Here is a 144,179-nt window from a genome sequence, read left to right as displayed (position 1 = left end):
AGACAGACAGACAGACAGTAGCTAGCTAGCTAGCGTCAGTGCTGAAAAGGTCATCAGAGTATCTCATACTGCCATGCTAGTAGGAGTTGATCTCTTTCTTCATCCATTTCTAACAAGCAGTGTCCTGCATCTGATTGAAAACCACCTCCTGGGCCACCTGGGTGGCTCAGTCAGTTAAGCATTAGACTCTTGATTGCGGCTCAAGTCATGATCATGCCGTTTATAAGAATGAGCCCCATGTCTGACTCTGCCAGAATGGAGCCTGCTTGGGTTCTCTCTCTCCCTCTCTCTCTCTGCTCCTCCTCTGCTCTAAACAAACAAACAAACAAACAAACTTGAAAAAAAAAGAAGAAAAAGAAAACCACATCCTAAGGCAGGACGTTCCATCTTTGAAAGTTCTTCCTTATTCTGGGTGACACCTTGCTACCCTTTGATCCTGGCCCTGCCTCTAGAAGCCATCAAAAAGATGTCTAAGTCCTTTTTTAGATAGCAACCATCCCAGTGCTTTATGTAATTGAAATCATGACTCCCCAGCCCCTAGTCTTCTCCTGTCAAGGCACAACATTCATAGTTCTGTTCCTTACTCACCTCTACCCTGTCATACCTCATCTCCAGCCATCACCAAGGTGCTTCAGGAGGTCGATTTAGAGCAGAATGAGATCATCACTTTCCTCATTCTAGGCTCTATGAATGAAACCAGAAGCATATTATCTTTTTTAGCAGCCATTATATTGATCGCAAACTCCTGAATCTGTTCACACATGGTACTGATCCCATCCTATGTAACTCCTGTTGGTTTGTAGAGCCAAGTGCAAGACTCTTATTGTTTCAGTTTATCCCTTTGGGGATCACGTGTTTTCATTCCATGTCACTGATAAAATATTTGTATAAAACAAAGCCAAGGGTAGAGACCTAGATAGTATTATTTATTAGTCACCATGCTATGTTAATTAAGAGTTAATGGGTGTGATTTTTCTGCTTCTAATATGACACTCCATCATGAACAGTTGACAAGATTGTTTTCACTGAATGGAGTCAGATCATAAGAGTTTCTTTTCTCCCAATGGGATTGTATTTGAGACTGTGTCAGGGCCAATGGTGGTTCTTTACTCCATCTTTGTACCCTCTCAGTGTATGGAAGTGAACTCCCTTATCAAAAGAAATAATGTCATCATGTCCGCCATCTCCTTGGAATTTTGGACCCTACTGAAGTTAAGAGTATTGATCGAGTTACAAATGGGCCTTTCCCTTCCAACAGTGTTTCCAGATGAAGCTTTTAGGAATTTCCTACAATACGTGGCAGGTGTCTTTTTTTCTCTTCAGTATATTTGACAGAGCAACTAACAGCCTATTATCTTGCATTAAAACAACTCAGTAGGCCATTCTTAATTGCACTGTGCTGAATGATCATCCATTTGTAAAGGTCATAGAGTCCAGACAGCAGAGCTTTGCAGAGTTTGAGCTGCTCTGATGTATGTGTTGTTCTTGAGTGTCCAATAGACTGTTACCATAGAATATAGCTTTCTGTCTGGACTGCTGTTCCGAATCAATGAATGTGCCATCCCTGAGAGCTTATACTCCTTTCATGTAATATCAGAACACGGGTTGAGTATGTTCAAGAAACAGTGAGAAATCATTGGTTAAAGTAGAAGGAAAGGAAAAGATGCAGATGAAATGTAAGCTGGTCCTTACTACAGTCTGTTCTATCAAAAGCCACTGCCCTGGGTCTTTTGTGTTTTGTTGTTTTCTGCACTTATTCTAGGGGCATTCTAGTTGCAATTACATTGGCTCTTCCCCTGTGCCATAAATAAGCCATAGCTCCCTGTTTTGTAGTGAAATATCTACTAATGGTAGATATTATTTCAGATACAGCATATTTTTAAAAGGAGAGTCTCCTCTCTATATGCTTAAGTCACATCACTTTTTCATTTATTGACTCAGTTTATATGGCACTAAATGGGACAGTCCATGTCTGTCTCTGGCAACTTCATAGCAATATAAAATAAAATTATACAGAAATGTCTTTGCATTCCTTGGAAGAAAGAAATTCTCCAGTTACAGTGCCCTCTATCTGCATTCACTGAGCTCCCAGAGGCTTTCTATGCTTCCCAGTTACCTCCACAGTGTCTTCATCCCCAGTCAGTGTGTACCTCCACTGTTCCAAAAGTCTTCATCGACCCCACAGTCTCTGTCTTCTGGGGCTCCAGTTCATTCTCCACCTCTTTTAATGCTTGGAAAACTTCAGTGGTGCCCCATCGCTAACAAAGTTAAGTCTAAATTGGTTTAGATTGACAGCGCCAGCTTTTGATGCAACACCAGCCCACATATCTTAATCTTCTTTTCTTTCTTCTTTAATCAAAGGAAATTTCTCATGGTTTCCTAAACATAACCAATACCATGTCCATATATCTACTCTTCCTTGCCTTTTCATAATCTGGTATGTCCTTCCTTCTCTCCCCTCTTAGGTAATACTTTGTTTTTAGCCTCCAGTTCAAGTTCTGCTTCATTCATTCAAAAAATATGTATTGGGGGTGCCCAATCAGTTGAGCACCCAACTCTTCATTTCAACTTAGGTCATGATCCCAGGGTTGTGGGTTCGAGTCCTGTGTTGGGCTCTCTGCTGAGCATGGAGCCTGCTTAAGATTCTTTCTCTCTCCCCCTCTGCCCCTCTCCCCTGCTCCCGCTCATGTTCCAGCTCTCTCTCTCTCTCCCTCTCTAAAAAAGCAAAACAAAAAACCAAAAAATATGTATTGGGCACTTACTATGTAGCAAGCATTGGTCTAAGTGCCAGGGATCCTGTAGGAAACAAGACCAGTCTCTGCCTTCACAGAGCTCCCATTCTGGTGGCAGGGGGTAGATATTAAACAAATGAAGATATGATATGATATGATATGATATGATATGATATGATATGATATGAAGATATGAAGGTATCTCAGATTTTGATAAGGCTATGGAAGAAAAGCATGATGAGGGAGATGAAAAGGATATTGCTGTTTTATACAGAGTGGTCATGGAATGTTGATAGGTCATATTTTCTGTCTAAAAACTGTGAAGTTACAGTCGATGTGAACATGAGAGGAAAGAGCATTCCAAGCAGAAGGAACAGCAAATGCAGAGGTCTTGAAGCAGGAGAATTCCTGGTGTGTCCCAGGAATAATGGGCCACTGTGCATGGGCACGCAGCCTGGTGGGTGTGGTGGTGAACACTCTTGGAGGTTCTCTTCATCCTTGTTTTCTAGTTCACTGAGAGAATAGAAATCTGTGGAAATAATTGAGAATGTAGGGGGGGGGGTGAGAAATGTTGGAGGTTTGAAGAGAGAGGTCAAGATATGAACTAAGCACCTGGCATAGTGGTGGAGTGCGTAGACTAGGGAAGTCTCAGGCCACTTGCATTTCAGAGTCATGAATTAAATGGCTTTGAACCGATCCCCTCCTACTCTGAATTCTTGCAGCAGTCATTGCCCCTTCTTCATTTGGCACTTGGCGTGCACTTTCTTCTATTACAGGTTTGGTGTCTGGACTAAGTTTCTAACTTGTGATTTGTTGTTTTTCGTAAATGTTATACCTCACCTGGCTCCTCTGCTGCTTTAGGCAGCTTTCAATATGCACACAGCAGAAAAGGACAAAAATGAACAGTTGAAGGTGTCAAAAAAATAATGAAAATATATCTGAGTAGAATTCAGTAATAGCTTAATGTATTTGGGGAGGAGGAATCTTGAATGAAACTTTGTGAAATATCCAATACCTAAAACACATTTTATTGAAATTGGAAAATCTTCACAGCATTCCTGTAACATTACAGTGAAACCCACATTTGCATTGCCTCAATTTTTGCCCCTCACATTCACCTTGATTCCCAGGGAAAATGTTTTATATGTACTCAGGATAGTGATTCCTTACAATTTACACTGTCGTGTCAGAAATATTTGGTAAGGACTACAGTGGTTGCCATGAAACTTACTGAGAAGAGCATGTGCAGAGGCCTGTGTGCTGGGAGTAAATGTCTGGCACAGTTTACTCACAGGCCCCTAGGAGTCCTGGACAGGCACTATAGGACCCAAGAATCTCCTGAGCCAAAGTGCAAGTTCATCCCACAAAGGGATCTGTAAGGACTTTCCTCCTCGAGAAGTTTTTATTGATTGTTACTTGAAAAATGTCCATGATGATCACATTGTATATTTTTTTCTTTCAGCTCATGTTAAAATGCTGTTCCACTGTCTCATGATTTGCATTGTTTCTAATAAGTCATTGGCAGTAATTCTTACTGTTATCTTCTTTTGGTTGCAATGACACCTTCTTTTCCCATCTTTCAGGAGAATGAGAAGTTCTCCTTCCCTTCGCTGCTGGGAGTTTTAGCAACTGATAGCTATCAGCTCTTCCTTCTCTAGGAATTGTCCTCAGCTAAAGACATCTACCTTGCCAACAATGACAGCCTCTCTGCCTGAGAGCAGCCAGCATCTGATGACTAGTCATTGAAGACTTAAAAAGGGCAGAACCCCCTTAATTAATTAATGCAGGATAGTTCAAGGCCATCTTAGCTCCAGAGCTCTCCTTGGGATCACCTGAGGGCCTCTGTGGTAATCGCATCGCAATAGAACTTCTCCCTATGCCTAGTTCTGCTTCCTTTACTTCTCCGTAGGTTTCCATTCCAAGTAAGTAAGAACTTACCCACCAGTAAGTTCTGGCACACAGATCTCCACTTCAGAGTCTTTTTTCCAGAGAAGCCAACCAATAACACCTTGTGTGTTTATAATGCATCTTTTTCCCCATCTTTTGTATCTTTTGTATTTTTTGCTTTGTCTTTTGTTTTCATCAGTGGTATGACTAGGTGTGGTTTTGTGTTCTTTCTTGGTGTTCATTAAATATATTGGATCTGTATGTTTATGATTTTCATCAGATTTGGAAAACAGTTGGCTGTTATTTCTTTGAATATATTTTCTGCCCCAAGATCTCTTTTTCTCAACCTGTAATTACATGTATGTTAGTGTAATGTTCCACAGGTCATTGGCACTTTTTTCATTATTTTTACCTTATTTTTTGTCTGCTTAAATTGAATAGTTTCTGTTGTCTTCAGATTCACAGATCTTCTCTTCTGCATTATCAAATCTGCTGTCTAGATCATCCGCTCAGTTTTTCATATTACATATTACACTTGTCTTTCTACAATTTCCATTTTATTATTTTGTCTTCCTTCACTTATGGTTTAACTTACTTTTTTTTTCTAGCCTCCTAAGGTGGAGACTTAGGTCATTAATATTAAGCCTTTCTTGTTACCCAATATGAAATTTTTAAGCTATAAATTTCTGTGTAAGCACTACTTAAGCTCCATCCAACAAATTTTGCTAATGTTGTATTTTCATTAGAACTCACCTTGAAGTATTTTCTAATTTACTTTGTGATTTATTTCTCTCACTTATTGGTTACTTAATTTCTAATATTTGAGGCGTCTTTGGATATCTTGTTAAGAATTTCTACTTTAATTCTGTTGCGGTCAGAGAGCATGCCCTGTATGATATAATTCTTTGGAAAGTCACTGAGACTTTTTTATGGGCAAGCATACATTCTACCTAACTGAACATTATTTGTGCACTTGAAACAAACTGTAATATGCAGTTGTTGGGTATAATTCCTGTAAATGTTAAGTGAAGGCAGTTGTTAGTATTACTCAGATCTTCTGTATGCTTATTGGTTTTTTTTTTTTTATCTAGTTATCTTATTAACTACTGACTGAGAATGTTAAAAATCTCCAACTATGACTATTGATTTGTCTGTCTTTAGTTCTTCCTTACCTCTAGTAATACTCCTTGTATCAAAATCTATTCTCTATACATAAGCCATTCAAGCTTTCATGTGATTCATGTTTTGATTATATATCTTTTTCCATCCTTTAGCTGTTTATTTTTGTTTTGGATTAAAGTGCATCTCTTGAAAACAGTATATAATTGGGTCTTGCTTTTTTTTTTTTTATTTTTTGAGAGAGAGAGAGAAAGCAAGAGAGAGTATGAACAGGGGAGGGGCAGAGGGAGAGGAAAAGAGAGAGAATCTCAAGCAGGCTTCATGCCTAACGTGGAGCCCAATGCAGGGCTCAATCTCTGTGACAACATGACCTGAGCCAAAATCAAAAGTCAGACACTTAACCAACTGAGCCACCCAGGCACCCCTATAAAACAGATATTTTAAATTCCTTGTTTGCTAATTCAGTACCTCTGTCCTCTCTGAGTCTGTTTTTATCAATTGCTTTCCTGGCTATAAATCATGTTTTCCTACTACACGTATCTAGAAACTTTTGATTGTGTGGTTGGCATTGTGAATGCAGTGTTGTTGAGCATCTGGATTTTGTTGTCTTCCTTCAGAGACTTCTGAGTTGTGTTCAGGCAGGTCTAGAATACCCCTGCATCTTGATGGTCTCATTGGATACCCAGAGTGTTTTTCAAGGTCCTTGCACTCTGCCTGGTTAGTATTCCCATATCTTCTAGGACTTTGCAACCTCTAGAATCTCCATTTAACTCATAGCTCTCTAGCACCTGTTCTCTGCAAGGCTTCTGGAGTCTTGCCCATATATGTGCAGTTGAGTATCAGGCCATAAACTTCAGAGGACTCCTATATAGATTTTTAGCTCAGCTCAATTTCAACTCAGCTTCCTCCTCTTCAAATTTACCTAATTCCTATCCCCAAACTCCTATTTCCTCAGCTCAGCAAGACTTCCATGGTCTCCTTAGGTTCTCCCTCCCTGTGCCACAACCCAGAAAGTGTCTCCAGATAGAATTCCAGGGAAATCATGGGACTCACTTTGAATGTTTCTCTTCTGTCAATGATTATAGTCCTTTTCCGCCTTTTGTCCAAAGTTAGAAAACAACAGGTATATGTATTTTGGCTGGTTTTATATTATTATGGGAGAGCTAGGCTAGTTCAGTACTGTTACTTTATAATGGCAAGATTTGGAAATCTCTGCAGTTTGGGGGGAGATTTTTAAGGTACAGTAAACAATAACTTAATTTATTAATTTCACTCAGTTTCCATATTATCACTCCACTTCCTGCCCTTTTCCTCCCAACAACCAAGTTCTACAGAGAGAAATGGTCCAAAAGCTTTTCTCTCTTTTCACCAGTGAATTGACATCTAAACTAGGTAGAGTACAACCACAGTGCATCAGTGCTCTTTTTTTTTTTTTTGATTTGTAATTACATTGTGAACTTTTATTGGGTTTTGCTAATTTCAGGGTTAAATGTGCTTTTCCATATGATTCTATATTCCTCTTGTTAGGTAATCATTTTTTAGGTCTATCTAGTTAAGATAGGCAGGAATACTAGAACTGAAAATGTTCCAGCAATCATGGCTCTGATAGAAAATCATTAAGGACCCTGCCCTCAGAAGAGCTCTTTGTCATAATTGCTATCCCACAGTGACATCCATCAAGATAATTGTTCACCTTTCTTCTTAAGTAGGCAACAGTTAGATAATCAAAGGGTAGCAGGCCTTAATTACATATATGAAGTGAATGATTTCCCTGTTTCTCTCTTTTTTTTAAAAAAAGGTCAATGATAAGACAAAGGAGGATTTCTGATTAGCATTAGAAAAATGCCACTCCAAATGAAATATGACCTTTTGTAGCAATGTGGATGGAACTGGAGAGCGTTATGCTAAGTGAAATAAGTCATATAGAGAAAGTGTTTTCACTCTTATGTGGATCCTGAGAAACTTAACAGAAGACCATGGGGGAGGGGAAGAAAAAAAAAAAGAGAGGGAGGGAGGCAAACCATAAGAGACTCTTAAAAACTGAGAACAAACTGAGGGTTGATGGGGGATGGGAGGGAGAGGAGGGTGGATGATGGGTATTGAGGAGGACACCTGTTGGGATGAGCACTGGGTGTTGTATGGAAACCAATTTGACAATAAATTTCATATTAAAAAAAAAAGGAAAAGAAAAATTCCACTCCACTAAGAATCTTTCTTTTAACTCTACTTACCATAAAAATAAATCTTACTAGACTTTTTTTATTTTTTAATTTTTTTAATTTTTTTTTAATTTTTTATCATTAAAAAATTTATCAATTTTTTTATTGCCACATACTGGAAACTAGGTAAATATCCAAATATAGGAGATCAAATAAATAAATCATGGCCCATATACACAATGAAGTACTATATACAACTTAAAAAAAAAAAAAAGGAAATAACATCTCTGTAACATAAAATTATTTTCAAGGTATATTGTTAAGTAAAAAAAAGCAAAACGCAAAAGAGTAGTATACTATGCTACCTTTTCTGTAAGAAAGAGGAAATAAAAATATGCATGTATATGCAAATTTTTTTAAAGAATAAACAGGAAGGATAAGCCAAAAACATTTGACAGGCAATGAAACAGAGAGAAATCTTCTGCATTTCAGAAAGCTGGGGACTCAGCTTCTGAGAGATGTCTGAAAACTTGCCAATATTCAGATACTAAGCTCTCCAGACAAGAGAATCCTGACACCACCTTCAATATATTTGAAGTCAATGGTGAAATGAAATTAACTAAGCAACAATAAAGCCCTTACTGGACTTTTTTTAGATCTTCCTCTGCTGACAAAAAGGAAAGACCACAGTACACCATGAAGCAAGAACCTGAGTTTGCACAGGACAGTTCTCTCAGGAAGGAAGGAGGTGGGGGTCCTAGCCCAGTTGTCAACCATTTTATTTCCCAGTATTGCCTTTTTTTATTTCTGCTTATAATGCTACATCACACCAGGGGCAGCAACACCCAAGCAGTTCTTCTTTAATGTGTTTGGGAATTTGAGTTTCCCATGCCCGTGAGGCATTTAAACTAAGATGACCAAACTTTTGTAATAATTGTAATAATTATAATAATCCCTGTCAAGATAATTGACAGATTTTAATGAATTTGACCCAGGAGTGATACTAGTTATTTAAAGTTTAAAACTACATTCTGCAGTTGTCTAAAACTTTTTAAAAGTCCATTTTTTTTTAGGTATAATGAGATTTTCAGTTTTTGCCACGGCAGATTTCCCCAGGTTGTTGCCTTTTAAAGCACGTTAGGCAAGGAGTAGGCAAGCATGAACAGGTAGAATGTTCAGGTATCGGAGACTTTAAACCCAAGTGGGGACAATAATTTTTGTGAGGAAGCAAAAAGGATAGACAAGCCAAACAAAACTTATCACGTTCCTTTATTTAATGACGCAGCATGACATGGTGCTAGTGTTATGAGTCATTCCACCAAGGATCCTGATGGGTATTCAGGTAAATGCACTCCCAGCACACCGAGCAGCTGAGATGGTCCATGGGAAGTCCATAACACCTCATACATACATAGCACCTTACATTTGTCACCAACATGTGTATAGTGGGTTATAGGTCATCAGGAGGTAATTTAACATGTGCCTTACAAGCTGTAATTTTTGACATGTCTGAACCTCAGTTTCCTCACATGTAAATTAGAGACAGTAAGGTCTACCTCATTGGGCTAATGTATGCATTAAACATGAAAGCAGCTAGAGTAAGGCCAGAGACTAAAGAGATGACAGAAAATGTGTTTTCTCCATTTCCCCCTCCCCACTTTGATCCCTACAAGAGCCTCATGAGGTAGGCTATGCAGATATTTTCTCTGTTTTATAAACGAGATATTCTAACATCAGGGATATCAACACAACTAGTTAGTGTCAGAGCCAAGTTCAGAATTTCTTCTGTAATTGCAGAAAATGTTCATGAGCACCTAGTGTGTGTACAAAACTGCCTTCTCATTGTGTGTTGTGTGTGAGATCTGTCACTGAAGAATTTAGATTGTTTTTTTAAATTCCACTATAATTAACATACAGTGTTGTATTAGTTTCAAGTGAACAGTTCTATACATAGCATTCATCGTGATAAGTGTACTCTTAATCCCCTCACCTATTTCACCCCCTGCTCCCCAACCACTTCCCCTCTGGTAACCATCAGTTTGCTCTCTATAGCTAAGAGTCTGTTTTTTGGTTTGTCTCTCTTTTTCTTTGTCCATTTGTTTTGTTTCTTAAATTTCATATATGAGTGAAATCAGATGTTATTTGTCTTTCTCTGACTTACTTCACTTAGCACTGTACCCACTAGATCCATCAGTGTTGCAAATGGCAAGATTTCATTCTTTTTTTTATGGCTGGATATTATTCTGTTACATATACACACCATATCTTTATCCATTCATCTATCAGTGGGCACTTGGGTTGCTTCCATAATTTGGCTATTGTAAATAATACTGTGGTAAACATAGGGGTGCATATATCTTTTTCAATTAGTGTTTTTATATTCTTTGGGTAAATACCCAGCAGTGGATCATATGGTAATTCTATTTTTAATATTTTGAGGAACCTCCATACTTTTTTCCACAGTGGCTGCACCAGTTTGCATTCCCACCAGCAGTGCTCAAGGGTTCCCTTTTCTTCACATCCTCACCAATATTTGTTTCATGAGTTGTTTACTTCAGTGATTCTAATAGGTGTGAGGTGATCTCTCATTGTGGTTTTGATTTGCATTTCCCTGATGAGGAGTGTTGTTAAGCATCTTTTCATGTCTGTTGGCTCTCTGGATGTCTTCTTTGGAAAAATATTTGTTCGTGTCTTCTGTCCATTTTTTAATTATTTGAGGTTTTGTGTTGAGTTGTATAAATTCTTTATGTATTTTGGATACTAACCCTTTATCAGATATGTCATTTGCAGAGTCTTCTCCCACTCTGCAAGTTGTGTTTTAGTTTTGTTGATTATTTCCTTTGCTGTGCAGAAGGAAATTATTTGATGTAGTCCCAATAGCTTTTTGTTTGTTTGTTGGTTTCCCTTCCCTGAGAAGACCTATCTAGAAAAACATTGCTATGGTCAATATCAGAGAAATTACTGTCTGTCCTTTCTTCTAGGAATTTTATGGTTTCAGGCTCACATTTAGGTCTTTCATCCATTTTGATTTTGTTGTCGTGTATGGTGTAAGAAAGTGGTCCAGTTTCATTCTTTTGCATGTTGCTGTCCAGTTTTGTAAACACAATTTCTTGAAGAGAGTGTATTTTTCCCACTGCATATCCCTGCCTCCTTTGTCAGAGATTAACAGACCATATAATCATGGGTTTATTTCTTGGCTCTCTATTCTGTTTTACTGATCCCTGTATCTGTTTTTGTGCCAATACCATATTGTTTTGATTACTACAGCTTTGTAGATATACTACAAAAAATCTGGGATTGTGATGCCTCCAGTTTTGTTCTCCTTTTTAAAGACTGCTCTGGGGGTGGGGGATCTTTTCTGGTTCCATACAAATTTTAGGATAATTTGTTCTAAAAACTTAGCTTAGTTCTTAATATTGTCAGCTTTCACTGGTCTTCTGCAGCTTACTTCTCCAAAATGTATTTTTAAGCGTGACGCTAATCATTGTAGCTCATTTCATCAGCTGCTCTCCGTCCTGGTTCTTTTATTAAGACTTCGTAGGCCCAGTTTCCTTAACTAGAAAGCAGAATCATGAAAAATCCCAGAAAGAGGTCAGAGGCCATCAGTGTTTTAAGAGCATGGCATTGGCATATTGATCCCCAGTTGGTCCTACTCTGCTCCTGACATCACCTTTTGTGTCCCTTGAAAGGGACTGTCCCACCTCTTCCAGACTGATGCCAAGAGCAAGGCAAATGAAAGAAACTTCTGGAATTGGACTGCCCAAATTCAGGTGTGAGTTCCACCACCAACCACAGTGACCTCAGGCACAGCGCTGCACCCCAGGACCTTACTTGCTTTACCTGTAAAATAAGGATAAAGTACTGGCCTCATAGGGTTTTTGTGGTGATTAAGTGAGATAATACATGCACAGTATTTGGAACAGTGGCAGACAGTAGTGATTGCTCCATAACTTAGCTGCTGTAGTAGTGGTTATTGGTACTCCTTTCATATCCTAGCTGACTTAATCCAGCATTTTTTCGTACTGCTGAGAAGTCACTATGTTGTTTCTTTTTTTTATTGTTTTATTATTATTTTTTTATTGTCATGCTGAGATCCAGCAGACCAGCAGGAGAGGGGCAGAGGGTGTGAGAGCGAGAATCCTAAGCAGCCTCCATGCTCAGCACAGAGCCTAAACACAGGGCTTAATCCATGACCTTGGGATTGTGACTTGAGCCAAAATCAAGAGTTGGGTACTCAACCAAATGAGCCACCCAGGTGCCCCTGTGTTGTTTCTCTTTAACTGTAGTATTAAAGGTTTTGGGTTTTTATGGGTATTTTCTAGTCAGATATTCATAATTTCCATCTCCCACCTGACGCACTCTCTGCCCGAGAGCTGCTCATTCTAGAGCAAGGTATGGTTACTACTCTATGTGAAATCTCCTTAAGAGAGATTCTGCCAGGTGTTTCCCTCCTCTCTCCATTCAGCTCAGCAACACACGTGCTTATTTTATTATTTCGTTACCTAGTTCATTATTAATTGTGACCTATTGAGAGTGTTGTGACATTAGGAAATAAAGATGAGTGAGAGGTGAGGGTTCTGTCTGGAGCAAACTGTGCTGGGGATGGGAATTTTAAGGGTGTTTCCTTTCCTGTTTGCAGGGAGAAAGGAAATGTGGCTTCACTCATATGTATTTCTGAGGCCAGGGTTTCATTGCAGGCAAAATATTAAGGACCTCTAGTTTGAAACAGCTTAGGTTGTAGCAAAAGTCTGACTGAAGCCTCTAACAGATAGAAAGATTTAAAAGCGAGGCCAATAGCAGGCAGGGAGGGGGAGAAGTGAGAAAATACGATTCTCATTCCACGCGTCCTACTCCACCTCCAGCTCCACCCCTACCAGCACGTTACAAAAATGCCAGAAGTTTCCTGGAATGCAGGAAAGACAAATAATTTGTTCCAGAATAATATCCAGCATCCCACATCTCTGGTAAACTAGGTTTGGCCTGCTTGTGTGCTAGTGTGGGAAGATGCTTAGGAGAAGAAATGTTGGGGTTTTGATTTCATGACCTTAATTATTGTAGAGATTCTGTGACTGCCCTGGCTTCATGTGTGATTTGAAAGCCTTTGTATCCAGGATCCCTAGTATTATGTTATCCCCATTCCTAGGAATCCAGCCTTCAGGGCGACAGTGGATCATGGCGGCTTTCCTATAGTGAAGCTTGATGCTCTAGTTAAGTCTGTGGATTCCTGAAAGTCTTAGGTTGTTTTCCTTCCTTCCAGCTGAAGTAATTAATAGCTCTCATTTCTACCCCATGTGAGTCATTGAGCCTCTGACATGTGCTGGCACACTATCTTAGCCCAGTGTCCTTCTGCCCAGGGCTTTCCTCCATCATCGGGACCTCATTTTCCACCAGATGTACTTTAACACTGAGTGTTACAAGGTCATTTCCAGGGCTGTCGCCGTTTATCCCTCTCATGTTTAGCTGCAGTTTAATTTTCAGCTTTTGTCACTATATTACATGGGAAGAAAGAAATGTGCTCTGGCAGATAGCATCAAATGTGTTTTTCTTTCTCTTCCAATTGGAAAATCATAATCAGTCCTCTGCTGGGGGGTTAGATGGTCTGGGAACACTGGGAAGGGTGCTTTGTGTTTATAGATTTGCCATACTGGGATCGAATTCAAATCTGCTTGCTCCCACTTTGATTTTGTGCATGACAGTGATTTGGCAAATCACATTCTCTGTACAGCATCTTAGACTAAATCTGTTATTCCTCTTCAAGGCTGTCTTGGGTCTTTGTGACAGTGTCTCTAATGCCTGTAGTTGGTTTCCCTAGTTTGTATATAATTGTGCAGTAAAAGCCACGAGTAATTTCAAGAAGAATGTGTATTCTTCTGCTTTAGAATGAAATATTCTAAATGTATCTGTTAAGTCCATCTGGTCCAGTGTGTCATTCAAAGCCTAGATTCCTTGTTGGTTTTCTGCTTAGATGATCTGTCCATTGCTATAAGTGGGGTATTAAAGTCTCCTGTTATCGTATTATTATCAGTAAGTTTCTTTATGTTTGTTACTAATTGATTTATATATTTGGGTGCTCCTAAGTTGGCGTAGATATTTACAATTGTTAGATCTTCTTGATGGATAGACCCCTTAATTATGATGTAACGCCCTTCTTCATCTCTTGTTACAGTCTTTATTTTCAAATCTGGTTGTCTGATATAAGTATAGTTACTCCGGCTCTCTTTTGCTGTCCCTTGGCATGATAGATGGCTCTCCATCCCTTCACTTTGAATCTGCAGGTGTTTTTAGGTCTAAAATGAGTCTCTTGTCGTCAGCATCTAGATGGATCTTGGGGTTTTTTGTTTTTGTTTTATTCTGATACCCTATGTCTTTTGATTGAAGCATTTAGTCCATTTCCATGATTGAAAGATATGAATTTAGTGCCATCGTGTTGGAGTTGGTGTTTCTGGTGATGTCCTCTGGTCCCTTGTAGTCTTTGCTGCTTTGGTCTTCTTTTTTTTTTTTTCCTCCACTCAGAGTCCCCCTTAAAATTACTTGCAGGTCTGGTTTAGTTGTCATGAACTCCTTTCGTTTTGTCTGGGAAACTCTTTATCTCTTCTGTTCCCAATGACAGCCTTGCTGGATAAGAATCTTGGCTGCATATTTTTCCCCATTCAGCACATTGAATATTTCCTGCCACTCTTCCTGGCCTGCCAAGTTTCAGTGGACAGGTGTGCTGCTGACCTTACGTGTCTACCCGTGTAGGTTCAGGACCTTCTGTCCCTAGCTGCTTTCAGAATTCTCTCCTTATCTTTGTGTTTTGCTATGATATGTCATGGTGCTGGCCTGTTTTTGTTGATTTTGAGGGGGGTCTCTGTGCCCAGTTTCCTTCTCCAGATTAGGGAAGTTCTCAGCTATGATTTGTTCAAATAAAACTTCTGCCCCTTTTACTTGCTCTTCTTCAGGACTCCTTTGATAACAGATACAGTTTCATTTCATGGAATCACTTAGTTGCTCTAACTCTCTCCTCGTGCTCTAGTTATTTCTCTTCACTCTTTTTTTCAGCTTTCTTATTTTCCATAATTTTATCTTCTGTTTCACCTATTCTCTCCTCTGCTTCCTCCTCATTCTCACTGTATCCAGTTTATTTTGCATCTCAGTTATAGCATTTTTTGTTTCATCCTGACTAGTTCTTAGGCCTTTCGTCTCTTGCAGCAAGGGTCTCTCTGGTGTCTTTTATGCTGTTTTCAAACCTAGCCACTTGTCTCACGACTGTTGTTCTAAATCCTTGTTCAGATATATTGCTTACATCTGTTTTGAGTGCGTCCCTGGCTGTGATTTCTTCTTGACCTTTCTTTTGGGGGAGAATTCCTCCGTCTTGTCATTTTGACTAAGTTTCTATCTTGTGTGTGTTTTAAAAGCTTGCCTGTTTCCTGCACCTGAGCATACTGCTGTATCAAAAAGGGGTCGTACACTGTCCGGGGCCTGCCTGGCACTTCAGGAAGTGTTTCTGGTGTATGCTGTGTGCACTCTGCTGTTGCGTTTTGGCTGCCCTTTCCCACTGCTCAGTCCTCTGCAGACCTCCTCCTTGCTTGCCATGAAGAGTGTTTGGACCTTTTACTAGGTGTGCTTTGATTTGTTTGTTAAAACAATCCTGGAAAAAAGCAGGGGAGCCAGATCCCAAAAAAGGAGAAAAGGGAAGAGAACAAAAACAAAACAGAATCAAAAACCATAAGGCTGATTCCAAAGACAAAGACAAGGAAAAAAAAGAAAAGAAAAAAGAAAAAGGAAAAAAAGCCTGATCCAAAAAAAAAAAAAAAAAAAAAGAAAAGGAATTGAAAAAAACAAACAAGAAACTCTGAGCTTGATTCCAAAAGAAAAGAAGAAGGAAGAACAAAAGAAAAAAGAACTGTCAGTGTCATTTTGAGGCACGATTTTCAGTGCACTTAGGGCATAGGGAATGCTGCCCATGCTGGTCTTTGGAGGAGAGGTCCCCTGTGCTGGCTCAGAGTCCTTCTTGCCCCAGTAAATGAACAGTTGTCAGGCACGGGTTGGGGGGAGGGTGTTTGGTGTAAGTAGGTCCCACCTTCACTGGGGCCACTGTGGTGTTCTCTGAGGTCCCACCATGTTGGTATTGGGGGAAAATGGCACCACCCCAGTCTCTCATCCTGGACCGACCGAGGATCTCAACCCCTGCTGTCAGGCCCCCCTCACAAAGTAGCAAGGGCACTTAGCTTGCCCTGTGCCACAGATCTCCTGTGTTTTTTCTTTGACGTGTGGCTGGGATTCAAAACCCAGCCTTAAAGGAGCCGGCACCACATGGATCCTCCCCCATCCTCCAGAGTAGAGGCTCTCCCCCCTACTGATGAAAGGCCTTTGGCTGGCACCTACAGGGTCTTTTATCCTAGGGGAGACAAAAACCCTCTTCCAAAAGTACTCTAGGAAGGGGAATGTTTTTTCCCAGTGTGCCCCAGAGAGCTCTACACCACCCTATGCTATGCTCTCTAGGCCAGCTCCCTCCTGCCCAGGAGCACATGCCAAGGCTCCATTCTGGAAAAAGTCACGCACTTCCAAAACCTTGGATTTTGAGCTCCAAACGCTGTTTGCAAAAAAGATCCGGGACACTCAGTACTTCTCGCTGCCCAGTCTGTGGTTCAGAGAGGTTTTCCTCCTGTGTGAATCCAATGCTGCACTTTCTCAACCCTTTTCTTTTTTCTTTCCCTTTTGTCTCTCCACGGAAGAGTTCCCTCCACTCTGCGGCAACGCTGTTTTTTCTCCCCCATTCGTATCCACACACCGTGCACCTGCCACCTGTCTCCCTCCAACCGTAGAGATCCTTCTGCCACTCTGCAGATCAGTTTCCTGGGTGTTCAAGTGGTCTGACCTCAAAACAGCTCTGTTTGAAGGACAAGGAAAGCCCAGGGTCCCCGTGTTTCTCCACCATCTTAACTCCTCCTTTGCCATGAGTAATTTCAGTAAATGTTACTTACTTACTTACTTACTTGAAACCTTTGTGCCCTAAATGCTTATTATCTCATGGTAATCTCTCCCTGGTGGTAGAGAGTGGCCCCTGGTGACCTTGCCTCTTGATCAGAATATAGACCCGGGGGGAGTGCCATGACCTGCTCAAGTTATGTAAGGGGCTGTGACAGAATTAGAGCTCAGGGCTCCTGAGTCCCAGCCCATTGTTCTTTCCCCCAGGCTCTTCTCCTGGGCGTATAGATGACACAGTTGCAGTAATCGCTGCCGTTTATTGAACATCAAATAGGCACCAGGCCCACATGTTACCTCCGGTCCTCACAACAGTTCTGCAATGTAGAGTTTACAGATAATGACAGAGACTGAGAAAAGCTAAATAAGTTGGCCAGAGGCCCTCGGCTAGTTGTTGCAGAATCCTGATGGAGCCCAGGTCTGCCAGAGTCCGTGCCTGTGTTCCTGCTGCACTGCAGAGGGCTTGAGAAAGCTCCTGTGAGCATGTGACTGAGAGAAATGCTTGCTTGCCCTTCCTGTCCCTTCCTGCATCTCACCCGCAGGCAATTATTTCACACGTGCTCTGTGCCAAATCCAGTGCGGGTGCTGGTAGGCAGGAGAAGACAGAGGCCCCGTCCTTGGGGAGCTCTCCTTTTTGTAAAGCTTTCCCCCCACTCCCTCTCTTTGACACCCCTTCCTTTGCCACCTTTGCCACTTTGGACTGCACTGCGCTCTATGTCTGCTTTCTTTCCCTTTCATTGGCCACATTAGGAGGAGGTGTGCACGACCAGACTCCCGTGTTAGACTGACTCTGGGTGTGGTGGTGCATGCAGGGCCCTTGTGTGCCTCGTCTAATAAATAACCCCAAATGAGAACTTACAGCTCCCTGGGCATTTCCCAAGTGCTGTATGCATCACTTCCCAATCCCAGCCACCTTCTGTGGCACAGCTATTAGCTTATCCCACATTACAAAAGAAAAACGAAAAAACCAACCAGCTCAGAACAGGTAACCTGCCTACGAGTGTAGTCTGGTGGCTGGCGATGTCAGGTTTGGGCTTAGGCAGATGGCTTCAGTGTGTAGGCTCTTAACCACCAGCCACACATGGGGAGCAGGCCCGGTCTCCCCTCCACAGGCCACAGTCACACCAAGTGGAAGGTCTGCCCTCGAAAGTACTAAGGCAACAACAGAAAGAGGCTTTTAACTACAAGTCCCCACTTGCTTGGTAAATTTTCCTACCTCTTAAAAGGGTTGATACCTATATTTTTGATATTTTAAAAATAATCCTTGCTCCGAAAGCGAATTAAATAAAATGAAATTGACGTCTTCTCTGAGATATAGGGCAGATATGCCAGAAATCACAAAAAATCTTTACAGGTCCCGAGTTCTTGAAACAGGAAGACGAGGGTCAGTGATTTCACACTGGACCAGGAGAGCCAAGCGACTGTGGGTTCAGACACCTAAACTGGACAGTTCCAAATAGACCAGGGTATGTGGTTGTTCAGCAGCGGTTTCTTGAGCGTTTGCTGGATATGGAGCATGGGGGACAGAAGAGTGACCAAGACACCGCGCTGGTGTTCAGGTAGCTCACGGTCTAACAGAATCACATCACAGTGTGACGTAACGGTTCTGCAGGGTTCACACGGAAGCTGATCGGTCGACACGACTGGGGCGCATGGAGGAGGCGTTCCGGAGAGCGTGCCGACCTGACACTTCCATGTCTCATGTGCAAGGGTGTAATCTGGGCCCAAAAATGTTTCAATAGCAGGGACGTCCTGTTGGTTTATGTAGACGATGTGAGAGCATGTTGCAAACGAGCCCTGCCCTGGCGAATAAGCAGAGCTTGAGAGGCTGCTGAGGCACAATAACAACCATATATTATTTTATCAGCAGTGGAGAAGGTGAAATCTTTTTGCGGGGTTTTCATGCCCCACAGATGCTGGGACGTTAGGCTCTTCTTGTTCATCTTTGTGCCTCAGGCCTGATAATAGTAGGGACTCCAGAGATACTTGTTAAACCGTAGAAATGGGTCTTCCGCTCACGAGGCCTGGAGGTGATAGGGCAGGAGCCTGCATAGCCAGGGCACAAATCAGCTAAACGGGTCTTCAGCGCACAAGCTGCCATCCCAGAGGCCCTGTCCCTCTTCTCATCGTCTCCCCATCCCACTCTTCAAGCCTGCACCAGGAAAAAGAGTACAGAAATGCTTGCCTCAGTGATTGACTAGTCATTTCCTGAATGCTTCCTTTTTAAAAATACTGTCTTATTCTAGGAAGGCCTTTAAATCAGGTGAACGTCTACTAGGTCCCGGGCACGTCTACAACCAGCTCTCCCATTTTGCCTCAAATGACTTGCCTTCACTTTACCGCAGTGACAGCGTTATGGCCCAGGCAAGAACAGGGCGTCTCCAACCTGCAGTGACTTTGCTTCCAGGGGTTCCGGGGAAGCCCCAGCAGTCACTCCTTAGTTCAGTCTCTGGTTGTCCAGGATGATGGCTTGCATTGTAAGATAGAACCTATAATCCTCAGTTATTTCACACCCGTGGAACAACTGCATTTTTCAGTTTCTGAAAGATGCCATTGTTGGAAACTCCTTCTTTTGGTATTTCCAAGGAGTTTAAGGGCCTCGAGGAGAAGGCCCTGACAAGCCACCACTGCACACTGATCTGGGCATGTCATATTGTTGGAAATTCTGAGTGTTTATGTGTTCTCCTAGCAAAGGAGAACTAGAGTTTTGTTTTTGTTTTTGTTTTCAAAATCATGGTTATTTTATTGAAGTGTTTCACCATTTGGAGTTCTAAGGCTAAAATAGGACTGGGGTGCCTGGGTGGCTGAGTCAGTTAAGCATGTGGACTCTTGGTTTCAGCTCAGGTGACCCTCTGCATTGAGCTAACCTACCAGAGCAGTGCCTGCTCGGGATTCTCTGCCCCTTCCCCCCCCCACCCTTTCTCAAAAGAACCTGAACTAGGACTTAATGTAGAATAAAGGAGGTTAAGGCATTCACAGATGTCAGAGGGAAAACCAGTCCTTGGTTTCCCAAGATTTCCCATGGACGAAAGGCTGTGCAAACACTCCATGAGAACAGAGAAATGGCTGTGGGGGGAGCCAGTGTGCAGGAGGGATGGCAGGGCTGGAGGCCGCAGCTCAGGTCCACAACAGCAGGCTGGGAAGAAGTCAGTACATTCACCAAAAACCACTTGCTTTCCAGGCTCTAGGATGCTGAGGATTTCCTCAGACAAGGGGAGAACTAGGGTTAATAAGGTAAAGGCCCTGTTTATGGACCTTAATTGGTTCTGAAATTTTTATTCATATTAGGCAAGTCTCCTAGCCTTCTCTTCCTCAGTTTACACAGTCGTGAGCACTTATTTAGTAAAATAGGTGTAGGGCTTGCAGTTCCATAAGATTCAAAATAAAGCATGTGGCAGGAACATCCTTATTAAATAATTTTCTTATAATATCCAAGGGTTGGTAAGGTGCGTGTGTGAACCTAGTAAGTGTTGAAAACCAACATCCCTAGTCTGAGTGCATTAGAAAAAAAGAAATGCTAATTGAGTGGTTGATTTGGTACAGTTGAATCAATGGGGGGCAAAATACTCGTAACCCGAGAGCCTCCTGTTACCACAGGACTCAGGACGGGATGTCTCTGGCTGCCCTGAACTGTTTTTGGAGTACAGATTAGCACCTGGGCCCAGAAGTGCAGACTGACACTAGCTAGACTAGCTAGCAGTCTCAGCACTCCGGGGGGTGGGGTGGGGGGAGGAGATATGCTAGAAACCCAGAATCGCAGACCCCACCCCAAACCTGCTAACCAGACCTCTCAGTGATTATTATGCATCTTAAAATCTGAGAGGTACTGGCTCATAACACATGAGCTGGACCATCATTTTTGACTTTTGCACTTTCTGCCTCAGTGAGCAAACTCCCAGAGGCTGGAGCCATTTATTCTGTGCCTGGAATAGACTCTTCTGCCACATAGTATTTCCTGGGGGGCAGCGGGGGTGGTGAAAGCATGATTCTGTTTTTAGCAGTGGCATTTTCTACTTATGACTTGACCCGGCCTTCACTTTCCGGCCTCAATGATTTGAGTTGGTTCCAAAATACATCCATAAATGAAGTAAATAAATGAGGAAATTAGATTAAAAAAAAAAAAAACTATGTGATTGAAGAATAATATAAAACTGGGTTGTAATTGCATACATAAATGTGTGCCACCAAGTCCTCAGCAGTTGCTAGTCTATGCAGCTGACTCTTTAGCCCTGCGTTCCCTAGTGATAAAAGCAGAAAAGAAAATACAATTATTAGCAAGTCTGGGTCCAGTACAGCTCTCCTCAGTGCAGAGTCTGATGGGACTTTTTTCAGTGGATCGCTGTAAGTGGCCTGTACCATCCACACTTTTGTAGCAAGTACAATAGTACATTTCATGAGTTTTTTTTCTTACAATATCCCTTCAAGGCAAAGGACTGTTTTATAAAAATACTTCTATAAGGGGAGACCTTTTCTGGCTCTTGCCGCTTGATCATATGCAAACTTGACATTTTAATCTTCTTTTTAATTAACTTGCCTTGCCCCTCACCATCACCCCCACCTCCCAACACCCTCCTCAGTCTACTGCTGACTTGTTTCTGGGTGGGCCTTCCTAGTTAAACCTTATTACAGAATAACCAGGGAATAAGCACAGGTGAAATGGGGGTGGCTGGTCCCTTGTCATATGGACTGTGGCAGTGGCAAGCCCACAGCTGAGGTTTTGAATGGCTAATAAAAGGCACGTATCACCCTTGTCCTTAACCCACCCTGCTCCCCAGTTTATGCCAGTAATACTAAAGGGATTCAGGAAACCAGGTGGCAAAACCATGTTTTTCGTTGTTAAGTGTCTCAAAGATAATTATATTTTTTTCTTGTTTTGCTTTGTTGGAGCTAGGTGTATAGTCTTTCTTAGACTTACAGATCGTCTTTAGCTTGGATCTCCCCTGCGTATTTTACCTGGTGTTTGTCAGAAGTGTAACACTCCACACACTTTATCTCCAAAAATACGATATTTTTCCTACAAGAGCATCTGACTATTGATATCGACTCAGGTCATAATCTGACTGTCATGAGATTGAGCCTGTGCCAGGCTCTGCACTCAGTGCTAAGCCTGCTTGGGATTGTTTCTCTCCCTCTCTCTCTACCTCTCCCCCACTTGAAGGTACGCTTTCTCTCTCTCATTTTTTTTTCTGTTTGTTTATTTTTGAGAGAGAGAAAGAGCACAAGCAGGCAAAGCGCAGAGAGAGATGGAGACACTGAACCTGAAGCAGGCTCCAGGCTCTGAGCTGTCAGCACAGAGCCCTATGTGGGGGCTCGAACCCACAAACCATGAGATCATGACCTGAACCAAAGTCGGTTGCTTAACCAACTGAGCCACCCAGGTACCCCTTTAAAAATAAATAAAAAGTGTCAAGGCAAGTTTAAACGTTCTCATTAGAGAATGATCTCTCCATGTGTCTGGCAGACTCAGAGACATGGAACAGAATGAAAAACAGAGCCTCCATGGGTCCACTGTTTTCTTTCAGGCTGTTTTGGATCATACCGCCCCTCCCAGGATTTCCACTGAGCCACCTTGTCCTCAGCCATCCCCACACCACTGACAGCATCACAAGAACTAAGTGTTACTTTGGGGCCACAACTGTGGGATTCCAGAAGCGCATGAGGTGTGAGCCTCCTCACTGACAGCTGCTCTCTGGACCGAAAACGAGATCCTTTTCACCCAGATAGGGGCTGAAGCAGTAACATAGTTCCACCCTAGGCCAGCATGAGTGATTTCAAGGGTACTCTTGCTTCCATTCTCTCTGAGCTCTTAGTACGTTTCCCCCCCAAAGATAGTAAAAATATTGAGGAGGAAAAGATGCGCCCAATTCTAATCAATGTTCAGTAAAATCTGTTTGCTGGTGGCATGGGTTTCCTCTGAAAAAGCACAAAGGAAGACCGTATTCTGTTTCAGCATTGGCCACGTGCAGAGGCCGCCCATGGGTTTTGTTTACCTTATCTTTTCTAATTTACAGGCAGCCTCAGAACCTGTTCTGGACCCACAGCAAATCCAAGCGTTTGATCAACTTTGCCGTCTCTACCGAGGAAGTTCCCGGGTAATGTTTATGTAGTGGTTTAGACTTGTATTTCCCTATTTATAGATACTGTTTGGGAAATGCAGTGTCCTCAGGTCCTCCCGCTGCCTCTTCAGTTTGGAACCCTGGTTAAGGCCATGTGGAGCCCCAGCCCCAGGGAGCATTCTGGATTTAGCAGAGGATACAGAGGCAGTGGGAACTGCAGTGGAGACTAGGAAGATTGGTCTTCATTCCAAAGGCCCTGGGCTCAAACTCTGAGTACCTGTGTAGAACTGTAGAAGAGAACAGACTGGAAGAGCTGCTAGCAGTCATGCCCCAGCGTCTGTCTGGGTGCCCCACAGGCCCGTCCCAGGTGTGCTCAGTAACTTTCTCAGCCTGTCCTTCCTTGCCTACTGCCTATCTCCAGGTGGCCTGTCCAGTCACCCAGAGCAGAAACCCCACAACAGCCCTTTCCCCCAGAGATCGGGTAGGCATCTTTTTTTTTCCTCCTCTGTATTTCTTCCCTTCCCCTCCCCTCCAAACTGTCACTCACAGAGGCCGCTGCAGACCTTCTGTCCTTGCTCCATGCCTCTGTCTGGGTGCTCACTCCAGACCCCAATGTCTTGTTACCCTCTTGTTTAAACACTTTCCTGGACCTCTGTAACCTGAAGGTGGAGTCCAGATTACCACCTTCTCCATTCCCCAAGTCATACCTAAATTCCTGTTCGGCCAGATTTGTTCTCTGAGCTTATCCTGAGCTTGCACAGACTGTGTGTCTTTTAGGCCTGGACTCCCTTCTCCCACCCTGCTCTTATGCAGATGCCTGCTGGGTGGCTTGGTAGCCCAGAGGAAAACTTGTGTTCCTTCTTTGAGAGTTGGTTTTTATCCCAGGGGACTTCTCCAGGGGTCTCCTGAATGTGGTCCAGCAGCTTTATTGAACTGGCATCACCTGTGTCCCTTCTCAGCCTCAGCCAAGCTCTGCCCCAGGAGTTGGTTTTCTGGGCCTTCTCAGCAAGGTCCACGGCTTCAAACTGTTGAGCCATTTTTCAGGACTCCTTGATTCCAGATCACAAAGTTACAGAAGTAGAACACAGAAATGTCTTCTCTTAGGAAATAGAAAATATCTTTGTGGTTGATCTTTCTACCTCACAGTGTCTGAATGTGAAAGAACTTTGAGTTTATGTAACATCTGTCGCCCGTTCTGTTCCCAGCACTGTACAGAATTGTTCTTGCGGAGAACTTCACAGGCCGATGGGCAGCTGAGAGGGTTGTAGAGGATAAGAAGTGGCACGAGATGGGGCTCGAGCAGAGCGAGGGACATCTCTCTGCAACCTGCTTGACCAGCAGTGCATACACTTGAGCAAGTGTACCTCCTGTGTGTCCTTAGCTGAGTGACTTGGAGCTTCTGAGCCACTGCTGTGAATTGGGCCCCACACGTGTCACTGGATTGCTTTAGATGAATTGGCACTTTGAACTTAGAGGTCCTTTGGGTGTCTCTCCAGTTACCATAATCCTGGTAGTAAGTTTTCAACAAAAGTGACAAAGGAGACAGGCGAGTCTTGTGCCATTAGTGCTTGGATGGAGAGAGAACCCCTTGCCAGGATCAGAGAACAGCTGCTGGGTCAGCCAGAAGACCGGGTTCCTGGCAGGGTAGGTGAGTAGGGAGCAGGTGATAGACGAGTTACCTCTAGGGAAGGCACAACTGTCAGTGGCTCAGCTGAGCAGAACTTGCCACATGGACCTGAGTTTGAATCCCACACTACCTTTTGCCACTCACCACAGAGTAACTTGGGGCAAGTGAATTTAACTCTTGGGGCTCTGGGTTTTTTACCCAGAGGGCTGTGGAAGATTAGAAATAGTACACATGTGGGGGCGCCTAGGTGGCTCAGTTGGTTAATTCTTCATTCTTGCTCAGGTCATGATCTCATGGTTTGTGGGATCGAGCCCCATGTTGGGCTCTGCCCTGACTGTGCAGAGCCTGCTCGGGAGTCTCTCTCTTCCCCTCCACCACTCACGCACATGCTCGTTGTCTCTCAAAATACCGTATTTTTTAATGTTTATATAAGTTTTTAAAAAAACAGTACATATGTAAAGGACCTGGCACAGTGCCTGGCACCTAGAAGGCACTCATTACAGTTACCTTGGACTATCAGAAGTACCTGTGGACTTTGGGTCCAGAACCTGACAGACTTTGATGGTTCACTCCTCACAGCTGCCCTGTCCAGGTGAAGGACTTTGGGTGTAAAATTTGTCTCTTCTGTGACCATGAGGGCCAGGCTGTCTGCTCCCTACTTTTGCAGAAAGCCTTTGAGGTAAAAGGGATGGCCCTCAGAGTGACAGTCTGGCTTCCCAGTGGGTTGGTATTAACCTTACCTAATCTTTCGGAACAGAGCCACTAACAGAGCGTTTTGCTGGTGTCATTGGTGGAAGCAGGACTCTAAGAGGACAGGTAGAGTCCCTGAATTTAAAGTGGCAGCTGGACACTTGGAGCTATACAGGTTGCAAAGGAGAGGTCAGAGGCAGAGTGTGGAACAAGCTCTGCTGAGAACCTCAGCTCAGGGCGTGTGTGCGGAGAGGGCGGCAGGGTCCTGTGCTAGCCAGGGTGGGAGTGCTCAGAGCAAGGGAGGTTCGGAATGAGACGTCCCCAGTGCAGCTCATCATTATTAAAGGAGGAAATATGGGCCCTGAAAGTGAAATGAACTTGCCCGAAGTCACATTACTTGTTTGTGAGATGCAACCCTGGGGTCTATACCCTGCAGCACAGTGCTGTCCCTTGTGTATTCGAGGCCAAGGAACTGAGGACCCTCCACTCTGTTCCACACCCCCTGCCAAACCCACCCACGTTGTCTTCCCCTACTCACCTTGGTTGATGTGTGTCCCCTCCTTTGCAGCTGGCCCTCCTTACAGAACTCTCCCAGAATCGCAGCAGCGACAGCTACAGGCCGTTCAGTGGCTCCCAGAGTGGCCCTGCTTTCAACAGCATCTTCCAGAATGAGAACTTCCAGCTGCAGCTCATTCCCCCACCTGTGACTGAGGACTGAGGCCTGGCACTGAAGACCAGAGACCATCCTAATGCAGCCAGGGAGGGACCCCCTCTCTAACTGGCTTGGCCCCTCCGTCTGCCCCCTTCTGAGCAGAGGTTCCGAGGGGGACATCTATGCCTGGGCCTTTCTTCCTGCCCCTCATTCCCCGGGGAGACTCCCTGTCTCTTCCAAGATGTTGCTGCAGCATCAGGTCACCAGACCAGTTGATTTTGTTTTGTTAAGCAAAGGAATGTCCCATACTTTTGTCCAGCTTTTTAAGAAAGTACGTTTTGCCAGTTGGGACGTTTTCCAGTTTCCCTGAAGCTTAGAGAATAGGTGGGACTCAGGCAGATGGCATTCAGGAGTCTGTCCTGCCTCATCCCCTCTAGCTGCTGGGTAACCTGGAAGGACTTCAACTTCTGCTGCTGTTGGGAAAAGAGAACAGGGGTTGCAAGGCCACAGGATAACTGGAACCTGCACTGTGGGGGGAGGTGGGGGCATCTCCCTTTTGATGCATATATGGCAAAACCCATTTGAGTGTAAGATTTGCCCTCTCTGACAATAAATGCCTCTGTGTTTAAGTTCTGCAGGCCTTCTGGCTGGCTGTCTAGCTCTCAGTCTAAGTCACGAAGGACATTCAGAACCCTTGTTGCCACAATTCGTTTTATTAATCCAAAGTCAGGGACCCTGATTGTGGCAACCCTGCCTTTATTCACATGATCAGCTCCATCACAGGCTCCATTCAGAGTGGCCCAGCCACCCAAGTGCTCCTATGGCAGCGAGTAGGTGAGCCAGAGCAGTATTTTTCCATTCCTTGGCCCTGGGACTCTGGACATCCTTGAACCAACAGGTCACAACTGCAGAGACCAGGTTTCCACCTCACAGGTCGAGGTGCTCCTTTCATCTGTTCACTCAGGGATCAACACTGGCTTACACTAACCAAGCCCACAGGAAATAGATACATAAACTAGAAGCAAATATGTTGACTTTGAATAGAAAATCGATCCTGCCATGTGCTGTGATCCTGAGCAGATCACTTCTCTAAGCTTCGACTTTAACAAAGCCATTGTGAAGACTGAATGAGACAATCCATGTTAACATTTAGCACTGTGTGGGCACATGGCAGATGCCCCCAAAATGTGAGTTTAGCTTTCATTATGGAACTCCTCCCAAGACCTGGCTGCACAGGCAGCTAGCTGCCTCGTGATGGGGATGTGAAAGGAGGTCAAATTGGGGGAGGTGGTTGAGCATTAAGTGGTCACCAATTGGATGCTGGTTACAGTTACAGGACATAGTCTCAACCCTATTTTACAGATAAAAAAGCTGAGACCCACACGATAAACAATCGTTATTACAAGGCAACACACTCAAGAAATGGCAGAACAGAGTTGGTCTCAAGATGGCAGTGTAACAAGACCCTGAATTCACCTCCTTCCACAGACCAACAAATCTACAACTACATATGGAATAATGCCCTCTGAAAGGAACCTGAAAATTGGATGACCAAAGCCTCCACGACAAAGGCTGAAAGGGTAACATCAGGATGGGAAGGAGGAGACACAGAGATGGGGACTTGCCAGGGGCGAAAACACATCAGCCATGGGGAAGCACAACTAGGAGGGATCTCAAAGGTATGGAACTTTTCCCTGAGGAGTGATGGATTTGAGCTCTACATCAGGCACCCCAAACCTTAGATCCTCCACAGGAGAGATGAGCTCCCAAAACACCAGGTTTTGAAAACTCAATGAGGATTATGTTCAGGAAAACTATAAAACTGTAGAGAATGGAAAACCCACTCTTAAAGGGCTGAGTTGCAGACTCATTGTACCCAGAGACCAGTGCAAAAACACCATTTTAAAAAGCAGACCATAAGTAAAGGAGATCCATTTACTAACCTTAAAGCATCCGTCACAGCAGCGGGAAACAGCAGAAACTCCCCCTGGGGACGGAGACACTGGTATGAGCCACTTCTGCAACCTCAGTCTACCTCAATAATACCAGTACTCGTGGGCCATCTTGGAATTCTCCCTCTAATCTGCTAGCCCCAGAAAGGGTATACTCCACTGACAGCCCCACCCAACACACCTCAGTAGTCCTAGATACACCCCACAGATGGGCCAGGGGCCAGCCCTGCCTACCAATGCACCACAGTCACAGCCCACCACAATAGAAGGGAGCACACAGCTCACATAGAGGACACCCTTAGGCACCTGGCCTGGTGACAAAAGGAGATTGCCCTTCTGGGCCCCACAGGACATCTCCTACATAAGGCCACTCCTTCAAGACTGAGAGAGGTCACTGACCTACCTATAAATAGAAACACAGACAAAATGAGGGGGACAGAAGAATATCTCCAAACAAAAGAACAAGACAAAACCTCAGGAAAAAAGGGAAACAGAGATACACAAACTACTTCATAAAGAGTTCCAAGGAATGGTCATCAAGATGCTCACCAAACTCAGGAGAAGAACAGATGAACGCAGTGTGAACTTCAACAAGGAGAGTATATAAGACAGTACCAAACAGAAGTTATAACAACTAAAAAATACACTAGAGGGGTTCCAAAGCAGACTGGATGAAGTAGAATAGATCAGGTGAGCTGGAGGAGGAGCTATGGAACTCACCCAGACAAAGCAGCAAAATGAAAAAAGCATTAAGAAAAATGAAGATACCTTAACAGACATCAAGCAGAATAACAATCACATTATATAGATCCCAGGGGAAGACAGAAAGGGCCAGAAAAATAATTTGAAGAAATCCTGGCTGAAAACTTCTCTGGGAAAGGAATCAGACATCCAAGTCCGTGATAAACACAAAGAGATCCACACCAACACACATTATAATTAAAATGGTAGAAATTAAGAATAAAGACAAAATCAGGAGCAGCAGGAGAAAAACAACTTATTACATATAAGGAAAACTCCATAAAGCTATCAGATTTTTCAGCAGAAACTTTACAGACCAGGAGGAAATGGCATGACATATTCAAAGTGCAGAAAGGAAAAAACTTCCAACCAAGAATCCTCTGCCCAGCAAGATTATTCCAAATTGGAGGGATTAACAGCTTTCCAGATAAGTAGAAGCTAAAGGAGTTCATCACCACTAAACCAGCCCTACAATAAATGTTTTAAAGGGACTTCGTTAAGCTGAGAAGAAATGGCACCAATAAAGTATAGGAAAGTAAAAATCTCACTGGAAAAATAACAAAGCCAGTGAATCAATCACTTATAAAGCCAGCATGAAGGTTAAAAGACCAAAGTAGTAAAATTAAGGGAGGTGGCCCAAGATGGCAGCATAGAAAGACCCTAAACTCATCTCTTCCCACTGACACACATATAATAGAGCAGTTCCTCCTAAGGAAGAAGTGAGAGCTGATTGAACAGTCTCTGCCCAACAAACAATAGAGGGACCACACGGAGAACAGTAGGAGACACGATACCATGAGAACCCCACCCTCAAAGCAGCAACCTGCAATAGGGAGAGATGTCACTTGAGGGGCCCAGTCCAGATTCATCTACCCTGAGGCACAGTGAAAAACAGGTTAATTAAACTATGAGCAAAGGAAATCCGTTTACTAACCTTAGGGCATCCACCAAACTGGCAGGGAACTGCTGGAACTCTCCAGGATAAGAGGCACGGTGAATGCCATTTTTTACACTCTTCCTCCACCTTGACAGCACAAGCAGGAGCAGGGACCAGGTGCTTAAGCCAGCCTGTTAGGACTGCCCCAGTGGACCCTGAACCCCTGGCCCACACCAGCTCCAGCCATCCCCCCAAGGTAGCTCTGGCACAGTGCACTCTGGGACTCCTCCCTCCACCCCCAGCACACACCGAACCCAGTCATCCCACCAGCCATACAGCCCCAGTTCAGTGCATCTGAGGATTCCCCTCAGCCCATGCCTGCTGTCTTGCAAGGGCAGCTTTGACATGGTGTGCCCCAGGATGCCTCTGGCCTGTGCCCATCTCACCAGGGTGGCCCTGGCATGATTCACCCCAGGACCGCCAGCTTGCTCCAGCCATCCTGCCAGGGCAGCTCTAGGTAGAGTACCCAGGGACTACCCACAAGATGGCCTTGACAAGGCACACCCTAGATCCCCCAGTCCATGCCACTCTGGCATCAAGGTGGCCCTAGCACAGTGCATCCAGGACTCCCTGGCCTATGCCCACTCCAGCTTCAACCACCATACCAAGTGAGTGCCCTGGGACACCGCACCCACCCCAAACCCAGCCCACTTGCTTAGCTCCAACCAGCCTGCCAAAGCTTCCAGTCCCAGTCTACACAGGATATGGTCCTGTACAGGGCCACTCCTTCAAGACCAGGACAGGTAGCTATTCCACCTAATTTATAGAAACAAACACAGAAAATAAAACTAAAATGAGACAGTGAAGTATGTTCCAAACAAGATAAATATCCCGGGGAAAAAAAAGCCTAAAGAAATGGAGGTAATTTATCTGATAAAGAGCTCAAAGTAATAGTCATAAAAATGCTCACTGAAATTGGGAGAATAGAGGAACAGAATGAAAACTTCAACAAAGAAAATGTAAGACATAACCAATCAGAGCTGAAGAATAATTAAAAATACACTACATGGAATCAGCAGCAGATAAGATGATGCAGAAGAATGGATCAGCAATCTTGAAGATAGAATAGTGGAAATCACCAGAACAGGAAAAAGAAAAAAGAATTTTGTAAAAACAATATTTAAGGAATCTCTAGGAAAATATCAAGTATACTAAATTCACATTATAGAGGTCCCAGAAAGAGAAAAGAGAGAGAAGGGGGGGGGGCAGAAAACTTGAAGAAATAATGACTAAAAACTTCACTAACATGGCAAAAGAAATGGACATTCAGGTACAGGAAGCAGAAAATTCCAAATAAGATGAACCCAAAGAGAGCCACATGAAGACATAATTAAAATTGCAAAAGTTAAAGAGAGAACCTTAAAAGCAAGGAAGAAAAAAAGTCACATACAAAGGAAATCCCATAAGACTATCAGCTGATTTTTCAGAAATTTTGCAGGCCCAAAAGGACTGAAAGGATGTATTTAAAGCACTGGGAGTATTCCAACCAAGGATACTCAGCAAGATTATCATTTAGAATAGAAGGTTCCCAGACAAGCAAAAAACCTAAAGGAGTTAATCACTTAAACAACCTTCCAAGAAATGCTAAAGGGTCTTCTTTAAGTGGAGGGGCACCTGGGTGGCTCAGTTGGTTAAGCATCTGACTTCAGCTCAGGTCATGATCTCGCGGCCTGTGAGTTCGAGCCCCGCGTCGGGCTCTGGGCTGACAGCTCAGAGCCTGGAGCCTATTTCAGATGCTGTGTCTCCCTCTCTCTCTCTGACCCTCCCCCCCTCCACCCCCCCCCCCCCCGTTCATGCTCTGTCTCTCTCTGTCTCAAAAATAAACGTTAAAGAACAATTTTTTTAAGTGGAAAAGAAAAAGCTATAACCAGAAATAAAACATAAGAAAAATTATCACTGGTAAAGGCAAACACATGATAAAGGCAGTGGATCAGTCACTTACAAAGTTAGTATGAAGGTCAAATGACAAAAATAATAAAATCAACTGTACCTATGATAAGTAGATACACAAAATAAAAGATGTAAGATAGGACATAGGAAACAAAACTGGGGGTGCCTGAGTGGCTTAGTCAGTTAAGCATCCAACTTCAGCTCAGGTCATGATCTCACAGTTCGTGAATTCGAGTCCCACATCGGGCTTCATGCTCAGCATGGATTTCTCTCTCTCTCTCCATCTCTGCGCCTCCCCCACCAAATAAATTTTTTAAAAAACTGGGTAAGGGCAGTAAAAGTGTAGTGCTTTTAGAATGTGTTCAGATTTAAGCAACTATCAGTTTAAAATAGACTGCTCTGTGTTTCTTTGTGTCAATATATATGAACCCCATGGTAACTACAACCAAAAACCTGCAATAGATACACAAAAAAGAGAAGGGAGAAAGGGAAGGGAAGGGAAGGGAGGAAGGAAGACATCAAACTGCAAGGAAGAGACCAAGAAAAGAAGGAACAGGGAGAATCTACCCAAACAGCCAGAAAACAATAAAATGGCAATACATTTATACTTACCAATAATTACATTCAATGTCAGTGGACTATGTTCACCAGTCAAAAAATATAGGGTGGCTGAATAGATTTTTTTAATGTTTATTTATTTTTGAGAAGGGAGAGGGATAGAAAGAGAGGGAGACAGAACCCAAAGCAGGCTCCAGGCTCTGAGCTCTCAGCACAGAGCCCGACGCGGGGCTCAAATCCACGAACTGCAAGATCATGACCTGAACCCAAACCAAGAGACAGAGGCTTAACCAATTGAGTCACTCAGGTGCCCCGTGAATAGATTTTTTTAAAACCAAGAACTATCTATACGGTGTCTACAAAAGTCTCTCTTCAGATCTAAAGACATGCACAGACTGAAAGTGGAGCAATAGAAAAAGATATTCCATGAAAATGGAAATGAAAAGAAAGCTGGAGTAACTATACTCATCAGATAAAATGGACTTTAAAACAAAGACTAATAGGAGAACAAAAAGGCATTACATAATGATAAAGGGGTCAATCCAGCAAGACAATGTAACATTTGTAAATGTATATACACACAACATAGGAGCATAAAAGTCTACACAGCAAATATTAACAGATCTAAAGAGATAAATTGAAAGCAATACAATAATAGTAAGAGACTTTAATACCCTACTTTCATCAATGGATAGATCATCCAAACAAAAAATCAATTAGAAAACATTGGCCTTAAAAAACACATTAGGCCAGATGGATTTACTAGATATATACAGAACATTCCATCCAAAAACAGATGTAATATACATGTAACATTCTCCAGGACAGTCGTGGGTTGGGCCACAAAACAAGTCTCACTGAATTCAAGAAAATTTAAATCACATCAAGTACCTTTTCTGATCATAATGGTATGAAATTAGAAATTACAAGAAGAAAATGGGGAAAACCACAAAAAAGTGGAAATAACATGCTACTAACCATCCAATGGGTCATCAAAGAAATCAAAGGAGAAATAAAAAATTACCTAGAGACAAATGGAAACTGAAACAGAACATACCAAAATGTATCGCATGCAGCAAAAGCAGTTCTAAGAGGGGAGTTCATAGCAATATAGGCCTACCTCAAAAAACAAGAAAAATCTCAATTTAACTTCACACCTAAGGAGTGAAAGAAAGGTAATAATAAAGATCAGAATGGAAATAAATGAAATAAAGACTAAAAGGACAATAGAAAAGATCAATGAAATTAAGAGCTGGTTCTTTGAAAAGATAAAATCCACAAACCCTTAGCTAGACAGCACAAGAAAAAAAGAGAGGACTCAAATAAATAAAATCAACAATGAAGAAGAAGTAGGCTCCTGGGTGGCTCAGTCGGTTAAGTGTCCGACTCTTGGCTTCAGCTTAGGTCATGATGTCATGGTTTGTGGGTTTAAGGCCTGCTTCAGGCTCCATGTTGCTAGTGTGGAGCCTGCCTGGGGTTCTCTCTCTCTCTCCCTCTCATTCTTCTCTCTCTGCCCCTTCCCAGCTCACACATGCTCTCACTCTCTCAAAATAAATGAATAAACTTTAAAAATAGACTGAGAGAGAAGTTGTAATTGATACCACAGAAATACAAAGGATCGTAAGAGACTACTATGAATAATTATATGCCAACAAACTTGACAACATAGAGGAAATGGATAAATTCCTAGAAACATACATTCTTCTAAGATTGAATTATGAAGAAACAGAAAATGTGAATAGTCCAACTACTAGTAAGCAGATTGAAAGAGTAATCAGAAACCTCGCAATAAAAATAAAAGTCAGGGATTGGATGGTTTCACTGGCAAATTCTACCAAACACTCAAAGATTTACTACCTATTCTTCTCCAACTATTTCAAAAAACTGAAGAGGAATGAAAGATTCCAAACACATTTTATGAGGCCAGCATTACCCTGATACCAAAACCAGATAAGGACACCACAAAAAAAGAAAATTGCAGGCCAATATCTTTGATGAACATAGATGCAAAAATTCCTAACAAAATATTAGCAGATAAAATCCAACAGTATATCAAAAGGATCATACACCACGGTCAAGTAAGATTTATTCCTGGTATACCATCCAAGGATGGTTCAGTGTCTGCAAATCAATCAACATATGCCACGTTAACAAAATGAAAGATAAAAATCATACGTTCATCTCAATAGATACAGAAAAAATACTCGACAAAATGCAACATCCAATTATGGTTTTAAAAAAAATCTCTCAATAGGGGCGCCTGGGTGTCTCAGTTTGTTAAGTGTCTGACTTCAGCTCAGGTCATGATCTCATGGTTCGTGAGTAGGAGTCCTGCGTCAGGCTCTGCACTCAGCACTGAGCCTTCTTTGGTTCCTGTGTCTCCCTCTCTCTGACCCTGCCTCGCTCACACACACACTCTCTCTCAAAAATAAATAATAAAACATTTTTTTTAAATCTGTCAACAAAGTGGGTATCAAGTACCCAAGTGGGTACCTCAACATAATAAGTCACATATGACAATCTTACAACCTAACATCACACTCAATGGTGAAAAGCTGAAAGCTTTCCTTTAAGAACAGGAACAAGATAAGTGTGCCCACTCTTACCATTTTTATTCAACATAGTATTGGAAGTCAAATACTTCAAGTCCAATCCAAAGTACCTTGGAAGCAGTTAGGCAAAAAGAAGTTAGGCCAAAAGCAGTTAAGCCAAGGCAGTTAGGCAAAAAGAAGAAAAAACAAGCATCCAAACAGAAAGGAAGAGGTAAAACTGCCAGTATTTGCAGATGACATGATGCTCTATGTGGAATACCCTAAGGACTCTACAAAAAAAACACAAAAAAAAACCAAAAAAAACAAAAACCAAAAAACTGCTAGAACTGATAAATGAATTCAGTGAAGTTACAGGATACAAAATCAACATACAGAAATCTGTGGCATTTCTACACACTTACAACAAAACATAGAAATTAAGAAAACATTCCCAGTTATAATTGCATCTAAAAACACCCAGAAATAAAGTGACGAGGTGAAAGACCTGTACATTGAAAACTGTAAGACACTGATGAAAGAAACTGAAGAAGACACTAATGGAAAGGTATTCTATGCTCATGAATTGGAAGAATTAATACAGTTAAAATGTCCATACTACCCAAAGGAATCTACAGATTCAAAATACCAATGGAATATTCCACAGAACTAGAACAAATAATTCTAAAATGTGCATGGAACCACAAAAGATCCCCAAAAGCCACAGCAATCTTGAGAAAAAAATAACAGAGCCAGAGATTCTGTACTCTCTGATGTCATACCACAAAACTAGAATAATCAAAATAGTATGGTTTTGGTACAAAAACAGACACACTCTGTCAGTGCACAGAGTCTGCTTTGGATCCTTTCTCTCTCTTTCTCTGTCTCTGCCCTCCCCCCATTAGCTCTCTGTCTCTCAAAACTAAATAAATATTTTTTTAATGTAATATTAGCCATAAAAAAGAATGAGACCTGGCCATTTACAACAACATGGATGGACCTTGATATTCTTATTCACTTATGCTGAGATAGGTCAGACAGCAAAAGACAAATACTGTGTGATTTCACTCCTTTGTGGAATCTAAAAAAAAAGCAAATGAACAAACAAGATAAAACAAAACAAACTCATAGATACAGAGAAAAGACTCGTGGTTACCAGCTGAGGGGAGGGGAGTTGGAGGGTGAGCAAAATGTGTGAAGGGACCAGCTGTTTGGTGATGTGCGGTGATCACTCTGTAGTGCATACAGATGTTGAATTATAAAGCTGCACACATGAAACATATATATATATTTCAAGGAACAAATCAGGGATTTGAACTCAACTGTGATTCCAGAGCTAGTGATGCTCCCTGCCCAAATTACCTATCAGAAGGTTTCTTGATGAGTCTAAAATTAAGGACAAAGGCACTTGATATTCTCAAAGCAAAATTTGGTGATTGCCCTTCTTCATTATATAGTCTAAAGAGCAAAAGCAGTTGGAATATCAGAATCTCTGTTCAAATCAGGGCCAGTAAACAGCAAATCACTCTTCTTTAGCCCCTGTCCTGTTCTATCAGTCCTTAGTTCTTCACCTTCTCATTCAAGTCACAGCACCAATGGATACATTACAGCATCTTTATATTCAGGTCATGCCTTCCTAAGAGTATACTCTGGATTGGATTTGAAGAGCCCTCTGGTCTCACCTCAGAGTAGATGAGAAACGGACTCTGAGTGCTGGGCAGCACTGGGCACTGGGGATGTGGCAGGCCTGAGCTGAGCCCCAATCCCTGCCATCTGGAAGCCACTGTCCCTGACCTCTCCCATGGCACTGAGCAGATGTTCTACCTTGCAGTGATGTCAGGTCCTGCTTCATAGCAGTTCCTCGGGGGCAAAGATTTGTCTGGAAATCTTTCTAGACTCCAGTCAACAACAGCAGTGGTTCTGCTGACATCTCCATGGAGCTCACAGAGAGGAATGGAGGAACTCACAAGATCAAGGAGCAGACGAAGAGCAGACAGCTCTAAGTACCCCCACTCCAGCCCTAGTGCCGAGCCCCAGCTGCTTTGCTAGGTCCCATGCTCACCCCTTGGCTGTGACAGGCGGTAAAGGAAGGATCTAGGAGAGAAGGTTCCATAGACCCTTCAGCTACCATTTGGGGAGGGCAGGTACCTGGTCTAAACAGTCTCTTCTCATGCTGCTCCCTGTGGGGGAGGGAGAGATGATCCTCTGAAAGGACATTAAGGCCCTGATGGGAGAGGTTAGTGGATTCTCGTTGGCCAATAATACAGCAGTGTCCATCACAGTTTTCTTTCTTCCTTGTACCTGGTAAATGGTAAGTATTTGAATATTACTCTGGCCCTCCTGAAAACGGTTACTTTCAACTCCCAGCTTCCACTGAATGCTCCCCTTCCCACCATACTTGCCCCTCGCTCTTGCCATCAGGGGGACAGGGTCTCACTCAGTTCTCCACAAGAGCCAGAATGGACTACTAGAAAGAGCCCTGGGCTGCCAATCAGGAGCCTGGGGTTGCAGGCACAGCCCCACCATGGGCCCACTTGTCAGCTGAGGAAGGCTGTTTGCTCTTCTGAAAAATAAAAATAAAAGCAATCTGCTCCATCTATAGCAAAGGTCCAAGTGATGGGTGGGAAGATGCTTTACAAGGATAACATTGCCAACTAGAACCTTCTGTGGTGAGGAGGAGGGAAGGCATTTGTGGAAGAGGAGAGCCAACAGGGGCCTCATCAATGATGAATGCTTTAGTGAATAAATAATTCAGAGCTTTGGGGATCCTTTTAGAAACAGTATGTTTCCACTTAGCTCTGCCCACTGAAAATGTTTTTCCAAAGGTGCATCTCCAGAATCACAAGCCTGTGATGTACCCAAAGATGCAGGGCAGGCCTGTGTGTGTTGTCCTCTGGGCAGCCCACAGCCAACTCCAGGCCCTGGGGAGTCTGAGCACCCCTGAGCTCCCAAAGGGCAGCCCTGGCTCATCAGGTTACATCCCAGGGGTCCCTCTTTCTGCCACGAGCCTCCTTCACACGTTGATACTCTATGAAGCCTTCCACAACTCCGTGAGGAAAATGGCAGTTTGACTTACCTTTTGTCCACATCTGGGTGGCTTCCTGCCTGTCTCCATCACTCCTGAGAGCAGAACTGTGTTCTGTACGCTCCCATGTCTTCCACAGCACAGTGCTTAAAATGTAATATGTCACATTTTCTTTCAAGTCACTTTTTTATGGGCCAAAAACGTTCAGAAACCCTATGTGTACAGCTGGATTAATTCAGTGAACACACCTGTATAACCAGCACCCAGATCAAGCAAAAAGAAATGACCAGCACCACAGAGGTCCCCTGAATTCTCTGTTCATGTCTCCCAAGTTAACCACTATCCTGACTTCCATTGGCATAGTTTTGCTTATTTTGAACTTTATAAAAATACATTATGTACTCTTCTGGAAATGACTTCTTTCACTCCAGTTATGTTTGTGAGAATTGTTATTCATTCTCATTGCTGTATAGTAGTCTATTATATGAATCTACCATAATTTATCCATTCTGTTGTTCGTGGGCATTAGGATTATTTCCAGATATTACCATTCTTCTTCCTGTCTTTTGCTGAATATATGTACACACTTCTGTTGGGTATAAGTTTAGGAATGAGTTTTCAGGGTCAAAGGGTACAGCCTGCCTGCATGAACTAACGAATGTCTACAGCTTCGGGGGACCATGGGATAGTAAGACAGGAGATGTGCACACCACCCTTGCACAGTCCTTTCCTAAGCTTGGCTTTGGTGCACAGGCCCTGACATCTACCTCCTGCCCCAACCAGGGGGTAGGTAGTTGGCTCAGGAGCCTGGCAGGATCTGCTTGTTAAGCTGCTGGTAGGGCTGGGCCTCGGCTTCACACTGGGGCACTTCCCTAACTGAATAGCCTGGTAGCCCCCATTCCTGCTTAACATCTGTTCCCTCAGAACTCTGTACCACATCCATCTCAAAGATCAGGATTTGTTCCTAATGGTCTGGGGGGCATGCCATGCCCCAGTACCTCATGGTTTGCGAACCCAGCCTCTTCTCTCTAGAAGGACATTGTTAGGCCATCACCCTTCAACACTCCCACACTCACCCTCACTTCCACCTGAGACGGTGATTTCTCTCTTCACCCTCCCCTTTGCTGACCTCTCTGTGACCCCATACAGCCTTTCTGAATGGCTTTATCAGACATAACATGGGGCCCACGTTATTTCCTGTTTGACTCCAGGAACATACTACAGCTCCAGGAATTCATAGCCTGACTCTTGGATACGTTGATTATGGGGTGAGAATAAATCCTTTGGGGTAGAACTGACACCTTTGGGATCCCCAGTAATCTAAAAGGATGTTCAGTGAATTCTAATTGGACCCAATGATCTTACACTGCCCTCTCAATGACCTATCCAGAGATGCCCACTGTGGCTCCCACATTTATCTAGGGCCTTGGGTTCCTTGGGAAACCCAAATCCCTGGTGTCCTCTCCATACACTCAGTGCATCGTTGTGGTCACCTCTCATTATTCAAGGCTCTAAGGTTGGACAGGCTGTGTAGATCCCTGTGAAAATCCCATCCTAGCCTCAGCGAGCACTCCCTACAGACACAGAGCAGTTTCCCACCCAGGGTCTTCCCAAAAGCTCCTGGCCTGTGTGGCCTCTTAGGCATTATGGACATACTGCAATGGCATTTCCAGGTCCTTCTACAGATATGTGGATGTGTCTACATTTGCTCTGTGAATTTTGGCATCACAGTTCATACAGATTCTAAACATGAAGGCAGAAACTTTGTCTACTGCATGGGGCCCTGTTTAAGCAGACATCAGATACTCGTCACTGGGAATCGGAGTGTCTACACAGTCCTCTGAAGCAAACTGGCCCCAAGAGGCAAATCCAAAACAGGTGATGACTGAGGACATGCAATATCTAAAAGAGCAGTTGGTATCAAAGGTCCCACCCTAACAGGGCTAGGAAGGGGAGAAGGCAGAAGCAGCTGATTAAAAAGTGCTACAACCTGAGGGCAATCCCCAACAGAGCTCTTAGATCCAGGACCACCCCTGAGCACACATCAGTATCTGGGGTCCAAGGCCAGACCCAGGCCCAGGTCAAGCCAGAGTGACTTGGCAACAACGGCAACACCGGGCGATGCCCAGAGGGCTGAGCTGTGGCTCGCTGATGCCTCCACCTAGAGCCAGGGCTGGTCCAGACTGTGGTAGGCCTGGGTGTGCAGTGAGGAAGAGACAGACAGGTAAGGGAGAGCAGATGGAGTAGGCCTGAGGAGGGTTTGACTGCACAGGCTCAACAAATGAGGAAGTCACCCCAGTTGGATTTGGAATCTCACCAGACATTTGGAACTCTAGCCCTGCCACTTACCAGCCATGTATGACTAACTTACCCACCTTTAGAGCTGACTTAACTATTGGTTGCTTCAGCCATAAACTCACAAAATTATCCTGTCCCTCCGACCACACAGAGTTACTGGGTGTGGCTGATAAGCTGACGTCTCGGGAAATGCTTGGTCACATCCCATTCTGATGTCGCAGTGCTTTGCTGATTCACGGTGCTGTGCGGTCATCATCTCACAATGACGCTCCAGATCTCTTTCTTGGGATAAATTATCTGGGGCCTTACACTAGATGATAAAGTGGGCTGAGGCTTCCCACCAAAGCCAAGCCTTCTGATCTGCCATCTCCAAATTCACACGCAGAGCTTCAGGCTGCGGACTGAGAAAGACAATGAGAAGCAAATCCTCTCCTCTTTCTCCAACCCACCAGTGCGAGAACTTTCCATCTATGGTTGGAGGGCTGGAATGGGGTCACTTCCCTGTGGAGGCCAGTTAGTTCAAGGACACACACTCCCCAGTCCAGCCTTTAGTCTTGTCCAGCAGGTGCCTGAGTAGGTGAGTCACTCACTGTTCAGACCTGCGCGCTCTCCATTTCCACCCCACATACCCAGCAAATGCTCCACCTGTACTCACTGTCCTAGGACTCATCGTCCTCAAAATAATTTACTGGGATTCTGATTATAAAAGTAGTATCAACTCATTTTAGAGAACCAGGGAAATTCAAAAAAGCAAACAAAAACACCACTAACATCCGGCATACTTGCTTTGCCTTGTTTTTGCTTCTATTTCCAACAGTTCCTGTATCTGTCTGATTCCTGCAGAATTCCATCTGACCTCTGATTACACCTCCCTGAACTCTACTGCAACAAGCCTGAGTCCCTAGGTCCTGCCTCACTCCTTGCATTCAATGCAGAACTGAGGCAGCACAGCACAGGTTAAAGGCATTAGCAGTTCTCAATGACTGAATTGTAATGAGGACGAGATGCTAAATTAAAGTTTATTGCAGAATAAAAGTGTATGTAGTCAGCAGTTGTTTAAGAGGCTACAATGAGATGCCTTCTAGAACTTGGCAATACAATTATGTAGAGTTAAGTGAGTAAAATGCACACACAGATGAGATTAGCTGTCGGCAAAAGTCATTTTGAGACAAGTCATCTTTTGGGAAGGCAGAAAGAGCTAGAATGCTCGTCAAGATGTGATTAAATATGGAAGAAACAATAGCCTCATCAAAGCATGGAGATATTTGCAGTAAGTTGGCGTGTGCACACACACACGCGCTGGGAGGAGGTCTGTGTGGAGCACAGAAAAGGGGGAGGCAGGAAGGAATCTTGTTGGTGTTTCTCCAACACCGCCTGGAGAGCAGCCACACTGGGTGAGGAATGAGCCACCAGCCCGTGGGAAGGTGTTCGCTGGGTTAGGGACAGGGATGGAACACCCTCCACTCTGCTCCCAGGTTCACTAGCAGCCTCCTGACTCAGCCTCCAACTACCGTGAGGGTGGGAAGAGGTGCTATAAGAGTGAGCAACTCAGGCAGAGGGCCAAGAACGTGAGCTCTGGAGCCAAAGTAACTGGGTTCAATTCTGACTCCTACTACCTACAAGCTGTGCCATTTGGGGCAAAAATATTTCCTCCTTGAACACTGTTCCTGATTTGTGAAATGCAGTACTGAAATGTCCCTCAGAGGGCTGCTTTAAGGATTACTTGTGGAAAGCAGTAAGGTTGGGCTATAACTATTAATAATATTAACAATGGCATTATTACTATTACTGATAAATGAATTTACTTAGCGGTCCCTAGTGAAGTTACTTAATGAAATCCAGCCCACAAGCTGCTCTTTTCCAGGTGTGAATTAAAGAACTGAGCTTCTGGATTTGCCACTCTGAGGTCTGGACCCTGAGCCTGGGTGACAAAGTGCACCGCCTGGGACCTGTGGGTAGAAGTGTCTCACACGGCACATATAAACGACATGCAAGCCTGTAGCTGTGTGTGAAATAAAGACCATGGGGGAACGTAAGTTTTATTTGCATAAACCTCATGTGGCTGATAACAAAGTTCCTATTACAAAGTGTTCTGGGAGTCGTTGTGAGCAGTTGACCATGAGTGCCTATTATGGATAATAACACTTACCTGCACTTCATAGTTTTTATAAAGTCTAAGTGTGATAATGATGTAAACTGCTTATTTCTTAGCAAAAACTAAGCACTCAGTATACAAGTTTCATGTTTTATAAATGCGGGTTGTTTTCTTTAGTTCACAATGTTATCTGAATCAGACAGAACCTCTCCAAAGGAGAAAGTGAGGGGGAGAGAATATTCCAGACTCCAAAATATCAGATTTGTGCTGGTACAAAAGAAAAAAATTACATTTATTTTACAAGGTAAGTATTTTCCTAAAGTATTATACATAGAGGAAACTTGAGCTGTCTTTAGGAAAACAGAATATAATTTTAGGAAATTACAGAGGGGTCAACATTGTGCTTAAAACTTTGAAATAGGTGAAAAAATTAGCACAGTAAGTGAATATTGCAAGGTATGAACAGCCTTAAAAAGTGTATGTGGACACGACGATACAGAAGCTCAATATTAAAGCCTCTAGTGATGATCTGCTTTCAGAATTGTTCATACTATGAAGAGAGCACTGCTTCAATCTTAACAGAAGAAGGAACTCAAAGCACTAACAGAAGCATGGCCCTTTCACAGTAGTCAACTCTCCAGTCTCTAGAGTAATGAAAGGGAGCAGTGACGTAACATTTTTAAAAGGTAATCCCAAAATTAATTTTGAGACGTGCCCTCGTAATTATGTTTGGATGTGAGAAATACCGACATCCCTGGAGTTCATGGCACTGAGACAGTGAGGACTCCCACCTCCTTCCCCTCTCCTCCCCTGTGGGAACAGACACAATCCCAGACTATTCAGACAAACCTAAAATGCAACTGTCCTCCTCAATTCTGGCCCTCACCTCCTGTGGAGAGGGGATAGGAAAGAAAACTGTTAAAATGTTGTTTCCCTCATGTGAAAGGCCAAAACATGTCAATACAATTTTGCAAACAAGATGGAATAATCAAGAGCTGACACATAAATATTAGTTTAATTTGTGCTTTCCCCTGACCCCCTGCCTAATAGTATTTATACCGCCAAAACCTATCTGGGTATTTTGGCAGTTTTCTAAAATAGGTTGTGTCCTATACCCAAATAGAGAAATTTGTATAAAATGAGTTTGTCCTGATTAGTCTCAAAAGAACTGCTTCAAATAGGCCAGGAAGTAGAGGTTAAAAAATAAAAGCACCAGCCCCACAACAGTATCGAATCTGAGATCAAATCCAAAAGGTACTTGAGGACAACGACTTCACCGTTTTGTTTTAGTCTGGGTGGTTTATTTGGTTTTATTTTGTATTGTATTACCTTGAAGTACAAGTCGTCCTTTCCCAGGAAAGCAACCGTTTTTCTTCATGGGTTTCCTCAGATTCTTACTTCAAATCTTAAAAATTACAAGGTAAAAAATACCTAGGTTTGATTGTAGAAGCCTCATTTGTTAATGTACCAAATCGTTATAACCACAAAAGCATTTTAATTGCTTTGTCATTTCTCAGAAGAGTTAGAATATCTGAAACTGGAAAATTCCAAAGTAAGTCTTGGTTAGGTAATAAAGCCGAATTCCATACAGCACTTCTTTTGCATCTTCCACCCTAACAGCTCTTACATCAACTTTCAGGAAGTGGGAATGGTGCCAGGCTTCCATAAAAGCCCCCAAAGCACTTTCTCCATCCACACAGCCCACCCCTTCACTCCAAGTGAACTACCAGGTTCAAATTATTAAGTTTTAGTACCTGTCAACGTACAAGTATCAACCCAAAGACTATTTAACATGACTGTGTTCGATGTCTATAATACACATTGCAGTCTAAACATTTTCTAAAGTGCCTATAAATATGCTTATACAAATGAGCAATATAATATCAGATTTACACAGAAACTCTTTTATATAATATATAACAGATAGGCCTAGAATTTAAGTTGTAAATACCCATTTTCATATCCTTATCAGTTGTTTTTGGAATGCAAGCATTAAGAAACAATTCTGGTTCAATCATGTATGATTTTCAGAGAATTATTAACAGTGCTATGACAAAGAAACCCTTGCTTGTGCTTGTTTAGAAAAGGCTATTTTGAGATCCAGGAGCATCTGATATTTAGAATCCAATGGAACATCTTCAATTCTATAAAAGAGTAGTAAGTGAAGCTTAGTGAATTTTTAATTATAAAGAGATTGTGCAAATATTTAAAGTGATTATCAACCATTATTAAATCCAAAAATTTCATTAAAATCATGGGTAACCTGAATGGCAGTTCAGGAGTTTAAAAAACAGGAACCTAGGCAAAAGTCATAGATATTACAGATGAAGGCCCCAACCCTGACACAGCCAGCTTCAGAAACATGGCCCTGTGACCACGTATTTCCACAGCTTTGGAGACCTGGTGGTTGACTCTGATCAGTTTAATGAACAGGAATGTGAGCCCAGAGTACAGAACTGATAAAATGGTAAGGAGAAAGGAGACCCTCCATATGCCCACCCAGGGGCTTCACTGAGCTCAACCACAGGGTAGGTGCAGACAGGACCCTGGGGTCGCTGCTTGGATCCTGAGTACACAGTGGCTGGCTACACTGCTCGGCTCACGGGATTTGGGCTTCCATGCCTGCCTTCAGCTGGCTAGTAAATCATGGGAGGCACTGAGAACCTCAGACAGGCTCATCAGATGTCTGTCCCTAAGCCATCAGGCCGGGGAAGGCCCTCTTTGCACCCCTCCTCCACCTGCCCTTTCCTGGAGCCTGCTGTTCCTGGAGCTCCTCTCACCACCTTACTGGTCTGACTTGTTGAGTCTTTACATTTCAGTCAGTGGGAACTTTATCCTGCATTCTCATCTAGCACAGGAAGCTTTAACTGCCACTGCTTTCAAAGGAATAAGTGTACTCTGTTTTCTAAACCCTAGCGCTGTTTTGGGCACCTAGACCTAACAAAGTGTTCTAGCCAATCACTTGAACTACATGTACAACCAAGACAGCAGACTCTGCCTAGAGTGATTTGTGAAGGATGCCAAATGGAGGCTTCAGGGTGGAACACAACAGGCCTCGTCTTATTTCTTAAAATACAAACTAATGTGACACAGAAGAGATGTGCCAAAATCCGGACAGAGCACGAGATAGTGCCACGAGAGCATGCTTACAGAAAGTGAGGGCATAAGAAGTATTTCTCAACCTCCAAACTTTGGCAGGTGTATCAGGCTGTATTTTAAACTTCCTGAACTCTTAACTACGCCTCACAGAGAGGAGACGTGGAGAAATGGCAGATAAGCAACTTACACAATAACACCTTGTATAAATGGAAATTAGGAGAATTCAGAAGAGAGCTAAGTAAGAAAGAATTATTCTCTATTTTGTGTGTGTGAGAAAAGAGAACATGTACAACAGACAATGAATATTACTGTAGTAAAGTGAATGAATATTACACAAAATATCTTCTGACTTAGCAGCAAACTATTTCAACTGCTTTTGCATTTGCATAAAAAATTCATGCATCAGACTGAATTCTAATCCATTTCTCACCTAAGCCATTCTAATGCTTCATACAACCAAATGAAGCAGAATTAATCAAACCTATTAGATTCATTCCTAATCCCTAAAGGACTGCTGTGTTTAGCATTTCCATGCTAACTAAAACTATTGATTTTTTTCTTAAGACGTCAGATGTGGCTGCCTCCTAAATATAATACCTATATAACTTCCTAAAAGTTTTCCCCAGATGTGAAGAACAATTAAGAAAAATGGGGAAATGTTGAGGAATCCACCCAAGAGGCCAGCTCAAACGTGGCAACATGTTCTCCAGCTGCATGCCAAGTATTCTCCTTCCCCTGGGTTTCCAGAGCATTCTGGGTACCATTACCCGCATGTGTTAGCACAGCCCTCTGCTGGACTGTGGGCCCCTTCCTGTAGGAGTCAGGTGTTACTCAGTCTGCATCCCACTGTGCACCCTGCAGAGCGTAGGCACGCAGCTAAAGGTGGATTGAACATGAAACTGAAGGCGTCATCTCTTCTTAAATGAAGGTCTGGCTCTGCCCCAGATCACGCAGGGTATGCAGACACTAGCCATAACTAGGGGCTGAGCGAACCTCCAGTAACCTCCCAGAAATAAACTGAGGCAACAGGGGCCCAGACCCATGCAGGTGGTGAGAAGAGAAAAGAGACAGAATGGCATCTACAGTGCACACTCTGTTCCCCGCTCCTGAGCTGATTCCCATAGGAGACTAGCAGGGTAGGGGTGCCTGTGGGCACACCAAAAGGAATGCCAAGAGGGGTGTGTGTGTGTGTGTGTGTGTGTGTGTGTGTGTGTGTGTGTGTCAAGAACTGGCTATGTAGAAAATACTGTCTCCTTCGCTGTGGGTAGCTCCTCAACCTGATCCATGATAATCATCACTTCACTGCTTTCAGAGTTCCCAGTGAAATTAAGGCTGGGTCACAATTCATGACACCAGATGCTACATAGAAAATAAGTCAAGATACAAAAGAAAACCATTTATAAGAAAAAGAAGGTCTTAGTTCTAAGACTAATTTAAGAGTGAAGCTAATCAGCAGACCACTGAACCACTATGGTTGTCAGAGAGGGGTAGAAAATACCAACTGCAGTGGAAAAAGGATCCATCAGACCAAAGTACAAAAGCTCAGCATGGATCAGAGGCCGTGGCTTCCTGCTTGGACTCTCACACGGTGGTTTCTATTGTTTCAATCACTTCCAGATCTGACTGTGAAGGGGAGAGAAGGGTGCACTCATCCGGTTCCCAGCTGCTCTCCGGACTGTAATCTTCCTCTGAACTCAGTTCTGCTCCTTCTTCTGTGTCCTCATCACATGATTCCACATAGTGAGCCCCAATGGCATTGATCCCAGAGTCCTCAGAACTTGAGGGAGAAGAGCAGTGATCTATTTTTGGTGTACTGCTCTCTCTTGAAATTAAGGCATCATGTGCAGAGACCTCCTCAGGGCTCATCTTGTGGGAATGTGGTGCCGGCTGCTTCTGCACGTAACACATCTTCCCATTAATACATTTAACCTGATAGTTGTCGATAAAGAGGTCTGAGATCATACAGTACCTTGGTGAATCAGGGGGGAGGGGTGGTTGGAAGACAGATGCAAATTTCAAAAAGTGTTCAGTGAGTGAGACTGAGATCTGAATGGTGTTTGTGGGTTCCCGAGGCTTTGCAGGAATCTCAGTGCTTGGAAGCTGCTCCACAGGGGTCATAGGCTGATACACATACTTGCCTGTGAGGAACACAAAAAAAAGTGGTTGAAATCTAAGAGTATTACACAAAGTACATTAACACAGTTATAATGGTTTCCTTCTGAGGATTCAGAATGTTTTTAAAAATATTTCACCATCAAAAGAAACCAGTAATAGAATCATTCTACATTGTTATAATCAATGAAAAATACAGCATGATACATAATAACATCATGGTATTTCCATCTAAGAAAACTCACACACTACACATTTTAATTTATATTGATGTCTTTCTAGTACTTCTGAAGTGGGTATATACTAAAATTCTTGTTTTAACAACAGTCTTAAATGATTTATCCCTTACACTAGAATAAAGAAAGCCCACAATATATGTATTGTAAGTATGTATGGTAAAAACACACTGTAAAATAGCATACTATAAAATTATAATTCCATTTTATTTTTAATAGTTATATGCTAATATATATACTAATACATACATTTAAAAACTGGAGAAATATATACCAATTTATTATCAGGATTACAGAAGACTTTCACATTTTAGGTTTCTGTTTTAATCGGAATACATATACACATGCGTATTTAACAGGTAATGGCCTACAGGACTGTCCCAGCCACTGGCAAGGGCTGGGGTAAGGTATAAGGTGGGAAATGATCTCGTTCAAGGCCCAAGTGCATCAATGGCCTAATTAGGAGATGTTTTCCCTGACACCAGCTCCCCTGGTACTAAGCAGCCCAGGCCAAGCAGAAACAAAGGCACAGGTGGTGTAGGGGGTAACCTACCAAGTGTTTCTAGGAAACCAAGAAGCTTATCTCCACACCTTCCCCTCTGCTCTGAGCAGGGCTTCACACAGCACACCTAGAAGTGCAACCTAAACAGATCTTGTCTTAATGTGTGTCTTTCTTTGTTCTTTCACTTCACTCAACATTTGCAAAGCCAGGATCCTGTGTACCAAGTGCTAAGGAAACAGAGATAGAGATGGAAATTATCCAGTCTGTAAATCTAAAATGATTTCAATATAGAAATCTGGAAGTAAAAAAAAAAAATCCTGAAAAACTCAGAAACAGTGGCCACAACTGTAGGCACCATCTTGGGTTTCTCCTAATGCAGTTGAGTATCAACCAGTCCATACTGTATCTTCAGCACATAATTATGACAGGGCTTTTTAACCTAATGGCACTATTGCCATTTTGGACCAGACGATTCTTTGTTGTAGGGGGCTGTCCTATGCACCGTATGATGTTTAGCAGCATCCGTGGCCTCTACCCACTAGAAGCCAGGAGCACCTCCTCCACAGGTATGACAAAACTGTTCCCAGACATTATCATAGACCCCTAAGGGTCAGAATCGCCCCGGCTGAGAACTACTGATTTATGATCCCGTCATGAGCATCTCTTTGCAAGCAATTCACTCATTGTGCATGCACCTGGCTCCTGTTTATTTCTCGGTCAGACTGGAAATTCTAGGACAGAAATCACATTTGTATGGAAAATTACCTTAGATTTTTTAACAATTTATTTAGGCCATGGAAGAAAAGCAATTTAAGATCAGAAAAGCAAACTAGGCCATAAATAGTACAACATCAGCAATCTATTAAGATCAATCAACTTGCCTATATTTTTTTATTTCTGGTTCCTGACTCTTGTACAAAAGTGTAGGCTTAGATGCTATAATTTCATTGTAACTAAATTACTCAAAAATATATTCAGTTTCATTCTGGAGTAACACATGGAAAAGGTACATTTAAAACTGTTAGTCCTTTGGGTTCCTAGGTCTGCTTCAAAGCATGGACATGTATCATGTAAACCCTAAATGGTCTGATAAAAACAGAGGTGAGAGGAATCCGTCACACCTGCCTGGGGGAGTAGGTTTCAAATATGCCAGTATCTTTATTTCTCTGTTATCTGTAAGGAAGTACAGTATTATTTCTTTCAAGAAAAGTTCAAATCACTAGAGTTTGGTATAGTAGGACCTCTGCATCCAAGCATCACTGGTGTTATCAGCTGAAGGGGCAAAGAAGGCAGAACTTCAAACCTCCCCTCTAATCTTCCAGTCCCTTATATTCACAGTGGTGAATTAATCATCTGGAATGGACATTGGTCTTTTCTATTCTTAGTTAGTGGACTGGTGGTTACTGAGTTCAGGAGGCTATGGATGACAGGCACTCAAGAAATGCCTTTTGCAAAATGCTGATTAAGTTTCTGGCCCAAGTGACCTCTGGTTTAGTTATCCACTTGTCACAACTGTAGAAGTTCCTGAAAATTCTTTCTCAGACTCACAGGGATCAGGGTTTTATTTAGTTCAAAGAAGGAGGAACTCCATGAAGACTGACTGTGGAACTTTTGTAACCACCCTGTCCTACTCTCATTTGCCCTCGACCCACCCTCCTTTCTCTTCTCCTCCTTTCTGCTTCTTCATAATTTCTTTGCTCTTTCTCTTCATCTCAGTTCTTCCACCTCTTCCTTTCTCTAACCCTGTCTTCTCGAAAACTGTTTTTCTTCCTTGAAGTGTAGTAGAAGAAAGGGAAATGCAGCTGGCAGACAAAGTATGCAGAATACTGTATTCTACACTTCATTTGCTTCTATAAGTTGTACTTGTTAAATATGCTTACTCTGAGTTAGGTGACAGCCCATTTATCTGGTGATATGGGGACACAGATGCAAAGAGGAAGGCAGAGAAGAAAAATAGCAGAGGCAGCCAGATGAGAAACTAAGTTTAGTAAACATCTTTCAAACATCAATTAATTATATAAAACTATATTGTTTAATTTTCTTATAAATACATAACAGGAGAAATCAAGGATTTAGTTTTGTAAAGAGTCCAGAGGGGTTTGTACTTTGCACCATTCCCCAGTAACTTCTGCCCTGTGGCTTACTATACTGTGAATCTATGTTTGTAATGATAGCCCCAAAGCATCACAAGATCCTGAATTATCAGAGAAATTCAATTATGTCTGCTACACTGTACTTACCAAGGGAATAAAATGAACTAACACACTACAATACCATGGACAAAGGGTGGGGGGGGGGGGGGGTCCTGGCCAAAACTCCACAACCACTATACTTTATTCTCTGAACAGTCCTTTTAATTAAGAGTTTACTATGTTATTTAAAGAAATAAGTACTGGCAGGCACCTTGATGGCTCAGTTGGTTAAATGTCCAGCTTTAGCTCAGGTCATGATCTCATGGCTCGTAAGTTCGGTCCCCACATCAGGCTCTGTGCTGACAGCTCAGAGCCTGGAACCTGCTTCAGATTCTGTGTCTCCCTCTCTCTCTGCCCCTCCCCTGCTCACACTCTATCTCTCCCTCTCTCTCAAAAATAAATAAACTTTTAAAAACAAAAAAAGAAAGAAGTAGATGAGAACTTTTAAAAGTTAAATCTCTAAAAGGAAAAGATACTCAGAGATAGACAGGGCTTGAAGTAGAAAGTAGAGGGAGAATAAAAGAAAAATCTAGATATAATATAATCCAGCAATCCTACTTCTGCGCATATACTCAAATGAAAGCAAGGTCTCAAAGAGACAGCAGTTGCATAACCATGTTCATAGCAGCATTATTTACAGTAGCCAAAAGGAGAAAGCAACCCAACTGTGTATTGACAGATCAATGAACGGAAAAACAAGATGTGGGATATACATACAACGGAATACTATCCAGCCTTAGAGAGTAAGGAAATCCAGGGTACAACATGGATGAACCTTGAAGCTATTACGCTAAGTGAAATAAGCCAGTCACAAAAAGACAAATACTGTATGGTATCACTTATATAAGCCACCTAATTTAATCAAATCATATAGGCAGAACACAGAGTAGTGATTGTCACGGGCCAGTAGATAAAAGAAACAGGAAGCTGTTTAATGGGTACAGAGTTTCAGTTTTGCAGGATGAAAACAGTTCTGGAGATGGATAGTGGTGATGGTTGTACAACAATATGAATGTAGTTGATACCACAGACCTGAACACTTTAAAACAGTTATGATGGTATATTTTATGTATATTTTAACATAATTTTTAATAGTATAATTAGTATAATTCATTATATGGAGGGGAAACTCCATATGATCCAGAATATGTAAAGAATTCTTACAACTCAGTAACAAAAAACAAGCAGCCCAATTTTAAAAAGCAGTGAAGCTATGCAAGAGCAACACCAGGAATCCTTGTCGTGATGGAAATGCTCTGTAATTTGACTACATCACTATCAGTATCTTGGTTATGACAATGAACTACTGTTTTGCAACTACAGTTGTCACTAGGGGAAAGTAGGTAAAGGATACATGGAATCTCTGTATTATTTGTAAAACTACATCTGAATCTCAATTTTTTCAAACTAAAAAATATAATTCAAAACAACAGGGAAAAATCACTATAGAAGTGATGTTGTACCCTTTCTGGTGCATTATTTATCAGGAGGTAACATGCTGTGGCTCCATCTCATATTAACTTTGAACACTTGTTTAATGTGGTATCTGTCCAGGTTTCTCCACTGAAGAGTTAGTATTTTTCCCAACAGTTATTTCCTATTTCCATCATTACTCCTATATTTATTAATAGAATTCCATGTTAAGCAATTCCCCTTTATTTTTTCAATTATTTAAATTAAATATGATTCACAGCTATTTATTTTGTTCTATGGATTGTAATCCATTACTATCATATTTACTTTGCTCCTCAAATTGTCCCATATTTAACTGCTGGCAGCTCCTTCAAGTTAGCACCTGAGTCCTTTCAACGTGCCCCCATCATCCTTTTTTGAAGACTTCCATGCTTTCTGGCACCATAGATGTTACTGGCTTATCTGGTACTCCCCTGCCCCAGTCCAGGAATCAGTCATTTCTCCAAGGAGCCCTAGTCCTTCACTTACGAACTTAAACACATTCTTAAGTTTGTTCTCAAAATATTCCCATGAAGCAGAGTCTTTGCTTGCTAATGACTCATTCCATCACTCACTAAACTCATCCAGAGGAAAGTGAATACTAAATCTCATTACAGTACTTAATTCCCATTAAAAATAATATAAAAAATTAATGTCACAAACCCATTAATTTATCTGGAATATTTTTCAAGGGAGCTGAAATCACTTTCTTAATAATGAAATAGACTATACAACAGCAAGATTAAAAAAAAAAAAAACAGTTGTGATCTGTAAGTGAAAAATAAATTTCATACATCTCGTTTCTTTTTGGGAACCTGGCCCAACACCTTCAGCTATTTCTCAACCAAGGACTGATCAAAACCACTACATAAGTAACTTCTAGTATTCTTTAGGAGTCTGAGTTCATAACTTTCCTTATCATTCTTCCCCTTTGGTGTTTAGCAATAATATATAGTACATACTTAAAAAAATTTTTTTTAATGTTTATTCATTTTTGAGACAGAGAGAGACAGAGCATGAATGGGGGAAGGTCAGAGAGAGAGGGAGACACAGAATCTGAAACAGGCTCCAGGCTCTAAGCTGTCAGCACAGAGCCCGACGCGGGGCTCGAACTCACGGACCATGAGATCATGACCTGAGCCAAAGTCGGACGCCCAACCAACTGAGCCACCCAGGCGCCCCAATACATACTTTTTAAACAATGCCTCGATGAGACACTAAAAAAGATTTATGTTCTCATCCTAGTTCTTCGGTTTAAAAAAAAAAAATGGAAGAAGAAACGGAAGACTTACTTTTTCAACATCACATAACACAACAGAAGTCAGTTCTAAGACCCAAGCCTTGTGACATCTGTGTTCTTTATGAGGGCACTCATTACTTCATTAATAAGGTTTAGATAATGCTCTTATTAGCTTATACTGTTGTTCTCTACCATTAACTACAGCTAATATTCCAATTTGTAACAGCAGATTGGGGCGCCTGGGTGGTTCAGTCGGTTAAGCGTCCGACTTTGGCTCAGGTCATGATCTCAAGTCCGTGAGTTCGAGCCCCACATCAGGCTCTGTGCTGACAGCTCAGAGCCTGGAGCCTGCTTCAGATTCTGTGTCTCCCTCTCTCTCTGCCACTCCCTTGCTCATGCTCTGTCTCTATCTCAAAAATAAACATTAAAAAAAATTAAAAAAATAAATAAACAGCAGATCTATTTCCTTGAAGGAGTTTCTTTCATTTGGTTCTAGAGCGCAAAGGGAAGAGAAAAATAAAACCCCAGTAAATGTAAAAAATAATTTATATGCCCTGTTAAGCTACTGTATGCACTTTGTTAAACTATGTTTTAAAGAACAGTTGTGCATTTTGATTCTTAAAAAAGATCCTTTGGGAGGGAAATGAGCTTTTTGCTTTTACAGATAGTTTTATGACTATTAAATGTGTGTCCCCTTGACACATGAAGTACACTGCTCTCAGGGAATGCAAAGTAATTTTAAAATTAGCCTAAGCAAAACATAATTAGAAAGGTAAATCTAGTGAAAAAAAAATTGAGTGGCCTAAGGGAAATTGCATCCACAGTTCAGTTCTTTGATTTTATATAGTGAATCACAATTATGTTTATTTTATTCCCAAGGGCATTCATTACACTGAAAGTAATGTTAAATATCCTTATTCAGCTATTTCTGCAATATACATTTACTAAGTTGAGCAGCATATCACAAACTAAAAACAAAGGAACATATTTATTATAACCAACATTTTTTGTGGCCTTACCTTGTACCTTGCTCCACTGGCAGTCAATGTATCATATTTTTGTTTTACTTTATTTTTCTTAAGTAGGCATCACGCCCAGCACAGAGCCTACTGCAGGGCTTACACTCAAGCCTGAGATCAAGACCTGAGCTAAGATCGAGAATCAGATGCTTAAGGTGCTGGGTGGCTCAATCTGTTAAGTGTCCGACTCTTGACTTCAGCTCAGGTCATGATCTCACAGTTTGTGAATTTGAGCCCTGTGTCGGACTCTGCACTGACAGTGCAGAGCCTGCTTGGGATTCTCTCTCTTCCTCTCTGACCCTCCCCCACCAAATAAATAAACTTTAAAAAAAAAAAAAAAAAAGGAGTCAAGGGGCACCTGGGTGGCTCAGTCAGTTAAGTGTCTGACTTCAGCTCAGGTCATGATCTTGTGGTTCATCAGTTCAAGCCCCACGTCAGGCTCTGCACTAATAGCTCAGAGCCTGGAGCCTGCTTCCAATTTTGTGTCTCCCTCTCTCTCTGACCCTGTCCCCTCATGCACTGTCTCTCTCTCAAAAATAAAGAAACATCAAAAAAATTTAAAAAAAAGTCAGACGTTTAACCTAGTGAGCCACCAGGTGCCCCTACCATGTATTTGTACTTCAATCGAGGAGAACACTGAAGTTCATATACTGCCCAATATGTTAAAGTCCCCAATGAGAACTTTATGCAAGATCGTAGTTTCTTCATTCTTCAAACTACATAACCTTTAGTGCAATGGAACTTATTAATGTGAAACAAAACCCTAGTGAGACGGAATACCAGAGGCATGAATTATTTATTCATTTAACAAACATTTATTGAATATCTACCAAGTTCATACCGCTAAATCAGGTGCTACAGGGAAATAAAAAGAAATACAACATGTAGTGATGCTTCAAGAAGTTTCCAAACTAGGGTAGAAGATAAAAAGTAAAATGAAATCAATAACTGAGTAAAACTGTAAGAATATACAAGGGCATTCACCGAGCACCAGAATAGGATTGCAGGCTTCACTGAAGGAATTTATACGGCTAGTAAAAGATACGGACCTGTGGAGTAGCACATAGAACTGCTCCAGACCAGTTGCAGAGCTGGAAGGATCAGTTGGCACTGGAGGTTCACAGAGTCTACCTTTTAAAAGCTTTAACTCAGTGTCTGGCACACTGTAAACATTCTATTACTGGTGTTACTTACAGAAGGCAGGGGCTGCCTACCAGTCTCTAAGCCACTCTACTGGCTTTTCAGATTGCTATGTGGCCAAGCCCTGCAAAGCCCATAACCACCCCTAGTCCTCAGTTTCTACAACTCTTTGAATGCACCCAGTTTCCTGATTCAGTTTAGCCTGTAAACTTCTCTCTGACCACAGCTGTCTGCCACCCTACCTTCATCACCTACCCTACAAACCCTACAATCCACTTTTACATATGCTTTCACTTCTCCCTCAAACTAGTATTTACTGAGCCTCACTTGTGTGCCAGGCCTTAAATTAGGGGTCAGGGGGTTAAAATAGCAAGAAGAGGGACCACATCCCTGCCCTTATGGAAGGAATATGTATATTTGAACATACAATTACAAACCATAGAAAGTGATAGACAAAAGCGATAGAAAAAGCAAAATTAGTGATTAGCAATTACATGTGGGATGCATGATTTGGACCAGGGGAGGGAGGAGGGGAGGGTGGTGTCAGGCAAGCCATCCTTGAGATGACCATACATAGTAATGCCCCCTCAGGACTGAGTGGGGGTTACCAGGCAAAGAAGGAGAAGAGCCAGAGTGGCTGAAGCATGATGAATAAGAGGGGGCCAGACCATGTAAGGCCCTAGAGACCATGTTAAAGATTGGGGATTTTATCCTGCACGCTAGAAAGACACCGCACAGCTTTAAGGAGAGAGTAATGTGACCAGCTTTGCCTTTCTACTCACTTCCATTTCTATCTGCTCCTCTCACAGTTTGGCACAAAGCTAATCCAAAGCACTCAACAGACTTAACAATTAAGCTACCATCTTCTCTCCCAGTTTCACACTCAGATCTGGACTTCAGTCAAATAAGTGGGAGAAGAACTGGAGGAGGTAGAAGAAATACCACTTAGCAGCTGGTACTGCGCAGGAGCCCTTTACCAACAGACTTCTACAATCCACAGTGCTCTGAGCCACACTTCTGACACCTTGAGGTATGGGCAGGTGTTATAGTGAGACCTTCCCTAAAAATATCATTTCTGAAAGTGCCATAAACCAACAACAGAAAGAGAAGCTGTTTGCCACATTTATCATTTTATAAAGCAACCAGTCTGAACAGAGGTATAGTGAAGGCTCTATACTTTTTTAAACCATGTTTGGTTCTACCTGAAGCCAATTCTTCTGGTTTAAGGGACAGTTAAGGACAGATAAAAGTAACACACTCTTGTGTATTTTATTTTATTTTATTTATTTATTTATTTATTTATTTTTTAATATATGAAATTTATTGTCAAATTGGTTTCCATACAACACACTCTCTTGTGTATTTTAACAAATACCAAAACAAAAAAAAAAAAAAAAAGAAAAAGAAATAAAAACTCTACAAATACCTGCCAGTAAACAACAAGGGGGAAAGAGAAGAAGTATAAAATTCATCCCTCTTACAATCTAGTTGGGTCATACAAAACATCCAAAACAGCACAAGAGGAAAGGTAAGTATTAAGTTGTGAAGGCATGTACTATACACAGTGTAGGACCGCAGAGAAAAGTGAGGGCTGGAAGGGCTTAGAAAATATGGAATGGGGGCACCTGGGTGGCTCAGCTGGTTAGGCATCCAACTCTGGATTTCAGCTCAGGCCAATAGCTCACAGTTCATGAGATGGAGCCTGGTACTGGGCTCTGTGCTGACAACACAGAGCCTGCTTGGGATCCTTTCTCTCCCTCTCTGCCCCTCCCCCACTTGTGTGCGCATGTGCGTGTGCACATGCGTTCTCTCTCTCTCTCTCAAAATAACATTTTTAAAAAAAGAGAGAGAAAATATGGAATGTAAACTGAAGAGAAGCTGGGACTTGGACCAAAGAAAGTGGCATTCCAAAAATCCAGGGGTGGAAAAAGTATGGGATATTGGAGGGATGGTGGGGTGACCAGCCTGACTGGAACACAAGGCTCTCCTATGACCAAGACCAGTCTCACCACCGAGATAATCTGGAAAGAGAGCAACACCCTTCCCTTGCCTTAGAAGACTATATACAATAGGAGATACTCTGCTAAGTAAGCTGGCACAATGGAATTCCCTGGACTTGTAGACACAGATGATTCCAGTTGGGAAAGAGCCTCTTCTAAGGCCAGAGTTCAGAAACATCCTAACAGATAGGTCTGGCTAAAACAATCCACAGTTAAACAAAACAAAACAAAACGGGCAGAGAAGGAGAACTCTCAGGCTTCCATTTCCTCTTAGGTGACCAAATAAGGCCACAAACAAGGGACCATTTCCTTTTAGGTGGCCAAACATTATTTCACATGTAGGAGCGTATAAGGTCTACCTCTTTTCACTTAATTTGTAAGTCCTACTTATTCACTAGAGCTGCTCTGTAGAGCGTTTGTAAACATAGTAAATTGTTTAGAAAAAGGGACAGCTGAGGGAGTCTTCTCCCAAGGATGGGTCAGCCACTGACAGTGACATGATGAAAACAGTATGTTCAAAAAGAAAAAGATGGCAGCTGACAGGGCACACAGAGACTCAACCAGTATGTATTAAGGGTCTGTACATCACAGTGCACGAAAACACTAATAAGCCTGATGGAGAGAAAGAGAAATTAATGAGAAAATGGCTAATTACGGATCATTACAAGGTAAGAAAAGCTTTATGAGTGCTACCCTTTTTAATCTAAAGATGCATGATCATAATAATAATAATAGTCATTACCTTTGATTTCTTTATAACAAGCCTTGACCTTATGGGCATTTTATGTGACCATCTCAGCCTCCTACCTTTTTCTGCAAAAACCACTAGTATATGGGCTGAGTTACCCAGTCCATAAACTAGGCAACAGATTTCTAAAACTGCAGTTAGAAAAATTTGAGAACAAAGAAATTCCCTAAGGAAGGCAGCAAAACTGGAGAGCTAGAACATGATGACCCTGGTGGGGCTTCTACCATTCTACTAGCATACAGCTATATAGTTCTACAGGTCCCAAATAAGTTATTAGCAGCCATTAATTCAACGGACAGATAGTCTTTTTTTTTTTTAATTTTTTTTTAACGTTTATTTATTTTTCAGACAGAGAGAGACACAGCATGAACGGGGGAGGGGCAGAGAGAGAGGGAAACACAGAATCGGAAGCAGGCTCCAGGCTCTGAGCCATCAGCCCAGAGCCTGATGCGGGGCTTGAACCCGCGGACCACAAGATCGTGACCTGAGCCGAAGTCGGACGCTTAACCGACTGAGCCACCCAGGCGCCCCCGGACAGATATTCTTGACAGACTAATGCTAAGGGAAATGGAATAAGACATCTGTCACATTTATCTATTGATCTGGGGATGAAAAGTTCAGAAATTCACAAGAAAAGGATGCTAACCAGTTAACCTGATTTAAGAAAAATAACATCTTGAAACATCTGAAGTATCTGCTTAGCACAGGGCCTCAGCAGGGATTCAGCAGATTTTTACTGAATTTTTGAAAATGTATCTTTGTTGTAGGTTATTTTTGTAGGGAACATGTATGTACATACTCAAAAACTTAATTTTCAAATTTATACAAACCAATATGGCATTCTAGAACTTTCTTATTAATCACAATGAAATATTCTAAATTATCAATGAGATGTAATTTCAAATCAAATTATTACTAATTATATACAAGAATTTATATTTCTTGATATATAAAAGTATGTTTTTTCTTTAATCAGTTGTAATAATTACCTTTCATTTCTCTTGGACCTGTGGTTAGGCCAGCTAATTTTACTATTATTTTCTTTTTAATTTGAGAGAGAGCGAACACGCACATGAACAGGGAAGAGGGACAGAGGGAGATAGCAAATCCCAAGTAGGCTCCATGCTCTGGGATCATGACCTGAGCTGAAATTAACAGTCGGACACTCAACCAACTGAGCCACCCAGGTGCCTCTAAGCCAGCCAATTTTAAAATCAGTGCCAATCACGGAATCCAAAGAGTTAAGGAGTAAGAAGTAACAAATTTGGTATTCACAACTAAACAGGTCTCTACTTAACTATCCACTTAACTACAGGCATATCGTGGAGATATTGTGAGTTCGGTTCCAGACTACTGCAATAACGTGAATACTGAAATAAAGTGAGACGGGGCACCTGGGTGATTCAGTCGATTAAGCATTTAAGTGTCCAACTCTTTTTTTAATTTTTTTTTTTTAAGTTTTTATTTATTTTTGAGACAGAGAGAGACAGAGCATGAACGGGGGAGGGTCAGAGAGAGGGAAACACAGAATCTGAAACAGGCTCCAGGCTCTGAGCTGTCAGCACAGAGCCCAACGCGGGGCTCGAACTCACTGACCGTGAGATCATGACCTGAGCCGAAGTCGGCCGCTCAACCCACTGAGCCACCCAGGCGCCCCTAAGTGTCCGACTCTTGATTTCAGCTCAGGTCATGATCTCATGGTGGTTCATGCGATTGACCCTGTGTCAGGTGCAGACAGCACAGATCCTGCTTGTGATTCTCTCTCTCTCTTCTCCTCCCCCCGCTTGTGCTATCTCTCTCAAAATAAACTTAAAAAAGAAAGAAAGAAAGTGACTCAAAAGAATTTTTTGGTTCCCCAGCATATATAAAAATTATGTTTACACTATTCTGTGCTCTATCAAATGTGTAGTAGCTTTATGTCTATGTACATTATGCTAATGTACATACCTTAATTAAAAATACTTTATTGTTAAAAAATGCTAACCATCATGTGAACTTTCAGTGAGCTGTAATCACTAATCACAGATCAGCAGAACAAATACAATAATAAAAAAACTTTGAAATACTGTTAGACTTACCAAAATGTGACATAGACACACAAAATGAACAAATGCTGTTGGAAAAATGGCACTGATGGACTTGCTGGACACAGGGTTGCCACAAACTTTCAATTTGTAAAACAGTACAATAAGGGAAGCAAAATAGAAAGAGATATGCCTGTCCTCCTGAATGGGGACAAGGGGGCTCAGATGATGGCACCAAAACCCAACTTGGAGCTGTGTTGTGGACTACTTCTTCATGACAATAGTTGGGTTGTAAATATATGGAGGGAGTCACTCCCCACTTCACACTAATAGTAAAGAGGGAAAAAGGGGTCCAGATTACAATGAGATTATAAATATGCTACCATGTCGGGGCACCTGTGTGGCTCAGTTGGTTGAGTGTGTGACTTCAGCTCAGGTCATGATCTCATGGTTCATGAGTTCAAGCTCCATTTCCAGCTCTGTGCTGATGGCTCGGAGCCTGGAGCCTGCCTCAGATTCTGTGTCTCCCTCTCTCTCTGCCCCTCTCCTGCTCATACTCTGTCTCCCTCTCTCTCAAAAATATTTTAAGAAATGTGCTACATATCAATTAACTGCCTCTCGATTCCAAACATTCCGTTCAATATACACTCTGCTATAATGCACAGAATTGTTTTAAAAGTTTATTCTGAGAGACAGAGAATACCTGCGCACATGAGCAGGAGAAGGGCAGAGACAGAGGAAAGCTCAAGAGAGAGAATCCCAAGCAGGCTCTGCACTGTCCACGTAGAATCTGATCTGGGGCTCAATCCCAGGAACCATGAGACCATGACTTGAGCCAAGATAAAGAACTGGATGCTTAACCAACTGAGCCACCCAGGCACCCCCACGGCTTTTAATGCATTTTCCACTACAGTCGGCATGATGGTAAATTTCCTCAGGAGAGGGTACTGGAGGGACACTGCAGAAGTAAGGGGCTCTTCTACTGTTTGCCGCACATGTGAGGGGTCAGACATGAAGAAATCTGTTGGAGCTCTGCCCCAGCCAGGCACTCAGAACATGCAGTGCCTTAGCAAATTTGCAGTCTTGGCCTGGCCTGGTGATAGGCTTCCCATGGCCCTCTCCACATTGAAACCAGCATTCCAAAGCCCTCCTGCCCACCCAAGCCTCTACTCCCTCAACACACCCACACCCTTAACTGCTGATTGCCTGTGCCTTCCCTGCACTCCAGAGGGTTGCTTCCTGCTTGCCAAGTAACTGCATACCAGTAAAGCCTGGTAAAGCAGCAAGCTTCTCTGCTGTCCTGTGGGAGAATGACATTTTTTCCAACAGAGGGCTGAACCCCAACCTTGGGGAGGGTACTGCCTTCTACCTTTATCCTTCGTGGGTATTTTCCTTCAGCCCATGGGAACCACACAGACTTTCCTTACATCTTATACTAACTTATTTCTTAGAATTTAATAATTCTTTATATTAAACTTCCTGAGTAATCTATTGTGTGGTTTCCATTTTCCTGATTGGACTCAAACTGATTCAGTGATCAAGGTTAAGGTGTGGGATTTCTGGTAGGTGGCACTTTCCTGATTTGTCTACTGAGAAAATATAAGCACGATATTAAGAAATTAAGTTGTGTATAGATTTGGAACCTAGACTATTAATAGATACTGTTATGTATTAATATACTAATAATTCTTTAGATGTTGAAAATTAGAAAACTGATAAACAATTAACTTTAATATAACAGAAGGGGATTTTGGAAGAATGCATTCTAAAACCTATTTTTTTAAAGAAGCACTGTTTTTGCTATATTTGCTTAATATTTCTATATCAATAATGTCAAAAAACAATAAAACAAAGAGAGCTTATTGAATATCCTTGAGTATGCTCCTCCATAGGAATGACATATAAAACTTATGAAGTGAAAGTGCTTTCCCTGAAAAAAATAACAGGAAAGAATATTCTGAACCAGGCTTCATAATAGACCAACATATGTTAATCTTAATTCCAGACTGAAAAAAATCAATGGGTAGGTTTTCAGTAGTTTTATGAATGAGAACAGATCATCACTGTGGCTGGCAAAGTATAGTAATACAGCTCTTTTCCCTACAGCCTGGGATACAACTGCCTAGGAAGAGAACAATGGAGACGGACAAGGAGGAATCACCCATACCCGTAAAGTAAGGCAGAATCAACCACTTAAGAAAAGAAATTCTGATTACAGGTAAAGTAACAGACAAACTGGAGCAGCATACAAAAGAAGCCTAAGACATTCAGCACCATGATGGGCACTGTGGGAGCTGTTTGCCCACATTGTGTGTATGGTAACTTATGACCACAGCACATGTCTGTATGGTTTTAGCCTAGTGATACATCTATGAGATCTGATAATATGATAATGCAGATTTTCAAGGCCAAATAAGATTTCTATGGGTTTGATGAACTTTTTAAATTATCACTTGAAAATATAAGGGAACAAAGATATCACTAATACAAATAGGTCTCCTGCAGAAAAACAAAGCCACAGGCCTTTGACAGACAGGCTGTGGTTAAAAACACTTCCAGGGTCACCAGCCCCATAGCAAGGATGAAGCATGTCCAGATGCAGTGGTTCTGACGTGCCTAGGATAATCTAAGCAGATAAAACCATCCTGGGAATTATCTAACTGTGCATTTGGCTGGCTCAGAGATCCCCAAATGTTCTTGATAGAGGCATACTAATTATGGATTTAAAAAAATATGTTGCTAATGAAGAACCAAATATTATTTCTGTGAATCCTTTGCAGACCATGAACCTAAAATGTTAGGTGGGATCTTCCTGATGGTGTCAAACAGAATAATGAGGCTATTACTGCTTCTGTCTAGAATACAAGCAGGCCACGTTCTAACCAAAACAAATATCCCAAGAGTTCATTAATGATAATTCAGAAGATCTATAGTTTTCCCACAAAATGTCAAATGATTACAAAATGATGTGATAAAAGCAAATAGAATTTTCCTTTACAGTAAACATTTTTATGAACCCGCAAAGAAAAAAAAAGATGCATTAATATAATGCCCGAGGAAACTGATTACAAAACTACTCATTTTGCCACTCAGTGGGTGCGATGGCTAATTTCATGTGTCAGTTTGGAGGGTATTTTTGTATGAGATTAACATTTAAATCAGTGAACTCTGGGTAAAGCTTACTGTCCTTCATAATGTGGGTGTAGGCCTCATCCAATCAGTTGAAGGCCTGATTAAAACAAAAAGACCAGCTTTCCTGAACAAAAGGGATTTCTCTAGTAGACTGTCTTTGGACTTCATCCGCACCATTGGCCCTCCTGAGACTGCAGCCTGCCAACTCACACTACAGATTTTAGACTCACCAGACTCCATAATGGTATGAGCCAATTCCTTATAATAAACCTTTCTATATACACACATATCCTCTTTGCTCTGTTCTCTAGAGAAACCTCTAATGTAGTAGGACTCAACTTACCTGCAATGATAATAAGAGATTGTAAGATACTGGCATGGCAATATAATCAAATATGTTCAACGTGAATTTCCACTAATAAGGAAAAATACATACCCAACTCCTTATTCCAGTGCCCTTGTTTCTTGATACCACCCCGAAAGGGGATCTTCTACCTCATCATTGTCTCTCTGCCAGCTGGTGAGAAGTAGCACTGAGAAGTCCCAATTTCCCTCTTTTAAGGGCATACATACATGTGTAACATTTTTAAATAGATTAAATTATATACCTAGATCTAGTCTCATTCACATATAACAAAATGACAGAATTCATATACACTGATGGGTTATTTTCAGATTTTTCCATCACGTGTTCTAATATTGCTTGTCAGCATGATTTTTCCCCACTTACTTTGGCTACCAACAGTGTAGATTCTTAAGTATTTTTAAATACCAATTTTTTTCCTGACATTATTCTTTATGCATTTTCATTCTGGTGTGACAGTGAATAAGGACAAACTGCATTCTGAGTATTATGTTCCAATCCAACGCTGTAAAATCAAATTAAAAGTATGTTAAAAGTACCTAAAATACTTTCAGTTATTTTACTTATTTTCAATTATTATGTTAAAGAATTTTGAGTTTTGATACTGTTCATAGGATTCTAGTTCAAATTTTGCATACTTTATCCTTTTTCTAGTTACAAAATGCCTATATAACTCAGGATTATTTAAATGGCTGTCATTTCTATCTTGGATAACAGTCCAGAAATATCAACTGCACTACAATGTGGCAAGTGTTTTAATAGGATGATATATAGAGCACAGAGGAAGAACAAAGAAAGAGGAGAGGAATCAACCACAGGAGGGCAGGTGGTTCAGGAAACACTCGTAAGGGGTGATGTCTGAGCAGAGTATGGTGGTTGGAGGCTTAGTGGGGCTAGGAAAGGTCAGACATTCCAAGCAGACAGTGTGGCGTGTAAAAGCACAAAGATACACAAAAGCAAAGGTTTTCAAAGAATTAAAGCACTTTAGTACCACTTTAAAGTCGTAGGTGTTAAGAAGGAAAAGAGTCCAAATAGATGAGCAACGCCCTGATCACAAAAGTCTGTGTTAGAGCATGCTATAGAGACTGTGTATAGAGATTTTATCCAGAAGATAATGTGGAATCACTGAAGGATTCTAAATAAAGAAGAATGGGGCCAGATAATATTTATGTTTTAGACAGACCATTCTGTCAACAGTATGAAGACAGACTAAAGGGTCAGGAAGACAACTTAGGTTGCAGGAGAGAAAGAAAGAGACTGAATTAAGGCAATGGCAAAGGAGTAGGTTAGAAAGGGATAAATTCTGTGAGACATGCTAATCTGATGTGTAAAGGAAGGGAAAATGAAGGGACAAAGGTGAGTCCCACGTTATTAGTTTTCACAACAAGATTAACAAAAAAACCCAACAAAATACATGAAACAATTATTTTCAAGACAATGAACATCAGAGAACAAAAGACAATTATGACAAAAGACAAAAAAAAAAAAGGTAAGCCTTACAAGTCCCCAAACTTACTGCCCTGAGATAATTTCCTGGCCACAGCACAGGGAAGGAGAAAATAGTAAAAACCTCAAAAAATTTCTCATTAATGTAAAAAAAAACAAAGCTTAAAAGTCTCGGTAAACTAAGAAAGCTAGACTACCATGGAGGAGAGAGCTACATAGAGAGATAAGCCCAGAGACCTGTAGAGGGTCCCCTTGAGTATTCAATAGCATACTGATGAGGAAACTACCACAGCCAAGAAAAGACTGAAAAGGATCAGAGGGAACAGGGTCTACTGCTCACTTGTAAAGAGCTGGCCCCACCAGGTAGATTAGAAAAATTCATAATTTTCAGGGCATTGAGGACAGTATTAAGGAAGGTCTTGCCTCGTACTAGAGAAAAATTAGCCCTGAGTGAGCACTGCTTATAACCTACTTAACAAATCATAAAAGCAAAACCAGAAAGGATAAAACTATTTTTTTTATTTAAATTTTAGTTAACATACAGTGTAATACTGATTTCAGGAGTAGAATTCAGTGATTCATCACTTACATACAACACCCAGTGTTCATCACAGCAAGTGCCCTCCTTAATATCTATCACTCATCTAGTCCATCTCCCATCTACCTCCCTCCATCAACTCTCAGTTTTTTCTTTATAGTTAAGAGTCTCTTGTGGTTTGTTTCCCTCTCTTCTCTTCTTCTCCTCCAACATGTTCATCTGTTTTGTTTCTTAAATTCCACATATGAGCAAAATCATATGGTATTTATCTTTCTCTGATTTACTTATTTCACTTAGCATAATACATTCTAGCTCCATTCACGTCGTTGCAAATGGCAAAATTTCATTCTTTTTGATGGCTGAGTAATATTCCATTTTGTGTGTGTGTGTGTGTGTGTGTGTGTGTGTGTGTGTGTGTGTGTATACACACACTACATCTTCTTAAGTTTTTTTAAACATTTATTTATTTTTGAGAAAGAGAGAAAGAGAGTGTGAGCAGAGGAGGGGCAGAGAGAGAGGGAGGCACAGAATCTGAAGCAGGCTCCAGGCTCCAAGCTGTCAGCAAAGAGGCCGATGTGGGGATCAAACCCACAAACTGTGAGATCATGACCTGAGCCAAAGTTGGATGCTTAACCAACTGAGCCACCCAGGCACCCCAAGTATGTATATATACCACATCTTTATCCATTCATCAGCTGATGGACATTTGGGCTCTCTCCATAGTTTGGCTATTGCTGATAGGATAAAATTATTTCTAATTAACTGACTTAGCTTCCAGAACTAAGCTCAAGAATATTTACAGAAATGCAAATGGTGCTGGGAAAACTGAACAGCTACATACAAAAGAATGAAACTAGACCACTTTCTTATACCATACACAGAAATAAATTCAAAATGGGCTAAAGACCTAAATGTGAGACCTGAAACCATAAAAATCCTAGAAGAGAACACAGGCAGAAACCTCTCTTACATCGACCATAGAAACTTCTTTCTAGATATGTCTCCTGAGGCAAGGGAAACAAAAGCAAAAATAAACTACTAGGACTATACAAAAATAAAAAAGCTTTGCACAGCAAAGCACAATCAGCAAAGCTAAAAGACAACCTAGTGAATGGGAGAAGATATTTGCAAATGACATATGTGATAAAGGATTAGTATCCAAAATATATAAAGAATGTAGAAAACTCAACATCCCAAAAGATGAATAATCCAATTAAAAAATGGGCACAAGACAAGAATAGACATTTTTCCAAAGACGACATACAGATGGCCGACACATGAAAAGATGCTCAGTGTCAGTGGAGTCTCAGGATACAAAATCAATATTAAAAAATCAATATAAAAAATCTGTTGCATTTCTATATAATAGTAATGAAGCAGAATGAGATAGTAAGAAAATAATCTCATTTACAATTGAACAAAAAAAAAATACCTAGGAATAAATTTAGCCATGGAGGTGAAAGACTTGTACTCTGAAAACTATAAAACACTGATGAAAGAAACTAATGATGACACAAATAAATGGAAAGATATTCTGTGCTCATGGATTGGAAGAACTGTTAAAATGTCCATACTATCTAAAATGATCTACAGATTTAATGCAATCCCTATCAAAATACCAATGGCATTTTTCACAGAACTAGAATAAACAACCCTAAAATTTGTATGGAATCTCAGAAGACCCTGCATAGCAAAAGCAATTTTGAAAAAGAGGAACAAAACTGTAAGTATCATAATTCCAGATTTCAAGATATACTTCAAAGCTGTAGTAACCAAAACAGTATGGTACCAGATCAGATAACATACAGATCAATAGAACAGAATAAGAAACCCAGAAATAAATCTATGATTATATAGTCAATTAATCCTCAACAAAGGAGGCAAGAATATGCAATGGGAAAAGAGTCTCTTCAACAAATGGTGTTGGCAAAACTGGGCAGCTACATGCAAAAGTATGAAACTGGACCACTTTCTTACACCATACACAAAAATAAACTCAAAATGGATCAGGGACCTAAATGTGAGACCTGAAACCATAAATACCCTAGAAGACAGCACAGGCAGTAATTTCTCTGATATCAGCCACAGCAACATTTTCTTAGATATGTCTCTTGAGGCAAGGGAAGGAAGACCAAAAACAAGCTATTGGGACTACATCAAAATAAAAAGCTTCTGTACAGCAAAAGAAAGAATCAACAGAACTAAAAGGTAACTTAGTGAGTGGGGGAAGATATCTGCAAATGACATATCCAATTAAGGGTTAATATCTAAAATATATTTTGGATATTTGGATAGAATTTACACAACTCAACACTCAAAAAACAAATAATCTGATTAAAAATGGGCAGAAGACATGGATGGACATTTGTTCAAAGAAGACCTACAGATGGCCAATAGTCACATGACAAGATGCTCAACATCACTCATCATCAGGGAAATGCAAACCAAAACCACAATGAGGTGTCACCTCACATCTGCTGAAATGGCTAAAATCAAAAACAGAAGAAACAACAAGTGTTGGAGAGGATATGGAGAAAAAGAATCCTTGTGGAATGTTGGTGGGAATGCAAATTCTTATGGCCACTGTGGAAGAGAATATGTTCCTTAAAAATTTAAAAACAGAATTACCATATAGTAGAATTACCTCACTCTGCCCTCCCAAATAAATAAATATTTAATTTTTTGTTTTGTTTTCTAGTATGGTGGTTTTAAAACTTTCTTTTCATTTGAAGAGTTTATTTTGTTTTGACAAATACACGAAGAACTGTATTCTTCGCTTACACTGATGAAGAAACAATCATGTAATTTTATTAAAAAACTGCCTCTTCTGGCTAATGCCAGCTTCTCTGGCACTCCCTCTCCCTAATTTGAATTTGTAGCATTTAATTGGTTTGAGATTATTTGTTTCTAAAGCATTCATAGAAATAAAAGGCCTTAGATACAATCTATCTTAACTTACAGATTAAAAAGTCAGGGTCCAGAAAAGTAGATCAATACCTACTTTTCTTGACACCAACAAGAAATCTCATGAAATCTGTATTAGCTTCCTGTAGCTGCCATAACAAATGACCACAAATCTCGTGACTTAAAACAATGGAAATTTATTCTCTCACAGCTCTGGAGGCCAGAAGTCTAAAATCAAGGGGTCAACAGGGCCATCCTCCCTCCAGAAGCTCTAGGGAAGAATCTTTCCTTGCTTCTTACAGTTTCTGATGGCTCCAGGCTTCCCTGCCCATGGCTACATAATTCTAATCTCTGCCTCTGTCTTCACAAGGCCTTCTTTTGATGTCTTCTCCTCTTATGTCTCTTATAAGACATCCGTCATTGGATTTAGGGCCCATCTAGATAATCCAGGATGATCTCACCACCTTAAATCCATTACACCTTCAAAGACTCTTTTTCCAAATAAGGTCATATTCAAGGTTCCAGGGGTTAGGATTTGGACAGTATCTTTTGGGAGCTACCATTCAACTTTTTAGAGACTAAAGAATAATCAATCAATTAGCAGTAAGTAATATCAGATACTTTCTCTGTGACAGAGAAGGAGTGAAAAAACAAAGTGTAACTGGACAATAAAAGTAGAGACAGTGGTAAACACTGAAAGGAAGAAGGGAAACAAGGAGAGGCTACAGACCGAGAAGACAGCTTAAAAAGGCTTGGGGTACCTGGGTGGCTCAGTCAGATAAGCGTCTGACTTTCCCAGGTCCTCATCTAGTGGTTCATGGGTTCGAGCCCTGCATCGGGCTCTGTGCTGACAGCTTGGAGCCTGGAGCTTGCTTCCGATTCTGTGTCTCCCTCTCTCTCTGCCCCTCCCCTGCTCATGTTCTGTTTCTCTCAAAAATAGAAAGAAAGAAAGAAAGAAAGAAAGAAAGAAAGAAAGAAAGAAAGAAAGAAAGAAAGAAAGAAAGAAAGAAAGAAAAAGGCTTCACAACTTTGTCAAAGATCAAACTTGAGATATCTAGAAACCGTACAAAAATATTTCATTATGCAATTTACAAGCATATTTGCTTTCTGTGATTTGTGAAATGGTTAAGTATTTTAAACTCAAATTTCTCAAAAGGGAATTCAGTTCCCAAGAGATGTTTTAATTGGGATATCCCTGGAACCCGGCCAAGAGATAGTCTGGATGACTTCTCAAGAGCCTGGTAGTCTTCATTTGCCAGCACAGACAGCCTGAAATTTACAGCTTGGATTCTGACTCAGTCTTACTCCAAAAAGATGTGGAATTTCACATGTAGTGAAAAGTATTGATTTAAGCCTTTATGGAAAGCAACACGCTCAAGTAGAAGTTAAGCTTTTATTAACAAAAAATTCAAAGACGTAAGTGAAATTTATGTAGGTCTTCCTTTAGAAAAGTTAGGTCTTTGGTTTCCCTTACTCTCAAATTCCTCCCAGTCCCAAGACTTCAGCAGGTGTCACTGATGACTTTTGTGTCAAGCACACAGTCGTCCCTTATGGCTCATTTTGTGACAATATTCGGACTCACAAAAGAAACTGGTTGAGTCAATGGTCATTTGCCACCTGGCTCTCATTCCCTTACTTCCCAGCAAGCATCCCTTTTCTCTATTCTTGCTTTCTTTCATCCTGCCTGTTAGACTGGAGACACTCTGCTTATACTGCCAACTAATTCCAGTATTTTCAAATTTCACTAGAAAACTTATTTCTGTAAAGTTTTTCAATATATAATTCATATTAGTTTCCCCAATAGGCTAAAAAAATTTACACTTATGGTGTTTGCATATTCAACCTATTTTCATCCAGTTTACTTTGAGCATTTTAAAAATAATCATTGGAAAATATTTGTCTTGCACAAAAGTATAAAGAAAAATATAAAGGACTCCCATGTACCCACCATCCAGTTTAAAAGATAAAACTAGCAATATAGTTGAAGTCGTCTCTGTTTATTCATTCTCAATTTCATTCCGCCCTCTCCCAACTCCATCACTGCAAGAGGTACCCCTTGCTTAAATTTTTATCTAATATATTTTTCATTGTATCTCTAGACCCCATATGTCTACAGTAATTAAAATATTTTACCTTTTGTATAGTACATACAACCAACTCTCACTATGTAATAAACCAACACTATGTAATAAATAATACTTAATAATGATCATGGTACTTAAGAAAAATTCCAGAATCTGCAAATTCAGGAAAAAACTCCTATGGCATTGTTTCAAAACCCGAGTTACTGAACAGGAGTTAAATTTTTAATATTTTTACTCCAAACTGATAATTGCCATTGACATGCACACAAGTCCTATAGAGAACTGTAGCAAAAGTAAAGTAGCATATCTAATATTTGGCTTCCCATGGAAGCTTTTATCTAGACTAGAAAAAAAGGTACACAATATGTAGAAAGTTAAAATGAAAGACAAATGAGACTCCTAAAGAATGAACTGTGCCATACTTTTTTTTGATAGAATTATAGGAATAGGAGTTGAAAGACATATGATCACCTAAAGAGAGTATTCCTTTTTCTCAAACATGGCTGAAAACAGTAAGATCTTCATTCCTGCCTCACCTGAGATTTATGTAGAAAGAAGTTAGGAAAACCTTATCAAGTCATAAAATAATGGATAAGCATATAAGTGACTATAAATAACACTAGTAGAAACATTTAATGAAATAATTCTATTCATTAGTCATAGTGACCTTCTATTACAATTCATTATCAAATAGTGCCAAAAGGAAATTCCAGTTTGTGATATATATGGAAAAACAAGACACAGTGGACTGTTAATACCAGAGTATAAAACAGTAATTAAGCCAACCACTTCTTAAGTGGCAGGGACAGAGCTATGTAGGGTACAGAAGGGAAAGGTACATAACTTAATCCCTGGAAAAGAACAGGCCCTGCCCTTAGAAATACAAGCTGAAACAATTAACAATTTAAATTTCAAACAATACTAAGTTGATTACTATAAAATGATGAAATGAACACAAAAATAACTAAAAGAACATAACTGGATTAAATAATTTTGTTTCAGGTTTTACTTATATATTGAGAAATATTAGGATTACATTAAAATGACTGAAATAATTATTCAGATATTTGAATATACCCAGACTTGGAAATAGCCAAGAAAAATTAGAAGCATTTTTCCTGATATTCTTTACCACGTTAACATATCCCTAGAGGCTACCTCTACAGTAAACTAATGAAACAAATTAAAGCAGCTCAGATTTTCAACACATAATTTTAACTGGTTGTAATATCTAGATTTTAATAATTATTTTGAAGATTCCCCATTAGCCCTATCCTAAAATATTTCAATTACGATGAGTTCATGTATATGAAAGCAGCTAGCATCACACTTGCTAGACACTGGATTCTTTTTTTAAATTTAATCCAAGTTAGCTAAAACGGAGTGTAACAATGGTTTCAGGAGTAGAATTTAGTGATGCATAATTTACATATAACACCCAGGGCTCATCTCAACAAGTGTCCTTCTTAATGCCCCTCACCCATTTAGTCCATTCCCCCACCCACCTTCCTCTAGCAACCTTGTTTGTTCTCTGTATTTAAGAGTCTCTTATGGTTTGTCTTCCTCTCTATTTTATATTATTTTTCCTTCCCTGAGACAATGGATTCTTAGTAAAAGTTGAAACCACAATAGCAATTAACACCATCTAAGAAGCAATAAGTCTGTGAAACTACAGAAGAAGCACAGAGTTTCACTGACTAAAAAACCTTTGGAAATGATCTTGTCTAACCCCTTAATTTTAAAAGATAAAGAAACTGAGGCCAAATGTTTCAGCCAACTAGTGCCAGAGCCAGGATTAAAGCCCAAGTCTCCCAACATAAGACTAGTGCTTTTGTAAATTCTTTTGCTGAGCTAAAATTTGGGGAGGGAAAAAAAAAAAAAAGGACCCACCAAAAGCTTTGTTTTCAATAACAAGCCATAGACTCTGAGGTAGAAAAAGACCAGATTCTTACTCCAGCTCTCACTAACCATAGCCTTAGTTAAAGTCACCAAAACTCTGGGATTCAGTTTTTATCTATAAAATGAGAAGGTTAGACTGGATTAGTGACACTCAATCTTGCCTATACAGCAGAATCCTCTTGAGTGGCCTTTTAAAAACAGCAACACCCAGGTCCTATCCCACACAGATTCTATTTTAAATGTTCTGGGATTGTCCGCTGGCATCAGTATTTTTTAAAGTTTCCAAGTGATTCTAATGTACAACCAAGACTAAGGCCCACTGACTAATATTTGAAGGTCCCTTTTATCATATAAAATTTAAATTTCTTTTTCCTTGTTTTGGTCGTAGGTTAACTAATGGGTAGACACCATATATGCACACAAATCCAGAAAAAAGTCCCTTTTAGACTCTGCAGAAATTCATGGTATGTGTAGATTCTATACCACTTGAGTCCTGTGATGAAGAAACCTTCCTCTTCCCTAGTGTACCTTTCTTCATGGAGGGAGCTCAATTAGTATCAAAGTCTTGGCCCTCTCTATCTATGTCTTTCCTCCCTCTATCCAAGGAGACAGAATGGTTTATTAGTTGGCAAATTTGGAGGAATAAACTGTATATGCTTGGCTCAGCTCCTTCCTTGTGCCTCCTGGGAATGAGCCAAGCACAGAGAACACAAATTCTGACCTCGTTCTCTAAGGACAGTCTCCGTTACTCCTCCCAGTCCAGTGCTGCTATGACTATGTTGATAAGGCTTCTGAGTTTCAGAATTTAGAAGCCCACCTGGCAACAAATATAAGCTGCAGCCTCTAATTCACATTTTATTAGAAAGAGGATAATATTTTGGTTCCCAAATATTTACTCTTGTTCTACTTCGCAACTGTTTTAGAATTCAGTAAATGAAGAGCAATGCTGTTTTATTGGGTCCTCCCAGATACCTCAACAAGGCCTACTCTGTATTTGACAATTCCACAGGAATACAAAGATAATGTGCTTATCATTTGGCAATGTTCAGAGTGAGTGAATAAATATCGTTTTACAAACTGAATGTGTCCTCCCAAAATTCACATTGAAATCCTAACCCCATCTGTGATGGTAATAGGAGGTGGGGCCTTTGGGAAGTAATTAGGTAATGAGGGTGAAGCCCTAATAAATGGGACTGGTGCCCTTATAAGAAAAGACCCAGAAGAAAAGGTCTCTCTACCACCTGAGGTTACATCAGGAAAGTGGCCATCTATAAACCAGGAACACAACTGTGCTGGCACCCTGATCCTGAACTTCTAGCTTCCAGAACTATGAGAAATAAGGATTTATTGTTTAAACCACTATGGTCTATTTGTTACAGCAGCCCAAGGTGACTAAGACAACAGAAGAGATCTATTCAAAGACTATATTTTAACCAAAGGTAGTCTTAACAATCTTGCCTTAATTTAGGGTTTCTCAACCTTGTCATTATGTCATTTTGAGCTGAACAGTTTCTTCTTTTTTTTCCCCCAAAACCACTTTGTTGAAGTATGACTGACATACAAAAAGCTGTTCATGTTTGATGTACACAACTTGATGAGTTCAGAGAGAAGAATATACCCACGGAAACCATCACCATAATGTATTCCATAACTATATCCACCACCTCCGAAAGAATGGGCTAATGCTTGTTGGGGAGGGCTGTTCTCTACATTCTACTAAGTTTAGTTGCATCCAGGGCCCTTACTACATCATTAGATAGGAGTAGCAATTCCCCTAGTTCTAACACCCAAAAATGTCTCCAGACATGCCAAATGTCCCCTAGGTACCAGAATCACCCACTGTTTGGAATCACTGCCTCAATTTGGTGTGTCAGTACAGGAAAGCAAAAGTGTGACTACCTGTTGAAAAACCAAACACGGAATCACAGATTACAATGGCCAGAAAGGTCTTTACAGCTCAACTAGTCCAGCACTTTATAGAAGAGAAATTACAGTTAAGGAAATATTAATAATTATTGTAAGTCATTCATTGAAGCAGAACCTCTTACGTTTAAAATCAGCAACCATGTCAATAAAAATGCAAACAGAAGCATAAGCTAGGTATTCCCTACTTGTTTTTCCTCCTAAAAATATTAGTATTATTTCTAGAGTTGTGCCATATCACTTTTAAATATATGAAATGCATTTTCTCCAAATCTTGCTCTTATAAGACCTGTGAGAAATCTTTAAAAGCCATGCCTACTACTAAAGGTTAAAACCATGGTTCTCACCATATGTGTGTATATCACAAATAAAGACAGAAGAATAGCCACTAATGTGACAGAAATAAAGGAACTAAAATATTAATAAAAAGCATGATGTATTACTTGACAAAGAATGAAGTGGGTATTAATGTAGTTTTGCCTTCTCTAACCTATCCTCCACAGTAACCTTTCTCAAAAAGATCCTTCTAAAACACAAATCTGATTATGTTTCTCCCAGCCTTGCTTTAAGTCCTTCAATGGTTCCTTCAATCCATCATCTTGAAGATAAAAACTGAACTTCCCAGACTGGTATGCAAGGCTTTCCATGATCTTGCTCCTGTGCACCTCTCCAGCCTCATCTCCTTTCCTTCTCCCATATGTACCCTAAATTCCAACCATTCTGTACTCCTTGAAGATCTTTACAGATACCCAAGAACCTATGTTTAATAACCACAGGAAAAATGAGATCAATACAACCGCGTGTAATGCTCGTTTACAAACCTATCCTTTAGTTGTCTGGTCTAGTGTTACTTTTTCAAGGAACACTGCCCCAACTCCAACTCTATTACATGTTTTCACAACACCTTGGACTTCTCCTTCATTGAATTTATCATAACTATAGTTTCTATAAATTATTTGTGTGATTACTTATCTCTTTTTCCTACAGACTGTACACTCCAACAGGGCAGGAAGTATTTTCTACTCTCCAATATGTCCCCAGTGCAGGTTTCACATAAGCTGGGCATACAGTAGATGCTCAGTGAAGATTTGTCAAGTAAGTAAATGAGTGTTCTTTTATATCTACAAGTCTTTCCAGGGTGCTATTTTCTATCTGGAACAACTTTCTCTTCTTTATCTGGCCAGTTCTTGTTTTCCTTTAAAATGCAGCTCGGCATCATTTACTCTGGAAAACTAACCTGATCTCTAAGGCCAAGTTAGATACTCCACATCTGTGTTCTCACAGCATCCCGAATATATTTTTATACAGCATACACACTTGACTGTAGTTTTCTTTGTACTTATCTCTCCCTGTCTCTCCCACTGTGTCAGTCATCTGTATATGCTCTTCAGGTAGCACAGTGCCTAACACAGAGGGGGCATTCAGTTAATGTTTGAATGAGTACAGAGGTACATATGCTGCATTTTATTACACAGGTCCACACCTGTCTGCAGAAACTCCTACTGAGTGAAAACACTACAAAGATAAAAATAAAGCCTGAAATAAAAACCCAACATTTAAATTACATTAAAGCTTATCCAGAAAGGGCTGTGACCTTACAAAATTGCTTTTAAAACATTTTTACCAATATTCTCCTTGGTGTGCTTTAAGAATAACAAAACTTAGGGGCGCCTGGGTGGCTCAGCAGGTTGAGTTTCCAACTTCGGCTCAGGTCATGATCTCAGAGTTCGTGGATTCAAGCCCTGCACTGGGCTCTGTGCTGACAGCTCAGAGCCTGGAGCCTGCTTTAGATTCTGTGTCTCCTTCTCTCTCTACCCCTTCCCTCCCCCTCTCTCTCTCAAAATTAAATATTAAAAAAACTAAAAAATAAAAAAAAAAAGCAGAAACAGAACACTAAATAAAAATTTAAAAATAATTTAAATAATAAATCAGTTCTAGGAAAATAAGAAAGTTGAAGGTTGCACTCAGTACAAGCTGACTCATTTTAAAATACTGATATCTCAAGAAGCACTCTACCATGTTATTCCATTATTGAAAGGATACTTTAAGGATTCCACTCTAAATGATGTTAACCCTTTATGGGCAACATAATGGTATCTGTAAATTTCTCCTACATCCTTATGTTGAGAGAAGAGTTGGTTGCTAATGCAACTTCATTTTTCTTAACACATTTTCTATCCCTCCAGACTTTTGAAACATTAAATGTTTTGCCAGTGATTCTTTTTTTTTTATGTTTATTTATTTTTAAAAGAGAGAGAAACAGAGCACGAGCAGGGGAGAGGCAGAGAGAGATGGAGACACAGAACTGGTAGCAGGTTCCAGGCTCCGAGCTGTCAGCACAGAGCCATGAGCCATGAGATCATGCCTGAGCCTGAGTCGAAGCTGAACGCTTAACCAACTGGGCCACCCAGGTGTCCCACCAATGATTCCTTAATAGACAATCTTTAAAACAATACAAGGATAGAAGTTTATATTATTTGGCTGCTTCTGTCACAGCTCATAAATGACTACACATTTGCCATGCTTATGAGCTAGTTTCTCCTTACCCAAGAACATGTGATGCTTTCAAGAAATAAATAAAAGGCTAATGGCCAAAACACTACCCTTTTCTGTACCTTACAACTTAATCAAAATACAATAAAATGAAAACTCAATGAAGGCAGAGATAAGACCTAAAAGAAGAATAATGGCAGAAAACTGAGTTTCATTCAAATTTGAATAGATAATCCATTGCCCAATCACTCTATTTTACTGAACAAGAGCAACAATTGGATTACACGAATTTAAAATTTTTTGAGTTTCTTTCTTGTATCTGATTTGATTCATGAGATAAAAATACTCTTTAGGGGCCCCTGGATGGCTCAGTCAGTTGAGAGTCTGACTCTTGATTTCAGCTCAGGTCATGATCCCAGGGTCAGGGGATGGAGCCCTGCATTTGGCTCTGTGCTGAGCGTGGAGACTGCTTAAATTCTCTCTCTCTCTCTCTCTCTCTCTCTCTCCCCCCCCCCGCCTCTCTCGCACTCTCACTCTCATTCTCTTTCCCTCTGCCCCTCTCCCCAACTCATACATGCACTCTAACATTAAAAAAAATCTTTAATAAGCTGTCTTTGTCTAGTTTCTACTTATATATGCAGCCCATGACCTCCACTCTTATCCCCAGCCTGGGTTAAAACCCCAGAGGCCAATCTCCAGTCCAATTACTGTCTCATAGGCCTCTAGACTTTAACTTCCAATCTCTGAGTTCCCTCTGGCACAAGGATATTTGCCTCCCCAGACTTCAAACGTGGCTATACGTGAAAAGATTTTTTTGTTGTTGCTATATTTAATCCAAAATGTATCTGGGTTTGCAGCAGGAAAAGGACATTCCTTTATCTTTAAATTCCATTATCTCACCAGAAAATTCCTTACTACCATCAGTTACTCTTTAATGTGTCACCCATAACATTAAAGTCTTCATTAATGTCCCTTAAAAATAGAAGTACTAATTACTTTCTAAGCAGACTTTGTCCCTCTTCCCACCACCAATGTTTGTTGATCCTAATGGACTAACGATAAATTAGCTCTAACATCTTACTACTAGTTTACTACCACTTTATGTTAGTTATCAAATGTCAAATTTAAACACTGCACCACATCTCATTACATATTCAAATGGGAAAATGAACTGAAAAGCATGTCTGATTATGAAGTTTTGAGTTAGGTTTTCAATTAATCTAATTCTGAATTTGTCATAAAAGTATATCACTTCTCTATCTTTAGTTTTGTGTCTCTTGGTTATATCTGCAGTTTTTAGAATTTCAGGTACTTTTAGAAAAATGAAGCTAAGTTTTATAAAGTGTCTTACAAAGATCCTATACTTAGTCATATAATAGCACCACTACAGATTACTTGAGATGTGGGACAGCTAATATGCAAAGAGTAATTTAGCAAGTATAAACACAGTTCTGCCTAATGGAGGATATATACAATGAACCACACACACATACATACACACCATATATATGAATGTATACACATATAAACATACACCATATATATGCACATATATCATACACATACAAATATACATATATTATATAACTGCTAGAAAGAGCCAAATTTTAGAAATTTGTTCATTAAGTATATACTATACGCTAGACATTTTATTAGTGAATGCCAACCATTCAATGGAGAACAGAATAAGATCCCTTTACCTTCATAATATTGGCATTTCAATTGGAGATGGTAGACAATACAGGCATACCTTATTTTATTGCACTTGGATTTATTGAAATTCACTGATATCGCATTTTGTACAAATTGAAGGTCTGTGGCAACAGACCTTTTATTTATTATATTTATTATACTGATCTATGATCAGTGATCTTTGATATTATTATTATAATTGCTTTGGGATGCCACAAACCACATCCATGTAAGGTAGCAAACTTAATCAATAAATATTGTGTGTGTTCTGACTGCTCCACTGACCAGCCATTTCCCTGCTCTCTCCCTCTCTTTAGGACTCCTTATTCCCTGAGACACAAAACTATTGAAATTAGGCCAATTAATAACCCGACAATGGCCTCTAAGTGTTCAAGTGAAAGGAAGAGTTGTAGGTCTTTCACTTTAAATAAAAAACTAGAGATGACTGGGGCACCTGGGTGGCTGAGTTGGTTGAACACCTGACTCTTGATTTCAGCTCAAGTCATGATCCCAAGGTCATGGCATCAAGCCCCACATCGGGCTCTGTGCTGAGCGTGGAGCCTGCTTGAGATTCTCTCTCCCTCTGCCCATCTCTCCTAATCAGCTCTCTCTCTAAACAAAACACTAGAGATAATTAAGCTTAGTGAGGAATGCACGTCAAAAGCTGAGACCGGTCAAAAGCTGGGCCTCTTGCACCAAACAGCGATCAAAATGGTGAATGCAAAGAAAAAGTTCCTAAAAGAAATGAAAAGTGCTACTCCAGTGAACACATGAATGATAAGAAAGCAAAAACAGCTTTATTGCTGATATGGAGAAAGTCTGAATGTTCTCGATAGAAGATCAAGCCAGCCACAACATTCCCTTAAGCCAAAGCTTAATCCAGAGCAAGGCTCTAACTCCATTCAATTCTATGAAGACTGAGAGCAGTGAGAAAGCTGCAGAAGGAAAGTCTGAAGCTAGCTCAGGTTGGTTCATGAGGTTTAGGGGAGAATAAGCCATCTCTGTAACATAAAAGTATGAGGTGAAGCAGCAAGTGCTAATATAGAAGCTGCAAGCAAGTTACCCAGAAGATCTAGCTAAGATAATTAATGAAGGTAGCTACACCAAACAACAGATTTTCAGTGCAGATGAAACAGCCTTCTATTGGAAGAAGATTCCATCTAGGACTTTCATAGCTAGAGAGGAAAAATCAATACCTGGCTTCAAAGCTTCAAAGGACAGGCTGACTCTCTTGTAAGGGGCTAATGTAGTTGGTGACTTGAAGTTGAAGCCACTGTCCATTTACCATCCCCAAAATCCTAGGACCCAAAACTTATGCTAAACCTATTCTGCCTGTGCTCTAGAAGTGAAACAACAAAGCCTGGATGAGAGCACAACTGTCTACACATGGTTTACTGAGTATTTTAAGCCTGCTATTGAGACCTACTGTTCAGAAAAAAAAGATGATTTTCAAAGTGGTGTTGTTCACTGACAATGCACCTGGTTACTCAAGAACTCTGATGGAGGCAAACAATGAGATGAATGTTGTTTTCATTCTTGATAATACAACATTCATTCTGCAGCCCATAGATCAAGGAATAATTTTTTAAAGTCTTATTATTTAAGAAATACATTTCATAATACTATGGCTGCCATAGACAGTGATTCCTCTTATGGGTCTGTGCAAAGTAAATTGAAAACCTTCTGGAAAGGATTCACCATTCACCATTCTAGATGCCATTAAGAAAACTTGTGATTTATGGAAAGAAGTCAAAATATCAACATTAACAGGAGTTTGGAAGAAGTGGATTCCAACCCTCATGAATGACTCTGAGGGGCTCAAGACTTCCATGGAGGAAGTAACTGCAGATGTGGTAGAAACAGCAAGAGAAGTAGAAGTTGAGCCCAAATCGCTGTAGTCTCATGATAAAACTTTAATGGATGAGGAGTTGCTTCTCATGGATGAGAAAAGAAAGTGGTGTATTGAAATGAAATCTATTTCTGATTAACAGGCTGTGAAGACTGTTGAAATGACAACAAAGAATTTAGAATATTACATCAACTTGGTTGACAAAACAGCAGCAGGGTTTTAGAAGTCGGACTCCAATTTTGAAAGAAGTTCTGTTGGTAAAATGCTTTCAAACAGCCTCACATGCTACAGAGAAATTGTTTATGAAAGGGAGAGTAAATCAATGCAGCAAACTTCATTATTGTCTTATTTTGCGAAATTGCCACAGCCACCCCAGCCTTCAACCACCACCACTATGAGCAGTCAGCAGCCATCAACATCCAGGCAAGACCCTCCACCAGCAAAAAGATTATAATTTACTGAAAGCTCAGCTGATGGCTACCATTTGTTTAGCTACAAGTATTTTTAATTAAGGTATGTACTTTTCTTAGACATAATGCTATTACACATTTAACAGAGTGCAGTACAGTGTAAACATAACTTTTTATGTACTAGAAAACCAAAAAAAAAATCATTTGACTTGCTTTACTGCAATATTCACTTTACTGCGGTGGTCTGGAACTAAACTTACAATATCTCCCACGTATCTCCCGTATGGTAAACAAACTGACGTGCACTATTAGGAGTACAGCTAGAAGGAAATAAGCATGACTCTGTTACAGATATAAAGGGCCTGCTCTAGATAGGAAAATCAGGAAAGGTGTCTATGAAGAAGAGACTTAAAGGACAAGAAGGGTATTTACTAGAAGTTTACAGCATGGCATGGGGCGGGGGCTGCAGGGCAAAAGAGTGGTAGGATAAGAATATTCAGGGCAGAGACAACAGCAAGAACAATGGTTTATAGCAAGAAAGCATGGTAGGAGTTCCAGAAACTAAATTAATGATAGTCTGATAGACAGCAGTGAGGAGAGACAGTGCAATGAGATAGGTAAGACTGGAGAAACGACAAAGCCAGATCATGCAGGACAACCAAAGAAAGTCGTGATGCCAAACTGCATAAAAAATGCAAGGCCCAACAATATGCTATTTACAAGAGACCCACTTTAAACATTAAGATATAAACTGGTTAAGGGGCACCTGGGTGGCTCAGTTCGTTAAGCATCTGACTTCAGTTCAGGCCATGTTCCAGCAGTTCACAGGTTCAAGCCCCATAACAGGCTCTGTGCTGACAGCTCTTTGGAGTCTGCTTTGGATTCTGTGTCTCCCTCTCGCTCTGCCCCTCCCCTGCTCACACTCTGTCTCTGTCTCTCTCAAAAATAAATAAACATTAAAAAATTTTTTAAAGATATAAACTTATTAAAAGTAAAAGGATAAAAAAATATGCCATACAAACATTAATCAAAAGAAAGCTGCAATGACTATATTAATATCAAAGCAGACTTCAGAACAAGGGTTAAATTACCAAGGATAAAGAGGGATGCTACATAAAGTCCCTTACATAAAAGGACCAACTGACCAAAAAGACATAACAATCCTAAATATGTATAGACCTGACAACAGAGCTTCAAAATACATGAAGGGAAATCAAATCTCTCCAAATTGATCTGCAAATTCAATGCAAATCCAATTCAAATCCCAGGAGATTTGTTTTAAAATCACTGATTCCAAAACATATATGGAAAGAAAAAGGAACTACAATAGCCCAAACAATTTTGAAAAAGAACAATAAAGCTGGAGGACTCACACTGCCTGCTTTCAGGCCTATAACAAAACCACAGTAATTAAGACACTTTGATATTGGTAGAACAGAATAGATGGCTCCAGCACATTTATGGCCAATAGATTTTCAGCAAAGAGACTAAGGCAATTCAATGGAGAAAGGAATCTTCAACAAGGGTGCTGATACAATTGAATATCCATGTGTTTAAAAAAAAACCTCAACCAGTATCTAGCACCATACACAAGGTACAAACTAACTTGAAATGGAAGAATCACATTAACTAAATATGAAATTTCTACTATAAAACTTCTAGAAGAACACATGGGAAGAAGTCTTTGTGACTTTAGAGTAGGCAAAGAACTATAAAAGAGAACACAAAAAGCATAAACTATAAAAGAGGGGCACCTGGGAGGCTCAGTCAATTAAGCATCCAACTTTGGCTCAGGTCATGATCTCAGGGTTTGTGATTTTGAACCCTGCATCAGGCTCTCAGCTGTCAGTGCAGAGCCTGCTTCGGATCCTCTGTCTCCCTCTCTCTGCACCTCCCCCGCTCACAGTCTCTCACACAAAAATAAACATTAAAAAAAAAGCATATCATAAAAGAAAATATTGTTAAAATGGGTGTCATGAAATTTTAAAACCCCTTTCTAGACACTGCAAGAAAATGAAAAGACAATCCACAGACTGGGAGAAAACATTTGCAAACAAATATCTGACAAAGGACTGATAACTGACATACATAAAGAACTCTCATAACTCAACAGTAAAAAATAAATTATTCAAACAAATCATTAAGCAAATAATTTAACCATTTCACCAAAGATTATAACAGATGGCAAATAAATGCATGAAAAGACGCTCAATATCATTATTCATTAGAGAAATCATATTAAAACCACCATGAGATAATAGTACTCCCATATTTAAATGGACAATTTTTTTAAATTGACAACACCAAGTGCTGACAAGGATGCAGAGCGAAAGGCACACCCATTCATTACTGGTGGGAAGGCAAAATAGTGCAGCCACTTTGGAAGACACTTAGCAGTTCTGGAGAAAACTAAACATATACAATCCAGCAATCCCATTCCTAGATATGTACTCGACAGAAATGAAGATTTATGTCCCCATAAAAACATGCATGCAAATGTCTATATCTGCTTTGTTATTAATCAGCAAAAACTATAAACAACCTAAATGTCCAACAACTAATTAATGAATGGATAAAGAAACTGTAGTATATTAGTGCAATGGAATACTAAACTGCAATATATGGGAACAAACTACTGCATTAGTAAACAGCATGGGAATATCAAGAGCATTATGTCAAGTGGAAGAAGCTACATATTATGTAATTCCATTTATATAATAGTCTAGAATATTATAAAAACTACACTAAAAAGGTTGCATATTGTATGATTCCATTTATAAAACATTTTGGAAAAGACAAAACTACAGGGAACAAAAACAGATTAAAGGTTGCTAGGGTTGGGACCAGGAATGGGGGACTGCCCACAAAGGGGCCTGAGGGAATCTTTTGGGGTGACAGAAATAGTCTACACCTTGATGTGGGGGTGGTTTTACAACAGCATATGTCTGTAGAAAATGCACAGAACTATACACCTTAAAATGTATGAATTTTACTGTATGTGAGATGTGTCAACAAGCCTTACTTTCTAAAAAAAAGAAAACAAAGCTCATGAAAGTACAAAAAGGGCACCAATGAAAAAATAAAGGTAAAAATGAGAAGTATCTTACAATTCTATAATGCTCAACTTCACTAAGCAGTTTCTTATATATTTTTATCATTGTAACACCATCTTTAACTTAACTAATTTCTTGATTTTAAAAAATACCAAATTACATAATATAGTAGTCTGAGTTCAGGCTGCCAGTGTCTTAACATAGCTAACAAAATCTGACAGCTGAAAGCTCTGGGTTGTTTTTGTAGGTAAGACAGCTTAGAGAACTTGTTGCAAGATGACAGAAAGGATACGTGAGTCCCACATTAAAGGAACTGTATTTTCAGATAAGTGAAATTCAGGGATAAGTGACAAAATAGCTATAGAAAAGAGTCATTACTATTAGAGCAAGGAGTCCCAAATAACTTCTCTGGGTGCCTCAAGGTACATGCAGCTGACAAGAGAGACCCAGGAAATAACATAGGAAAGACAACTCACAGTGCACTGGGGGAGGCTCAGAATGGACTTTCACATGTTTAACTCATCTTCAAACAATGCTGGGAAACAGGCTACATCATTTACAGTTCCTAATGCAAAATGAAAATCCAGACTTCCTCAAACTTTCAGAATTTCAAGATGATAACAGCAAATAATTAAACTGAGCACAAAGCCCTTCTAAGCGTAGGGCCTGTCCAACTGCCCTGTCACATGGCCACAAAACCAGCTGCAGGGAGAAGGTACAGTGCACAAATTCACAAACATGCAAGAGATCTCTTGTCCATTCCCTTACTGCACTGATAACTATACCATAAAAATATTATTTTAAATCTTCACATTCAAATCTCCAGAGGAGATTTCACAGCTTTTTAAAAATTCATTTTACTGTGTCAGAAAAGTTCTCCAGGTATCTTTTATCTTTTCTATTGAAATTCCCCATCTCTTTTATCTCATACCCAGGAAAAACAGAAAACATCTTTCCATCACTGCCTATATGATGTCCCTTTCTATGCCTGAAAAGCATTAGGGGCTGTCTATCCAGAACCACAGGATGTGATAATAAACGTAAAACACCAATGCATTCTGTCCTTAAGCCTAAAACAAGCTAACTCTTCTGGAAAGAAATTAATCAGTTTAAACAGTGGATCTAAAAACAATATAATAAACATGAAAGTACTACTGAAAAGCTAAAAGTATGGTAGAACTGTAAGGTTTTTATCATTTTTATCTCAATTTTTAAGAAAAACTCTAATTAACCTCCAACTCCTTGAAAAGATATGTAAGATTAACTTACAGAAAGGATCTAAGAAGATCTACAAATTATTCCTTATAAAAACACTTGTTTTAATGTACAAGTAAACTGAACCCCCTCAGAAAATCCATATAACCGACACGTGGCAAACAAGGAGAGCAGATCAACACAAGCAAAAAACTGAGAGACTGAGATTTTAATGAGTTAAGTCACATGATAATTTACCCAGAAGATTTCTGCTCAAGCTTCAATTATTTTATTAGTATGCTAACACCGAAACACAAAATTAAATATAAACCTCTTATGCTTATAGCTCTTATACAACTTCAAAGCAGAAACTAATTTCCAAATGAAATATATAAGCAACAAAACCAATAATTGTATAATTAATTAAATTAATTTAATGTGACAAATAATACTGAGTTTTAGACAGTTAATTACTGCTTAAAACCTGACCATGGTACTCCTGCCACAGCACATGTTCTTTGAGTGTGTCAGCTCTAAAAAGTGAAATTTTTCATCAAACCAGATGTCATACCTTTATGATCAACAAATCTATGAAATACAGTTAAGAATGTAAAATTCATTTTTGTTTTAATTTATATTTATTTATTTTAGCATTTTATTTTTTTAATGTAATTTATTGTCAAATTGGTTTCTTTTTTTATATGAAATTTATTGCCACATTGTTTTCCATACAACACCCAGTGCTCATCCCAACAGGTGCCCTCCTCAATGCCCATCACCCACTTTCTCCTCCCTCCCACCCTCCATCAACCCTCAGTTTGTTCTCAGTATTTAAGAGTCTCTTATGGTTTGCCTCCTTCCCTTTCTGTAACTTTTTTTTCCCCCTTCCCCTCCCCCCTGGTCTTCTACTGAGTTTCTCAAGATCCACATATGAGTGAAAATATATGGTATCTGTCTTTCTCTGACTTATTTCACTTAGCATAACACACTCCAGTTCCACCCACGTTGCTACAAATGGCCAGATTTCATTCTTTCTCATTGCCAAGAAGTATTCCATTGTATATATAAACCACACCTTCTTTACCCATTCATCAGTTGATGGACATTTAGACTCTTTCCATAATTTGGCTATTGTTGAAAGTGCTGCTATAAACATTGAGGTACAAGTGCCCCTATGCATCAGTACTCCTGTATCCCTTGGGTAAATTCCTAGCAGTGCTATTGCTGGGACATAGGGTAGATCTATTTTTAATTTTTTGAGGAACCTCCACACTGTTTTCCAGAGTTTGCATTTCCACCAATAGTGCAAGAGGGTTTCTGTTTCTCCACATCCCCTCCAGCATCTATAGTCTCCTGATTTGTTCATTTTAGCCACTCTGACTGGTGTGAGGTGGTATCTCAGTGTGGTTTTGATTTGTATTACCCTGATGAGGAGTGATGTTGAGCATCTTTTCATGTGCCTGTTGGCCATCTGGATATCTTCTTTAGAAAAGTGTCTATTCATGTCTTCTGCCCATTTCTTCACTGGATTATTTGTTTTTTGGGTGTGGAGTTCGGTGAGTTCTTTATAGATTTTGGATACTAGCCCTTATCCGGTATGTCATTTGCAAATATCTTTTCCCATTCCATAGGTTGCCTTTTAGTTTTGTTGATTGTTTCCTTTGCAGGAAGAAGATTTTTATCTTGATGAGGTCCCAGTAGTTCATTTTTGCTTTTAATTCCCTTGCCTTTGGAGATGTGTCAAGCAAGAAATAGCTGCGGCTGAGGTCAGAAAGGTTTCTGACCTGCTTTCTCCTCTAGGGTTTTGATGGTTTCCTGTCTCACATTCAGGTCCTTCATCCACTTTCTTTTTGTGCATGGTGTAAGAAAGTGGTCTAGTTTCATCCTTCTGCATGTTGCTGTCCAGTTCTCCCAGCACCATTTGTTAAAGAGACTGTCTTTTTTCCATTGGATATTCTTTCCTGCTTTGTCAAAGATTAGTTGGCCATACGTTTGTGGGTCCAATTCTGGAGTCTCTATTCTATTTCATTGGTCTATGTGTCTGTTTTTGTGCCAATACCATGGTGTCTTAATGATTACAGCTTTGTAGTAGAGGCTAAAGTCTGGGATTGTGATGTCTCCTGCTTTGGTCTTCTTCTTCAATTTTACTTTGGCTATTCAGGGTCTTTTGTGGTTCCATACAAATTTTAGGGTTTCTTGTTCTAGCTTCAAGAAGAATGCTGGTGCAATTTTGATTAGGATTGCACTGAATGTATAGATTGCTTTGGGAAGTATTGACATTTTAACAATATTTATTCTTCCAATCCATGAGCACAGAATATTTTTCCATTTCTTTGTATCTTCTTCAATTTCCTTCATAAGCTTTCTATAGTTTTCAGCATACAGATCTTTTACATCTTTGGTTAGGTTTATCCCTAGTTATTTTAGGATTCTTGGTGCAATTGTGAATGGGAACAGTTTGTCTTTCTGTTGCTTATTAGTGTATAAAAATGCAACTGATTTCTGTACATTGATTTTGTACCCTGCAACTTTGCTGAATTCATGTATCAGTTCTAGCAGACTTCTGGTGGAGTCTATCAGGTTTTCCATGTATAGTGCCATGTCATCTGCAAAAAGTGAAAACTTGACTTCATATTTGCCAATTATGATGCTTTTGATTTCATTTTGCTGTCTGATTGCTGATGCTAGAACTTCCAACACTATGTTAAACAACAACAGTGAGAGTGGACATCCCTGTCGTGTTCCTGATCTCAGGGGGGAAGCTCAGTTTTTCCCCACTGAGGATGATATTAGCTGTGGGCTTTTCATAAATGGCTTTTATGATGTTTATGTTCCTTCTATCCCAACTTTCTTGAGGGTTTTTATTAAGAAAGGATGCTGAATTTTGTCAAATGCTTTTCCTGCATCGATTGACAGGATCATATGGTTATCTTTTATTAATGTGACGTATCACATTGATTGATTTGCGAATATTGAACCAGCCCTGCATCCCAGGAATGAATCCCACTTGGTCATGATGAATAATTCTTTTCATATGCTGTTGAATTCAACTTGCTAGTATCTTGTTGGGAATTTCTGCATCCATATTCATCAGGGATATTGGCCTGTAGTTTTTTTTTGTTTGTTTGTTTTTTCTGGGTTTCTGTCTGGTTTGGGAATCAAAGTAATGCTGGCTTCATAGAATGAGTCTGGAAGTTTTCCTTCCCTTTCTATGTTTTGGAACAGCTTGAGAAGGACAGGTATTATCTTTGCTTTAAATGTCTGGTAGAATTCCCCAAGGAAGCCATCTCGTCCTGGACTCTTATTTGTTGGGAGATTTTTGGTAACTGATTCAATTTCTTCACTGGTTATGGGTCTGTTCAAATTTTCTATTTCTTCCTGTTTGAGTTTTGGAAGTGTGTAGGTGCTTAGGAATTTGTCCATTTCTTCCAGGTTGTCCAGTTTGTGGGCATATAATTTTTCATAGTATTCATAATTCATAAAGCATACATAATTGCTTGTATTTCTGAGGGATTAGTTGTAATAATTCCATTTTCATTCACGATTTTATCTGAGTCCTCTCCCTTTTCTTTTTGAGAAGCCTCGCTAGAGGTTTATCAATTTTTTTTTTTCAAAAAACCAACTCTTGGTTTCACTGATCAGCTCTACTGTTTTTTTAGATTCTATATTGTTTATTTCTGCTCTGATCTTCATTATTTCTCTTCTTCTGCTGGGTTTGGGGTGTCTTTGCTGTTCTGCTTCTATTTCCTTTAGGTATGCTGTTAGATTTTGTATTTGGGATTCTTCTTGTTTCTTGAGATAGGCCTGGATTGCAATGTATTTTCCTCTCAGGACCGCCTGTGCTGCATCCCAAAGCATTTGGATTGGTGTATTTTCATTTTCATCTGTTTCCATATATTTTTTAATTTCTTCTCTAATTGCCTGGTTGACCCATTCATTCTTTAGTAGGGTGTTCTTTAGCCTCTATGCTTTTGGAGGTTTTTCAGACTTTTTCCTGTGGTTGATTTCAAGCTTCATAGCATTGTGGTCTGAAAGTGTGCATGGTATGATCTCAATTCTTTCATACTTATGAAGGGCTGTTTTGTGACCCAGTATGTGATCTATCTTGGAGAATGTTCCATGTGTACTCGAGAAGAAAGTATATTCTGTTGCTTTGGGATGCAGAGTTCTAAATATATGTCAAGTCCATCTGATCCAATGTATCATTCAGGGCCCTTGTTTCTTTATTGATTCTGTGTCTAGATGATCTATCCATTGTTGTAAGTGGAGTATTAAAGTCCCCTGCAATTACCACTTTCTTATCAATAAGGTTGCTTATGTTTGTGATTGTTTTATATATTTGGGGGCTTCTGTATTTGGGGCATAGACATTTATAATTGTTAGCTCTTCCTGATGGATAGACCCTGTAATTATTATATAATGCCCTTCTTCGTCTCTTGTTACAACCTTTAAAGTCTAGTTTGTCTACTACTGGCTACTAATGGCTACTCCAGCTTTCTTTTGACTTCCAGTAGCATGATAGATAGTTCTCCATCCCCTCACTTTCAATCCGAAGGTGTCCTCAGGTCTAAAATGAGTCTCTTATAGACAGCAAATAGATGGGTCTTGTGGTTTTTTTTTATCCATTCTGATACCCTATGTCTTTTGGTTGGAGCCATTTAGTCCATTTACATTCAGTCTTATTGAAAGATATGTGTTTAGAGTCATTGTAATATCTGTAGGTTTCATGCTTGTAGTGTGATCTCTGGTACTTTGTGGTCCTTGCAACATTTCACTCACAGAGTCCCCCTTAGGATCTCTTATAAGGCTGGTTTAGTGGTAATGAATTCCTTCAGTTTTTGTTTGGGAAAACCTTTATCTCTCCTTCTATTCTGAATGACAGACTTGCTGGGTAAAGGATTCTTGGCTGCATTATTTTTTCTGTTCATAACATTGAAGATTTCCTGCCATTCCTTTCTGGCCTGCCAAGTTTCGGTAGATAGGTCTGCTACTACCCTTATGTGTCTACCTTTGTAAGTCAGGGCCTGTTTATCCCTAGCTGCTTTCAGAATTCTCTGTTTATCCTTGTATTTTGCCAGTTTCACCTATGATATGTTGTGCAGAAGATCGATTCAAGTTACATCTAAAGGGAGTTCTCTGTGCCTCTTGGATTTCAATGCCAGTTTCTTTCCCCAGATCAGGGAAGTTCTCAGCTATGATTTGTTCAAGTACACCTTCAGCCCCTTTCTCACTCTCTTCTTCTGGAATTCCTATGATATGGATATTGTTCCATTTGATTACATCACTTAGTTCTCTAATTCTCCCCTCATACTCCTGGATTTTTCTTTTTCTCAGCTTCCTCTTTTTCCATAATTTTATCTTCTAATTCACCTATTCTCCCCTCTGCCTCTTCAATCCGCACTGTGGCCACCTCCATTTTATTTTGCACCTCACTTATAGCATTTTTTAATTCATCATGACTATTTTTTAGTCCCTTGATCTCTGTAGCAATAGATTCTCTGCTGTCCTCTATGCTTTTTTCAAGCCTAGCAATTAATTTTATGACTATTATTCTAAATTCTTGTTCCATTATATTGCTTAAATCGGTTTTGATCAATCCATTAGCTGTCGCTACTTCCTGGTATTTCTTTTGAGGAGGATTCTTCCATTTTGTCATTTTGGCTAGTTTTCTGTCCTTTATGCATTTTAAAAGCTTGTTGTGTGCTCTGCACCTGTGAGCACCACTGTATTAAAGGAGGGTCATACACTGTCCAGGGCCCGGCTCTTCAGGAGGTGTCTTTTCCGAGACTGTTACTTGCCCTCTGTTGTCGTGACTTTGGTTATTTTATTACCCTACTCGTAGTGATATTTCGGACCCTCCACTAGGTGTGCTTTGATTTGTTCCTTGGAGTAGCCCTGTAAAGGAAAACAAACAGGAGACAAAAACATGCAAACACACAAACAAACAAACAAAAACGAAAAACTAAAGACTAAAAACAAAAACCCAAAGACACTGACTACAAGTAAAGAAGAGGGTGGAGGCGGTGCTGATGAAAAGCACATACAAAGAGAGAAATGATAGGAACGGGGGCAGGGGGAATAAACACTGATTAGGCAGAGAGACTAAAAGGCTTAATAGAGACAGAAAGGAAAATAAAGAAGGCAGGGAAAATGAAATGAAGATAAAGTTACCCAAACTATATGGCTTGATTATTTGAGAGAGAGAGAAAGGAGTGTAAAGAAGGAGGTATAGAACATATATCAAGACAATGGATTAAATAAGCCTGTTTAGACAGACCAATAACCAGAGTAACCAGCCTAGGGGAGGGAAGATATGAGGAGGAGAAATGGCAGGGTAAGGTAGCATATATCTATATATCCAGAATTGACCTAGAGTTAATCCAGGAAATGCTGCATCGCTTGTAGGTAGTAGCTGTCCGCAGGGTCTGTGCCGCTCCAATGGAAACGCAGTTACCCAGTGCAAAGGGGCGTGGCTTGGCGTAATCCGAACCCATCTCTACTATTGGCCCTGGGAGTGATCCCTGAGGCCCCACCTTGGTGGTGGTGATGGGGGCAGGGGGTTAGAAACGGTGGTTCCCCAGTCTCTTCTCCATGGATCCGGACCCAGTGGACTGTTTGAGTCGTCCTCACTGTGCTGTGGGCGCAGAGGGGGTGGTCTTTCTCTCTCCACCAGCTCCCCTAACCCTGCGCTTGGCTAGGATTCAAAGTCCCGCTTCATGTGCTCTGGCACCAGGGAAGCGCCTCTGAGTGCGGCAATATGTGGTCCCGGCTGGCTTTGTCTGTGTCGCCGCACTTCAGGGAGGACAGCCTTCTCCTACTGTGGACTGAGCCACTGCCCTCGCCACGAGCCCCTGGGATGGCGGACGCAGGCAGGCTTTGTCTTTTCCCACAGCACTACAGGGAGATGGCCTCCTGCGTCCTCAATCCAGCCACTGTGCCGGGGAGTGGTGGACGCAGGCAGGTTCTGTACTATCACGCAGCCTTCCAGGGAGGGAATCACTTTTTCCAGCTGTGGACTGAGCCCCTGACCTACCACTGTACCCAAGACCTCCTCCCCAGGTGCACAAACAGGGAGCAGCTCCAGTCCGAAGAAGGCCCCCCAGTTAGAGATCGGATCCCTCTCAGTCTCAGTCCCAGGTCTTTCTCCTGTCCAGATACGGTCCTACACTTCCCTAGCCACTCTTTCTCTTCCTTTTGTCTCTCCACAGAAGGGGGTCCCTCCCCTCCATGCCCACGTGGCCTTTTTTATCTCCGCTTTCCCATTTTCTTCCTAGTAGATTCAGTCTCTTTTCCTCCCAGGCTCTGGTGTTCAAAGTCCTTTGGCTTCTACACTTCTTTGTTTGAGAGAAGTGGGAAATATGGATTCCCCCTACTTCTCCACCATGTTGGCCCCTCCCCCTCAAATTCTTATTTTTAAAACCTAATCAGAAGTTAGTTTTAAATTATATTCTGTTGTAAATAAGTTATTCACAACACTTACACCCTTCATTTCTCAGATACTAAGCAACAACTGTAGTTGTAGAAACAATACTTCTAAAAACATTACATTTTACATTTTTAAAATAAGGTCATGAAACAATAGTGTACATCCATGTGGAAAGAAAGGTCTTTAATCTCAGAAATTATTTAATAATTTATCCCTACCCTATCCTAAAAATGCTTTAAAACAAATAAACAACTTGCAAATAAATATCAATGTTCAATAACTTTAAAACAAGCAAGCAGAAATAACATGTAACCTGTCACATCTTTGAAATTAGGATATAAAATGTGAGAATAGAAAAAAATCCTATGCCATGATATCAAAACAATAAAAATGGCTCAAAATATATCTAGACACTAGGTAACTTCCTCCACCCTGCTAGTCTCTCTAAATTAATTTATTCCACTTCCCATTTTTAGGAGTAACAAATTATATTTCAGACCCAGATACAAAGTATCCAGCCAGAGAAATCTGCTGATTCACTTCATTGATGGGCCAGAGTAGTAAATAATGTTTACACATTTTCAAAGAAAGGGAAGCAACTGTTTTTTATCAGATCTTCTCTTCAAGTCTCTGTCAAACCAGAATAACAAAGTACTGTGAAATTTTTCCTACACTGATTTTTACTTACATTGATATAGGATATGGATAATTGAGGTCATTCCTGATTGTGATAAATGAAAACAAAAAGTAAAACTCCAGGACAGACAGAGAAGGAAGTAACCAAGGATCTAGCACCCTCACAGCTTGACCCATTCAGCTATTCTCCTTCAATACATTCTCCATTCTCCACTTATTAAGTTCAATTCAGTTTGATAACTAGCTATTGAGTGCCTACTATCTTCCTACTTGGGGTATGAGAGGTACAAGATTATAAAAACATAGTATCGGGCGCCTGGGTGGCTCAGTCGGTTAAGCGGCCGACTTCGGCTCAGGTCACGATCTCGCGGTCCGTGAGTTCGAGCCCCGCGTCGGGCTCTGGGCTGATGGCTCAGAGCCTGGAGCCTGCTTCCAATTCTGTGTCTCCCTCTCTCTCTGCCCCTCCCCCGTTCATGCTCTGTCTCTCTCTGTGTCAAAAATAAATAAACGTTAAAAAAAAAAATTAAAAAATAAACAATCAAAAAAAACATAGTATCTGCTTTATAGGAATTTGCCTTCTAGAATATCCCTTTCCCAAATGGAATTTCCCTCATCCATCTAGACCCAGATTAAGGACTCCTTCTAATCCCCAGTGCAGAACTAAGTACTCTCTCCTCTGAATTGCTATTAACTTTTTTTTATTTCTTCTAACAAAAGAAGTAAATTGTCCCTTTGTCTTATATCAATGTCCACTAAAAGGGAAAGGGAAAGAGATAGTTGAATTCCAGTTCCATCAATTGATGAATAGCTATTTAACTTTTAAATAAATAATTACTTAGTGCTTATTACATACCACATAATTTTCTAACCTCTTTGTTCATAATTTATTCAATCCTCCCAATAGCTTTATGAGGTTAGTTGTATTATTACATCTTACAGATGAGGAAATTGAAGTCCAGAGAAGATAGAAGATAGGCTGGAAAAAGTAGTGTTGGGAGTCTAAATTTGAACCCAAGTAGTCTGACTGTGGATTCCATATTCTGAACCCCTATACTATCTACCCATTTACAGAGACTCACATAAGACAATGCATATGACAATGCATGTAAACAGCTTTCACTGTAGGTGAAATAGCTTTTCACTGTAGGTGCTCATAAATGTTAGTTTTCTTCCATCTCTAAGAGACTCTAAATTCCTAAGAGAAGCAGCTGTTTCTTACTCATATTTTTATTTTCTAACAAATCTAGTACTGAGCTTGGTAGATAAAAGGTGCTCAAAAAGTAAGTCTAGTGTGCATGCACTTGACACATAGGGATAAACTGTCCATATAAATGGATAGCAGAATGATCTGTCTCTTCCAGAGACATAGGAGCCCATGTCCATAGGGCTCATAGAGCCCATCTTCCACATGGGCATAGGAACAATGCTCTTTTATTTCTAATTCAAGGTACTACTGGCCTAACAAGGTTCTTTTCCTATGAAGATATAGTAAAAACAGAAGTACAAACCAGAACTGTTGTGGCTGAAGAGATAGCTTTTTAAAAATTTTAATTAGTTAATATAAGGTGCAATATTGGCTTCAGGAGTAGAATTCAGTGACTCATCACTTATATACAACATCCAGTGCTCATCACAAGCGCCCTCCTTAACACCCATTACCTATATAGACCATCTCCTACCCACCTCCCTCCATTAATCCTATTTGTCTCTATCATTAAGAGTTTCTTATGGTTTATTTCCCTCTCTTCTCTTCCCACCTCTCTGCTTCCCACATGTTCACCTATTTTGCTTCCTAAATTCCACATGAGTGAAATCATATGGTATTTGTCTTTCTCTGACTTATTTCACTTAACATAGAATGAAATCTTGCCATTTGCAATGACATGGATGGAGCTAGAATGTGTTATACTAAGTAGATAGCTTTTTTTTAAAAGTTTATTTATTTATTTTGAGAGAGAGAGAGAGAGTGCGCACAAGGTGGGGAAGGGCAGAGAGAGAGGGAGAGGGAGGGAGGGAAGAAGAGGAAGAGAGAGAAAGAGAATCCCAAGCAGGCTCTGTGTTGTCAGTGCAGAGCTCCAATTCATGAGATCATGAGATCATGACATGAGCAAAACCCAGAGTCAGATGCCTAACTAAGCCACCCAGGTACCCCAGCTTTTTATATGGAAAGTGCTGAGGTCACCTATTTCTGTTACAGTAAAACCTTGGATTGCGAGTAACTTGCTCCACGAGTGTTCTGCAAGACAAGCAAACATTTCTAATAAATTTTAACTTGATAAACCTGCGATGTCTTGCAATAAGAATAGTACATGACGCCAAATGTCACATGATCACAACTGAGCCAATGGTTCCTCTCTCTCTGTCTCTGTCTCTCTCTCTCTGTGGGATTGTGGGTGATTGTCTCCCATGCTCAGATGCTCAGTGTCAGGCCAGTGTCTGGCAGAAACCAGTGATTTTTCAGAACATTGGAAGGTGCCCACAACTGGCCCTAGTGTATTTTTTGTCACTTCAAAGCGCCTACAGACAGTCCTTTGCTTTCCATACAAGAGTAAGCTTAGGAATGCTTTGCTTCATTCTGGGTCAGACTGCCTGCAGATAATAGACCCTTTCTTCTGCTGCCTTATCGCCAGTTACATTAAATACAAGATATGACAAGAGTTTATCAATACTATAGTCAACAACCTTGCAAATGTATACAATGACCCCATGCAGAAAAAGATTCCATTGAGCCAATATACAGCAGTGATTCTGTTAGTGATAGTGAAAGCTGTCCTACACAATAACCCTCTCCTCTCTTGTCTCCCTCACACCAGCCATGAAGGTTTTCAAAGGTAAAGTGCAGATTAACTTATTTTTCTTCATATTTTGTATTTTCTTTATTGTTTTGTACTATATTACAGTACTGTAATCATTTTTTTTGCATTTTTTTAATTTATTTTTTTTCCAATATATGAAATTTATTGTCAAATTGGTTTCCATACAACACCCAGTGCTCATCCCAAAAGGTGCCCTCCTCAATACCCATCCCCCACCCTCCCCTCCCTCCCACCCCCCATCAACCCTCAGTTTGTTCTCAGTTTTTAACAGTCTCTTATGCTTTGGCTCTCTCCCACTCTAACCTCTTTTTTTTTTTTTTTCCCTTCCCCTCCCCCATGGGTTTCTGTTAAGTTTCTCAGGATCCACATAAGAGTGAAACCATATGGTATCTGTCTTTCTCTGTATGGCTTATTTCACTTAGCATCACACTCTCCAGTTCCATCCACGTTGCTACAAAAGGCCATATTTCATTCTTTCTCATTGCCACGTAGTATTCCATTGTGTATACAAACCACAATTTCTTTACCCATTCATCAGTTGATGGACATTTAGGCTCTTTCCATAATTTGGCTATTGTTGAGAGTGCTGCTAGAAACATTGGGGTACAAGTGCCCCTATGCATCAGTACTCCTGTATCCCTTGGGTAAATTCCTAGCAGTGCTATTAGCTGGGTCATAGGGTAGGTCTATTTTTAATTTTCTGAGGAACCTCCACACTGCTTTCCAGAGCGGCTGCACCAATTTGCATTCCCACCAACAGTGCAAGAGGGCTCCCGTTGTAATCATTTTTATATGAATATTTTTGAGTTGTGGAACAAATAATTTGAATTTCCATTATTTCTTATGGAGAAATTTGCTTTGATATACAAGTGCTTTGGATTACAAGCATGTTTCCGAAACGAATTATGCTCACGAACCAAGGTTTTACTGTATTTTCCAACTTGCAGGTGAGAATAAAATGTTATATTCCATTTAGTAATCTACAATAAACTCTACTTATGAACATAGATATACAACTTTTTAGTTCTCTTCACTCCCCATAAATAAATGTTGAACAAAATAAACAGTATCAGTTTAGAAAATTGCTGAAGTAAAAGCCTTGTCAAGGCACCCATGTCCTTGGTTCAGGCTTATATAAAGAGATTCTTTCAGGAGCAAATACATAGCTATTGCTCTACAGTGCCTGGTTATCTGTTCTTCTTGCCCAAAGAACCCCAAGTTTAGGTATCCAGTATTAGCACAATAAAATCAACATTCAAAAAATTTTTAAGTGTTGAGTAAAATGTAATAGCTTTTTAGGACCCTAAATGCAAGTTAGAACAATGTTTCTAAGACAATGCTGTTGACATTAACCTGACCAATCTTTCTGAATCTAAAAGGCCTGACCAGCCTCCCCCAATGTCCCTTTATTGTCAGTACCTAGTCCCAATCCCAATGAATTGAATACTTAGATGGATATCCAGAAGCCTTTGAATCTTGGGGCCTAGGCCCTTGCCTTCCTATTGTTGCTGTCATTGTTGGCTATGAACCTGGATTATAAAGAATATAATGACAAGATAATGGTAGCTGCTGATGCTACAAAATATTACATTATTTCTAATTCTCACAATAACTCTACAATATAACTATTATCTCCAGTTGACAAATTAGTAAACTAAAGCTCATATAAGTTATTTATCCAACACTGCCCAGCCAAATGAATATAAGTGGTAAAGCTAGAATTCAAACTCAGGTGTATCTGACAATAAAGACTATGATTTTCCCAAACTCTGTGCTTTGTATAGTATCTCTGTGATCATGTTATCCAAACATTAACTAAAAAAAAGAAAATGCACACACACAAAAATTATCTTCCTAGTACCTAAGATAATACCCAAAGACGAGTATTTTCTAAATGACTATGATCTCATAATCTCATAATCAAAAGTATACCTCATTGTTAATGACCACTAGAAAGTCTAGAATAATAGGCATTTTTGTGTTTTGTTCACTGCTAAAGCCTCAACTTCTAGAACAGTACTTGGCACCATTAGGTATTCAAGAGCAATTTGTTGAATAACAAAAATGTCTTTTTTTTTTAATAATAAAAAGCACCATGCCTTCTACAACACACATTCTGTAAGTCTTTTCCAAGTCAGAATGCTACTAAAAGTGGAATATACACAAGAATCAACAAATCAAAGAATAGTTCTTGAAGTAACTAAAGAAAGAACAAATTCACAAAGGTAAGTAATATAAACTTTACAATATCTCCATAGTTCATATTTTAGGAAAACTGAAATAGAAAAAAAATACTTTAGCTTTGTATTAAAATTAATAAAATACTGCAAATACATATTGTCTGCCTTGTTGAGAGGTTGTACAAATATGACATTAAAGTTCAAGGAAGATCATAAGGGACACAGCCCATGTGTTCACTGTCATAGAGCAGAGACTCTCCAAAAGAACTCTGAGAAAATCCAGGGTATCAATATTTATATAAGACAAGATTGACTTTAAAACAAAGATGGTAACAAGAGACAAAAAATACTATATAATAATAAAGGAAACAATCCAATACGAAGATATAAAAAATGTAAATACTTATGCACCCAAGTATAGAAGCACCCAAGTATATAAAAGTCAATAAAAAATATGAAGGTACTGATAGACAGTAATACAATAATAATAGGGGACTTTAACACCCAGCTTACACCAATGGACAGACCATCTAAACAGAAAATCAACAAGGAAACAGTGGCATTGAATGACACACTGGACCAAATGGATTTAACACATATTCAGAACATTCCATCCTAAAAGAGCAGAATACATATTCTTTTCCAGCACACATGGAACATTCTCTAGAACTGATCACATATTAGGCAAGTCAACAAATTCAAAAAGGTTGAAGCCATGCCACACATTTTTTCCTGACACTATGAAGCTAGAAATCACAAGAAAAAATCTGGAAAGACCACAAATACATGGAGGTTAAATAACATGCTACTGAGCAATAGATGAGTCAATTAAGAAATGAAAGAAGAAATCAAAAATTACATGAAAACAAATGAAAATAAAATACAATGGTCCAAAACCTTTGGGATGCAGCAAAAGTGGTACTAAGAGGGAAGTTTATAGCAATACATGCCTACCTCAAGAAGGAAGAAAAATCTCAGGGTACCTGGGTGGCTCAGTCAGTTAAGGGTCCAACTCCTGGTTTTGGCTCAGGTCATGATCTCATGGTTTTGTGGATTTGAGCCCCACATCAGGCTCTGCATGGACAGTGAAGAACCTGCTTGGGATTCTCTCTCTCCCTCTCTCTCTCTCCCCACCCCACTTATGCAAGCTCCTCTCTTTCTCTCTCTCTCAAAAATAAATAAACTTTAAAAAAAAGCAAGAAAAATCTCAAATAAACAACCAAGCTTACACCTACAGGAGCTAGAAAATGAACAACAAACAAAACCCAAAATCAGCAGAAGAAAGGAAATAATAAAAATTAGACCAGAAATGAATGATATAGAAACTTAATAAAGAATAGATCAGTGGAACTAGGAGATGGTTCTCTGAAAAAAAAAATCAACAAAATTGATAAACCTCTAGCTAGACTAATCAAGAAAAAACGAGAAAGGGGGCACTTGGGTGGTTCAGTCAGATAAGCATCTGACTTTGGCTCAAGTCATGATCTTACGGTTCAGGAGTTCAAGCCCTGCATCGGGCTCTACACTTACAGTGAGGAGCCTGCTTGGGATTTTCTCTCTCTCTCTGCCTCTCCCTCCCTCCCTCCCTCCCTCCCTCCCTCTCTCTCTCTCTCAAAAAATAAATTAATTTTAAAAAAGCAAAAGGAGCAGGAGAAAGGGTTCAAATAAAATCACAAATGAGAGAGGGGAAATAACCAATACCACAGAAATACAAACAATTAAAAGAGAATACAATAAAAAATATGCCTATATTATGAAAAATTATATGCTAACAAATTGGACAACTTAGAAGAAAGGGAAAAATTCCTAGAAACATATAATCTACCAAAACTGAAGCAGGAAAAAATAGAAAATTTGAACAGATCAATTACTAGCAAAGAAACTGAATCAGTTATCATAAGACTCCCAACAGACAAAGTCCAGGACCAGATGGATCCTCAGGCAAATCCTATCAAATGTTCAAAGAAGAGTTAATATCTATTCTTCCCAAACTTTTCCCAAAAAATAGAAGAGGACAGAAAACTTCTAAACTCATTTTATGAGGCCAGCATTACCCTGATACCCAAACCAGATAGACACCACCAAAAAAAGAGAACTACAGGCCAATATCTCTGATGAACACAGATACAAAAACCCTCAACAGAATAGTAGCAAACCAAATCCAATAATACATTAAAAGAATCATTCACCATGATCAAGTGGGATTTATTCCTGGGATGCAAGTGTAGCTTAATATTAGTAAATCAAATGTGACACATCAATAAGAGAAAGGCTAAAAAACATATGATTGGGATGCCTGGGTGGCTCAATCAGTTGAGCATCTGACTTTTGATTTCAGCTCAGATGATCCCAGGGTTGTGGGATTGAGCCTTGCTTCTAGCTATGCACTGGACATGGGGCCTGCTTGGGATTCTTTCTCTTCCTCTGCTTCCTACCCCTCTCCCCTGCTTGCACTCTTTGTCTAAAATAATAATAATAATAAAAACCCCAACCATATGATCATTTGAATATATGCAGAAAAAGCATTTGACAAAGTACAACATCCATTCATGATAAAAACCCTCAACAAAGTAAGTTTAGAGGGAAAATACCTCAACATATTAAAGGCCTTATATGAAAAACCCACAGCAAACATACTCAAAGAGGAAAAATTGAGAGCCTTTCCCCTAAGGTCAGGAACAAGACAAGGATGTCCGCTCTCGCCACTTTTATTCAACATAGTACTGGAAGTCCCAACCACAGCAATCAGACAACAAAAAGAAATAAAAGGCATCAGGGGCGCCTGGGTGGCTCAGTCGGTTGGGCGGCCGACTTCAGCTCGGGTCATGATCTTGCAGTCTGTGAGTTCGAGCCCCACGTCGGGCTCTGTGCTGACAGCTCAGAGCCTGGAGCCTGTTTCAGATTCTGTGTCTCCCTCTCTCTGACCCTCCCCTGTTCATGCTCTGTCTCTCCCTGTCTCAAAAATAAATAAAAAAAAAAAAAAAGAAAAAAAAGAAATAAAAGGCATCCAAATTGGTAAGGAAGAAATAAAACTTTCAGTATTTGCAGATGACATGATGCTACACATAGAAAATCCAAAAGACTCCACCAAAAGCTATTAGGACTGATAAATGAATTCAGTAAAGTCTCAGGGTACAAAATAAATGTACAGAAATCTGATTCCATTTCTATATACTAATAAAGCAGCAGAAAAGGAAATAAATAAAACAATCCCATTTCAATTACATCAAAAATAATAAAGTACCTCGGAAAAAACTTAACCCAAAAGGTGAGAGACCTATACTCTAAAATGAAAACACTGATGAAAGAAATTGAAGATGACACAAATAAATAGAAAGGTATTCCATGCTCATGGATTGGAAGAACAAATATTGTTAAAATGTCCATACTATCCAAAGCAATCTACAGATTTAATACAATCCCTATTAAAATACTAACAACATTTTTCACAGAACTAGAACAAACAATCCTAAAATTTGTATGGGACTACAAAAGACCCCAAACAGCCAAAGCAATTTTGAAAAAGAAAAGCAAAGCTGGAGGCATCACAATTCCAGACTTCAAGTTATATTACAAAGCTGTAATAATCAAAACAGTACAGTACTGATACCAAAATAGACACACATATCAATAAGACAGAATAGAAAGCCCAGAAATAAACCCACAATTAGATGATCAATTAATCTTCAACAAAGTAGGAAATAATATCCAGTGGGAAAAAAGTCTTTTCAATAAATGCTCTTGAAAAAACTGGACAGCTACATGCAAAAGAATGAAACTGGACCACTTTCTTACACCATACACAAAAATAAATTCAAAAGGGATTAAAGACCTAAATTTAAGAACTTGAAACTGTAAAAATCCTAGAAGAGAGCACAGGCAGTAATTTCTCTGATATAGGCCATAGCAACAATTTTCTAGATATGTCTCCTGAGGCAAGGGAAATAAAAGCAAGCATAAACTATTAGGACTACACCAAAATAAAAAGCTTCTGCACAGCAAAGGAAACAATCAACAAAACTAAAAGACAACCTACTGAGTGGGAGGAGATATTTGCAAATTATATACCTGATAAAGGGTTAGTACCCACAATATATAAAGAACTTGTAAAACTCAACACTGCAAAATAATTCAATTTTAAAATGTGAAAAAGACATGAACAGACACTTCTAAGACATTCAGATGGCCAACAGACACATGAAAAGACGTTCAACGTCACTCATCATCAGAGAAATGCAAAGCAAAACTAAAATGAGGTATCACCTCACACCTGTCACAATGGCTAAACTCAACAATACAAGAAACAACAGGTGTTGGCGAGGACATGGAAAAAGAGGAACACTCTTGCATGTTAGTGGGAATGCAAACTGGTGCAGCCACTGTGGAAAACAGGATGGAGATTCCTCAAAAAGTTAAGAATAGAACCACCCTACAATCAAGTAATCATACTACTGGGTACCCCCAAAATACAAAAACACCAATTCAGAAGAGTACATGTACCCCTATGTTTATAGCAGCATTATTTACAATACTCAAATTATAGAAGCAGTCCAAGTGTCCACTGATAGACGAATGGATAAAAAAGATGTGGTATATATGTGTATAATATATACATAGGGACACCTGGGTGGCTCAGTCAGTTAAGCATCCGACTTCAGCTCAGGTCATGATCTTGCAGTTTGTGAGTTCGAGCCCCGCATCGGGCTCTGTGCTGACAGCTCAGAGCCTGGAGCCTGCTTTGGATTCTGTGTCTCCTCCTCTCTCTGCCCCTCCCCCACTTGTCCTCTTTCTCTATCAAAAATAAATAAACGTAAAAAAATTAAATATATATATATACATATATATCCATATATACATATATCTGTATAATATATACATATATATTTATAATGGAATATTATTCAGCTATAAAAAAGAATAAAATCTTGCCATTTGCAATGATGTGGATGGAGCTACAGAGTACAATGCTAAGTGAAATAAATCAGAGAAAGACAAATAACCATATGATTTCATTTATATGTGAAATTTAAGAAACAAATGAGGAACACCTGGGTGGCTTAGTCAGTTAAGTGTCTGCCTTGATTTCAGCTCAGGGCATGATCTCATGGTTCTGTTCATGGGACTGAAACCCTCATCACTATGAGTGTAGAGTCTGCTTGGGATTCTCTCTCTCCCTTTCTCTCTCTGCCCCTCCACATTCACGCTTACTCTCAAAATAAATAAATAAAAGAAAAAAGAAACAAAACAAATGAGATAAGGAAAAAAGAAAGAAAGAGAGAGAAACCAAGAAACAGACTCTTAACCACAGAGAACAAACTGATGGTTATCAGAGGGGAGAGCGGTGGAGGAATGGGTGAGATTGGTGATGGGGAATAAGGAAGGCACCTGTCATGATAAACACTGGGTGATGTATGGAAGTGTTGAATCACTATATGGTACACCTGAAACTAATAAAACAATGTATGTTGACTACACTGGAATTAAAATAAAAACTTAATTTAAAAAAAGAGCTCTTAGAGCCAAAAGGCATTAAACATGTAAGTTAAAACGTCTTTGAAGAGTTAACTAACAAATAAAGGGACTTTGTAAGAAACAATAATGGTTGTACGTTTTAGAATACTGAGTATGGTAAGGGAAACAAAAATCCAAGAGGCAGTAAAGTCAATTACTTCAGCAATCACTGTACTCAAATCTGGTAGCAAACTTTTGGTAGAAATTCCTTTCAAAAGAGCCCAGTAGTAAAAAAAAAAAAAAAAAAAAAAAAAAAAAAGCCCAAAATAACCAGCTATTTTTAAAAATCAAACAGTATTCCTGGTTACAAGTTAAAAAGAAGAAGAGAGAGGAACAGAAAAAAAAAAAAAGATGTAAAAGAAATGTTAGTGGTGATGCTATTATTATTGTACTTTGTTTATAAAATAAGAAGCCAGTATGCTTAGAACTTGATATAAAAAGTTTACTTTCAGGGCATCTGGGTGGCTCAGTCAGTTAAGCATCCAACTTTGGTGCAGGTCATGATCTCATGGTTCGTGAGTTCGAGCTCCACATCAGGCTCTGCACTAACAGCGCAGAGCCTGAAATGTGCTTCAGATTCTGTGCCTCCTTTCTCTGCTCCACCCCACTTTTGTGCACAAGCACACGAACTCTCACTTTCTCTCTCTCAAAAACAAATAAATATTTAAAAAATAAATAAATTGGGGCGTCTGGGTGGCTCAGTCAGTTAAGTGTCCAACTTTGGCTTAGGTCATGACCTCACTGTTCATGGGTTTGAGCCCCACATGGGGCTCTGTGCTGACAGCTCAGAGCCCGGAGCCTGCTTTGGATTCTGTGTCTCCTGTCTCTCTGCCCCTCCCTCACTTGTGCTCCTTCTCTCTTTCTCTCTCAAAAATAAATATTTTTAAAATAAATAAATAAATAGGTTACTTTCACATGTTGGAAGGGTGACCCTACTTTGTAGCATAATTTGAAAAACTCTGAAACATATGATCTCTGGTACTTTCTTTTCTACATTCTACAGAATTTAAGAGCTAAGTTCTATCACACTATGAATGCATGGTATTTAATCAAGTAATTTAAAATAATGTTATCTGTGTTAAATCATTCCACAAATATTCACTGAGGGTCTTCCACATTGATTACATTTTTAAATTCAATTACCTGTTTTTCCTAAACAGAAAGTTTCTAAGTATATAAGCTTGATTTTTAAATTATTACATTTTTGAGAAATGCAATGATTGAGATTAGTGATTAAGTTACCATTTTTACACACTTCTCAAAATAAAGGTCTATCAAAATGATAGTTGTACATAAAGTAGATAGTTGTACATAAAACAGTTGTACTTTTCATGGAGGTTCCTATGAATCCATAATTCTGTTTAAAGTAAATCCAAATTTAAATACAGAAATTAACAACACTGATCATAGCCTGAATATAAAATATTAGTATCACCACTTTAGCAAATTTGCACAACTTAAATTCACATGCATGATATGAAATGCATATCAATTCTAAAACAGCTTCTCAAGCTGCTAGAAACTGTTAATAAGTCTTTGTTATTTAAATGAGGCTTGATATTGCTAAATGATAAAATAATAAAAGCACTTTACAGGTAGCATCAGTCAATATCAAATTAAACCAAATTATAATAAAACCCTTATTAGCTCTTTAATCTAAATATAATAATATTATCTCAAAAAGCAACCAACAAAACTAAAACAAAACTTCATTTTTGGTAACAGTGCTAATGTAGTCAGTAGTTCTTGAACAAAAAGCCATTATAAATAACATCAGAGACTATCTCCTGTTATTGTGAAAACAAAACAAAAGACTAGCACCATTCAGAATCTATAGAAAAATAATCATTCTAACACTGGGACAGAAGAGGAGTCATCTATGGTTTGTACAATCATACCTTAGAGATATCATAGATTACATTCCAGAACACTGCAATAAAGTATCACAATAAAGCAAATCAAATTAATTCTGGGGTATCCTGGTGCATATAAAAGAGTTATGTTTATATGATACTATATTAAGTGTGAAATAGCATTATGTCTAAAAAAAAAGCAATGTACACATCTTAACTTAAAAATATTTTATTGGAGGGGTGACTGGGTGGCTCAGTCAGTTAAGCATCTGACTTCGGCTCAGGTCATGATCTCACAGCTTGTGAGTTCGAGCCCCTTGTCTGTGCTCACAGCTCAGAGCCTGGAACCTGCTTCAGATTCTGTGTCTCCCTCTCTCTCTCTGCCCCTCCCCCACTCACGCTCTGTCTCTCTCAAAAATAAACAAATATTAAAACAAAAAAAAAAATTTTTAATATTTTATTAGGGCACCTGGGTGGCTCAGTTGGTTAAACGTCAGACTTCAGCTCAGATCATGATCTTGTGATTCACGAGTTCGAGCCCCACATCAGGCTCTGTGCTGACAGCTCAGAGCCGGAAGCCTTCTTCGATTTTGTCTCTCCCTCTCTATGCTTCTCCCCCGCTTGCACTCTCTGTCTCTCAAAAATAAACATTAAACAAATTTTTTTAATATGTTATTGCTAAAAATACTACCCATCATCTGAGCTTTCAGCAAGTCATTATCTTTTTGCTGGTGGAGGGTCCTGCCTCAATGTTGATGGCTGCTGACCAAGGTGGTGGCTGTGACAATTTCTTTTAAAAAATTTTTTTTGTTAATGTTTATTTATTTTTGAGACAGAGAAAGACAGAGAATGAACAGGGGAGGGTCAGAGACACAGGGAGACACAGAATCCGAAGCAGGCTCCAGGCTCTGAGCTGTTAGCACAGAGCCCAACGCGGGGCTCAAACGCACAGACCGTGATATCATGACCTGAGCCGAAGTCAGATGCCCAACCAACTGAGCCACCCAGGAGTTCCAACAATTTCTTAAAATAAGAAAACAATGAAGTTTGCCATATCAATTGACTATTCCTTTAATTTGACACTTACAGACTACTGGAGGGTTATTAGTTGGCTTAACTTCAATATTGTTGTATATCAGGGAATAGGGAGGCCTGAGGAGAGGTCAAGAGATAGGGGGAAAGGCCAATGGGTAGAGCAGCCAGAACACACAACATTTATTAAGTTTGCCATCTTATATGGGCAGTCTGTGGCACCCCAAAACAATTACAATAGTAACATCAAAGATCACTGAGCACAGATCACCATTAGAAAGATAAAGTTTGAAATATGTAATGAAATACCAAAATGTGACACAGAAATGCGAAGTGAGCAAAATTGTTGGAAAATGGCACCAATAAACTTGCTCCACAGTAGCCACCAACCTTCAATTTGTAAAAAATGCAGTATCTGCAAAGTACTACTGTAAAGTGAAGCATAACAGAATGATAAAATGAGGTATGACTGTATTGCTCTCATATTGAAAACCTAGAGATATAATTCTGTAACAATGTGATTGCAATCTATATAAAATGTTCATTTTTTTAAAAAGCTAGTTTACCAAATTGTATATTCCCTGAAATTAATCATGAGGAAATACAAGACAAACCCAAGTTGAGGAATATCCAATAAAATAACTGGCCAGTAGTCATTCAAGTATCAAGGTCATGAAAGACTGAGGAGTTGTTCCATAGTAAAAGAGACATACCAACTAAAGGCAACATGGCATCGTGGATTTGATCCTGGAGCAGAAAAAGGATGTTGGTAGGACAACTGGTGAAATTTGAATAGTCTATGGATTAGATCAGGCATCAGCAAACCTTTGTGTAAAGGGCCAGATAATAAATATCTTAGGATGTGTGGGCCACATAAGGTCTCCATCACACAGTCCTTTTCTTTTTTAATAACTCTTTAAAAATGTACAATCAATCTTAACTTACAGGTCTTACAAAACATGCGGTAGGCCTGATTTTGATAGTTATACCATAGATATATAAGATTAATATTAATATTTGGGGAAATCTGGGTAAAGAATGTATACTGATTTTATAGTATTTTCCTCAGTCTAAAATTATTCAAAATGAAGAGTTAAATAAAAGTAAATAAAATACAAATCTTGATTAGATCACTTCCATGTCCAACAAGCAAATAAATGACAACAATGAAGACTGATATTGGCCTTTTTTTGACTCCTTGAAACCAATCTCCTTTCCTCCCAAGGGATCTCCATGCATTTCCCTCCCTACCACCCCTTTATGATGGCTCTCTCTTTTCCTTCCACTCCCCCAGAGTCCTTTATATAGTTCCTACCTGTACTTCAGCTCTCAACTCAAGCATCACTTTCTCAAACAAGCCTTTCCCCTTGTCACCCCACCCATTGGTATCACACTCTAAGCTCTCTTTCCTTCATAATAAAAATGGCACTTGTAATTAAACACTTAATTGTGTAATAAGTCGTTTAATGCCTGCCTCTCCTGCTAGAATGCAAGCACCACGACGTAGTAATCATGGGTATCTTATTCAAGGCAATATTCCCAGCACTTAGCTCAGGGCTTTACACACAGGTGGTGCTAAGTAAATAGTGGATGGATAGTAGGGACAGGTAGGACAAAGAGCAGAAATCAGAGGTGGACTAAGAAGTAGAACTTCTCAATTTAAGAAACAACTTGCTAATAATTATACTTCCAAAGATAGAATCCATAGCATCCTAAGCCTCTGTAGAGGCTGATGACCATTTTGAAAAAGGATTATAGAAAATATTCAAAGTAACAAGTTAAACTCAGATAGTTTAAGTTTCTCCAATTTTACATTCTTGTCAATATTATTCATAAATAATTAGGGCTCTCATATGTTATATACTAAATGATGAATTAACAGAATTATGACTATAAATCTAAAATTATTTTAGGGGCACCTGGGTGGCTCAGTCGGTTAAACGTCCGACTTCAGCTCAGGTCACGATCTCGCGGTCCGTGAGTTCGAGCCCCGCGTCGGGCTCTGGGCTGATGGCTCAGAGCCTGGAGCCTGCTTCCGATTCTGTGTCTCCCCCTCTCTCTCTGCCCCTCCCCCGTTCATGCTCTGTCTCTCTCTGTCTCAAAAATAAATAAAATGTTAAAAAAAAAATTTTTTTAAATAAAATAAAATTATTTTATAAAAACAGCCAGTATAGGGGAACTTGAGTGGCTCGGTCGGTTAAGCATCCAACTTCAGCTCAGGTCATGATCTTGCTTTTTTTGAGTTCAACCCCTGCATTGGGCTCTGCACTGAAGCCTGCTTGGGATTCTCTTTCTCTTCCTCTCTCTCTGCCCCTCCCCCACTCATATTCCCTCCTGCCCTCCCTCCCTCCCTCTCTCTCTCTCAAAATAAATAAATAAACTTAAAAAAAATAGCCACTATATAACATAGGCAGAGCAACATGGCTAACAAGACAAACACTGTGCCATCCAACAAAATTAATAACAAGAGCAAGGTTAACAATTTACCAGGGCAAAAAGGTGAGGTGGAAATATAATGAATGTATAAACTTATTAAAGGTAAATATAAAAAAGGCAGTTATTTTAACAAATCTGATAATATTAATCTTCTTACTATTAAGAAGGCAATTTTAGACCTTTTCTATTACCAAAATATATAAATATTCAAACAAAAAATTATAACACACTTGTTCATATTCTGAGTTAAGAGAAGCCTTAAGAGTAATAAAAGATATGACACCCAAAAAGTAAAGTCTATATTAAGAATAAACAGATTAAAACAAAAGTAATATTTCTACCTTAGTTATACAATGAAAGCTAAATATCCACTGATAATTTGGTTTACAGACATTCTCAAAGTGAGCAACTAAAATAAGAGCTGGCTTATCCTTCCGTGCACCTCTTAAAATATAACCTTTTAAGTGGGGCAACTGGGTGGCTCAGTAGGTTAAGCGTATGACTCTTGACTTTGACTCAGGCCGTGATCTCATGGTTTGAGTTGGAGCCCCACAGCAGGCTCCATACTGATAGCACAGAGCCTTCTTGGGATTTTCTCTCTCTCTCTGCTCCTTCCCCATGTGCACTTACTCTCCACTTACTCTCTCTCTCTCTCTCTCAAAAAAAAAAAAAAAAAAAAAAAAAAAAATATATATATATATATATATACATATATATATATGTATATACACACACACACACACATAATCTTTTAACTAAGGTAAATTGACACTACTTAAAAAAACAACCACAAGAAACAAAACACACCCACATACACAAAACACATTCTTCCTGCTGATTTCTTCTTATGAAGTCATTTCATGTTATATAAATTATACCACAAAATAACCCTGTAAAAATATTTTCCTGAGGTTTGGGCTAAAAATAAATATAATGAAGGAAATCTGTTTCTCAATATAAGACATAAAATTAAAATTTTTTCATACAATTTTTATTCATATAATTCACACACTATAAAATTCATTCTTTTAAAGTGTATCAGCCAGCAGTTTTTAGTATATTCACAAAGTTGTGCAAACATCACCATTATCTAATTCCATAACATGTTCATCAGCCGAAAAGAAACCCCATACCCCTTAGCAGTCACTCTCTGTGATGAATTTTATGTCAACCTGACTTATCACATTGTGCCTAGGTTAAACAGTATTTCAGGGTGTGTCTGTAGAAGTGTTTCCAGATAAGGTTAGCATTTGACTAGATGGAATTAGTAAAGAAGATCTGCCCCCTGCACCCATGTGGGTAAGCATCATCCAATTCTTTAGGGCCTAAAATGAACAAAAGAAAAGGAAAAAAGAACTCTTTCCTTTTTACTTCCTGCCTGCCTGCTTAAGTCGGGACACCTCATCTTCTCCAAACTTCAGACTGGGATTCAAACCATCAGCTACCCTGGTTCTCAAACCTTCAGACTCAAAATGAATTACACTACTAGCTTTCCTGGGTCTCTAGCTTGCAGATGGCAGACTGTAGGACTTAGCCTCCACAATCACATGAGCCAATTCACCATCATAAATCTTTTGTGTGTGTGTTGTGTGTGTGTGTGTTGTGTGTTGTGTTTGTGTGTGTGTGTGTGTGTGTGTGTGTGTGTGTGCGTGCATGCACATCTTTTACAGATTGCTTCTCTGGAGAACCCTAAAACATTCTCAACTCTTCCCTCCTCCAGCTAGTGTCAATCACTAATCTATTCGCTGTCTCTATGGATTTCCCTATTCTGGGTATTTCATATAAAAAGACTCATACCATATGTGGATTTTGTGGCTTGCTTATTGTACTTAGCATAATGTTTTCAAGGTTCATCCATATTGTAGTCATGTACCAGTAGTAATGCATTCATTTTTGCTGCCAAATAACAGTCCATGTGTGGATATACCACATATTGTTTATTCATTCATCAACTAACGGACATTTAGGTTGTTTCTACTTTTTGGACATGATGGATAATGCTTCTATAACATTTTTGGACAAGTTTTTGTGTGGACATGTTTCACTTCTCTTGGGTATATATCTAGGAGTGAAACTGTTAAGTCATATGATAACTCCATGTTTAGCATTTTTGGTAATGGCCAAGCTGTTTTCCAAAATGGATACCACTTTACATTTCCAATGTAAAGTGCACGAAGGTTCTAACCTCTCTACATCCTTGCCAACATTTGTTATTATCTTCCCTTTTGTTATTGCCTCATAGTGGGTGTGAAGTGGTATCGCACTGTGGCTTTAAAAAGTAATTCTTAAATGACCTGCTGGCCTAAAATTATAAGCAATCAAATGACTATTGCCTTACCCAAATCAAAATAATTTTACAGAAGTGATCATTTCACCCAAAAATTAACCACAGTTAAGTCTATGATCAGGTGATAATTTCTTCAATGTTTGAATGGAAGCACTTACTACTCCACAAAAGGAACCAAGTGATGATATTTTGTTATAGTTAGAGCTTGCCTACAGTCTAATGTCTGTTAACCAGATCATTATTATACTTACTACCTTTTACTATAATTAATTCATATGTGAATGTATTTATATTCTATGCTGTTCCAAAAAAGCTTTGAAGCAACTTTTAAAAAGACATACCATATGTTAGGAATTTTAAAAATAGACTTGTTTCTGACTGTATGGTTTACTAGGCAACCAAACTAATCCTGACAAAAACAATTTTTAAAAGCCAAAAAAAATTTTAATATTCCCACTACGCTGATGAACTTAAAAAAGTATGGAATTATCAAGCCAAAATCTAATTAAAAGTAGAAATTCAGAAAAATAAGTGTATGAATGAACATGATTTTTACTTTGCAGACATTTGCAGAAACAGGTGAACTTGAGCTTTGGTTTATGACCTTTTGGGAGCTCAGGGTCCAAGAGACAAAGCTTAATTCTTGCCATAAATAGTCTAAGAAGAAACTCCCCATAAAGTTGGTATCAGTGTAGTAACAAAAATTAGAAATAAACATATTCCTGCAGGGGTTTTACAAATCTGAAACTTAAGACATATGAGGAGAGAAGGAAGCAAAATAATATCTCATAAGCAAAAGCTGTCCTTCAACAGGTTTAACCAAACTTCATCCTCCTAAGTCGTCCAAATACATCAAGCTATTTGTTTAGTTTAAGGCAATCCTGTACTAATAGTACCCATATGACATCAGGCAAAAATAAACACAAATCCTGTCTGGAGGGATTCCTATGGGTAACATCCCAAGAAGGAGGCACTCACAGTTAAAAAAAAAATCACAAAATATACAAATGAACAAGACTCTTAGGAAATCCAGTAGAATCAGATCTATAAAGTTTCAACTACTGGACCAATCAGAAACAATATAAAGTAAGTATACTTGTTATATTTATAGAAATAAAAGGAACTGAAAAGATGAGCAAAAACAAGTTAACTATTAAATGAGCAAGTCTTTTCAAAATGATTATTCCATAAACTATCAAATAGAATGTCTATAACATAATCAAGTAAAAAACTCAATGGATTAAACTAATAACAGCTTAAACCCACTTGAAGAGCTAGTCAGAGGCATATCTAAAGAAATCATTGAGGGGGCGCCTGGGTGGCTCAGTTGGTTAAGCGGCCGACTTCGGCTCAGGTCATGATCTCACGGTCCATGGGTTCGAGCCCTGTGTCGGGCTCTGTGCTGACAGCTCAGAGCCTGGAGCCTGTTTCAGATTCTGTGTCTCCCTCTCTCTGACCCTCCCCCGTTCATGCTCTGTCTCTCTCTGTCGCAAAAATAAATAAATGTTAAAAAAAATTAAAAAAAAAAAAAGAAATCATTGAGAATGCAAGAGAGAGTGACAAACGGATTCACAACATGAAACCAAAGTTAAAAGACATGGATAAAGTGAAAATATAAAATTCAATAATTAGAGTTTCAGAAGAAAATAGTGAGAATAGGGAAATCATAAAATTTGAAGAGTGCTCAAGCATTTTCTGAAACTGATGAAAGACATCAATCTACAGACTGAAGACTCTAAACAAATCCCAAACAGAATAAAGAAAAAGAATTCCACATATAGACACACAAAGAAATATAGAACACCAAAGACAAAGAGACTACCTTAAGAGTGAAGAAATAACTTTCAAGTGAACAAACTGACAGCTGACTTCTCCACAGTACCAATGAGATGAGAAGAAAGTGGAATGATATATTCAATATACTGGAAGTCTCTACTCAATGGAAATATCTTTGAAAAATGGGGGTGAAAACAAATATTCTCAACCTCACTCATAACATAAGAAATGAAAGCTAAAGCTATTAAAATGAAATACCATTTCTAACCAATCACACCAGCCAAAACTCAAAAGCTTGACAATACACTCTACTGGAAAGGCTGTGAGAGAACAGGCAAGCAGGATCTCAAGCAGGATCCATATTCAGCTCAGAGCCCAAGGCAGGGTTCAATCCCACAACCCTGGGATCATGACCTGAGCTGAAATCAAGAGTGGATGCTCAAAAACTGAACCATTCAGGTGCCCCCAAAATAAGTATGCTTATATGCTGCTAGCAAGAAGGCAAATGGTACAACTCACATGGAGCAAAATCTGGCATTACCAAAATAAATAAATATATGCGTTTATAATTGGTCCAGCAACGTCACTTCTAAAACTTTAAAGAAACACCACCACAAAAATATAACAGTATATGTGCCAGTTATGCACTACAACATTATTTGTAACAAAATATGACAAAAAAATATCCAGCAATAAAAAATAAGTTAAAAACCTATTGCACATATAGACACAACAGAGCACTATACAGGCATAAAGAAATGAGAAGAACCTGGCTATGAAATGGTTTTTAGGAATAAATAGCAAAATTAAAAAGCACAATGCAGTAAATAATAAGAGTATATATAGGCTTTTAAGAAGGAGAAAAAAATATATATGTGTATATAAACACACAAGTAATACAGTATGATAAGCCTTTGTTTAAGAAGGAAAAATAAGAATATGTATGCATACATAAATACACAAATGTATGTGTGCACTCATATAATACACATACTTCTGCAAAAAGAAACACAGAATACAACAGAAAATTAATAAAAAATGAATAGGAGGAGGTGAATTGGAATAGGGTTGAAGGCACAGAAATACAAATGAGATTTTTCTCAGTATTCTTTTATATAGTTTTGATTTTTGAATATGTATCCAAAAATTAAAATCAAATCAAGAAAACAGAAACAAATACTTCCAGCAAAATTAAGTAAACATACTTTTTCCTATTCTTCCTTACTAATAAGTACAACTAAAAACCCTAGACATTAAATATAAAAGAATATGACTCTAACAAGGGAGAAAAGAAGGCTGACCAGTTAGTGACCTCAGGGCCCAAGCGTCCTCAGGGACTAACATGACAGTTAGTTCCCAGTTTCTTTGTGTGGGTTTATATGCCAGGGTTGGAGAAAATGTCAACCACAAAAAGCCAATGGAACCAGACAAAAGATACCCCAACAAATGTCTGCTCTCTCTGGCCAAAGGACAAGGAGCAGAAAACTTTAAGACAATTATCACTCTATTCCAACCAAACATCAGGGGGAAAAACTGTGTACTCCACCCAATCCATGACAGCAAAGACCAAGAGGAGAGAAAGAATCTGCACTTCTAATCTGGAGAGGCTCTAATAAAGGTTTCTCAACACTCCAGCCTGGTGGTGTCAGAGACCCAGTGGAAAGTCTGGTAATGAGGTCATCTCTACTGTGGTGCCAGTGGAGACCACATGGAGAGCCAGAACCCACTCCCATCCACCAGAAACAAGGAGACAAGGAACACTCCTCTTCACTAGGTGTCAGTAAAGGCTGAAGGTGGTGCCTGGACTTCTACCTCTTCCTATCAGTAATGAGGCAGTGTCCCTTTCCCTTCATAGTGCACTGTCAAAAAAAAAAAAAAAAAAAAAAATCCAGTAAAAACTGAGGGTTTAAGATCAAGAGTCTTACAGGGCACCTGGGTGGCTCAGTCAGTTAAGTGACTGACTCTTGACTGGTTCAGGTCATGATCTCATGTTTCATGAGTTCAATTTCCACACTGGACTCCAATGCTGACAGTGTGGAGACGCTTGGGTTCCCCTCTCCCTCTCTCTCTCTCTCTCTGCCCCTCCTGTGCGTGTGCTCTCTCTCTCTCTCTCAAAATAAAAAAACTTCAATAAAAGAATCAAGAGTCTTATAAAAGTCCAGGTTTCAACTAAAAATCACTTGTTGCACCAAAAACCCAGGGAGAATGCAAACTGAATGAAAAATGACAATAGATGCCAACACTGAGATGGCAGAGATGTTAGAATTATCTGACAAGGAATTTATAGCAGCCATTATTTCAAAAAAACACTTCAGTGAGCCATTATAAATATGCTTGAAGCAGTGGCAAATAAAGCAAGCCCCAGAAAAGAAACAGTCTCAGCAAAGAAATAGAAAAATAAGAACCAAACCAATATGAAAACTGAAAAACACAACTAAAACAAAAAGCTCAGTGGATGGGCTCAACAGAAGAATGGAAAAGGAAAGTTTCAATGGACTAGAAGATACAATAGAAATTACCCAATTTGAACAACAGTGAGAATATAGACTTAAAAAAGGGATAAAGCCTCAGAAGCCATGAGATTATAACAACAAAGTCTAATGTTTTGCATTAATGAAGCTGCCAGAAGAAAAAAAAAAAAGCAGAGCTGAGAAACTATTTGAAGAAATAATGGCTGAAAACCTTCCAGATTTGGCTAGAGACATATTATACCAACTCAAGAAGCTGAGCAAACCACAAACAGGGTAAGCCCCCACAAATCCATGCCAGGACACATCATATTCAAACTTCTGAAAACTAAAGAAAAAGAAAAAAAATCTTAAAAGCAGCCAGGGAAAAAAAATTCCTTACCTATAAGGTGAAAAAATACAAATGTCTGTGGATTTCTCATCAGAAATCATAGAGGCCATGGGGTGTCTGGGTGGCCAACTTCAGTTCAGGTCACGATCCCATGGTTTGTGAGTTTGAGTCCCATGTTGGGCTCCGTGCTGACAGCTCAGAGCCTAGAGCCTGCTTCAGATTCTGTGTGTGTCTCTCTCTGACCCTTCCCTGCTTACCCTGTGTCTCTGTCTCTCAAAAATAAACATTAAAAAAAAAAACGAAGAAGAAATCATGGAGGCCAGAAGGAAGTAGCACAATTTTTTCAAGTGCCAAAAAGGAAAGAACATCAATCCTGAATCCTATACCCAATAATAATAATAATATCCTTCAAAAATGAAGGAGAAATCAAGACATTCTCATGTGAAAAAAAACTAAGAGAATTTGTCACCAACAGGCTTATTGTAAAAGAATGGCTAAAGGAAGTTCTATAAACAGAAAGGGAATAATAAAAGAAGAAACTTTTGAAAGGAAAAAATAAAAAACAATAAGCGAAATGTAGAAAAATACTTTCCTGCTCTACCCTGAATTTTCGAAATTATATTTGACAATTAATACAGAAATTATAACCCTGTGTGACATGGTTCTACGTATATAGAGATATAGTTATATTAAAATAGTTATATTATAAATGAGTGTAGGAAACAATGACAAAAAGGGAAGGTTTTTATACCTCACTCAAAATGGACACTAATACACTACGATAATCTACAGATATATAATGTAGTAACTACAGCAAACCTTAAAAAGCTACATAAAGAGAATATTCAGAAATATTACAGATAAATCAAGATGAAATTCTAAATAAATGGCCAAGTAACTCACGGCAAAACAGGGAAAATAACGAGAAACAAAAAACAGGAAGACCAAATAAAGCAAAAAATTAAGTGGCAGACCTAATCCCTAACTTACCAATAATTACATTAAATATAAATGGTCTAAACACAGCAATTAAAATAGAAAGACTGGCAGAGTGGCTTAGAAAACATGACTAATATGGGGCATATGTGTGGCTCAGTGGATTGAGCATCCACCTTTGGCTCAGGTCATGATCTCACAGTTCATGGCTTTGAGCTCCAAGTTAGGCTCTGTGCTGACAGCTCAGGGCCTGGACCATGCTTTGGATTCTGTATCTCCCTTTCTCTCTGCCTCTCTCCCTCTTATGTCCCGTCTCTGTCTCTATCTCTCAAAAATACATAAACATTAAGAAAAAAAATTTAATTATTAAAAAAGACATAATATATGCTATATATAAGACAGCCACTTTAAATTTAAATGAGCAGCACCTGGGTGGCTCAGTCAATTAAGTGTCTAACTTCAGCTCAGGTCATGATCTCACAGGTTGTGGGTTTGAGCCCTGCATTGGGCTCTGTGCTGACAGCTCATAGCCTGAAGCCTCTTCAGATTCTGTGTCTACCTCTCTCTCTTCTCTTCCCCCTTTCATGTTCTGTTTCTCTCTCTCTCAAAAATAAATAAATGTTAAAAAAATTTAATTTAAATGAAAACACTATGATCTAAATTCTTTAGGATATGGCAAAAGCAGTTCTAAGAAGGAAATACAGAGTGACACAGGCCTAACTTGAGAACAAATAAAAGCTCAGATAAACAATCTAACCTTACACCTAAACAAACCAGAAAAAGAATAATGCATAAGGTGAGAAGTGAAACAATAATAAAGACCAAAGCAGAAATAAATGACATAGAAACTAAACAAACAAAAAAAGATTAATTAAACCAAGAGCTGGTTCTTTGAAAAGAAAAAAAAACTGATAAACTTTTAGCCAGATTCATGAAGAAAAAAAGAGAAAGAACCCAAATAAAGAAAATCGAAAACAAAAGAGAAGTAACAAGAGACACCACAGAAATACAGTGAATTATAAGAGACTACCACAAAAAAAAAAAAAAAAAAAAAAAAATTTATGCCAGGAAATTAGACAACCTAGAAGAAATAAGTAAATTCCCAGAAACATACAGTCTTCCAAAAGTGAATCAGGAAGAAACAAAATCTAAACAGATCAACCACTGGTAATAAAATTGAACTGGTAATCAAAAAACTACCAAAAAAATAAAAGTACAGGACCAGATGGATTCACAGGTGAATTCTACCATTTAAAGAAGAGCTAATACCTATTCTCCTCAAAATATTCCAAGAAGTAGAAAAGGAACAAAGGCTTCCAAACACATTTTACAAGACCAGCATTACATTGATACCAAAACCAGACAAAGACACCACACACACACACACACACACACACACACACACACACACTCTACAGGCCGATATCACAGATGAACATAGATGCAAAAATCCTCAACAAAATATTAGCAAGTTGCATTCAACAATACATTAAAAGGATAATTCACCACAATCAAGTGGGATTAAATCCAAGGACACAAAGATGATTTAACATTCACAAACGTGATACACTACATTGACAAAGAATAAAAATCGTATGATCATCTCAATAGATACAAAAAAGCCTTTGACAAAATTAAATATCCACTGATGATAAAAACTCTCAGCAAAATGAGTTTAGAGGAAACGTGCCTCAACATAAAGGCCATATAAGAAAAAACAGCAGTTCACATCATATTTGATGGTGGAAAACTGACAGCTTTTCCTCTAAGACGAGGAACAAGACAAGGATGTCCGCTTCACCACTTTTACTCAGCACAGTACAGAAGTCCTACCCATGGCAGTCAGACAAGAAAAAAATAAAAGGCATTCATATTAGAAAGAAAGAAGTTAAACCATCACTATCTGCAGATGACATGATACTATTACATAAAACCCTAAAAACTCCACCAAAAAACTACTGGAAGTAATAAATCAATTCAGTAAAGCTGCAGGATACAAAATTAATACCAAGAAATTGGTTGCATTTCTATACATTAATAATGAAGTAGCAGACGGAGAAATTAAGAAAACAAATCCATTTATAGTTGCACCAAAAAGAATAAAATGCCAAAAAAACTTAACCAAGGGAGGTTAAAGACCTATACTCTGAAAACTATGAAACACTGATGAAAGAAACTGAAGATGACACAAATAAATAGAAAGATATCCCATGCTCACAGACTGGAAAAATATTGTTAAAATGTTCATACTGCCCAAAGCAATCTACAGATTCAGTGCAATCTCTATCAAAATATCAACAGCATTTTTCACAGAACCAGAACAAACAATCCTATTATTTGTATGGAACCACAAAAGACCCACAAAGAGACAAAGCAACCTTGAAAAATAAGAATAAAACTGGAAGTACCACAATCTCAGATTTCAAGATATACTACAATACAAAGCTGCAGTAATCAAAACAGTATGGTACTGGCACAAAAACAGACACAAAGATCAATAGAACAGAATATAAAAAGCCCAGAAATAAACTCACACTCAAATGTGTGAGTGTGACACAAATGATCAACTAATCTATGACTAGGTAGGTAAGAATACACAATGGAGAAAAGACAGCCTCTCCAACAAATGGTGCTGGATTCTATACACAAAAGAATTAAAATGGACCACTTTCTTATAAACGAAAATAAACTGAAAATGGATTAAAGGCCTAAATGTGAGGCCTAAAACTATAAAACTCCTAGAGGAAAACACAGGCAGTAATTTCTTTGACATTGGCGGTAGCAATATTTTTCTAAATATGTCTCCTAAGGCAAGGGAAACAAAATCAAAAATAAATTATTGGGACTACATTAAAATAAAAAGATTCTGCAGAGCAAAGGAAACCATCAACAAACTGGCAAGGCAACCTACTGAATGGAAGAAGATATTTGCAAATGACATACCCAATAAGGAGTTAATATCCAGAATATATAAAGAACTTATACAAGTCAACACCAAACCATCAGCATCAGCATCTGATTAAAAATGGTCAGAGGACCTAAATAGACATTTTTCCAGAAAAGACATACAGATATCAGTCACATGGAACGATGCTCTAATCATCAGAGAAATGCAAATCAAAACCACATTGAGATATTACCTCACACCTGGTAGAATGTCTAGAATCAAAAAGACAATAATAAGTGCTGACAAGGATGTGGAAGAAAAGGAACCCTTGTGCACTGCTGGGAATGTAAATTGGTACAGCCACTGTGGAAAACAGTATGGAGGTCTCAAAATATTAAAAACAGAAATACCGTATGACCCAATAATTCTATCACTCAGTATTAACCAAAGAAAATAAAAACACTAATTCAAAAAGACATACACATCCCTATGTTTACTGAAGTATTATTTACAGCAGCAAAATTATGGAAGCAGCCCAAATGTCCATCAATAGATGAATGGATAAAGAAAAAGTGGTATATATGTACAATAGCATATTACTCAGCCATAAAAAAGGATGAGATCTTGCCATGTGGGGTGGAACATGAGAGTATTATGCTAAGGTAATAAGTCAGTCACAGAAAGACAAATACTTTATGATTTAACTTACATGTGGAATCTAAAACACAAACCATGTAAATATACAAAAAGCAGAATCACACCTAGAAATTAAAAATTAGACTTAGAAACCTAGAGAATTGATGGCTGCCATGGGAGAATAGGCTAGATGGGCAAAGGGGAGTGGCAAGTACAGGCTTCCAGTTACAGAATGAGTAAGTCATGAGAATAAGAGGTACAGCGTAAGAAATCTAGTCAGTGGTATTGCAACAGGTGGGGGAAAGATATATTATGGAGGCATACGTCAAAGGAAAGCAGTTATGTTATACCTATATCAGATAAAGTAGAATTAAGAGCAAAGAACATTACCAGAGCAGAGAGGAACATTTGATAATGACAATTCTAAATGTATATGCACCAAACAACAGAGCTGAAGCAAACACTGACCGAGTTGAAAGGAGAATACACAAATTCATAATTTTGTTGGAGTCATCAACACTCTTCTTTTGACAACTGACATAATACATAGACATAAAATAAGCAACAACATAATAACCAACAGGATCTAACAGACATTTATAGAGAGAGTTTCACCCAACAAAAGCAGAATTCCCATTCTTTTCAATTGCCCATGACACCTGGGCCATATACTGGGCCATAAAACAAAATTCAACAAGTTTAAAAGAATTAAAATCATACACAGTATATTCTCTGACCACATAGAATCAAGCTATAAATCAACTGACATAAAAATAACAGAAAAGTCTCCCAACACTAAGGAATCCATGAGTCGGAAAGATGTCTCAAAAGAAATCAAAATATACACTGAACTGAATGAAAATGGAAATAAAACATCTTAAAATCTGTGGTACACAGCTAATGCAGTGCTGTGGGAGGGATTTTACAGCAACAAATACATATATTGGGGCGCCTCGGTGGCTCAAATTGTTGGCTACCAACTTCCGCTCAGGTCATCATCTCGCGGTTTGTGAATTCGAGCCCCATGTCAGGCTCTGTGCTGACAGCTCAGAGCCTGGAGCCTGCTTTGGATTCTATGTCTCCCTCTCTCTCTGCCCCTCCCCTGCTCACACTCTGTCTCTCTCTCTCTCAATAATAAATAAACATTAAAAAAAAATTTAATGCATATATTAGAAAAGAGGAAAAATCTCAAACCAACAATCTTAAATTCTCATCCTCAAGAAGCTAAAACAAGCAGCATAAAACAAACCCAAAGCAAGCAGAAGGACATAATAAACACAACAGCAGAAATCAGACATTGAAAACAAAAACAACAGAGAAAATTAAGGAAACAAAGAACTGTTTCTTCGAAAAGATCAATACAATTGACAGACCTTTAGCAGACTGACAAAGAATAAACAAGATACAAATTAGCAATGTTAGGAATGAAGTAAGGGGTATCGCTACAGACCATGCAAACATCAAAAGTATAATTAGGAAATACTACAAAAACTCTACACATATAAATTTGACAACTTAGAATGAAATGAACCAATTCCTTTAAAAAATGAACTACCCCAATTTACTCATTAGTAATAATTTGAAGAACCTCTTAACTATTAAGGAAATTGAATTAGTAATTTAAAACTCCCAAGAAGAAAATCTCTAGACCTAGATGGTTGCACTAGAGAATTCACCAAATGTTAAAAGAAAAATTCACATCATTTCTAAACACTTTATTTCAGAAAAAAGAGAGGAAAACTTTTCAATTCATTGTATGAACCTTTATTGCCCTGATACCAAAACCAAAGAGAATACAAAAAAGAAAACTACAGACCAACACCCATCATAAATATAGACATAAAAATCCTTACAAAGCTATTAGCAAATAAAATTCGGTAATACATAATAAAAAGAATTACACATATCTGATAAAGATTATCCAAAATGTACAAAGAACTTTTTTAAATTTTTAAAAAATTTATGTTTATTAATTTTTGAGAGTGAGAGACACAGAGAGCAAGCAGGAGAGGCGCAGAGAAAGAGGGAGACACAGAATCCAAAGCAGGCTCCAGGCTCTGAGCTGTCAGCACAGAGCCCGACGCGGGGCTTGAACTCACGGACTGTGAGATCATGACCTAAGCCGAAGTCAGACGCCCAACTGACTAAGCCACCCAGGTGCCCCCAAAATACACAAAGAACTCTTAAAACTCTGATTTAAAAGTGGGCCAAAGATCTTAACAGACAACTCACCAAAGATGATATGCAGATGGCAAATAAGCATGTCAAAGATACTCCACATAGAGTATCCCACATCATATGTCCACCCACATCATATGTCATCATAGAAACACAAATTAAAACAATGTGAGATGCCACTACACATTCATTAGAATGACCAAAATATGGAACCCTGACAACGTAAAATGCTGGCAAAGATGCAGAGCAATAAGAAATCTCATACATTGCTGGTGGGAAGACAGCTTGTCAGTTTCTTAGAAAACTAAACATACTCTTACCATAGAATCTGGCAATAGTGCTCCCTCCTTGGTATTTACCCAAAGGAGGTGAAAAAACATCCACACAAAAACCCACATGAGTATTTTCAACAGATTTATTTGTAACTGCCAAAACTTAGAAGGAACCAAGATATCCTTCAGTAGGTGAATAAATAAAATGGAATACATCCATACAATGGAGTATTATTCAGCACTAAAAAAAAAAAAAAAAAACGAGCTATCAAGCCATGAAAAGACATGAAGGAACCTTAAAATGCATATGACTAAGTGAAAAAGACCAATCTAAAAAGGCTACTATAGGATTCCAACTATATGACATTATGGTAAAGGCAAAACTATGGAGATAATAAAAAGATCAGTGATTGCCAGGGACATGTGGGAAGAAATAAAGAGGCAGAGCAGAAGGGATTTTTAGGGCAGTGATATTATGATGGATATAGGTCTTTATACATTTGTCCAAATAGGATGTACAATACCAAGATTGAGCCATAAGGTAAACTATAGTCAAGGTGATTATGATGTGTCAACAGAGGTTCACTTTTGGTAAAAAATGTACTGCTCTGGTGAATGATATTGATAGTAGAGTAGGGGAGGCTGCACATGTGTGGCAGCAAAATATGTGAGCAATCTCTGTACCTCCATCTCAATTTTTCTGTAAACCTAAAACTGCTCTAAGAAAGTAAAGTCCTAAAAAAAAAAAAAAAAAAAAAAAGATAAAATGTATTTCACCAAAGAGGATACACAAAAGGCAAATAAGCACATGAATGTTAATAGGTAAATACAGATTAAAATCAAAATGAACTATCAGTACACACCTATCAGAATGGCTGAAATAAAAGTGAAATAAAAAGAGCAACAACACCAAATGCTGACAAGAATGTGGCGAAGAAACTGGATCACTCATACATTGTGGATGGGAATATAAAATGGGGCAATCTCTATGGAAAACGGTTTAGCAGCTTCTTAAAAAACTAAACATGCAACTACCATACAACCCAGCAGTTGCACTCCTGGGCATTTATCCCAGAGAAATGAAGACTTCTCCTCAAACAGAAAATTGTACACATTTGTTTATGTCAGGTTTATTTATAACTACAAACTAGCAACACAAAATGCCTTTCAATGTGTGAATGATTAAACTATGGTACATGTACGCCATGGAATACTACTCAGCAGTACAAAGGAACAAATTATTGATACACTCAATAGCGTGGATGAATCTTCAGAGATAATGCTGAGTGAAGAAAAGCCAATCCCAAAAGGTTACATACTGTATGATTTCATTTATAAAAACTTCTGGAAATGACAAAATTATAGAAACGGAGAACAGATTAGTGATTGCCAGAGATTAATGAGGGGCTGGGGCAAGAGGGAAAGTATGTCTATAAAAGGGCAACACCAGGGGCGCCTGGGTGGCTCAGTCAATTAAGCATCCGACTTCGGCGCAGGCCGTGATCTCATAGTTTGTGAGTTTGAGCCCTGCATCATCGGGCTCTGTGCTGACAGCTCGAAGCCTGGAGCCTGCTTCAGATTTTGTGTCTCCCCCTCTCTCTAACCCTCCCCTGATCACCCTCTGTCTCTCTCTCTCTTGAAAATAAACACTAATTAGAGGGCAGCACGAGGTGCCTTGCAATGATGGAAATATTATTTTGGCTGTATCAATGTCAATTTCCTGGTTGTGACACCGAAGTACAGTTTTGCAAGATGCTACCACTGGGAAACTGGATAAGGATATACCAGATCTCTGTATTATTTCTCACAACTGCATGTAAAGCTAAATTATTTCTAAATAAAAAGTTCAATTAAAAAAAATTAAAATGTGAACATGAAATTGATTAGAATCAGAAATCAATGAACTTGATAACACAGAAAAAAAATTAACTCAAGAAACTTTTGAACAGAGTGCTCTGACTATACATTGTACCTAGGATATAGCCTAAAGACCAAAACATGCAAAGATTCTTGAACTTTATTCATCAGTTTGTTGTTGGTAGTGGTACTAAGGTACTAATCCCTAAACTATCCTGTGTGTAGCTGAGAATAAAGGAAATGAGTAAATATTATGATGTATTGGAAACCAGGATTTTTACCCAGAGAGAAGCAAGGTACAAATATGTATTGGGGAAAGGTGATGGGAATGGGCATGGGCGGACACACACGGGCGGACACACACGGACGGACGGACGGACACACACACACACACACACCCTATCCACTGAAAGGGCCTAAATGCAGTAACATCTCAGGAGAAATAAGCACACCAAAAGCCCAGATAATGGTTTCCATGCCATTCATCACTAAACGGAATCTGGGATCCTTAGAAAAACAATGCATTTCTGGTCTGAGGCACAGAAATTACTAGGTAAGCCTGGAACAATTTGTTCCAGAAAATAGGGAAGTACTCAAAAAACTGACAGGAACATGTCAAAAGGACACAGAAGCCAGCTTGAAGGGGCTCTCACTGACCAAATTTAAGACAGTTTGAGCATCAAAAAGAGTTATGATGTTTACTTACAACGAATAAAAAAGAACCAAGTAATCTATAGTAATACTTAAAAAAGATGGTATGCAGGTAGAAAAGAAAACCCTCTTTTTTTAAAAAAAAAAGTGTATTTATGTATTTTGAGAGACAGAACAGGGCATGCTCACAAAGAGGGGAGAGGGGGAGGGAGAGGGAATGAATGAATGAATGAATGAATGAAGAATCTCAAGCAGGCTCAGTGCTGTCAGGGCAGAGTACCACATGAGGGCTTGATATCACAAACTGTGAGATCATGACCTGAGCGAAAAATTAAGAGTCGGACACTTAACCAACTGAGCTACCCAGGTGCCCCCCCCAACCTCTTTTTTATAAAACAATTCCATCAATGGTAGAAAGAATGGCAGAATTAGAAAATCACTGTCATGCAACCACCAATGTAATAAGTGATCCACTTAAGACTCCTCAGTCAATACTAAAATGACTAGGATAAAGTCTGTTAGAGAACAGAATATTCATTGTCAAAGTATCCCACAGATAGTATGTTAAAAACAAAAGGAATAAAAAAGGTTTCTAAAAAGAAAAACAATAAAGGGGAAATGTATCTTTATAAAAGACTTGTCAGTTACCACCTTAGCATTAGCAGTAGTGGAACACCTCAACAGTCTATGTCTCCTCATGTGATAGGATACAATATCACCTCTGTAATAACTCAATGAAAATGTTAACCTAAATCTAATCATGATTAAACAATTAGGCAAACTTAAAATATGTGAAATGCTACAGGCAGTTAACTTGGATTGTTCAAAAATTTCAATGTCATCCCCCCAGAAGTGTGATTATTCTAGAATGATTAAAATAAAACGATATAATAATGAAATCCGATGTATGAATCTTGATTGGACCCTGAATTTTTTAAAAAGTCAGCTATAAAAGTCATTTTTTGACAATTAAGGAAACTGTATATCAGATAGCACTGCTGAGTTCGTGTTAATTATCTTAGATGTGACTAGTATTGTAATTATATAGGAAAATGTCCTCATTCTTAAGAAAGGCATGCTGAAAATACCAAATCATTACACTCTTAGTGTTTTTATTTCACTAAAGTCTGTTGTAATGAGATACAGAGGAAGAAATACACATCTGTATCACACCAAAATAATCTAGTTTTATAAGCACTAGGCAAGTTTAAAGAATTTGTCCTGAAAGGACTGTTTTAGGGCATTGTGCAGACACAGCTGGAGGGATTTATTATATATTGTTGGCACTCCGGTACTGAACGTTTTTGGCAGTGTGCTGACAGAATATTGTTAACTATCAGAAAATTGAAGAACCAACAATTATAACAGGAGAAACACAGAATGAAAATTCTGTCAACCTAAGTAAAGTAATTTGCAAAGACTACAATTAAGTGTCCTTTGTCCAACATTCTAGCAGCCAGGACTACTGTATCAACTAGTACTTTTGCCATTTTTCCATATAAAATCAGCATTCCAAATGATGGCCAAGTATGACCACAGGATCCTAACAAAGCTTCTAAATCATTAAAATTAAACATGTTCATTTCACTTTAATACAATGTAACTTTTATATTCTGATCCTTTGAAACCTTCTGACCCTTATTTGCTATATATGAAAGCTATTAACTGGTATATCTAATAAACCAGAACTATCCATTGCTTAACAATGGTGGAAAACAGGATGCAGGAGGGGCATGGGAGTTGGAGGACATTGTCAGATTTCATGACAAGAAGAAGATAATCATCACATAGTAACTATTACAAAACAGACCTTCCAATGGAGGGTAACAAAAAACTGATTAATTTCTAAATATATTTTTCACAATGTATATACTACCTTTGCTGTTTTGAGTGTTTAACTGAACAAATGAGTATGGTCACAAAGTGAATTTCAGATTAAACATTAAACATTTGTGGAAGGGAGAAGGAGCTGGAGACTGGCAGTCATTACACCATGAAACTGGTGCTATTATTATCTCTGTATTAAAAGTGAGGAAACTGAAAGAGGTTAACTTCCCTCAAACCATATAACTGGTCAAGTGGGCAGATCCAGCATTCAAACACCAAGTCCAAGCCAGAGCCTGCCCTCAGGATGATTATACTAGCTGGTATTTCTATATATTGTTTGTTTGGTTTTCTTGAGGAGGGGCTCAAGCCACTTGTACTAAATACTTGCACTAAGTACTTTGCGTGTGTCACTTAATCCTCACAACCACCCTGTGAAATAGGAACCTCTATTCCTGTTTTCCAGAGGGAACATTAAGACTGACTGAGAGAGGCTGACTAACCTGTCCAAGGTCACACTGCCAATAAATGGAGGAATCATCATTCCAATTAAGGTGTATCAGACTCCATGGCCCTTGTCCCTTCTAGGATTACACTGTGCCTTCCTCGTTTTATGTAAGCAAATCTTACATAAAGCAATCTTCTACTAGACAACTTTTGATTGTTAAACATGTGTTACTATTATTGTTTGGAATTAATAACATTTCTCTTTAATATTCTTTTAATAAATGAAATTCTACAGTATGAGAGAATAAACCTAAACAAAATGGGGGTCTTGGAATGTAGGAAATTACCACAGAAACATCCTCAAAAGCTATCCAGTTCAAATCCCTAAATGCAACAGGCTTGGAAGCCAGCAATAATTAATGGTATGCATGCAAATCTAACAACAACCAAAAGGGTTTGCACCAGTTAGGGATCAGCTGAGGATATGAGGTGACTGAAGATTCATATTATACAATACACTGTTAAGTAGTTTTTAAAAGCACAGTTTTTATAGTGTTTGCAACCACTCTGAAAATGCTCATACTGCATACAATTGCCCTTCTTTTAAAATCAGAAACCGTTCTTATTTTACTTTATTTACTGAATTCCTGCTTTTTCCAGAAAGAATTTAAAACAGCTGAAGGTCATCCTCACTGTACCCTGAGTGGAACCAAGTGCCCCAGAGCCCTGGTTGGCACTTGGTTTGTAAGATTCTGATGTACATTTGCCATATACAGCCAAAGCGACTACTGGTAACCCTTCAGCAAGTTTCCTAATCTAAAAAATGAGGGTAGTAGCAATACCTACCTCACAGGGTTGTTCTAAGGTTTAAGTGAGGTGACACATGCAAAAAGATGATGCCTGCATATATAAAGATTGCATGCAAAAAGAGATGCCTGCAATAAGCACCGTTATTGTTATTGTTGAAGTTGATGTGTGTTATGATTGAAGCACCATGGGGATGGAAAAACACCCATCAGTTTTCTCTTTCTTTGAAAGGCTTTGAGGAATCTCACTCAGAACTTCACGTCACACTTGTCTTCTTAACATCCATATCCTCTTCCTTCAGCCACTAGACATGATAAGAAGCCTCATTCTTAGGGGGAAAAAAAAGCTTCCGTTGACTCCTTCATCCAATAAAACTACCACTCCATTTTTTTTTGATAGTTTTCACCATCAAACTTCTTAAATATATTTTTCTGTAGCAACTGCTATTGATATGATTGAGATGCCCCTTAGGAAAACCAGCAGGCATTACCCTGGCTAAGTCAGAACTTGATTTTGTGGATTTACCCTAAGTTGTGTAGAAGCAGGAAACCAAAACAAATACAATGACACAAAAACCACAATGCTAATACACTACCTAGTGGAGACAAGTATATTTGCTAAAAGGTCCTAAGAGTTAAATTCTCTAATCAGCTCCTCTCTCTATAGAAAATCTATAAATAGGAAACCAACTTATAGCCAAATATTTGTAGGACAGTCCAATCATACAGACCAGATATTTAAGTTCTAGGCAGTGCTATCACCTTCTCTGAACAGTTCTGAAAAAAACACTTCCAAATTCTGCCTCTCCAATACCCATTTTTCTATATTTCCATGCTGCCCATCCACCTTCTGCTGCGACAGTCTTTCTTTAGATATGTTAATACCATCTATTAGACTACATCAAGTCCCACTCTTCCTGCTTTCAATCTGAAAAAGACAGACATCTTTTAAGATGTCTTCTGCAAAAAACTGAACTAATCTATTATGTGATTTTATTAAGCCAACTCTGAGTTCTGCTGGTGGCACCAACATCATACCACGTACACTACCCACCCACCCCTGTCACCTTCTAATCACTTTTTCTTCCTTAACTCTTAACTTAGATGTCATTCCCCATCACATCTCATGACCTCTTTACAGTTCTCATTCTTCTGTATTTCATTTTTGCAAGTGTTACAATTTTCCACTCATTTCTTAACAATTTTTCCCATCACTGGCTTTGGTGGAGCCAAAAGCTGTTGATTTTGTGCATTAATTTTAAATTACTCTGTAGAACCTATGGTGGTTAAGAGTCTCGGTCCTAGAATCAGACCGGCCTGGACCCAAATCCAGGCTCTACTTTTACTAGCTTAACTTCCCTAAGCCTCCTTCCTCAATTGTAGAATGGACATAATGACATAATTGTCTATTTAGTGCTTAGCATAATAAGCTTACTCTGGTACACAGTAATCACTCAATAAATATTAACTGTAATTTCTGTGTCCTAATTCTCAGCTCCTGTCATTCTATTCTTTTCTTTCTAGTTTGAAGAATTTACTGTCTCAAATAGCTTTGACTAATACTGCAATTAAATATATTCTTTTTTTTTTTTAAATGTTTATTTATTTTTGAAGGAGAGAGAGACAGAGTGTGAGCAGGGAAGGGGCAGAGAGAGAGGGAGACACAGAATCCAAAGCAGGCTCCAGGCTCTGAGCTGTCATGTGAGCACAGAAGCCTGACACAGGGCTCGAACCCAGGAGCTGTGAGATCATGACCTGAGCTGAAGTCAGATGCGTAACTGAGCCACCCAGGTGCCCCTGCAATTAAATATATTTTTGAAGTTACTGTTGTGAGACTAAACCTTTTACCCTCTTTTTCAGCAATAAAGAAAATCACTATTTGTATATTTTGCCAATTTCTAAGAAATAAGCTGCCGAAAACTGATTTAGTCTTCATACTTCCTTTTTTTAAAGATTTTATTTTTAAGTAATCTCTATACCCAATATGGGGCTCAAACTCACCACCCCGAGATCAAGAGCCACACACTCCAACTAAGCCAGCCAGGCACCCCTAATTTTCATACTGTTTCTTAAAACACTCATTTCCCTCTGCTTCTGCAATAAAATATGCAAAAAAATAACTTTCCATATTTTTCTTCCCTCCCGGACTCTGCTGCAAGCTGATCCTCCTGTACCCAGATATTAGTGTTCTAAATATTAGCATTCTAAAGGGAAAGCCTAAAGATTTTCATTTCTCATACCATAGTCCCTCCCTTGGTGATCTTCTGGCTTCACCATGGCCACAACTGTAATCTAAAAATAAGTAAATGACTTCTATTTTATCTCTAGTGAAGACCTCTCCTCTAAGTTCTAGATCTCTGCATCCAATTGCCTACTCACATTATTACTATGTGATGACAAGGCAGCTTAAACTCAATAGATCCAAAACTGAATTCCTGGTCTCCCAGGATTCACGATTCAAAACTGGATTCACAATCCATGCTCAGCCAAACCCTAGCTCTTCTTTAATATTTTCTTTTTGTTAGTGAATGAATGGCACTACCATCCATCCTATATGCATGAGGCGGAAGTCTAGAAGTTATCCTTTGTAACTTTTCTCTTCCTCTATCTCCAAATTAATAATCTATTCCAATTTCCATTTATGGATATTATTGAATGAATTTCTATTTTACACTAATAACAAAATAATCTCCCTTGGTAGTTTCATTCCTCTACTGCCCATATCACTGCTATCATGTTATGGTCTCTATCAACTGAAACCTCAGACTTCCCACCTTCCCTGTTCATTTCAACAATCTAATTTGTTATGCCTTGTACATGTTCTACCTATTCTCGCCACAAAATCTACTTTGTCTCTGCATGTGATTTATTCTTTCCCAATCCTCTTCCCTAGCCAAGCTATGTCTTTTTTTTCCTCTCAAAACTCCTCTTGGAATCCTTCACTCAGTAATTCCATCCAATATCGCTCTTTACTGAGGGAAGAAAAAAAGTTACACATTCAGGGCCATAGTTTCTTCAACTAAATAACCTATTTTTGATAGTGACACCTACAGTATGTATCATAGTTTTCCTCCCAGACATGATTCTCAAACTCTGCCATTATCCAAACACTATTTCCTTTAATAATACATCAAGTACCACGTCTATGAATATATACATGTTTTATATGTCTTTTATGAACATGTATATATTTTCAGTCTTTTCTATTTCCTAAGGTTATGAATTTCACAAGTTTAACACGAACCATATATAACTGAACTTTCTTCATTTGTTCTGAAATTCCTCTCTCAAATATCAAAGTGGTCCTCTCATTTTACCATTTTCTGATTTGGTGAACAAGTTGATAGTTTTCTCACCCTTACCATTTATGATTTTATTTAAAAAATTTTTTTATGTTTATTTATTTTTGAGACACAGTGCAAGCAGGGAAGGGGCAGAGAGAGAGGGAGACACAGAATCCTGAGCTGTCAGCTCAGAGCCTGACGCAGGCCCGAACCCATGAACCATGAGATCATCACCTGAGCTGAAGTCGGACACTTAACCGACTGAGCCACCCAGATGTCCCTCATTTGTGATTTTAAAGGAATACAAAAATAAATATAGTATTAATCATGTCCTTATACTCTGCTTAAATGGCACGGTCCAGCTGTATTCATATTTATATCCCTAACTTCCATAATAATGTCTCACAAAGAAAAAAGTGCTCAATATACATTAAACAGAATTTAAAAATTCGGCTTAGAACTGATGCTGTAATGTTTGTGAGTGCGAAAAAGAAAGTAGAACTTCTCAAATGTGTGAGCTCTGCATCTTTTCAAGAAAAATGATATTTGGACTAAAAAGGGGATAGAAAGAATTGATTCCCAGTATAGGACAGAAGACTGTAACAAAGCACCTTGCTGCTGCTCTCAATGAAATGAAGCTTCTTGTGAATGTGATCACTGAATTGCTGCCAGTGGAGGAAGCATGGATACCCGGAGGGTTGCCAAAGACTGGAAACAGGCAAATACATGTAGATCTGATTTTTAAAGAAAAGAACTGACGATAGTCCAGTAGACTCGACATCAATCCTTTCCTAATTCAGATATTTTATTTAAAAAATAGCTTCTAATCCCTAAGAAAAGAAAATGGTAAGCATTTGTGGAGCCAAACTAAATAACCAGACTAATCAAATTTCCTTTCTTCTTTAGAGAGTGTGTTTATAGATAGATCATGTATTAAAAAGAAGCAATATAAATAGTGTCAGATATCAACAAGGTAGGATTTCAACAAGGTACATGACCAGGCTCTCATTATACCACATGGATAAGATAAATACAATACTAAGTGGCTAGCTAATTATTTGAATGACCATAACAATGAGTGCTTCTTAATGAACTGCCATCAACTTAAAGGTCAGTCCTACCTGTGAGCTTCAGGATTCTTATATGTGGCCTTCTCCTATTCAACAATTTTATCGATAATTTGAATGAAGATGCAAAAGGTTACTATACTACTGTTGGCATCCCATATAGGACTCACACGAAACTAGGGGGCTCAAATATGGACTAAGAAAGAGCTGGGATCTGAAAAAACAACGATAAGCCAGATAAATGGATAATTCTAATGAAGATGAAATTTAATGGGGAAAAACATCTAAGGTATCAGAGTCCAAAGAAATCCATATATAACTGTACAATGGGCAAGCATCATGACTTAACTGCCATGTACGTAAAACAAACAAAAAAGGGGCTTAATGTCTTTAGTCGACAGCAATCTTAGTTCAATCTGACAGCAGCAAGCTCAATATGATGAGGATATGAGAAAAGCTAACGTGCTGCTAGATGCAGCAGTAGCAGTATCTCACACATGGGAGACAGCAGTCCTGCTCGACTCAAACCACAATTGGGATATTACGTACCCTTCTAAGGGTCACAGTCTTCAAAGGATCATAACCATACTGGCACAAATTCAGAAAAGAACAACCAGGATGCTCTGGAGTCTGGATACTATTCCACACAAGGAGAGGCAGAAGGGACTAGAGATTTATAAACAGGACAAAACAATGCCCGAGAGGAAAACGATGGCTACTTTCATTCAGTCACTCAATGAACATGAATTTCAAATCTATTTCAGGCCAGACATTGTGACAATGGCTGGGAATACAGAGAGAAGACAGTCTATGTCCGTGGAATATGTATATGTCCGTCTATGTATATCTGAAGGGCTGGAAAAAAAAAACAAAACATGATCTAAAAAAGGATTAGACTGTTCTACATGATTTCATAAGGTAGAAATAAGACCCGTGGAAAGAAGTTAGAAAGTAACTGATTTTAGCTCCATATGAGACTATTTTTAAGAATCAAAGCTACCTGAGAAGACTGCAAGGTTCCTATCAGGAATGTTGGTACTTAGTGGAGAGACTGCTGAAATAAGACAGGCACTGACCTGACCGTCTTTAATGTTCCTCATATTCTGTACTGATTCTATACCTCCCTAGAAAATGGACTCTCACCAGATTCATCGTACTTGTGCACTTCAGCATCACAGGTTTCTTACAATTGCTACTTCCAACTTTGTATCCTGTCCCCCACTGAAATGATGCTTTATAATGAGGAATGGATCTGAGAGCAATAGGAATAATGAAATATAGGAAGAACCTGACCCTTCAGCAGACAACACAAAAAAATCAATACTGTTCAATGTAAACAAAAGGCAGGAATTCTCCTATTCTTCAAATCATAAATTCAATTTAAAATATCCCCCTGTGTTCAATTAACGTAAACAAGGACTTGTCAATGTACTGCATCTCTTGTTGGGAGCCATTTTTTCCTAACCAACAAGGAAAAAACAATTTTAACTTAAGATCACTTCCAGAATGTGTGTCCTGAATAAACACTCCAAAAACCTCTATTATAAGAGTATGCTGAAACTTAAGTTTATAACATATTTCTTTAAATGATGATTTATTGGATACAGCAGGCCTAATATCGTGAACTAATCAAATTGTGGAATTCTGATTAAATGGCTACTTAAGTTTAATACGTTTTAAAAATCACAGGCAGGATAAACATAGAGAAAAGGTCTAGACCAGTTAGCTCTGGCTTTTGTAAATTGGTTTGAGATTATTAAAGCTTACTTTCCTTTATTTTATTTCGTAATTTTAAAACAGTCAAATATATTGGCTCTATACGCTACAACTGAGTATTGAAGGAGTTCACCCTTCCAAACTGTTAATATTAACTTCTCGAAAGCTTTCTCTTACACTTCAGTGTTTTCTCAATTTGGATACAATAAATGGGCCACAATTCGATTTCCAAGGGCTCTTTCTTTTAACGAGCAGCCTGAAAAAACAAAAGTGAGAAAGAAAGGGGAGCATTTCCACTAGCCCTGAAAAAAGGCTTCCCCTCTGGCTGTCAACTCTGACGGCGCTCTACCATTTCTCAACACAGTGCCTGGTCATTTCAGATAAAAAAGCAAGGGGGAAAAAAAAAAACCTCCAGTTTTCCTGGGACGGGGAGATCCCCTTTTGTAGAAGTGGCTAAAGCTAAGCTCCCCACGGGATTTCATCTCGTTGCCAAGGCAGCGCCAACCGAGGCGTCCGGCGCCTCGGGCAGCTCCCGCCTGGCCCGCCGGGAGCCCAGGGTGGCTCCAGCTAGCAGCTGGATAGCCCCCGCCGAGCCGAGACCCGCGACCGCAGAGTGGCAACCGCGACCCGGGACACCGAGCGCCCTGGGACGGCGGCGGAAGGAGGGGAGACGCGACTCGACTTACAGTGACACCATCCTAGGTGACAGCACCAGTGCAGCTTGAAGCACTTGCCATGGCTGTGCGTGGCACAGATGGAGAGCCCGTCGCACGGCTGGAAGTCGGGTCTTCGGGCAGCGCAACTCCGCGCCAGGGCCTGAGCCTCGTCCACTTTCTCGCTCTTCCAACCCCGCTCGGACGCCGACGCCGACGCCGCACTCATTTCCGCTCCCTCCGCGGAGCCGAGGCCGGGAGCCGGGAGAAGCGGCGTCTGGGCGGGCAAAAAGCCGAGCAGGCTGCAGACGTGGGAGGGCGCGGGCCGGGAGTCACGCCAGCGCGTGGCGGCGGTGGTGGTGGCGGGAGCACGGCGGTCCCAGGCTCGCAGAGGAGCCGCCCCGGGCGCTGCGACCGGGGGCTGGGCCTGCCGCCGCCCGCCTCCCTCCGCCGCGGCGCGCGCCGCGTCCCCACGTGCACACGCACGCGCACACACGCGCGCGCCGACCGGCGCCGGCCGATGCCAGGCGTCCCTCAGCTAGCCTGGCCTCTTGGCACACACTAGCGGCGTCCCCTCCTGTCACAGCGAGTCTCTGACACACACTCATTCATTCCTCCGAGACCGACCCCAACCGACGGACGGCCATTATGAACACACACACGCCTTGGCGGCTTGGTGTTCACACGCACAGCGGCTTGCGCGCGCGCTTCCCACACACACTTCCAGCCGAGCTGGGTCGTCTGGAGAACTCCACCGAGGGCCGGGCGCACCGAGGACACGCCCACCCTAACCGCTCGGGGGGCCGGTCCCTGCGCATCCGCCAGCGAGGTTTTCTCGCACACACAGCGTCTCCCCTCGAGCGGCTCACGTTTCCCCCAGTACACACCTCCCGGAGGGGGCACAGAGGCCCCTCGGAGGCGCGCGCACGTTCACGCTCGCGCGCACTACCCCAGGGCAAGCCACCCGCTCCAGGTGTGGCCGCTCAGCCACGCCTCCAGAGCTCTAGCCGCCGGCCCCGAGACCCCAGCCCTGCCGCCTCGCCGCCCGCGGTAACCAAGGCCCGCCGGCCCTGAGCGCGCCCGCCCGCCCCAGTCCCGCAGGGGACTGCAGCCCCGCCTTGCTGAGCGGGAAAGTAACCGGGGTGGGTGTGTGGGTGTCTCAGACACAGAGATGCATTTGTGGTGCACAGGACTGGTGTGTGGAATGTGTTGCGTGTGTGTGTGTGGTATGTAGGTGTGTATGGTTGCTATGCGGAGTATGTGTGGTGGGTATGTGTGTGTAGTTGGATGTGTTCAAGTGTGTACATGGTATGTACGGAATGTATGTGGTGTGCGTGATGCATGTGACATTACATGGTGTGTGATGAGGTGTGTGTATACAGGAGTATGTGGTATGGATGTATATGACCAGGGTGGATTGTGGGTGGTGTGTGTGTGGAGTGGAGTATATGTGGTCTGTGTAGTATGTGCAGCTGTGTATGTGTGTGTATTTGTACACGATGTGCGGGTGGATGTGGTTATATACGTGTTGTGTATGTGTGTATGGTGTTTGTGTGTCATTGTGGTACATGTGACTGGTATGTCAAGTGTGGGTGCACAGTGCATATATGGGTAGAGCTGGGTATGCGTGATACGTGTGGGTGTGGGCACACAAACAGGACTCCTGTTTGCTGTGGACTCTCGTGTGTGCCTCTGTGTGTTGATGCCTGCACTGGCCAGCGAGTGTGGCTGACCCGGATGGTGGCTGCGACTCCTCCGCACAATCAGCTTGCCTTCTTCCCTCCTGGGGACAAGTTGCTCCAAATAGATTTTCCATGCCAGGCTCAGCTGCTGAGAACCCACCCCAGGCTGGATTCAGTGAAGAGAAAACAAACCATTTGCTCCCAGGGAGCATAGCATGGTTAGGAATTAGTGTTTCCCTGCAACAAGGCCAGAACCTAGCCTTGAACACAGAATAGGAGGGAACCTACTCTCGGTATTTGCCAGACGTTTTTCCGAGCAAAGGAAAATGCCTGTAATTGCCAAGGTTCAGGGAACACCAACAAAGCCTTTCAGCACAAATGTTGTGTGGGAACATGTTTATGCCCAGGTCCGTTTTTCTCCGTTACTTTATTCCTTTCCTGCTTTGCACTGACTGAGGAGACTCATCATGGTTTTGAAATAACGAAATTCATCTTCAAGCACTGAAAATCCTTGCTGCCATAAGCAATCTTTGATAATTTTCCCTTTTATTTAACCTTAGCTTGAGAAGGGAAATGTAATTTGCATATATCTGACTCTAGTGAAGTCTTCATTTATTAGGGGTTAGGGAGAGACTCAATTTGGTGGCAAAGGAATTTTCAACAAAGATATAAATCAAAATCACGAAATACGGTTCCCCCAATAACATTGAAACAGTTATAAATATGAAGCATCAGCTCTTCAGCTTCAGCCCCAGGTGCCCCTGTCCTGAAAAAATCCTAATGAAATACATCCCTGACTCATAAAATCTATCTATGCTGGCTATTAATTTCAGTCTGACCCACCTCAGAATAACATGAGTAAAAGGAAAACTTAATCAAATAAATCCTTAATCCAGTATTGCTGTAGCAAGCCAACCCAGAATTTTTTTAACAAAGGGGGATTTCCATCTCTTCTACCCTATTTTTCTCCTTCCCCACCCATAAGCTCTTTAATACTTCCTAGATTATATAAGGCCTTATAACAGAATCTTTTCAGCATTTTACTAATATTTAAACAGCATCCTCCCGCTGCCTTTTACTCTAGGGTAAAAACCACGTTATAAGATTCTATTACATATGAAACCATACCATCTTAGTGACAAATGAGGATGAGAAATAATGCAATAGAGCACCTTATAACCAGGAGGCAAGGTAAATTACCCAAATATCCTTCTTTATGTTTAGCCACAAGATTTGAAGCTGAGAAGCCTTTACATTTTCTGTAACACAAAACTCATTCCATCCCCTTGCCCTAAAGATGCTATTAACCTCTACTCTGCAGTGGAGCAGGAGGAAATAAGTGTCCTGTGACCTCTCAAACATATATACGTACAGCATTCAGGATGTGTTGTCACGATACAAGTTTTTTTTTTTTAATATTTATTTATTTTGAAAGGGGGAGAGGGACAGGGAGAGACAGAGAGAGAATCCCAAGCAGGCTCCACACTGTCAGCACAGAACCCAAAACGGAGCTCGATCCCACGAAACATGAGATCATGACCTAGCCAAAATCAAGAGTTGGATGCTCAACCGACTGAGCCACGCAGGCACCCCCAGATACAAGTTTTTAAAGTATTATTATGGAAAACGAAAAATACACAAAAATGTATTAACTCATTCTTGTTTCATTTATAGCTCCACCCACTCCTGACCCCTATCCTGCCACTGGATTGTTTTGAAGCAAATCCCAGACATCAAATAATTTCATCCATAAATATTTTTGCATTTATCTCTAAAACCATAACCCATAACATCATTATTACATAATAAGATACAATTTGATCATAAATAGGAACTTGTCCCATATCTGCTGACCACCTTTCTGCCTCCTCTTTAAGAATGTCACCGTTCTACCTGGAATTTTCCTCTTTCCCTCTCTTTCTCTTCTGCCTGCCTCTTCAGCTTATGTGCCACTTTCTCAAAGAAGCTTTACTCTGACCAACCTAGACTGTTATACACACTCTCCCTTAATATCACTTTAAACAAATAATTAAAGAAGGAATTATTGAACTAATGTCTTTCCCCATTCTTCCCCTCCCCTGCCACAAACTGTAAGCTCCTTAAGGGCAGGAAATCTGTCTTGTTCACCATCTTGTTCCCAGTTCTTTGCACAGAGAATAAATGTTGAAGTAGTGAAAATCATTCCACCTCAGACTCCCAAAGGCTGGAAAACCGTAGTAAATTGTTTGCAAATATGTGTGAATAGTTTATATAATTACTCTTCCTATAACCACACTGTTGGATACTTACCCTCCCTACTGACTCCGAACTTAGCTATGTGTATTAGTTACCTATTGCTATATAACCAATCACTACAAGGTTAAAACAACTCAGTTTCTGTGAGTCAGGCATAACTTAGCTAGGTCTTCTGTTTGAAAGTTTCTCACAAGACTTCAATGAAGGTATGGGGCAGGGCTGCGGTGTCATCTAGAGTTCAATGGGGGTTGGGTCCGCTTCCAAGTTCACTCACTCACCCGTTGTTGACAGGATTCAGTTCTTCAAGGAACTGTTTGACTGAGGGTCTCAGTTCGTCACTGGTTATTGGCTAGAGGGCTCTCTCTGTTCCTTGCCACATGGACCACTCCATAAGGCAGTACACACATGGCAGCTTGCTTTACCAGAGCAAGCACATAGAAAGAGTCAAAGAGAGTGTCACTAACCTAATCTTAGAAGCTATACCCCATCACTTTCACAGAAGCCAATCTTGAGGTCCAGTCTATTGACTTGAGGTCTAATGAATCTATTCATTAGAAGCCAATCTTGAGGTCCAGTCCTCACACAGGAGGAGATTACACAAGGACATGAATATCAGGAGGTAGGAATTATTGGGAACCACTTCACAAGCTGCCTGCCACATCATGTGACTGACTTTAGCCAATGAGAGAATACCAAACTTGGCATCACAAAGATTTCCAAAGAGCATGCTCAGTGGGGTTTCTCTCTTTTTGTGCTTAGAACCCTGAGGGCACCAGGTATACAAACTTGATCAAGTCTGCTGGAGGATGAAATGCTTTGTGGAGGAAAATGAAGGTGCCCCACTTGATGAACAGCTGATCTCTAGCCAATGGTCTACCAACCCCTATCAGTGAGGCTATACTAGATCATCCAAGACCCACTAGTTAACGACAGAAGCATGAGCAAGTCCAGTAGAAATCGGCTGAGCCAGTCCTGACCTGAACAGCCACCAGGACACATTATAGAATCAGGAGCTACATAAAACAGGTGGTGTAAAACCTGTTGTTTTGGGCTGTCTCTTACATAGTAAAAGCTAACTGATACACCCACCAACCAACTCTCTCTTGTTGTGGGAAAATTGAGGATTCAAGAGACTAAGTGACTGGTCATTGTCACAGTGCAGCAGGCATAGTGGGAAAAGTTCTCCAGGACCTGGCATCAGAAAAATACAGATGGTCCAAGTCTGTATTTTCAGCTCTGTTGTTTTCTGGCTGGGAGACCTTGGCAAATCCCTTATGCTTTCTGGGCTTCCGTTTCTTTATCAGCAAAATAAAACAGAAGGTTTCCCAGAACATCTTTTTGCACTCAAAGCTATGACTTGTCCAGTTGGTTACAGATCGAGCTAGGGTTAAAATCCTTTTGGTTCAGATGTCATTTGTGAATAATCAGATATTGCCTTCCTATTCTATTGCACATATTTGTCTAATGCTAATGTAAGTTACATCTATTTACACCAACCGTTCTGAACACTTTGATAAATCAAGTCATTACAAATCAGTTACTTTTTGGTTGCTTGATTGAACCAAGTAACTAATTTCACTATGGTTATAGATAACCTGCTAGTAATTGGTCAATTTGTCATATTAAAGCAATTCGAATGATGAAATAGCTGGAGAAGCTTCCAAATGAGGTACAATTAAATGAGGAGTCTTCTATGGGGAGGGAGGACACCTCTCTAGCATTGCCGCTGGCATAATTCAGACCTTCACCATCCCCTTCAGCATAAAGGAAAGAAGGGCGGCTTCGGAATCAGGCAGGTGGAATCCATCAAAGCTCAGCTCCACCACCACCTCTAGCTGGGTGATCTTGGGCAAGTTACGTAGCCTCATTTCTTAAATGAGAATTAGAATTCATACCTCATACACTTGCAGTGAACACTAAATATGATAACATATGTGAAGAGCCTAGCATTGGATCTGGCAGATGGCAGATCCTCAATAAGTATTAGTTTCCCACTTCCAAGCATTCCAAATACCTTCCCCATCAACAGACTCTCCATGCTCCAATCCTTCCTTCAGAATGCTGAGAAGAGAACTCTCTAAAATCTGATATCATATCTGGCCTTAAACACCCTTAACACTTCTCACTGCCTAGTGAAAAAGAATTCATACTTCTTTGTAGGCCATACACAGCCCTCCTGATGTCTTCTCCAGCTACTCTTCCCCATGCCGCCAAATCTGTACCCTCATGGGATTGTTGTTTTGTTTCTACACATGTAATATCCCCTCCTGCTCGCCTGTGTCGTCCCTCATTCTTCCGTCATCCTTTCCTTTGTCTTGAAGCGCCTAATCTTTTTTATGCATGCCATTCCTACCCTTCCTTCAAGTTCTAGCTCAAATGCTGCTTGAATCCCTTTCTTAGTTCACTCCTTTTTCCATACTCAACGACATGCTGTGCCTACCACTTGGTACCTCAAATAGTAAAGCAGGTACTGTGTATTTCCAGTGCCTGTCATTGTTTTGAGTACTAGGAGATTCTCAACAAATATTTTTGAATGGATACATTAAAAGATTTATGACTAAAAATTCATAGTGTAGAAAAGCAAAACATGTTTTCAAAGCTTAAAGCCCCCAAACTAAGATTCCTTTGAAACCTTTGAAATTAAAAAGAAGCCTAACTTAAATAAACTTGCTTATAATCTTATTGAATGTCTCACCTCTAGAGGTGACCCAGGCTGTAACAACTATAGACCCAAAGAAGTATTTTAGACATCGCAATAATGACAGACACATAATTGAGAAATAGTCATGGTCCCTCTGTAACATTCTGATATGGAACCATGAAGGGCAGGTTTCCCCCAAAGTATCCCATTGTGCCACCATCAGAGGCAAAATAGAAAAACAGATGGACCCCAAACTGGTCCAAAATAGCATTTCTCTTGTTTTTATAGTGGTGGGAGTGGTTATTATATGTGGATTGTCTTAATATGATTTTCAAAATTCAACATTTTATTCTTCAACTTTCATTTGAAAGGGACACACCACTTTTGTACCACTTTTTTTTTTATCAACTAGAGAAATCTTTTTATAGATAAAAAACATCTTAGTGAAAAAATAAACTTCCAGAGTAGGTTTTGAATATAAAGAGGGAGGGCAAAAGGCCAGTCCTTAACGTGCCAAGCAATCAGCCTCCTGTGGGCATCAGTAAACATCCTCCGTGTTCAAGCCCAATAACCACTGGACTTTTCCTGAGTGATGTGATGTGACACTAATAGAAGTAGGAACTGGGTCAATTTTGTGCTCCACACAACACAACCCATTCCTTACGCTCTGACAGTTCACACTTACTTCTGGATGCAATGGACCTATCATAATTTTGAAACAAGAACACTCCGGCTTGTTTTAATGGTAGGAAAACACACACATTCTGCCATTTCCATTAAAAAAAAATCTGATTTCTTGATGATTAGCAATTAAAATAGTTCAGCTTTAATTAGCTCACTTCAGTCAGTAGCTAAAGGCTAAAATGACAGTGAAGAGCAATCTGGAATACAATGACTGACTCATGGTTTATAAATGAGGCAGCTGAGATACCGCATGCATCCCGTGAAGATGCCAGGCTATGGTCAGCACTCCATCCACACCCAGGGCCCCAAGCACTTGGGCAATGCTGGGCTCATTGATCTCCACAGATAGCTATTGAGTGTCTCCTACGTGCCAGGCTCTGGGTTGGATGCTGGAGATAACTTAAAGGGGAGACATAAACCGATCATAAAAGAGTATAAAAGGTAATTGCTTTGATTAAGGGGTTTAAACAAAGCAAACTAGAAGAATAAGAAAGAAACAGCTAAGTCTGCCTGGAGCCATCAAAAAGTACTTCATGAAAAGGGTGACTTAGTAACACCGGCAATGCAGACAAGCTGGGAGTGATGTATTATGGGAGAGGGAACAGCATGCATGCTAGCAAGAAAGGCAAAGGGCTGTTCTGGAAGTCTGTCTTGCTTGGAAGTAATGTGGGCTAAAGGAGCGGTCAGATAAGAGGCAGAATTGGTAGACAGGGGTCAAATCATGTGAAGCCCAACAAAGTTTCGATTTAGTCCTCTAAACCAGTAGTTTTTGAACAGCTCTAAGCTAGAGGCACTTTGTTCATTGGAAACACTTATTGGAAAGCATAAAAAAACAGATTTGGGAAGCCCAGCTGCTCCTGTTGAGGCATGATATATGTTGGTGAGGAAACCTATGTGTTTGTAACCTCCACAACACCAAAGCCAAACCATTGCTTCAGGAGGGGGAGGTTGTGATAGGCAGCCTCTACCATGGCTCCCAATGGTCACCACCTCCTGGTATTCACACCCTGCATAATTCCTTCCCTCCAGTATGGGCTGGATCTAGCAACTCCGGAAGTAGTCACGAAGTCACTTCTGAGAGAAGGTTGCAAAGACTGTGACTTATGCTGCTTTCATCTCTCTCCCCGTCTCTCTCAGAGATCTCATTCTGAGGGAGCCAACTGTCATATTGTGAGTGGTCCTATGGAAAAGCCCACATGGGAAGGAACTGACATCTTTGGCCAATAGCCAATAAGGACACGAAGACTGCCAACTATCACAGGAGTGATGTTGGAAGGAAATCCTCCCAGTTGAATCCTGAGATGAAACCACAGTTCTAGCCAACACCTTGATTGGAGCCTTGTAAGAGACCTCAAGCCAGCTAAGCTACATTCAGATTCCTGACACAAAGAAATTATGAGATAATAAATGCTTTGCTGTTTAAGTCTCTAAATTTTGGGGCCACTTGTTATGCAGCAAGAGATAACTAATACAGACACCACTGCAGAATTCTGAGCACAGAGTGATAAGATCAAATGTGAATTTTAAATGTGAACTCAGGAATGAGCCTGCAGGAGAAATTTATTGGGACAAGACCAAGATGAAGCATTTGCTAGCCAAGGAAGAAGATGAAGAGGGCCTGAGTAGTGGCAGTGGAAAGGAGAAGTGGTATAAATACTGAAGAGGTAAAATTAATAAAACTTGACATTATTTGGTTCTGGGGAGTAAAGGAGTTTCAGGGACAATGCCAGTCATTAGCTAAGGAATGAAGGAGGAGGAACATGTTTATAGAGAAAGAAAAAAAGTTTAATTTTGGCATGTGTGGAGATCAAAGTGGCTGAGAGTCATCCTTATGGGGAACACTAATAGTTACTTGGAGGCATGGTACAAAGAAGTCTGAAATCGGGTACTCTACGTAAGAAATTGTACTTACTCACAGAGGCTGCAAACTCCAGTGCCCTTGGGGGTTAAGAAAATAACATAAAGGAGGAAAGAGTTCTGGGTATAAAGTAATAGGGAACAGTGGAGACTGTGTTGAACTGCAAGGTGCCTGCCTTTTTTAAAGGTATCAAAGCCAAACATGCTTGAACCACTGCTCTCTGGGAGGCTGAATTCAGCTTCAAGAGAAGCTGGTTTTAACAGAATTCCTGAGGAAGATATCACAACAGAGTGAAAAGGGCACGAGCTTTGGCATGAGTCAGGCAGCACTAAGTTCAAATCTTGCCTCTACCACTCACTAATTGGTGTCACTGGGCAGGTCGCTTATACTCTCTGAGCCAGCGTTTCCTTAGCTATATACAGGGTGAGGAATACCAATTTTAATGGAATTGTTGT

General features: G+C 39.8%; 2 protein-coding genes across 11 annotated transcripts in view; one reads left to right on the top strand and one right to left on the bottom strand.

Moving 5' to 3' along the window:
- Positions 1-26,522, top strand: part of VPS8 (VPS8 subunit of CORVET complex) — a 251,146-nt gene extending 224,624 nt beyond the window's left edge. For 7 of the 8 annotated variants that reach the window (XM_042902959.1, XM_042902958.1, XM_042902961.1 and 4 more), the window contains 2 exons: positions 22,876-22,956; positions 25,806-26,522. In XM_042902959.1, coding sequence (XP_042758893.1) covers positions 22,876-22,956; positions 25,806-25,955 — 231 coding nt within the window. In that variant the 3' untranslated portion in view covers positions 25,956-26,522. Of the gene's footprint in view, positions 1-11,586; positions 11,668-22,875; positions 22,957-25,805 lie in introns of all 8 variants that reach the window. The other variant, XM_042902965.1, reaches the window with a different exon arrangement.
- Positions 26,523-42,184: 15,662 nt separating this feature from the next.
- On the bottom strand, positions 42,185-135,054 carry CC2H3orf70 (chromosome C2 C3orf70 homolog). 3 transcript variants are annotated; one of them, XR_006207366.1, is made up of 3 exons: positions 134,658-135,054; positions 46,511-47,150; positions 42,185-44,057 (listed from the first exon to the last, which is right to left on the bottom strand). XR_006207366.1 is itself a non-coding variant. In XM_042956039.1 (2 exons), exons 1-2 carry the CDS (start codon positions 134,851-134,853, stop codon positions 46,594-46,596), a joined length of 753 nt encoding a protein of 250 aa, XP_042811973.1. In that variant the 5' UTR covers positions 134,854-135,054; the 3' UTR covers positions 42,185-46,593. The 3 variants fall into 3 exon arrangements, 1 of the variants encoding a protein (XP_042811973.1); XR_006207367.1 differs by having other exon boundaries at positions 46,515-47,150; XM_042956039.1 differs by having other exon boundaries at positions 42,185-47,150.
- Between the last annotated feature and the right edge of the window lie 9,125 nt (positions 135,055-144,179).

Source organism: Panthera leo, chromosome C2 (assembly GCF_018350215.1).
Source record: "Panthera leo isolate Ple1 chromosome C2, P.leo_Ple1_pat1.1, whole genome shotgun sequence".
Taxonomy (NCBI): Eukaryota; Metazoa; Chordata; class Mammalia; order Carnivora; family Felidae; genus Panthera; species Panthera leo.
Note: the sequence above shows the minus strand (reverse complement) of the source record. Positions and strands in the feature narration are given on the sequence as shown.

Excerpts from the sequence above, each read along its gene's own strand:
- CC2H3orf70 (XM_042956039.1), bottom strand. The coding sequence starts at position 134,853 with ATGAGTGCGGCGTCGGCGTCGGCGTCCGAGCGGGGTTGGAAGAGCGAG. Across the intron at positions 47,151-134,657 it reads TCACCTAGGATGGTGTCACT|GCAAGTATGTGTATCAGCCT; the intron begins GTAAGTCGAGTC and ends TGTTCCTCACAG.